Here is a 144,179-nt window from a genome sequence, read left to right as displayed (position 1 = left end):
CCTTTTTCGTCTTTTCCTGGCTCTACCTCGCTGTTGAGGAGTGTGTATGTGGGCTATTTCCTGTGTGGCAGGGTAGTGACAGGAATGGATGAGGACATGCAAGTATGAGTATATACATGTGTATATATGTATATGTCTGTGTATATATCTGTTGATATGTATATGTATCTATATGTGAGTGCAAGGGTGTATATGTATATATATGTTGGAAAGGATCACAATTTTGCATGTGATCAAGTATATTCTTATGAGTCCACGGGGAAAATGAAACGCGATAAGTTCCTGAGTGCACTTTCCTGAAATAATCACATCATCAGGGAAGACACAAGAGAAAAATAAGAGTCAGTTGATATACAACGAAGATACATAGCTAGGATGCCATTTGGTAAACGTGATTGTCCAAGACAGACAGTGAGTGTATCATAAACTTTTATTATGTGGACAAGAAGGTGAATTGTTTAAAAATTTTATCAACAATAACGCTATCCAATTTGTATAGACTTTCACTAATATCAAGGTTATAATTCTTTGTGTATTTAATAATAGAAGCTTCAATGATATTTCTCGTGGTACTGGAGTTAGAGTTGATAACTGAGATGGCATTACTCCTGTCACTACAATGATCATAGTTTTTGATGTGATTAAACAAGGCACTTGATTCTTGTCCTGTTCTTATACTATATTTATGTTGCTTAAGTCTAACAGAAAGATCCTCACCTGTCTGTTCAACTTATCACAATTTCTACATGGCTTTATATGAATGCACCCAGGAGAATTTTCTGGTGAGTTCCTGATTAAGATATTCTTTATAGTATTATTGTTGCTGAAGGCAACATTTATGTTAAAGGATTTAAGCAATATGGGAAGTAAAGTAAAATTATTATTAAAAGGGAGAACTAAAAGATTCTCGGTGTCAATGGGAGGTTTGGGCTGAACTCTAACGCCAGAGGGCATTATTAGATTACATGTTAATTGATAGGCGTGTAAAAGAGAGAGTTTTGGATATTAATGAGCTGAGAGGGGCAGCTGGAGGGATGTCTGGCATGGAGAGATGGGTGGAGGTGAAGGTGAAGATTTGTTGAGGTTTTCAGAAAAGAGGAGAGAATGTAGGGGAGAAGAGTGGTAAGAGTAAGTGAGCTTGGAAAGAAGACTTGTGTGAGGAAATACCAGTTGAGATTGAGTGCAGAATGGCAAAAGATGAGAGCAAATGACATAAGGGGAGTGGGGGAGGAATGGCATGTATTTAGGGAAGCAATGATAGTTTGTGCAAAAGGTGCATGTGGTATGAGAAAGGTGGGAGGTGAGCAGATGAAAAAGGGTAGTGAATGGTGGGATGAATATGTAAGATTATTAGTGAAAGAGAGGAGAGAGGTGTTTGGCCATTTTTGCTGGGAAGTAGTGCAAATGACTGGGAGATGTATAAAAGAAAGCAACATGAGGCTAAGAGAAAGGTGCAAGAGGTGAAAAAGAGGGCAAATGAGTGTTGGGGTGAGAGAGTATCATTAAATTTTAGGGAGAATAAAAAGATGTTTTGGAAGGAGGTAAATAAAGTGCGTAAGACAAGAGAACAAATGGGAACATTGGTGAAGGAGGCAAATGGGGAGGTAATAACAAGTAGAAGTAATAATGAAGTGAGGAGATGGAGTGAATACTTTGAAGGTTTGTTGAATGTGTTTGATGACAGAGTGGTAGATATAGGGTGATTTAATCGGGATGGTGTGCAAAGTGAGAGGGTTAGGGAGAATGGTTTGGTAAATAGAGAAGAGGCAGTGAAAGCTTTGCAGAAGATGAAAGATGGCAAGGCAGCAGGTTTGGATGGTATTGCAGTGGAATTTATATAAAAAAGGGGGTGACTGATTGGTTGGTAAGGATATTCAGTGTATGTATGGATCATGGTAAAGTGCCTGAGGATTGGCAAAGTGCATGCATAGTGCCATTTTACAAAGGCAAAGGGGATGAAGGTGTACGTTCAAATTACAGAGGCATAAGTTTGTTGAGTATTCCTGGGAAATTATATGGGATGGTATAGATTGAGAGGGTGAAGGCATGTACAGAGCATCAGACTGGGAAAGAGCAGTGTGGTTTCAGAAGTGGTAAAGGCTGTGTGGATCAGGTGTTTGAAGAATGTATGTTAGAAAAACAGATGGATTTGTACGTAGTATTTATGGATCTGAAGAAAGCATATGATACAGTAGATAGAGATGCTTTGTGGAAGGTTGTAAGAGTATATGGTGTGGGAGGTAAGTTGCTGAAAGCAGTGAAAAGCTTTTATGAAGGATGTAAGGTATGCATACTAGTGGGAAGAGAGGAAAGTGATTGGTTCCCAGTGAATGTCGGTTTGTGGCTGGGGTGCATAATGTCTCCTTGGTTGTTTAATTTGTTTATGGATTGGGTGGTTAGGGAGGTGAATGCAAGAGTTTTGGAGAGAGGAACAAGTATGAAGTTTGTTGTGGATGAGACGGCTTGGGTAATGAGCCAGTTGTTTGCTGATGATACAGCACTGGTGGCTGTTTCGGGTAAGAAACTGCAGAAGTTGGGAATGAGTTTAGTAAAGTGTGTGGAGTAAGAAAGTTAAGTTTAAATGTTCAGCAGGGTTGAGGGACAAGTTAATTGGGAGGTAAGTTTGAATGGAGAAAGGTTGGAGGAAGTGAAGTGTTTTAGATATTTGGGAGTGGACTTAGCAGCAGATGGAACCAATGAAGTGGAAGTGAGTCACAGGGTGGGGGAGGGAGCGAAGGTTCTGGGAGCATTAAAGAATGTATGGAAGGTGAGAGCATTATCTTGGAGAGCAAATTGGGTATGTGTTAAGGAATAATGGTTCCAACAATGTTAAATGGTTGCGAAGCATAGGCTATAGATAGGGTTGTGCGGAGGAGGGTTAATGTGTTGGAAATTAAATGTTTGAGGACAATATGTGCTGTGAGGTGGTTTGATTGAGTAAGTAATGAAAGGGCAAGAGAGATGGGTGGTAATAAAGAGTGTAGATGAGAGAGAAGAAGAGGGTTGAAATGGTCTGAACACATGGAGAGAATGAGTGAGGAAAGATTGACAAAGAGGATATATATTTCAGAGGTGGAGGGAAGAGTGAGAAGTGGGAGACCAAATTGGAGGTGAAAGGATGGAGTGAAAAAGATTTTGAGCGATTGGGCCTGAATGTACAGGAGGGTCAAAGGCGTGCAAGGAATCGAGTGTATTGGAACAGTGTGAAATATATATGTATGCATATGTGCATGTGTGGGTGTTTATGTATAAATGTATGTATGTGGGTGGGTTAAGCCATTCCTCTTGCTTCCTTGCACTACCTCGCTAATGCTGGAGACGGCAGTTATAAGTACAATATATGAATGAATATGCTATAATAATGATAATGATAATAATAATCTTTCTTTCTTTCATACTATTCACCATTTCCCACGTTAGCGAGGTAGCATTAAGAACAGAGGACTGGGCCTTTGAAGGAATATCCTCACCTGGCCCCCTTCTCTGTTCCTTCTTTTGGAAAATTAAAAAAAAAAAAACGAGAGGGAAGGATTTCCAGCTCCCCGCTCCCTCCCCTTTTAGTCGCCTTCTACGACACGCAGGGAATACATGGGAAGTACTCTTTCTCCCCTGTCCCCAGGGATAATAATAATATGTTATCTATTATTATACTTAGTCACTGTCTCCCTCGTCAGCAAGGTAGAGCGAGAAAACAGACGAAAGAATGGCCCAACCCACCCACATACACATGCATGTACATAAATGCCCACACACGCACACATACATTCCTATACATTTCAACGTATACATATATATACACACACAGACATCTTTTTTCTTTTTTCAAACTATTCGCCATTTCCCGCATGAGCGAGGTAGCGTTAAGAACAGAGGACTGGGCCTTTGAGGGAATATCCTCACCTGGCACCCTTCTCTGTTCCTTCTTTTGGAAAATTAAAAAGAAAACGAGAGGAGGATTTCCAGCCCCCTGTTCCCTCCCCTTTTAGTCGTCTTCTACGACACGCAGGGAATACGTAGGAAGTATTCTTTCTCCCCTATCCCCAGGGATAGGGGAGCCTATAATATATAATCAACATTAGAAATGAAGTCATCCTCTTGTCCTTCATAAAAAAAGTTAAATATTACTGAAGATATTGCAAACATTTTTAAACTAAAAAGAGGTAGTTCACATTACTGAAGATATTGTAAAAGATTTTTAAACCTTGGCACACAAACTATAACCTATATACACAAACAACCCAATTTCAGAAGGCTTTATTTTCCTACCTACTGGGCTTAACAGGATAAGTAACCAAATGTTACTTCAGCATCCAGTTCTTTACTTACATAATCATAAAATGAATAGCATAAAATTCTGAAGCTATTAAAATAAGTTCATACAATAAGATATACAACTGCTTGCTGAGGTGGTGTAACTTTGGCATTTACATAAAGTAATAAGTACATTGCAAATTATTAGTAAAAACAAAACCTGGTGTCAACACTGTTAAAAAATTTCTCAGTCATAGCTAGAATCACTGGATTTTGTATTTGTACAGGTTTCCTGACAATTTTGAAGAGCTAGTAACAAGAAAAACATTCATAAAGATGGTTAAGTATAAGGAATGAAATAGTTCGGCTTGCTCAAGGGGCCATACCATGAACACACCATCAGTAATAGCAGTCAGCAAGACGACATAACTTTTACTGAACCATATAGTTCAGGAGCTACATAGACACATCTCCATCCACCTTCTGCCAACACTGGTGGTGAGTTCATGATTTAAGCCTATAATTCACTGTCCACAACATTAATCTCTAGTTTTAATGAAGTATTGTGAATGGGTCATGTGTATGCTATTAATTTGGATTGTTGTGTTTGCACCCACACTGGTAAATTTACATTTCAATCACTGAGATGCAAGAACTTTTGTGTGAAAGTTACTTAAACCTAATGTTAATTTGGCTTAAAAGTTACCCAGCCTAGGAGGCTGCTCCCTCTGTGACCACCATTAATGACTGATTGGGAATTTGTATAGTATTCAAACAAATGATGGAAATATGAGGATTCCTTTCTTAAGGGTTGTTACTTAATGTAAGAGCTGTATATACACAAAGACATATACATATATATACACATGTATAAAATTTGTAAACAATTCACCATCTTGTCCACACAGTAAGCTTATGATACACTCGTCTGTCTTGGACAATCACGTTTACCAAATGGCATCCTAGCTACGTCTCTTCTTTGTATATTAATTGACTTGTATTTCTCTCGTGTCTCCCCTAATGATGTGATTATTACGTGAGAGTGCACTTGGGAACTTATCGTGTTTCATTTTCCCCGTGGACTCATAGGAATATATATACATGTAAATGATCATACTTGCTGCCTTCATCCATTTCCATTCCAACCCCACCACACATGAAATGGCACCCCCCTTCCCCACACACGCACAAGGTAGCACTAGGAAAAGACCACAAAGGCCACATTCGTTCACACCCACTCCAGCTGTCATGTGTAATGCACCGAAACCACAGCTCCCTTTCTACATCCAGGCCCCACAAAACTTTCCATGGTTTAGCCCAAACACTTCACATGCCTTGGTTCAATCCATTGACAGCATATCCATCCAGGTATACCACAACACTCCAATTCATTCTGTTCCTTGGGTGCCTTTCACCCTCCTGTATGTTCAGGCCCCAATCGCTCAAAATCTTTTTCACTCCATCCTTCCACCTCCAGTTTGGTTTCCCACTTCACTTCATTCCTTCCACCTTTGACACATATATCCTCTTTGTCAATCTTTCCTCACTCATTCTCTTCAAGTGACCAAACCATTTCAATACACCCCCTTCTGCTCTCTCAACGATACTCTTTTTATTACTACACATCTCTCTTACCCTTTCATTACTTACCCGATAAAACCACCTCACACCACATATTGTCCTCAGCATTTCATTTCCAATACATCCAACCTCCTTCGCACAACCCTGTCTATAGCCCATGCCTTGCAACCATATGACATTGTTGGAGTCACTATTCCCTCAAACATACCCATTTTTGCTCTCCGAGATAACATTCTCACCTAACACACATTCTTCAGCGCTCCCAGAACCTTCGCCCCTTCCCCCACCCTGTGACTCATTTCCATGGTTCCATCCACTGCTAAATCCACTCCCAGATATCCAAAACACTTCACTTCCTCCAATTTTTCTCCATTTAAACTTACCTCCCAATTAACTTGTCCCTCAACCCTACTGAACCAAAAAACCTTGCTCTTATTCACATTTACTCTCGGCTTTCTTCTTTCACACCCTTTACCAAACTCAGTCACTAACTTCTGCAGTTCATCATCCGAATCAGCCACCAGTGCTGTATCATCAACGAACAACAACTGACTCACTTCCCAACCCCTCTCATCCAGAACAGACTGCATACTTGCCCCTCTCTCCAAAACTCTTCCATTCACCTTCTAACCACCCCATCCATAAACAAATTAAGCAACCATGGAGACATCAAACACCCCTGCTGTAAACTGACATTCACTGGAAACCAGTTTCCTCTCTTCCTATTCATACACAAGCCTTACATCCTTGATTAAAACCTTTCACTGCTTCTAGCAACATACCCCTCACACCATTTACTCTTAATTCCTTCCACAAAGCATCTCTATTAACTCTATCATATGCCTTCTTCAAAGCAAACACCTAATCCACACATCCTTTACCACTTCTGAAACCACACTGTTCTTCCCCAATCTGATGCTCTGGACATGCCTTGACCCTCTTAATCAATACCCTCCCATATAATTTCCCAGGAATACTCAACAAACTTATACCTCTTTAATTTGAACACTCACCTTTATCCCCTTTGCCTTTGTACAATGGCACTATGCATGCATTCCACCAATCTTCAGGCACTTCACCATGAACCATATATACATTGAAGAGTGGAAAGTGATTGTTTCCCAGTGTATGTTGGTTTGTGGCAGGGGTGTGTAATGTCTCCATGGTTGTTTAATTTGTTTATGGATGGGGTTGTTAGGGAGGTGAATGCAAGAGTAAAATTTTAGAGAGGGGCAAGAATGCAGTCTGTTCTGGATGACAGGGCTTGGGAAGTGAGTCAGTTGTCGTTCGCTGATGATACAGCACTGATGGCTGATTTGGGTGAGAAACTGCGGAAGTTGGTGACTGAGTTTGGTAAAGTGTGTGAAAGAAGAATGCTGAGAGTAGATGTGAATAAGAGCAAGGTAATTAGCTTCCATAGGGTTGAGGGACAAGTTAATTGGAAGGTTAGTTTGAAAGGAGAAAAAATGGAGGAAGTGAAGTGTTTTAGATATCTGGTAGTGGATTTGGTAGCGGATGGAACCATGGAAGCGGAAGTGAGTCACAGGGTGGGGGAGGCGGCAAAGGTTCGGGAGCATTGAAGAATGTGTAGAAGGCGAGAACATTATCTCAGAAAGCAAAAATGGGTATGTTTGAAGGAATAGTGGTTCCAACAATGTCATATGGTTGTGAGGCATGGGCTATGGATAGGGTTGTCCGGAGGTAGGTGAATGTGTTGGAAATGAGATGTTTGAGGACAGTATGTGGTGTGAGGTGGTTTGATCAAGTATGTAATGAAAGGGTAAGAGAGAGGTGTGGTAATAAAAAGAGTGTGTTTGAGAGAGCAGAGGGTGTATTGAAATGGTTTGGTCACTTGGAGAGAATGAGTGAGGAAAGATTGACAAAGAGGATATATGTGTTGTAGGTGGAGGGAACAAGAAGTGGGTTACCAAATTAGATGTGGAAGGATGGAGTGAAAAAGATTTTGAGCAATCGGGGCCTGAACGTACAGGAGGGTGAGAGGGATGCAAGGAATCGAGTGAATTGGAACGATGTGGTATACCGGGGTCGACATGCTGTCAGTGGACTGAACCAGGGCATGTAAAGCATCTGGGGTAAACCATGGAAAGTTTTGTGGGGCCTGGATGTGGAAGGGGAGCTGTGGTTTCGGTGCATTACATATGACAGCTAGAGACTGAGTGTGAATGAATGTGGCTTTTGTTGTCTTTTCTGAGCACTAACTCGCACACACACAGGGGGAGGGGGGTGCCATTTCATGTGTGGCAGGGTCGCGATGAAAATTGGTGAAGGCAGCAAGTATCAATATGTATATATGTATATGTCTGTGTATGTATTACGTTGAAATATATAGATATGTATATGTGCGTGTGTGTGCATTTAAGTACATACATGTGTATGTGGGTGGGTTGGGCCATTCTTTCATCTATTTCCTTGCACTACCTCCCCAACACAGGAGACAGCGACAAAGTATGATAAATGAATATACATGTATATTCCCCTCCCATACATATTCATCGTTTTCCACATTAGCAAGGTAGCATCAACTCTTAGCCCTCTTCTTATTTCCTGTTTTTCACAACCATAACAGGAGTGGAGGAATTCCAGCCTCCCGCTCCCACCCCTTTTTAGTCACCCACTACGACACACAGGGAGTACATGGATAGCATTCTTTCATCCCTATCCCCAGGGGTAATTTGTGAATGTCAGGGGAGTTATCAGTTAGTGTAATACCCGGATAATAATGAGGCACCTTTGAATAACTATATTCATTCCATCACCTTTCTTTGACAATTAGATAATAGCACCTCCATTAACAGCACCTTATACAATGAGTATCACTTTCTTGCACCAGAAAATCACCTGGAGTCAGATAGCAGTGGAAGCAGCCCTTATAAAACTTGGTGTGCCTCTTGTCCCCCTCCTCACTTTGTTCTGCAAAGGTTGCGTAGAGCATCTCTCCTCACCTCACTCATCCTGCTTTGTGTACCAAAGTCTGCCAGGCGACCATGCATCTCAGACAAACATGAGAGCATTGAGATCTGCCCCTCCACTATTGTTCTCCCTCAGGGTTATTTACACATTATTTATTTTACAGTTGCATTTCCTTACATTGGTATGATGTATTCATGAAGCAGATACATGACAATCACATATGAACTTGTAGATCACATGGGAAAATCAAAGCAGGAAAATTTGCCTAAGTTCTTTTGTGTATTTCAGCACATCTTCAGAAGCAAACAGTAACAAATCACAGGTGGAGGAAAATATAGATGCCATTAGATGTTATCAGGATCACATCTTAAACAGTAATGAAACAGGCAGTGAGGGTAGATGGTAACCCATGTGATGGATGATTTAAATGGAAATGGTGAGAGCTTGTAGAGTTCTGTGCTGAAATAATGCTAGTGATCAAGAATACCTGGCTCAAAAAGAGAAGATGTACACAAATATACATATGTGAGAAGATGAGATGGTCAACAGGCATTATTAGATTATGTATTAATTGACTGGCATGTAAAAGAGAGACTTTTGGATGTAAGTGTGCTGATGTCTGATCACTCTCATTTGGAGGTGAGGGTGAAAATTTGTAGAGGTTTTTAAAATAGCAGAAACATTTGGGGAGAGGAGAAGGGTGTGAGTAAGTGAGCTTGAAAAAGAGACATGTGTGAAGAAATACCAGCAGAGGTTGAGTGTATAATGGCCAAAGGTGAAAGCAAATGAAGTGAGGGGAGTGAATGAGGAAAGGGAGGTATTTAGGGAAGCAGTGATGGCATGTGCAAGAGATGCATGTAGGTTGCAAAAGGTTGGAGATGGGCAGATCAGAAAGGGTAGTGAGTGGTATGATTAAGTAACAATGCCAGTGAAAGAAAAAAAGAGGCATTTGGGCAATACTTACAGGAAGGGAGTGTAAATGATTGGGAGGTCAAGAGGAAGGTACAAGGGTTGAAAAAGAGAGCAGATGAGAGTTGGGGTGAGAGAGTATCATTAATCTTCAGGGAGAATGAAAAGATTTGTTAGGAGGTAAATAATGGGGGAAAGACAAGAGAACAAATGGGAACATTGATGAAGGGAGCAAAAGGGGAAGTGATAACAGGTAGTGATGGAGGGGGTATTTTGAAGGATTATGTAGGATGTTTTGGTCTGGTGGTATGTGGTCATAGAGAGAAGTGGTGAGAGCTTTGCAGAAGATGAAATGAGGCAAGGCAGCAGGAGTAGATGGTATTGCTGTTGAATTTATTAAAAAAGGGGGTGACTGTGTTGTTATTAGATGGTAAGGATATTCATTTTATTTATGGATCATGGGGAAGTGCTTGAGGATTGGCAGAATGCATGCATAGTGCCATTGTACAAAGGGAAAGGGGATAAAGGTAAATGTTCAGACTACAGAGTTATTAGTTTGTTGAGTATATCTGGTAAGTTGTATGGAAGGGTATTGATTGAGAAGGTAAAGGCATGTACTGAGCATCAGATTGGGAAGAAGCACTGTGGTTTCAGAAGTGGTAGAGGATGTGTGTATCAGATGTTTGCTCTGAAGAATATTTATGAGAAGTACATATAAAAACAGATGGGTTTTTATGTCGCATTTATGGATTTACGGGTGATACAGATGCTTTGTGGAAGGTCTTAAGAATATATGGTGTATGGGGTAAGCTGCTAGAAGCAGTCGAGAAGTTTATATCAAGAATGGTTCCCCGTGTATGATGTCACCATGTTTGTTTCATTTGTTTATGGATGGGGTAGTGAGGGAGGTGAATGCAAAAGTCTGTCATGGATGAGAGGGCCTGGGAAGTGAGTCAGTTGTTGTTTGCCAATGGTACAGCACTGGCGGCTGATTTGAGTGAGAAACTGTAGAAGTTAGTAACTTAGGTTTAGAATAGTTTGTAAAAGGAGAAAATGGAGAGTAAATGTGAATAAGAGCAAGGTTATTAGGTTCAGCAGGGTTGAGGGACAAGTTAGTTGAAATGTAAGTTTGAATGGAGAAAAACTGGAGGAAGTGAAATGTGGGGTGGAACTAAACGGGGAGGAGTTGTCCAACTCCATCAGGGCAATACTTTTAAATTTAGACAGACAACTGAGCTGTGCTGTCACTTTTTTTCTTTCTTTCTTTTTTAATAGCCTTGCTGCCTCTGGAAACACTGCATTGTAGTTGCCCTCTGCCAGTGACCTGTCAAGGGTGAGGCTCAAAAGGCTAAGAAGCAGAACTGGAGTTTACCAGTTATGCCGAGGATTAAAAAGAGATGAGCAATTGAGGGTGATGGCACTGAATGTGAATGGAATGACTGGTGTAAGTAAAAGGAGGGAGCTTGTGGAGATGTTTAAAAGTTTTGGTGCTAGGGAATGGGGAAACCCATTTCCTTGGGCAGGGTGTAGAGTGAAAATGGAAATGGTGAATGCAAGTTACGGGAGGGCATGGAAGGTGAGGTATGGATGGGAATTAGTGAAAATTATCGGGGAAGGGGGAAAGAAGGATGTGCAATTCTGCTATCACCAACAGTGTGGGAGGGTTTTATGGAGCATGGATAGAATGGATCAAGAATAGTATGGGTGAAAGGAAAGATTGGGATTGTGAAGTATGTAGGGATATGTGTATATGCACCTATGAATATGATGACTGTACAAGGTAAGGATGAAATGAAGCTTTTCTAAAGGAATTTGGATGGCTGTATGAAGTTTTGAGAATGAGAGAAACGTGGTCATATTGCGTGATGAAAATGCGAAAGTGGGATGTGATGAAATTGGTGGGATAATTGCTAAATGGGGAGTGCCTGGAGTAAATGAGAATGGAAGTTATTTAATGGATATTTGTGGTGAGAGGGGTTTATTCCTTCTAAAAACTTTTTTTCAGCACAAGATGATCCACAGATTTACTACGTGGATGAGGAATGATGAAAGAGAAGACCAAAAGGCTTTGATTGACTATGTGGCAGTGGATGAAAGATTGAGAAAGGGCATACTAGATGCTAGAGTCTTGAGAGGATTGGATTCTTTGGAGACTTTGACCATTTCGTGGTTCTTGTGATAAGGATCTGGGAAAAGCGAAGGTATGATGGAAGGAAGAATGGAGAGGTAAAAGCATTGACAAGCAAGAAGGTGAATCAGAAAAATGCACGGAGTATGAGGTATGAAGTGGAATGTGGTATGGGATGTCTTAAAGATATATGGTTTAATGGCACAACTGTAAGAGGGGTGATGGAAGGAAGAATGGAGAGGTAAAAGCATTGACAAGCAAGAAGGTGAATCAGAAAAATGCACGGAGTATGAGGTATGAAGTGGAATGTGTTATGGGATGTCTTAAAGATATATGGTTTAATGGCACAACTGTAAGAGTGGATGGAGAGTTGTGCAAAAGTTTTGGGATAAATGTAGGTGAGAGGCAGGGCTGTGTGATGTCACCATGGCTTTTTAATACATATATGGATGGAATGGGAAGAGATGATGGTAAAACTAGGGAAACGAGGTGCAGAGATGGAGTGTGGCAATGAGATATGGTGGCTAGTGGAAAGCCTGTTTGTAGATGATACTGTGTTGTTTTCTAAGTGTAAAGAGGTGTTGCAGAAGGTTGTGAGTGTGTTTTATGATGTGTGTAAGCATAGGCAATTGTGAAGATAAATTTAAGTAAAAGTAAAGTAATGGTGTTTGAAATAAAACAAAAAAAGTGTAGATTTTGTAAAGCCATATAGAGTGAAAGAAGAAAGTTTGCTAAATTGTGCTTTGGATATGGGGAAAGAAAGATTGGAAGAAGTGAGAGCTGTCTTGAGTGTAATGATGTGGGAGGAGAGATAAGGGAAAGAGCATCACAGGGTAGAAGAGTCATTGGGTCTCTTAATAGAATAATGAAGGGTAAAGGTGTAAGTATGGAAGTGTAGAGAGGATTAAGGGACAGCATAGTCCTCACCACCCTGAAACATGGATGTGGAATGAGTGACAGAGGTCAAGAATCTAGGCTGTGGAAATGAGTTGTTTGAGAAGAGCATGTGGTGTGACTAGATGAAGAAAGAAATAAAGGGGGTGTAAGAGATGTGGTATGGCAGGGAATGCAAAGGGAATGAATTGTGTTGTGGAGTGTGAAGTGTAGTACTTTGAGGTGGTTTGGGTATATGAAAAGAATGCAAGACTGGGTGTTTACAAGGAAAGTGCATGATAGTACTTTTAAAGGGGTTGGTGTGAGAGGAAGACATGGCAAATAGGGTAGAGGAATGCTGGAGGGAGAGAAATGGTGGAAGAATGCATGGAATGGTGTATGCGAGGGAGACATGTAGTAAGGACAGGGATTGTTGGAGACTCTTGCTGCAGGCCCTCCCTTGATGGGAGTTCCCAGAGGTCTTATGAAGTTAAAGTAATGATTTGTGAATAAATTTTTCATTGTAGTGATAATTTAGGGTGTGTAGAATTTTTTAATTTAATCTCTATTTGAAATTTTTTAAATTTAATCTCTATTTGAAATTTTTTAAATTTGGATTTTGGTTATTAGAAGAATGAAATTCTTTCTGATCATGAAAATAAGTTACTTGGTGTTTCATGACTTTTTAGATAGAATTATTAAATTTCTGTATTGTTCTACTAAGAAAACCTGATAATTCAGATTTTAATGTAATTATTAGAGGTTGAAAGAATATGTATAAAGATATAGATTGATAGCCATGGCTATCAAGTTGCTAATTAAACAAAAACTTGACGATTCACATTAGGAGGGTGATGTATTGTTGAATATACTTTCTTCCTGTTGATGCCCAGAATTTAAGATGGTTATGCATAAGAAGGCTTTATGGTTTCAATTTGCACAGGATATTGATATTTCTAATTCTTCCAGATCTACTCTGTGGACCCTGGAAAGTACACCCTCAGCCATACTGGAACAGACTCCTGTTTTTAATAGAAAAACCTGCATACAAGCTGTAAGGACAGATATCCTACCTGGGGTATTTGCTGTTGCAAACTCATCCCTTGACACCAGTCTAAGACTGCATCCTCTTCATTGCATACCAGTGTATCTGAACTTAAGATGTGGTTGATCACTATTGCGAACATAATTTTTGTATTAGGAGTTCTCTTAGATAGTACGTCAGGTGCAGTGAGTTTGATGATACCTTGAGAAGTAACATTTCTGCCAGTTTTCAATTGGAAAATGAATCATAGCTCCTCAGGTTGATGGTGTAACATGTATACCCAGAAGATGGGCAGGCTGATGAAGTGGGATTACTCACAAATGTCTATCCCGGCAAAGAGAATAGCAAAGGGTGCAAAATATGGGGCCTTGAAAAAAAGGTTCTTCCTTTTTGTAATGGCCCTATGCTTCCAGTTGTCAAATTAGCTTAGGATTAGATCAGATAGCTTTTTATTTCATTGTGTCAGTATACTTGTTGAGCTAGGAGTACCCATTAAACCTGTTTTGTTTTAAAGATTATAATAAGTGGGATATTTTCAATGTAAATTGAAAAGTCTTAAAAAAGAAGACTGTGGCTTCAAAGAAGGTCTAGGCCTCATAGAACTACCATAGAGCAGAGCAGTGTTGAGACCACCTAGTACAAATATAACTATGCAAAGGAGAATGATAAATGAATTGATCACTGAATTACAAATATATTGGACTTTATATGATTAATGGAGCGTATATGTGTGTATTCATTCATGTAAAAACACACATTCCCTAGAACAGTCTCATTTACCTTAGGTGGTTTTGATTAGCTCACTGCTTGGTGACCAAGAAGGTGATGGCCTTTGTATAGTGATTGTTCAACTGGAATTTACGAGATGGTTTCTTATGCTGCTACTATGTTTAAAAAATTCCAAAAATGTGTTGTTCAGTGTTATGAAGATTTTACCAGCTCTTTATATCAGGTCATACACAATTAAGAGATCTTATATAGTAATATTATATGTTTATATATCTGTATCTTTGATGCCTGTTCCCTCGTGGAACTCTCTCAAGAGGGTGGTCATGGCAAAAGAGTTTCCGTTGCTAATGAACTCCAGTGTTGCTTCTTAGCCTTTAGTGCCTCACCCTTAACAGAGCACTTGCCGAGGGCAACTCTAGTACAATGTATTCAGTAGCTTCTACCGAATATTCTTACCTACCACTTTTACCTAATGCTCCACTGAAAGTTCCTACCTACTACTACTATCAGTGCTCCTGTCTTAAGGTTCCTACCTTCTACTTCTATCTATGCTCTTACCATTTTGCCAAAAGGAAGGGCTATTGAATACTGTTCACCACAGGAAAGTGTAGAGTTATGAAGAATGAGGTGTATGTGTGTTAATTGTTGTCAAGTGTTATGTGTAACAAGAAGAGATAGTATGTGGATAAAATGCCATCAGTCCATTTGTGGGTGGAGAAAGAAAAGATGTATTTCTTTATGATTGCTACATACATACTTTTGCCTTTAATTAAAAGAGCAACAATAACTTTCACCCAGTCGAGGCACCTTCTACTTTCATGCTAAATTACAAATCAAATGCATCCACTTTGTCAATCTTTCTCTTCCATGCTTTAACATTTCAGCTGTAACCCCATTCGCTCCAGGTGCCTTTCCTACCTTCAACCTCATTATCTCTCATTTTACCTCCCTTACTGTTGACCCCCTGCACTTGTATACTTTTCCTTCTATCCTCCATACTCATGCATGTAACAACTGCTTCCTCACCTTCTCCCACATTCATAGTTTTTCAAATACTCTTTCCATCTTCTTTTCACTTCTTACTTTTGATACAGCAGCTCCCCTTCTTACTTCTCACATTTGCATTTCCTTTTTCACCTTTTCTGTCAGCCTCTTAACATTCCACTTGCACATCTTATCTTCTTTCCTCCTCCTTTACTGAACTTCCACTGATACAGTCCTTTCGAGCAGTCTACCAGATGCCTTTTTATTCTTTCACAGTATTTCTAATCAGATCCACTCTCCATGCATTTCCCTTTCCTGTGTCTCATAACCTTGTATCCGACTACTAATTCTACATCCTCTAAGTCTTTTTATAAAAATTTTCAACTCATTCACACATGCCTGCTTCCTTGTATTTACTGCACTTTCATCTAAACTTTCTGTCACCCTTCTTTCATACTTCTTGTGTTCTTTCTGACTCCTCTTCTCCATTGCCAGCATTTTTTAATTCTCCATTTTTCCATATCCTCACAAGGTGCTGCAAAATGGTGAGAATCTTTGAAGAATCCTCACACCTCAAGCATCTAGCACAACCTTTCATCCACTGCCACATGATCTGTCAAATCCTTTTGTTCTTCTCTTGCTTCATTTTTCATCTGTGTACATCTGTGAATCATCTTGCGCTGAAAAATGGTTTACGTAATTTTCTTTCTCATTTACTACCTACTTCTGTCGACCTGAGTCTCTTTCTGTCAGTGGACACCTTGTCTCTATCTATCTTACTCCTTGTCTCTTTCTGTCTCCAGACATCTTGCCTTTTTCTGTTTGTAGCCATTTCTCTCTCTCACTCTGTAGAAACCTCGCCTCTCTCTGTTTGTGTAGACACCTTGTCTCTCTGTCAGCAGACACCTTTTTCTGTTGTCTTGAGACTACTTGCCTCTTTCTGTCTATAAACAAATTCTCTCTCTTTAGACACCTTGCCTCTTGCTGTCTGTAGATGCCTTGCTTCTTTCTGTCTGTTTATACACACCTTGCCTCTTTCTGTTGGTAGACACTGCCTCTTCACTCCTGTTAACATCTTGTCTTTTTCTGTATGGAGACACCTTGCCTCTTTATTTCTGTTAACACCTTGTTGCTTCTCTCTCTCTCTCTCTCTCTCTCTCTCTCCCTTACCACTTTCTGTAGATACCATCTCTCTTTCTGTCTGTAGACATCTTGTCACTTTCTGTTACTCTGTCTTTAGACACCTAATCACATTGTCTGTGGACACCTTGCCTCTTTCTGTCTGTAGACACCTCGTTACTCTCTGTCTTTAGACACCTAGTCACTTTCTGTCTGTAGATACCTTTTCACTTTCTGTCTAGACACCTTGCCTCTTTCTGTCTGTTTACACCTTTTCACTTTCTGTCTGGAGGTACTTTGGGCCTGGTCCCAATGCATGGGGTTGGATTATTGTGTCTTCATAGTTAAAAGAGGCCCAACTGTGAAATAAAGTAAGTAGAACAAGAACAAAGAGAAACATAAGTCACTCAAATACTTGTGTAGGCATGCCATGTAATACAGACTCTTGAATACTCCATCAATGTTCTAGATGGTGTAAGTGGTTAAAGGTGCTCAACACTGCATGTCTAGAAAGAGATTACTCGGGTAGCTCAATTCATTACACATTGTATACAGTGAACACTTTTCTGAAGATTCCTACTGAGATAGACAGTTTCTGCCTACAGAATGTAATTTAGGATCATCCACAGAATCAACAGATAGTAGTTAGTATTGTATTAGTGACAGCTGTGTAGTGAGCCAGCACTTCTATGGTTATCAAGTTGCCCTTCTGTGACTCGGGTAGCTGTCTTCTCTTTCTGCCTCACTTCACATGTGGACTCTGTCCACAAACGAACAATCTCTCCTGTTCAACTGACACATCTTATTCATCATAACTAGATTTTCCTGCAGTGAGCACTGTGCACTATCCCTGCCTTTTGGCAAAACAGTAGGAGCAGTAGAAACATTAGTTAGAAATAGTAGGTAGGAACATTAGGCAGGAGTTGTAGGTAGAAGTAGGCATTGCAAAAGACCATCACTTTTCTTATAAAGCATCAGCTGAGTTATCTGAGTGATCGCAGTGCCAAAGTCTTAGCTTCATTGAGTAGTGATCCTGCATAAGCCACTCAACAGCTGTGAGTTGGAAGTTGTCCAGCTTTGCTTGCTAGTGTAGTAGGGCAACTACCATAGGGAGGTCTTAGGACTGAAGCACAGAAGCAGCCTCCATCACCTGACTGCAGTCCTCTGCTTCCTATGGGTGGCAGTACTGCGTGGACCCTTTTAAAACGTCCACCCTTGTTATGGGTTTCGTTCCGTGGCACCTGTTACACACAGACAAATCCCTTAGGAATAGCGTACCAGCCACTGTTGGTTTGTCGGGTGCTAGCAAAAGCGGCTGATGATTGTTCTCCCACCTGCCCACATTGTGGGTCCACCTTTGCCAGCTTTCAGGGCTGTAGGGTCCACGAAAGGCAAGCATATGCAAACTCATTCCATCATGAGATAGCAACTTGACATGTCTCATCCAAAGCAAGATGGTCCAATGAGGCAACGATGGCAGCTGGTCCCTTACTGGTCGCCGGCCAGGGCCTGAACCAGCGGTTACAGGCTATTGTTCCTTGCTGGACAGTCAAAGCGATAAAGGGCCTTTGAAGGAAGGCTTTGTGTAAGTCCCACATTCAGGAGTTGAGCTTGGATGTCAACCTTCACCACGAGACTGATGAAGGTGATGTGGCAAGTAGTGTGTCAGATGAGAAACGCGTCCCGGCGACTACAAGAAGCAACACCGCGTGAAGTAAGGCACTTGCGTGCTAACTCCATTGGGGGAGGGAGCTACCCTCCATGAAGGAGAGCTCACCACTCACTCCTGGTGGAGATTACCCCATGGTATTATGTTCCCAACGCTCCATGGGTCCCCAATCCATAGCTTCTTTCGTCGTGGAGACTGTGTCTTATCTTGACACACATGGGCCTATCTCCATAAATCCATCATGGGGTGAGGATGCCTTAAATGTTGCCCTTCAACATTTGCTCCGAGGGGACAGCCTCTCCACCATCAGGGTAGCCACAGACCGCCAGAAATGTGGTGGGTGCGAACCAAGACAATGAACAAATGCAGACAACGAATGTCAGACTAATGTGGCTCCATTACGTGGAAACTATCTCTGCAGGGAGCAATGTCGTACAGTACAGCGGCTTTACAAGAAGAATAAGTCACTGGACAGGTCCTGAAAGGTGAGTGGGAGGTGCCACCAACTGCATTTGGGCCGGAAACCCTCTACCCCTTTTGGGAAGCTCTCTTCTCAGAACCATCTCATCACCAAATATGACCAAACATGCGAACAACTAGCAGAGATTCTAACCGTGGATGAGGTAGCACACCACTTCAAAGCCACAAAAACATTTTCTCCCGGTCCCGACGGAATGCAAATGTGACTCCTGAAGTCCATTCCTCCGCGAGTGCTATGCAAAATGTTTAATCTGTGGATCGCCACCTCTCCAGTGCCAGAACCACTCAAGGCAAACAGAACGGTACTGATACCTAAAGTACCAAATCCAGCTGAACCCAAGGACTTCAGGCCAGTTACCATCTCGTGCACTTTAGCCCAACTGCTTCATAAGATTCTTAGAAGCTGCATCTCGAGCCTTGTCCAGATTGATGAAGCTCAAAAGGCATTTGTCTCTGTGGACAGATGCCTTGTGAACCTCGCAATCTTGGATGCGGTCATCGGTCGTACACAGGTACCTGGCATTCCTTGACGTGGCTACAGCATTTGAGTGTTAATCATAGTGGGCCATGTCATAGAAGGGCATTCCTGCCCCCATTAGGGCTTTTTTGTTGACCTACGACCAAGCCTTAACACACATCGAAGGCGGCGGCAGGATGTCGGATGAAATTAAAATGACTCAGGGGTCAAGCAGGGTGACCCCTTATCACCCATTTTTTGTAACCTTGTAATTGGTGAAGGAGTTACAAGAGTTAAGGAATTGGGGCATGGGAGTTGGATTTGGTGACTGGAGTGTGTCAGTACTTGCGTTCGCCGATGACCTGCATTTGGTCTGCAGACCATAAACATCATGGGAGAGACTCTCACGGGGGGATGGCCTTCGGGTGAACCTGGGAAAGTGTCAGTCCCTCAGCATGGAGGTCGATGGTAAACGCAAGACTTGGTACGGCAATAAAAATAGGATGTTCGAAGTCTTGGGCAGCGCTGTTAGCTCCATGAACGCTGAGGATGACTACAAGTACCTTGGCGTTCTCGTTGAGGCAGGAGGCAGGCGAAAGTCCAACAGTGCCTTGCTAGAAGAGGGGGCTCTCTAGCATCACCAGGGCCCCTCTAAAACCTCATGGATCACCTGTTGCTGGGGAAAGTCTGTAAGACGCAGTTAGTGCATATGGACAGGCAGGTGAGAGTGACAGTTCGCTGTTGGCTCTGCCTGCCCCATAACATGCCCTACACATACTTCCACTTGGCAGCAGGGGATGGCAGGCTTGGGATACCCGATTTTGTCTCAACCATCCGGTTGAATAAACAAGCCAGGTTTGAGAAATTACTTATTCTGATCCAAGTGGCTGTCCGGGGAAACTGCAGGGTTGGTCGGGCCCCCACATGCATTGCTGATCAGCAGGCAAGTAATAAAGTCAAATTCCATCTCGCACAGAGAGCCAACCTAATCAGTAACATTGATGGACAAGGTCTTGCTCCATATGCTACCAGTTCCTCACTGGTAATGATTACGTGAAGGCCCACCAAGTAAGGGCAGGAGTTTTACCTACCCCCACGAGGGCTGCCAGAGGCTGGCCTGAGAACAACGGCCTCTTTGACACGTATCAAAAGCCTGGTACGTGGGCATATCTGAGAGATATGCCCACAAACCCTCATGGGTAGAGTAAAAAGGCATGACAACAACACTTGAGGCAGAGGGGTTATAAAGTGGTGTGCAAGCTTTGTATCCCTATTGCAGTGTCCTTCAGGAAGCTGGACATCATGGCTTCCAGAGAATCAGAGGCGTATATCATTGATACTCAAGTCTCTGGAGTTCACCTCGTGCTCTCAGCTGCACTTATTGAAATAAGTGCAGCTATTATGGCACCCCAGAAGTCCTTCAGGGCTTACAGTATCTCTTAGAAAGACACCAAGCACGTAACATCTGCCACCGTGAAAAGAGTGTGAGTACTCTCAGAGGGTTAGGGCTTTCTTACAGGATGTTGTTGCCTGCCTGTACTATCTGGTGTAGGCCTTGGGGCTGGCTAGGGTATTCCCCCTTGTGTGTTTGTGTGGTGTGAGACTTGCTCATCCCCCAAGGATACCATGGCGGGTACCAGTTTCTGATGGTGGTTTGACATAGCAGGAGAGTAGACGTCTCAGCAAGGCAAGTCTGCTACTCCTGTTCATCAGGCCACACATTTCCTAACTGCCAATGTCTCTTCATTCCTCTACCTTTGTTATCAGCAGTCTGATGCACAGTCTTCCTCTTGGTGTATCCATACACATGTTCCTTCTAATTAACTTCTTTCCCTAACCTATCTTTGAGATTCCCCTCTGTTCTTACCTTGCACTGTAATCTTATCATTTCCAGCACCACCCATTGAAATGAGGAAACAGTGAAGAAATCTTGGAGCCTCTTCGAAACACAGCACTAGAGTGGCCTGTTAAAGGTGAGGAAGGAAAGGCTTATAAGCAGCAATAGAGTTCACTAGTTATGGAGACTACTACAGCAACTCCTGTCAGGGAGTTCCAGCTGGAATAGGCATCAAAGATATATTATTGTTATCATTCTCCTCATTTATGGGTTGCATTTTGAGTAAAAATGATCAGTGGTGATATGTAATGTATGCCTTTGGCTTACATTGTGACACTATGTTGTTCATGCAAGTTAATTTGCAAATTATGGCAAAAAAAATCTAAGCTTTCTTGAAAAAATATAAATTTCTCCCTGGTAATCACATTTTTTTAGGCATTGTCAAATATGGATTTCTTAAATTTCTTTTTTCTTGATAGCTTTTTCAGTACAATGGTAATATTGCTGAAAATGTATGGTACTGTTAAAGAGTTAAGACCATTCCTGTCTTCTGTGTACAAAATTCATCGACAAACTAAGCATTTTTCCTGTCGTTTGAGGGAAAGCCACAAGTTTGAAGGAAGGGGTAAGGAGTTTTGCAACTCATTGGATTTTTGAAAGTATTAATCAATCCAGGAAATTGAGTGATATTGCTTGTAAATAGAATGTTACTGTGCAAAGAAATCATAACTGGTTATTTTTTTTTTCTGTTGTACTCCATGAAATCTTGAGGATTATGGATTTTGATAACTTTTTTCGGTTCTAGAAGAGCAGCAGCATTGACACCTATCTGTTGTATCAATGTGCTTGCAAATTTCACTTCTTTGTGAAATATTCTGCAACAAACAATATTTTAAGAGGTTCATTCATATTTTAATTTTAACCCCTTTTCTCCCCCAACTGTCAAGTACATCTCTGGGGGACAACAGCACAAATTTTGCTCACCATGCCCCAAGAGTATCAAACAAATATCTCTTCTCAATTACCTAATTTTCGGGTATATATATATATATATATTAGTATATATATATATATATATATATATATATATATATATATATATATATAAATTATTTTTTTTTTTATTTTGCTTTGTCGCCGTCTCCCGCATTTGCGAGGTAGCGCAAGGAAACAGACGAAAGAAATGGCCCAACCCACCCCCATACACAATGTACACACACACACACACGCAAATATACGTACCTATACATCTCAATGTACACATATATATACACACACAGACACATACATATATATACCCATGCACACAATTCACACTGCCTGCCCCTATTCATTCCCATCGCCACCTCGCCACACATGGAATACCATCCCCCTCATGTGTGCGAGGTAGCACTAGGAAAAGACAACAAAGGCCCCATTCGTTCACACTCAGTCTCCAGCTGTCACGCAATAATGCCCGAAACCACAGCTCCCTTTCCACATCCAGGCCCCACACAACTTTCCATGGTTTACCCCAGACGCTTCACATGCCCTGATTCAATCCATTGACAGCACGTCAACCCTGGTATACCACATCGATCCAATTCACTCTATTCCTTGCCCGCCTTTCACCCTCCTGCATGTTCAGGCCCCGATCACTCAAAATTTTTTTCACTCCATCTTTCCACCTCCAATTTGGTCTCCCACTTCTCCTCGTTCCCTCCACCTCCGACACATATATCCCTCACTCATTCTCTCCATGTGCCCAAACCATTTCAAAACACTCTCTTCTGCTCTCTCAACCACGCTCTTTTTATTTCCACACATCTCTCTTACCCTTACATTACTTACTCAATCAAACCACCTCACACCACACATTGTCCTCATACATCTCATTTCCATCACATCCACCCTCCTGCGAACAACTCTATCCATAGCCCACGCCTTGCAACCATACAACATTGTTGGAACCACTATTCCTTCAAACATACCCGTTTTTGCTTTCCGAGATAATGTTCTCAACTTCCACACATTCTTCAAGGCTCCCAGGATTTTTGCCCCCTCCCCCACCCTATGATTCACTTCCGCTTCCATGGTTCCATCCGCTGCCAGATCCACTCCCAGATATCTAAAACACTTCACTTCCTCCAGTTTTTCTCCATTCAAACTCACCTCCCAATTGACTTGACCCTCAACCCTACTGTACCTAATAACCTTGCTCTTATTCACATTTACTCTTAACTTTCTTCTTTCACACACTTTACCAAACTCAGTCACCAGCTTCTGAAGTTTCTCACATGAATCAGCCACCAGCGCTGTATCATCAGCGAACAACAACTGACTCACTTCCCAAGCTCTCTCATCCCCAACAGACTTCATACTTGCCCCTCTTTCCAAAACTCTTGCATTCACCTCCCTAACAACCCCATCCATAAACAAATTAAACAACCATGGAGACATCACACACCCCTGCCGCAAACCTACATTCACTGAGAACCAATCACTTTCCTCTCTTCCTACACGTACACATGCCTTACATCCTCGATAAAAACTTTTCACTGCTTCTAACAACTTGCCTCCCACACCATATATTCTTAATACCTTCCACAGAGCATCTCTATCAACTCTATCATATGCCTTCTCCAGATCCATAAATGCTACATACAAATCCATTTGCTTTTCTAAGTATTTCTCACATACATTCTTCAAAGCAAACACCTGATCCACACATCCTCTACCACTTCTGAAACCACACTGCTCTTCCCCAATCTGATGCTCTGTACATGCCTTCACCCTCTCAATCAATACCCTCCCATATAATTTGCCAGGAATACTCAACAAACTTATACCTCTGTAATTTGAGCACTCACTCTTATCCCCTTTGCCTTTGTACAATGGCACTATGCACGCATTCCGCCAATCCTCAGGCACCTCACCATGAGTCATACATACATTAAATAACCTTACCAACCAGTCAACAATACAGTCACCCCCTTTTTTAATAAATTCCACTGCAATACCATCCAAACCTGCTGCCTTGCCGGCTTTCATCTTCCGCAAAGCTTTTACTACATCTTCTCTGTTTACCAACTCATTTTCCCTAACCCTTGCACTTTGCACACCACCTCGACCAAAACACCCTATATCTGCCACTCTATCATCAAACACATTCAACAAACCTTCAAAATACTCACTCCATCTCCTTCTCACATCACCACTACTTGTTATCACCTCCCCATTTGCGCCCTTCACTGAAGTTCCCATTTGCTCCCTTGTCTTACGCACTTTATTTACCTCCTTCCAGAACATCTTTTTATTCTCCCTAAAATTTAATGATACTCTCTCACCCCAACTCTCATTTGCCCTTTTTTTCACCTCTTGCACCTTTCTCTTGACCTCCTGTCTCTTTCTTTTATACGTCTCCCACTCAATTTCATTTTTTCCCTGCAAAAATCGTCCAAATGCCTCTCTCTTCTCTTTCACTAATACTCTTACTTCTTCATCCCACCACTCACTACCCTTTCTAATCAACCCACCTCCCACTCTTCTCATGCCACAAGCATCTTTTGCGCAATCCATCACTGATTCCCTAAGTACATCCCATTCCTCCCCCACTCCCCTTACTTCCATTGTTCTCACCTTTTTCCATTCTGTACTCAGTCTCCTCTGGTACTTCCTCACACAAGTCTCCTTCCCAAGCTCACTTACTCTCACCACCCTCTTCACCCCAACATTCACTCTTCTTTTCTGAAAACCCATACAAATCTTCACCTTAGCCTCCACAAGATAATGATCAGACATCCCTCCAGTTGCACCTCTCAGCACATTAACATCCAAAAGTCTCTCTTTCGCACGCCTGTCAATTAACACGTAATCCAATAACGCTCTCTGGCCATCTCTCCTACTTACATAAGTATACTTATGTATATCTCGCTTTTTAAACCAGGTATTCCCAATCATCAGTCCTTTTTCAGCACATAAATCTACAAGCTCTTCACCATTTCCATTTACAACACTGAACACCCCATGTATACCAATTATTCCCTCAACTGCCACATTACTCACCTTTGCATTCAAATCACCCAACACTATAACCCGGTCTCGTGCATCAAAACCACTAACACACTCATTCAGCTGCTCCCAAAACACTTGCCTCTCATGATCTTTCTTCTCATGCCCAGGTGCATATGCACCAATAATCACCCATCTCTCTCCATCAACTTTCAGTTTTACCCATATTAATCGAGAATTTACTTTCTTACATTCTATCACATACTTCCACAACTCCTGTTTCAGGAGTACTGCTACTCCTTCCCTTGCTCTTGTCCTCTCACTAACCCCTGACTTTACTCCCAAGACATTCCCAAACCACTCTTCCCCTTTACCCTTGAGCTTCGTTTCACTCAGAGCCAAAACATCCAGGTTCCTTTCCTCAAACATACTACCTATCTCTCCTTTTTTCACATCTTGGTTACATCCACACACATTTAGGCACCCCAATCTGAGCCTTCGAGGAGGATGAGCACTCCCCGCGTGACTCCTTCTGTTTCCCATTTTAGAAAGTTAAAAAATACAAGGAGGGGAGGATTTCTGGCCCCCCGCTCCCGTCCCCTCTAGTCGCTTTCTACGACACGCGAGGAATGCGTGGGAAGTATTCTTTCACCCCTATCCCCAGGGATAATATACATATATATATATACACATACACACACACACACACACGCACATATACACACACACACATACATATATATACATGTGAAAAATGTAAGAAACAATTTAGAAAACTGAAACTTCTAGCTTGAAATGAAATGAAAAAATGAATGTCACATAATGGTTCAACCTCTGGCTATGGAAAGGAAATGTTTAATTTATTTACACAAACGTCAATAGTAGTTCTCATCAATTTAACCACTGTATCAATAAGCTTCAATGTCTAAGCTACATTTTTTCCAATTTCACTATTTTCTTGTCAAAGCACCATGTATAAAAACTATCACTCCAGTAACACAACTATAAACATTTACTTCCCCTTTAAAAAAAGTTCTGGGGAAGTCTGTCTCGATACACTGCGGGACACTCTACCACCTGGCGAGGTTTGTGTGCAATGGTTCTTGATTCACAAACGTAGTAGCATCACTGGTGGGCCAAAGGGTTTAGTTCCGTTAGCGAAGAGGAGCTCATGAAACATATCAGAAAGCATGCTACTGCAGGCAGGAGTGAAGGCTGATGCAAACTGGTATCGCTCTGAATGATGTGATGGGGACGAGATGATCCTCTGACTCACGTCAGTTCACTTTCTGTAGATGATGTGTATGTCTTGGTAGGAATGTAGATGCAGCTGTAGAGGATGTACGCGCCACATCCAAGCTTTTCAAACTACAGTATCTAATCTTATGTACTAAATATGCAGTCTACCAGTCCTCAGACACCTCAACTTGGCCCATGGACATGGTGGGTAACCTGACAAGCCAATCTATAATACACCAGCAGAAGGCAGAAGACATGGAAGGTTAATTACCTCGCAACAGAGTCTGGTAGAACCATACCTGAACGAGAGCGATTTAACTCCTATGTTGTACAAGCGTCTTGTTCACTTAGCTGTAACAATCGGCGCTACATAAGTCAGTATATTTTCTTTCTTTTTCTTTCAAACTATTCGCCATTTCCCGCATTAGCAAGGTAGCGTTAAGAACAGGAGACTGGGCCTCTGAGGGAATATCATCACCTGGCCCTATTTATATTTCATTTATTTTTCTTTGTCGCTGTCTCCCGCGTTAGCGGGGGTAGCGCAAGGAAACAGACGAAAGAATGGCCCAACCCACCCACATACAAATGTATATACATACACATCCCACACGCAAATATACATACCTATACATCTCAATGTATACATATATATTACACACACAGACATATACATATATACACAATTACATAATTCATACTATCTGCCTTTATTCATTCCATCGCCACCTAGCCACATGGAATAACAACCCCCTCCCCCTCGTGTGTGAGGTAGTGCTAGGAAAAGACAACAAAGGCCACATTCGTTCACACTCAGTCTATAGCTGTCATGTAATAATGCACTGAAACCACAGCTCCCTTTCCACATCCAGGCCCCACAGAACTTTCCATGGTTTTCCCAGACACTTCGCATGCCTGGTTCAATCCATTGACAGCACGTCAACCCCGGTATACCACATTGTTCCAATTCACTCTATTCCTTGCACATTTTGTAGGGTGAATTTAGAGCTTTGCAGGCATGAAATAACTAAAAATTTAAAATTGCTGAGAACATTTGCAGTTTTAAATGAATGGCAGATAAGTACATGACTTTTATGTTAATCTAAGGACTGGTTGGAAAAAATCATTAGGGAACTGTCTAATGAAAAAGATGAGAAAATTATGTGATGTTGAATTAGATCTAATGAGAGAGAAAAGTTGCATTGTAAAATAGCTACTACAGATGATAGAAGGCTAATAGGGTTTGAAATAGCTTTAGCCACCATGGAAGCACTGTTGCAAGACAAACATAATATCAGGCCAGAGTTAAGTTTTACTATGCCACATTGAACAGACATGGAAGTATCATTGTTCCAAAACTGATTTTATTTTGCTTTGTCGCTCTCTCCCGCGTTAGCGAGGTAGCGCAAGGAAACAGACGAAAGAATGGCCCAACCCGCCCCATACACATTACACATACACATCCACACACGCAAATATACATACCTATATCTCAGTGTACACATATATACACACACAGACATATACATATATATACACATGTACATAATTCATCACTGCCCTGCCTTTCATTTGTTCCATCGCCACACATGGAATAACAACCCCTCCCCTCATGTGTGCGAGGTAAGCGCTACGAAAAGACAACCAAAGGCCCCATTCGTTCACACTCAGTCTCTAGCTGTCATGTCAATAATGCACCGAAACCACAGCTCCCTTTCCACATCCAGGCCCCACAAAACTTTCCATGGTTTACCCCAGACGCTTCACATGCCCTGATTCAATCCATGACAGCACGTCAACCCCTGGTATACCACATCGTTCCAATTCACTCTATTCCTTGCACCCTTTCACCCTCCTGCATGTTCAGGCCCCGATCACACAAAATCTTTTTCACTCCATCTTTCCACCTCCAATTTGGTCTCCCTCTTCTCCTCGTTCCCTCCACCTCCGACACATATATCCTCTTGGTCAATCTTTCCTCACTCATTCTCTCCATGTGACCAAACCATTTCAAAACACCCTCGTCTGCTCTCTCAACCACGCTCTTTTTATTTCCACACATCTCTCTTACCCTTACGTTACTTACTCGATCAAACCACCTCACACCACACATTGTCCTCAAACATCTCATTTCCAGCACATCCATCCTCCTGCGCACAACTCTATCCATAGTCCACGCCTCGCAACCATACAACATTGTTGGAACCACTATTCCTTCAAACATACCCATTTTTGCTTTCCGAGATAATGTTCTCGACTTCCACACATTCTTCAAGGCTCCCAGAATTTTCGCCCCCTCCCCCACCCTATGATCCACTTCCGCTTCCATGGTTCCATCCGCTGCCAGATCCACTCCCAGATATCTAAAACACTTCACTTCCTCCAGTTTTTCTCCATTCAAACTCACCTCCCAATTGAATTGACCCTCAACCCTACTGTACCTAATAACCTTGCTCTTATTCACATTTACTCTTAACTTTCTTCTTTCACACACTTTACCAAACTCAGTACCAGCTTCTGCAGTTTCTCACATGAATCAGCCACCAGCGCTGTATCATCAGCGAACAACAACTGACTCACTTCCCAAGCTCTCTCATCCCCGAACAGACTTCATACTTGCCCCTCTTTCCAAAACTCTTGCATTCACCTCCCTAACAACCACATCCATAAACAAATTAAACAACCATGGAGACATCACACACCCCTGCCGCAAACCTACATTCACTGAGAACCAATCACTTTCCTCTCTTCCTACACGTACTATACATGCCTTACATCCTCGATAAAAACTTTTCACTGCTTCTAACAACTAGCCTCCCACACCATATATTCTTAATACCTTCCACAGAGCATCTCTATCAACTCTATCATATGCCTTCTCCAGATCCATAAATGCTACATACAAATCCATTTGCTTTTCTAAGTATTTCTCACATACATTCTTCAAAGCAAACACCTGATCCACACATCCTCTACCACTTCTGAAACCACACTGCTCTTCCCCAATCTGATGCTCTGTACATGCCTTCACCCTCTCAATCAATACCCTCCCATATAATTTACCAGGAATACTCAACAAACTTATACCTCTGTAATTTGAGCACTCACTCTTATCCCCTTTGCCTTTGTACAATGGCACTATGCACGCATTCCGCCAATCCTCAGGCACCTCACCATGAGTCATACATACATTAAATAACCTTACCAACCAGTCAACAATACAGTCACCCCCTATTTTAATAAATTCCACTGCAATACTATCCAAACCTGCTGCCTTGCCGGCTTTCATCTTCCGCAAAGCTTTTACTACATCTTCTCTGTTTACCAACTCATTTTTCCTAACCCTTGCACTTTGCACACCACCTCGACCAAAACACCCTATATCTGCCACTCTATCATCAAACACATTCAACAAACCCACTCCATCTCTTCTCACATCACCACTACTTGTTATCACCTCCCCATTTGCGCCCTTCACTGAAGTTCCCATTTGCTCCCTTGTCTTACGCACTTTATTTACCTCCTTCCAGAACATCTTTTTATTCTCCCTAAAATTTAATGATACTCTCTCACCCCAACTCTCATTTGCCCTTTTTTTCACCTCTTGCACCTTTCTCTTGACCTCCTCTCTCTTTCTTTTATACGTCTCCCACTCAATTTCATTTTTTCCCTGCAGAAATCGTCCAAATGCCTCTCTCTTCTCTTTCACTAATACTCTTACTTCTTCATCCCACCACTCACTACCCTTTCTAATCAACCCATCTCCCACTCTTCTCATGCCACAAGCATCTTTTGCGCAATCCATCACTGATTCCCTAAGTACATCCCATTCCTCCCCCACTCCCCTTACTTCCATTGTTCTCACCTTTTTCCATTCTGTACTCAGTCTCCTCTGGTACTTCCTCACACAAGTCTCCTTCCCAAGCTCACTTACTCTCACCACCCTCTTCACCCCAACATTCACTCTTCTTTTCTGAAAACCCATACAAATCTTCACCTTAGCCTCCACAAGATAATGATCAGACATCCCTCCAGTTGCACCTCTCAGCACATTAACATCCAAAAGTCTCTCTTTCGCGCGCCTATCAATTAACACGTAATCCAATAACGCTCTCTGGCCATCTCTTCTACTTACATAAGTATACTTATGTATATCTCGCTTTTTAAACCAGGTATTCCCAATCATCAGTCCTTTTTCAGCACATAAATCTACAAGCTCTTCACCATTTCCATTTACAACACTGAACACCCCATGTATACCAATTATTCCCTCAACTGCCACATTACTCACCTTTGCATTCAAATCACCCAACACTATAACCTGGTCTCGTGCATCAAAACCACTAACACACTCATTCAGCTGCTCCCAAAACACTTGCCTCTCATGATCTTTCTTCTCATGCCCAGGTGCATATGCACCAATAATCACCCATCTCTCTCCATCAACTTTCAGTTTTACCCATATTAATCGAGAATTTACTTTCTTACATTCTATCACATACTTCCACAACTCCTGTTTCAGGAGTAGTGCTACTCCTTCCCTTGCTCTTGTCCTCTCACTAACCCCTGACTTTACTCCCAAGACATTCCCAAACCACTCTTCCCCTTTACCCTTGAGCTTCGTTTCACTCAGAGCCAAAACATCCAGGTTCCTTTCCTCAAACATACTACCTATCTCTCCTTTTTTCACATCTTGGTTACATCCACACACATTTAGGCACCCCAATCTGAGCCTTCGAGGAGGATGAGCACTCCCCGCGTGACTCCTTCTGTTTCCCATTTTAGAAAGTTAAAAAAATACAAGGAGGGGAGGATTTCTGGCCCCCCGCTCCCGTCCCCTCTAGTCGCTTTCTATGACACGCGAGGAATGCGTGGGAAGTATTCTTTCACCCCTATCCCCAGGGATAATATACATATATATATACACATACACACACACACGCACATATACACACACACACATACATATATATACATGTGAAAAATGTAAGAAACAATTTAGAAAACTGAAACTTCTAGCTTGAAATGAAATGAAAAAATGAATGTCACATAATGGTTCAACCTCTGGCTATGGAAAGGAAATGTTTAATTTATTTACACAAACGTCAATAGTAATTCTCATCAATTTAACCACTGTATCAATAAGCTTCAATGTCTAAGCTACATTTTTTCCAATTTCACTATTTTCTTGTCAAAGCACCATGTATAAAAACTATCACTCTAGTAACACAACTATAAACATTTACTTCCCCTTTAAAAAAAGTTCTGGGGAAGTCTGTCTCGATACACTGCGGGACACTCTACCACCTGGCGAGGTTTGTGTTGCAATGGTTCTTGATTCACAAACGTAGTAGCATCACTGGTGGGCCAAGGTAGTTCCGTTAGCGAAGAGGAGCTCATGAAACATATCAGAAAGCATGCTACTGCAGGCAGGAGTGAAGGCTGATGCAAACTGGTATCGCTCTGAATGATGTGATGGGGACGAGATGATCCTCTGACTCACGTCAGTTCACTTTCTGTAGATGATGTGTATGTCTTGGTAGGAATGTAGATGCAGCTGTAGAGGATGTACGCGCCACATCCAAGCTTTTCAAACTTACAGTATCTAATCTTATGTACTAAATATGCAGTCTACCAGTCCTCAGACACCTTAACTTGGCCCATGGACATGGTGGGTAACCTGACAAGCCAATCTATAATACACCAGCAGAAGGCAGAAGACACAGAAGGTTAATTACCTCGCAACAGAGTCTGGTAGAACCATACCTGAACGAGAGCGATTTAACTCCTATGTTGTACAAGCGTCTTGTTCACTTAGCTGTAACAATCGGCGCTACATAAGTCAGTATATTTTCTTTCTTTTTCTTTCAAACTATTCGCCATTTCCCGCATTAGCAAGGTAGCGTTAAGAACAGGAGACTGGGCCTCTGAGGGAATATCATCACCTGGCCCCCTATTTATATTTCATTTATTTTGCTTTGTCGCTGTCTCCCGCGTTAGCGGGGTAGCGCAAGGAAACAGACGAAAGAATGGCCCAACCCACCCACATACAAATGTATATACATACACATCCACACACGCAAATATACATACCTATACATCTCAATGTATACATATATATACACACACAGACATATACATATATACACAATTACATAATTCATACTATCTGCCTTTATTCATTCCCATCGCCACCTAGCCACACATGGAATAACAACCCCCTCCCCCCTCGTGTGTGAGGTAGTGCTAGGAAAAGACAACAAAGGCCACATTCGTTCACACTCAGTCTATAGCTGTCATGTAATAATGCACTGAAACCACAGCTCCCTTTCCACATCCAGGCCCCACAGAACTTTCCATGGTTTTCCCCAGACACTTCGCATGCCCTGGTTCAATCCATTGACAGCACGTCAACCCCGGTATACCACATTGTTCCAATTCACTCTATTCCTTGCACATTTTGTAGGGTGAATTTAGAGCTTTGCAGGCATGAAATAACTAAAAATTTAAAATTGCTGAGAACATTTGCAGTTTTAAATGAATGGCAGATAAGTACATGACTTTTATGTTAATCTAAGGACTGGTTGGAAAAAATCATTAGGGAACTGTCTAATGAAAAAGATGAGAAAATTATGTGATGTTGAATTAGATCTAATGAGAGAGAAAAGTTGCATTGTAAAATAGCTACTACAGATGATAGAAGGCTAATAGGGTTTGAAATAGCTTTAGCCACCATGGAAGCACTGTTGCAAGACAAACATAATATCAGGCCAGAGTTAAGTTTTACTATGCCACCATTGAACAGACATGGAAGGTATCATTGTTCCAAAACTGATTTTTATTTTGCTTTGTCGCTCTCTCCCGCGTTAGCGAGGTAGCGCAAGGAAACAGACGAAAGAATGGCCCAACCCGCCCACATACACATACACATACACGTCCACACACGCAAATATACATACCTATATCTCAGTGTACACATATATACACACACAGACATATACATATATACACATGTACATAATTCATACTGTCTGCCTTTATTTGTTCCCATCGCCACACATGGAATAACAACCCCCTCCCCCTCATGTGTGCGAGGTAGCGCTACGAAAAGACACCAAAGGCCCCATTCGTTCACACTCAGTCTCTAGCTGTCATGTAATAATGCACCGAAACCACAGCTCCCTTTCCACATCCAGGCCCCACAAAACTTTCCATGGTTTACCCCAGACGCTTCACATGCCCTGATTCAATCCATTGACAGCACGTCGACCCCGGTATACCACATCGTTCCAATTCACTCTATTCCTTGCACACCTTTCACCCTCCTGCATGTTCAGGCCCCAATCACTCAAAATCTTTTTCACTCCATCTTTCCACCTCCAATTTGGTCTCCCACTTCTCCTCGTTCCCTCCACCTCTGACACATATATCCTCTTGGTCAACCTTTCCTCACTCATTCTCTCCATGTGACCAAACCATTTCAAAACACCCTCTTCTGCTCTCTCAACCACACTCTTTTTACTTCCACACATCTCTCTTACCCTTACGTTACTTACTCGATCAAACCACCTCACACCACATATTGTCCTCAAACATCTCATTTCCAGCACATCCACCCTCCTGCACACATCTCTATCCATAGCCCACGCCTCGCAACCATACAACATTGTTGGAACCACTATTCCTTCAAACATACCCATTTTTGCTTTCCGAGATAATGTTCTCGACTTCCAAACATTCTTCAAGGCTCCCAGAATTTTCGCCCCCTCCCCCACCCTATGATTCACTTCCGCTTCCATGGTTCCATCCGCTGCCAGATCCACTCCCAGATATCTAAAACACTCCACTTCCTCCAGCTTTTCTCCATTCAAATTAACCTCCCAATTGACTTGACCCTCAACCCTACTGTACCTAATAACCTTGCTCTTATTCACATTTACTCTTAACTTTCTTCTTTCACACACTTTACCAAACTCAGTCACCAGCTTCTGCAGTTTCTTACAAGAATCAGCCACCAGCGCTGTATCATCAGCGAACAACAACTGACTCACTTCCCAAGCTCTCTCATACACAACAGCCTGCATACTTGCCCCTCTTTCCAAAACTCTTGCATTCACCTCCCTAACAACCCCATCCATAAACAAATTTAACAACCATGGAGACATCACACACCCCTGCCGCAAACCTACATTCACTGAGAACCAATCACTTTCCTCTCTTCCTACACGTACACATGCCTTACATCCTCGATAAAAACTTTTCACTGCTTCTAAGAACTTGCCTCCCACACCATATATTCTTAAAACCTTCCACAGAGTATCTCTATCAACTCTATGATATGCCTTCTCCAGATCCATAAATGCCACGTACAAATCCATTTGTTTTTCTAAGTATTTCTCATACATTCTTCAAAGCAAACACCTGATCCACACATCCTCTACCACTTCTGAAACCACACTGCTCTTCCCCAATCTGATGCTCTGTACATCCCTTCACCCTCTCAATCAATGCCCTCCCATATAACTTACCAGGAATACTCAACAAACTTATACCTCTGTAATTTGAGCACTCACTCTTATCCCCTTATCTTATCCCCAAAACTGATATTTCTTATTAATCTTATTCTTAAACTCTACTCATCTGAAATTACTAAAGTTGTTGAGGAACTTGAAATATGAAATAAGGTTAATGCATACAGAAGGCCACTGATTCTCTTCAAAATGTCCAGACTTCCAGGCATATTTCTAATACAAACTTTTGATATTATATTAACAAGTCATCTCAAGAATGACTAAAACTTAACTAGGAGGTGAGAATATGTTTATCCAGGATCATTCTGCTTTGAATGAGGGAAATGGTATATACATTAGAAATGTACAGGAAATGTCCATGAAATGGGCAAAAATATGTAAATAGGAATTTTTTCCTGTTTACTGTAAATATACACATGGAAACACCTTGGGAGACAAACACCCCTATAAAAAAAAAACAATTGTTCATATTATTCTTGTTTTTCTGTATACCAGCCTGTCTTTCCTATCTTAGTGAGGTTGTGGCAGGAACAGATGACCTAAGTCTTCTAAGAAAAATTCAAGCTTCCTTCTTTAACAACTTTTAGAAAGTGGTAATATACTAGATGGGAAGGATTTCCATTCCCTTAATCCTGTTCCTTTTAGTCATTTGCTATGATATGCATGGAAAATGTAGGCATTGTAGTTATTCTTTCTTCCTTGTCCCCAGAAACAGAACATATTAGAACATATATGATGTTCAAGATAGATTATAACAGGTAATTTCAGCAAAAATAAATTAAACTTCTAAAACAGTGACTCACTGATGTGACAAGATTCAAGATTTTTAAAAGATAATGATAAGCCGGTGCATTATACATGACGGCTAGAGACTTAGTGTGAACAAATGTGGCCTTTGTTGTCTTTTCCGAGAGCTACCTCAGGCGCATGCAGGGGAAGGGGGGTGTCATTTCATGTGGCAGGGTGGCCGATGGGAATGAACAAAGGCAGCAAGTATGAATTATGTACATGTGTATATATGTATATGTCTGTGTATGTATATATATGTATACATAGAAATGTATATATAATTGGGTATTGCGAGGTAGCGCAAGGAAACAGACGAAAGAATGGCCCAACCCACCCACATACACATGTATATACATACACGTCCACACATGCAAATATATATACCTATACATCCTAACATATACATACAAACACAGACATATACATGTATACACATGTACATAATTCATACTGTCTACCTTTATTCATTCCCATTGCCACACATGAAATAACAACGCCCTCCCCCAAATGTGCGCGAGGTAGCGCTAGGAAAAGACAACAAAGGCCACTTTTGTTCACACTCAGTCTCTAGCTGTCGTGTAATAATGCACCGAAACCACAGCTCCCTTCTCACATCCAGGCCCCACAGAACTTTCCATGGTTTACCCCAGACGCTTCACATGCCCTGGTTCAATCCATTGACAGCACGTCGGCCCCGGTATACCACATCATTCCAATTCACTCTATTCCTTGCACACCCTTCACCCTCCTGTATGTTCAGGCCCCGATCACTCAAAATCTTTTTCACTCCATCTTTCCACCTCCAATTTGGTCTCCCACTTCTCCTCGTTCCCTCCACCTCTGACACATATATCCTCTTGGTCAATCTTTCATCACTCATTCTCTCCATGTGACCAAACCATTTCAAAACACCCTCTGCTCTCTCATCCACACTCTTTTTATTACCACACATCTCTCTTACCCAATTATTACTTACTCGATCAAACCACCTCACACCACATATGTCCTCAAACATCTCATTTCCAGCACATCCACCCTCCTCCACACAACTCTATCCATAGCCCATGCCTCGCAACCATATAACATTGTTGGAACCACTATTCCTTCAAACATACCCATTTTTGCTTTCCAAGATAATGTTCTCGACTTCCACACATTCTTCAATGCTCCCAGAACTTTCGCCCCCTCCCCCACCCTATGATTCACTTCTGCTTCCATGGTTCCATCCACTGCCAAATCCACTCCCAGATATCTAAAACACTTCACTTCCAACAGTTTTTCTCCATTCAAACTTACCTCCCATTGCCTTGTCCCTCAAACCTACTGTACCTAATAACCTTGCTCTTATTCACATTTATTCAGCTTTCTTCTTTCACACACTTTACCAAACTCAGTCACCAGCTTCTGCAGTTTCTCACAAGAATCAGCCACCAGCGCTGTATCATCAGCAAACAACAACTGACTCACTTCCCAAGCTCTCTCATCCACAACAGACTGCACACTTGCCCCCTTTCCAAAACTCTTGCATTCAGCTGCCTAACAACCCCATCCATAAACAAATTAAACAACCATGGAGACATCACACACCCCTGCCGCAAACCTACATTCACTGAGAACCAATCACTTTCCTCTCTTCCTACATGTACACATGCCTTACATCATAAATAAAAACTTTTCACTGCTTCTAACAACCTGCCTCCCACACCATATATTCTTAATACCTTCCACAGAGCACCTCTATCAACTTTTATCATATGCCTTCTCCAGATCCATAAATGCTACATACAAATCCATTTGCTTTTCTAAGTATTTCTCACACATCATCTACCACTTCTGAAACCACACTGCTCTTCCCCAATCTGATGCTCTGTACATGCCTTCGCCCTCTCAATCAATACCCTCCCATTTAATTTCCCAGGCACACTCAACAAACTTACACCTCTGTAATTTGAGCTCTCACTTTTATCCCCTTTGCCTTTGTACAATGGCACTATGCAAGCATCGCCAATCCTCAGGCACCTCACCATGAGTCATGCATACATTAAATAACCTTACCAACCAGTCAACAATACAGTTACCCCCTTTTTTAATAAATTCCACTGCAATACCATCCAAACCCGCTGCCTTGCCGGCTTTCATATTCCACAAAGCTTTCACTACCTCTTCCCTGTTTACCAAATCATTTTCCCTAACCCTCTCACTTTGCACGCCACCTTGACCAAAACACGCTATAGCTGCCACTCTATCATCAAACACATTCAACAAACCGTCAAAATACTCACTCCATCTCCTTCTCACATCACCACTACTTATTATCACCGTCCCATTAGCCCCCATTCACTGAAGTTCCCATTGATTCCCTTGTGTTACGCACTTTATTTAACTCCTTCCAAAACATCTTTTTGTTCTCCCTAAAATTCAATGATACTCTCTCACCCCAACTCTCATGTGCCCTCTTTTTCACCTCTTGCACCTTTCTCTTGACCTCCTGCCTCTTTCTTTTATACATCTCCCACTCATTTGCATTATTTCCCTGCAAAAATCGTCCAAATGCCTCTCTCTTCTCTTTCACTAATAATCTTACTTCATCCCACCTCTCACTTTGCTTTCTAATCTGCCCATCTCCCATGCTTCTCATGCCACAAGCATCTTTTGCGCAAGCCATCACTGCTTCCCTAAATACATCCCATTCTTCCCCCACTCCCCTTACGCCCTTTGTTCTCACCTTTTTCCATTCTATACTCAGTCTCTCCTGGTACTTCCTCACACAAGTCTCCTTCCCAAGCTCACTTACTCTCACCACTCTTTTCACCCCAACATTCTTCTTTTCTGAAAACCTCTACAAATCTTCACCTTAGCCTCCACAAGATAATGATCAGACATCCCTCCAGTTGCACCTCTCAGCACATTAACATCCAAAAGTCTTTCTTTCACACGCCTATCAATTAACACATAATCCAATAACACTCTCTGGCCATCTCTCCTACTTGCATACATATACTTATGTATATCTCTCTTTTTAAACCAGTAATTCTTAGAGCAATTTTTGGTAACTTCAAGCTTGAAGTGAGCATCAGTAACAAGAACAAGTCCAAATATAAGGAATTTCTCCAAGCTGATGGGGTATTCGCCAGAATAACTGGTTTTATGGAACATCCCTGTTGTCAAGTCACTTATTTAATGGCATCATTTGCCTGCATTTGGAAATGTACAGAGGAAAAGGCACATACATGTGGAAAGGAGTTAAAGCAAAAAAGAAATGATCAGATGCTCTTATGACAGATATGGGGTGCACAGAAAAGCAGAATAACCAGTTATATATAGGTAAGCAATTTAGTGTTTTTATCATCATTTGGTGGATTTATGGAGCAGCCAGTGAGGAACTGCAAAATATTGCATGTTAAAAAATCAAGGTAGGGATGTAAAATGAATCTGGATGTCATTAAATAATCTGTTTGAGAAATGACAGTGATAGTGTATTTAGAGTAGGTTGACAAACAGTGCAGATCAGAAAAAAATCTAGGTAAATAAAGAAACTTCTGGTGAGGGATATAGATATAGACATTTTGAGATCTGAACAATTAAGCTTGCATTATATAATTGAGGCTGTTTTAACCCTTTTGCTGTTTAATTAGATTTCTGGGGAGGGGAGGGGGGGTGTGTTGCATGTAAGAGATCACTTCTCTGCTAAAAAATGAAAAGTCATTTATGGTGTTTCTATTTTCAACTTGATGTTGAAATCTAAAACCTGTGACTGCAGCAGACTGGGACCTGGACCTGCCTCATCCGGTCACCTTCCATGCTCTCACCATATCTTAGTCTGGCATGGCTCTGCCTATGGTGAAATCCTCATCAGGATGAGGAACTGAGCCTTACATTTCTTCCCTAAATGGGGGAGCCCTTGCTTCTTATTCTTCCATGTGATTCAAAGGATGGCTTACAGTTACCCATTAATGAATTAAGGAATGGAATACTGTCAATTATTAGTTATCAGTAATAACAGTTCCCACTCTCAGACCAGGAGTCTTCCCTATCTATTATTTAGTCTGGGGCCATTCAGGAGTCCATTGGAAACTGGATCCTACATGAGCCTATGGTGGGTTACAGGGGTAACCAGGTACCTTAATACCTTCATGGTCCTGCTGGTACCTTCAAGAGTTCCTTCTTATTGCTTTGTGACTGGGGTGATCTGGGTGACATCTTGTTCAATAGGTAGCCTACGACTCCTACAAATTGGAGTATTTTTAAAAGGAAAAATCTGCATGGCACAATTCCTCAACTGTCAGTACAGATTTTGGTCTCCATCTGAAATGAGGAGCTAAATTCTACCCCATATATACTCTGAAGAGAGATCCAATTGCATTATCTGCTGTAGGCCCATGCCCCACACCAGAGTTTGTGTATGACCTACACATCTAGCAGGTCTTCGTTACCTGGGTGGAAGTACCCAAAGTCCATTCCACTGCAACTATAGAGGGAAATGCCTCTTGGAATACATCCTACCCAGGAGTAGGGTTGACAGTGTTGGGCACACACATGAAATGGGGTGATGACAGCCTTATTATAACTTGATAATCATGAGGTTTATGGAGTTCTGTTCCACACCCATGCCACCAAAAACAAGAATTCACTACCTGGAACCTTGAAAGCTCTCTCTCTGCATGAACATGATGCATAACTCTCTCTAGTTTTCCAGAACTGTAACCCCCAGTCGGTCTGTGGCAGAAGCATATGTGATGTCCCCATGGTTGTTTAATTTAGGAAGGTGAATGCAAGAGTTTCGGAAAGAGAGGCAAGTTTGCAGTCTGTTGTGGATGGGAGGGCCTGGGAAGTGAGCAAGTTGTTCGCCGATAATACAGCACTGGTGGCTGATTCAAGTGAAAAACGGCAGAAGTTGGGGACTGAGTTTGGAAAAGTGTGTGAAAGGAGAAAGTTAAGAGTAATTGTGAATAAGAGCAAGGTTATTAAGTTCAGCCGGGTGGAGGGACGAGTTAATTAGGATGTAAGTTTGAATGGAGAAAATTGGAGGAAGTGAAGTGTTTAGATATCTGGGAGTGGACTTTGCAGCAAATGGAACGAAGGAAGCGGAAGTGAAATACAAGCTGAGGGAGGGGGCAAAGGATCTGGGAACAATGAAGAATGCGTGGAAAGAGAGAACACTATCTCAGGGTATGTTTGAAGGAACAGTAGTTCCAACTATATTATATGGTTGCAAGGCATGGACTATAGATATGGTTGTACGGAGGATGGTGGATGTGATGGAAATGAAATATTTGAGGACAATATGTGGTATGAGGCGGTTTGATCGAGTAAGCAATGAAAGGGTAAGAGAGATGTGTGGTAATAAAAAGAGTGTGGTCAAGAGAGTAGAAGAGGGTGTGATGATATAGTTTGGAAAGAATGAGTGAGGAAAGGTGGAAGGAACAAGGAGAAGTGGGAGAGCAAATTGGAGGTGAAAGGATGGAGTGAAAAAGATTTTGAGTGATCAGTGCCTGAACATAAGGAGGGTGAGAGGTATGGAAGGGATAGAGTGAATTGGAAGGATGTGGTATACCAGGGTAGACATGCTGTCAATAGACTGAACCAGGGCATGCAAAACAACTGGGGAAAACCATGGTATGGGGCCTGAATGTGGATAGGAAGCTGTGGTTTCGATGTATTACACATGAGAGCTAAAGACTGTGTGAACGAATGTGGCCTTTTTTGTCTTTTCCTGGCGCTACCTTGCTGAAGTGGGGGGCAGCGATGCTGTTTTCTGTGGGGCAGGGTGGTGCCAGGAATGGATGAAGGCAAGCAAGTATGAATACGAACATATGTATATGTCTATGTATGTGTATGTATATGTATGTGTATGAAAACATGGGTCCTGAACATGCAGGAGGGCGAAAACTGCAGGGAATAGACTGAATTGGAACAATGTGGCATACTGGGGTCAACGTTCTGTCAATGGAGTGAACCAAGGCACATGAAAAATGTCTGGAGTAAACCGTGGGGCCTGGTTATGGATAGGAAGCACATTGATCCCAATATAAAACATCTTTCCAATTCTTTCTATTCCATGCAGACCTTTCACCCTCTTGCCCTAATTGCTCAAAAAAATTTTCACTCCATCCTTCTATCTCCAATTTGGCTTCTTGTTCCCTCCTCCTCTGACACGTATATTCTATGTCAACATCTCGATCATTCTCTCCACATGTCCAAACCATGTAAAAAAGTCACCTTTGATGAGAATGTAACACTATATTGTCAAAGAAGTTCCCTGTTACTGGAAGCAGTGCAGCCTTGGATAAAACCATAACTCTTCTCAGAAACTGGTATGTAGTAAACCCTCGAGTTAATGGACACCAATTTAATGGATTTCGGATGTAATGGATCTGACAAATCATGATACATTAATCAATAATGAGTAAAAAGAAAAAATAGAAAATTCTAAATACAGAATCTCGAACACCACACCATGAGCATTTCATATCGCACTTGACTTTGGTAGTGTGGGGTATATTTGCTTTGTTTCAGTCTCAGTCTGTCTCAAGCTACTGTGCGATCAGGCTGTACACAGAGAATTAAGACTTTATTCATTAAAAATTTTTTTTTCATACTATTCGCCATTTCCCACGATAGCGAGGTAGCGTTAAGAACAGAGGACTGGGCCTTTGAGGGAATATCCTCACCTGGCCCCCTTCTCTGTTCCTTCTTTTGGAAAATTAAAAAAGAAAGAAAAAAAAAAACAAGAGGAGGATTTCCAGCCCCCCCCCCCCCCCCTTTTAGTCTGACGCCTTCTACAACACGCAGGGAATACGTGGGAAGTATTCTTCTCCCCTATCCCCAGGGATATAAAAACAATTTTAAACAATTTTACAATCCTTACAATTCAAAATGGCATTAAGTGATAAAGGAGTTAAAAGAAAGCATGTCAACTGTATACTGTATTACTGTATATTGTATATTTTGGAATTAATGGACACCCCTCCCCGAATAGTCTGTCAAACCAAGGGTTTACTGTATATCTGTCTCATTCTCTCTCGATAATGCTGCAATCAATTTTGCATAATACCCCTTGACTAGCTGTAGTCATTTATCTATCTATTTATCTACATAGTGGTATGTCTGATACCTGTTTCCTTCTGCAATCCCCTCAAGGGGGTAGCCATAACAATTGAGTCTCCATAACTAGTGAACTCCAGTGCCGCTTCTTAGCCTTTACTGCCTCACCCTTAAGAGGCCACGGGCAGTGGCAAGTCTAGTGCAGTGTTTGTATAGGCTCCTACCTAATATTCCTACTGAATAATTCTACCTAACGATCCCACCCAATGTTTTTACCAACTACTTATACTGGATGTTTCTCCCTAAAGCTCCTCCCTAAATGTTCACACCCACCACTTCCATCTTGCTCCCATCATTTTGCCAAAAGGCAGGGCTAGCACACAGTGCTCACCACAAGAAAATCTAAACAAAGAACAAGCTGTTTGAGTTAAGTGTTGTCAAGTGTTAAGTATAACAAGGAGAAACTGTACAATTCTGCACAGAATGCCAGTAGTCCAAGTGTGAGGGAGGTAGAAAGAAAAGACAGTTACTTGGGTCAGAGAAGTGCAACTAGACAACCACTGAAGTGCTGGCTCACTATGCAGCTGTTACTAACACTAATGAAGGGTTGAGGTGTAAGTTGGAAAAGGAGAGACCTATGCAGCTGAAGTAAGGCAGTGGAATGAGACACGGAGATCAGGAATCCAGGCCGGAAATGAGTTATTTGAGAAGAGCATGTGGTGTGACTAAACAGAATGAAGAAAGAAATGAAAGGGTATATTAGAGGTATAGTATGACAAAGAATGCAAAGGGAATGAATTATGGAGAGGTAGAATGGGTGAAACATAATACTTTTAGATGGTTTGGGCATGAGGAAAGAATGCAAGACTGGCAGTTTACCAGAAGAGTGTATGATAGTTCAATTGAAGATGATGGCATGAGTGGAAAATTACCTGTAACATGGGCAAAAAGGGTGGAGGAATTTTGAGGGAGAGAAACAGAGGAAGAATGCATGGAATGGTGTACACAAGGGAGGCATTTAAGAAGTGGGATAAGGGGAGACTTTTGTCATGGTCACCCCTTGATGGGAGTTCCCAGAGGGACCAAGCATGATATATATATATATATAAGTAAGGGGAGAGGGGGAGGAATGGGATGTATTTAGGGAATCAGTGATGGATTGCGCAAAAGATGCTTGTGGCATGAGAAGAGTGGGAGGTGGGTTGATTAGAAAGGGTAGTGAGTGGTGGGATGAAGAAGTAAGATTATTAGTGAAAGAGAAGAGAGAGGCATTTGGACGATTTTTGCAGGGAAAAAATGCAATTGAGTGGGAGATGTATAAAAGAAAGAGACAGGAGGTCAAGAGAAAGGTGCAAGAGGTGAAAAAGAGGGCAAATGAGAGTTGGGGTGAGAGAGTATCATTAAATTTCAGGGAGAATAAAAAGATGTTCTGGAAGGAGGTAAATAAAGTGCGTAAGACAAGGGAGCAAATGGGAACTTCAGTGAAGGGCGCAAATGGGGAGGTGTTAACAAGTAGTGGTGATGTGAGAAGGAGATGGAGAGAGTATTTTGAAGGTTTGTTGAATGTGTTTGATGATAGAGTGGCAGATATAGGGTGTTTTGGTCGAGGTGGTGTGCAAAGTGAGAGGGTTAGGGAAAATGATTTGGTAAACAGAGAAGAGGTAGTAAAAGCTTTGCGGAAGATGAAAGCTGGCAAGGCAGCAGGTTTGGATGGTATTGCAGTGAAATTTATTAAAAAAGGGGGTGACTGTATTATTGACTGGTTGGTAAGGTTATTTAATGTATGTATGACTCATGGTGAGGTGCCTGAGGATTGGCGGAATGCGTGCATAGTGTCATTGTACAAAGGCAAAGGGGATAAGAGTGAGTGCTCAAATTACAGAGGTATAAGTTTGTTGAGTATTCCTGGTATATTATATGGGAGGATATTGAGTGAGAGGGTGAAGGCATGTACAGAGCATCAGATTGGGGAAGAGCAGTGTGGTTTCAGAAGTGGTAGAGGATGTGTGGATCAGGTGTTTGCTTTGAAGAATGTATGTGAGAAATACTTAGAAAAGCAAATGGATTTGTATGTAGCATTTATGGATCTGGAAAAGGCATATGATAGAGTTGATAGAGATGCTCTGAGGAAGGTATTAAGAATATATGGTGTGGGAGGCAAGTTGTCAGAAACAGTGAAAAGTTTTTATCGAGGATGTAAGGCATGTGTACGTGCAGGAAGAGAGGAAAGTGATTGGTTCTCAGTGAATGTAGGTTTGCGGCAGGGGTGTGTGATGTCTCCATGGTTGTTTAATTTATTTATGGATGGGGTTGTTAGGGAGGTGAATGCAAGAGTTTTGGAAAGAGGGGCAAGTATGAAGTCTGTTGGGGATGAGAGAGCTTGGGAAGTGAGTCAGTTGTTGTTCGCTGATGATACAGCGCTGGTGGCTGATTCATGTGAGAAACTGCAGAAGCTGGTGACTGAGTTTGGTAAAGTGTGTGAAAGAAGAAAGTTAAGAGTAAATGTGAATAAGAGCAAGGTAATTAGGTATAGTAGGGTTGAGGCTCAAGTCAATTGGGAGGTAAGTTTGAATGGAGAAAAACTGGAGGAAGTAAAGTGTTTTAGATATCTGGGAGTGGATCTGGCAGTGGATGGAACCATGGAAACGGAAGTGGATCATAGGGTGGGGGAGGGGGCGAAAATCCTGGGAGCCTTGAAGAATGTGTGGAAGTTGAGAACATTATCTCAGAAAGCAAAAATGGGTATGTTTGAAGGAATAGTGGTTCCAACAATGTTGTATGGTTGCGAGGCGTGGGCTATGGATAGAGTTGTGTGCAGGAGGATGGATGTGCTGGAAATGAGATGTTTGAGGACAATGTGTGGTGTGAGGTGGTTTGATCGAGTAAGTAACATAAGGGAAAGAGAGATGTGTGGAAATAAAAAGAGCATGGTTGAGAGAGCAGAAGAGGGTGTTTTGAAATGGTTTGGGCACATGGAGAGAATGAGTAAGGAAAGATTGACCAAGAGGATATATGTGTCGGAGGTGGAAGGAATGAGGAGAAGTGGGAGACCAAATTGGAGGTGGAAAGATGGAGTGAAAAAGATTTTGTGTGATCGGGGCCTGAACATGCAGGAGGGTGAAAGGAGGGCAAGGAATAGAGTGAATTGGATCGATGTGGTATACCAGGGTTGACGTGCTGTCAGTGGATTGAATCAGGGCATGTGAAGCGTCTGGGGTAAACCATGGAAAGCTGTGTAGGTATGTATATTTGCGTGTTTGGAAGTATGTATATACATGTGTATGGGGGTGGGTTGGGCCATTTCTTTCGCTCTTTTTATTTCCACACATCTCTCTTACCCTTACGTTACTCACTCGATCAAACCACCTCACACCACACATTGTCCTCAAACATCTCATTTCCAGCACATCCATCCTCCTGCGCACAACTCTATTCATAGCCCACGCCTCGCAACCATACAACATTGTTGGAACCACTATTCCTTCAAACATACCCATTTTTGCTTTCCGAGATAATGTTCTCGACTTCCACACATTCTTCAAGGCCCCCAGAATTTTCGCCCCCTCCCCCACCCTATGATCCACTTCCACTTCCATGGTTCCATCCACTGCCAGATCCACTCCCAGATATCTAAAACACTTCACTTCCTCCAGTTTTTCTCCATTCAAACTCACCTCCCAATAGACTTGACCCTCAACCTTACTGTACCTAATAACCTTGCTCTTATTCACATATATATATATATATATATATATATATATATATATATATATATATATCCCTGGGGATAGGGGATTAAGAATATACTTCCCACGTATTCCCTGCGTGTCGTAGAAGGCGACTAAAAGGGGAGGGAGCAGGGGGCTGGAAATCCTCCCCTCTCATTTTTTTTTAATTTTCCAAAAGAAGGAACAGAGGGAACCAGGTGAGGATATTCCGAAAAAGGCCCAGTCCTCTGTTCTTAACGCTACCTTGCTGACGCGGGAAATAGCGAATAGTTTAAAAGAAAAGTAAAAAAAAGATATTTTTTTTTTCTTTTTGCTTTGTCGCTGTCTCCTGCGTTTGTGAGGTAGCGCAAGGAAACAGACGAAAGAAATGGCCCAACCCACCCCCATACACATGTATATACATACGTCCACACACGCAAATATACATACCTACACAGCTTTCCATGGTTTACCCCAGACGCTTCACATGCCCTGATTCAATCCACTGACAGCACGTCAACCCCGGTATACCACATCGATCCAGTTCACTCTATTCCTTGCCCTCCTTTCACCCTCCTGCATGTTCAGGCCCCAATCACACAAAATCTTTTTCACTCCATCTTTCCACCTCCAATTTGGTCTCCCACTTCTCCTCGTTCCCTCCACCTCCGACACATATATCCTCTTGGTCAATCTTTCCTTACTCATTCTCTCCATGTCCCCAAACCATTTCAAAACACCCTCTTCTGCTCTCTCAACCACGCTCTTTTTATTTCCACACATCTCTCTTACCTTTACGTTACTTACTCGATCAAACCACCTCACACCACACATTGTCCTCAAACATCTCATTTCCAGCACATCCATCCTCCTGCACACAACTCTATCCATAGCCCATGCCTCGCAACCATACAACATTGTTGAAACCACTATTCCTTCAAACATACCCATTTTTGCTTTCCGAGATAATGTTCTCGACTTCCACACATTCTTCAAGGCTCCCAGGATTTTCGCCCCCTCCCCCACCCTATGATCCACTTCCACTTCCATGGTTCCATTCACTGCCAGATCCACTCCCAGATATCTAAAACACTTTACTTCCTCCAGTTTTGCTCCATTCAAACTTACCTCCCAATTGACTTGACCCTCAACCCTACTGTACCTAATAACCTTGCTCTTATTCACATTTACTCTTAACTTTCTTCTTTCACAAACTTTACCAAACTCAGTCACCAGCTTCTGCAGTTTCTCACATGAATCAGCCACCAGCGCTGTATCATTATTTATCCCTGGGGATAGGGGAGAAAGAATACTTCCCACGTATTCCCTGCGTGTCGTAGAAGGCGACTAAAAGGGGAGGGAGCGGGGGGCTGGAAATCCTCCCCTCTCATTTTTTTTTAATTTTCCAAAAGAAGGAACAGAGAAGAGGGCCAGGTGAGGATTATTCCCTCAAAGGCCCAGTCCTCTGTTCTAAACGCTACCCCGCTAATGCGGGAAATGGCGAATAGTTTGAAAGAAAAAGAAAAGATATTTTATTTATTTTATTTATTTTGCTTTGTCGCTGTCTTCCGCGTTAGCGAGGTAGCGCAAGGAAACAGACGAAAGAATGGCCCAACCCACCCACATACACATGTATATACATACACGTCCACACATGCAAAAATATATACCTATACATCTCAACGTATACATATATATATACAGACACAGACATATACATATATACACATGTACATAATGCATACTGTCTACCTTTATTCATTCCCATCGCCACCCCGCCACACATGGAATAACAACCCCCTCCCCCCCTTATGTGTGCGAGGTAGCGCTAGGAAAAGACAACAAAGGCCCCATTCGTTCACACTCAGTCTCTAGCTGTCATGTAATAATGCACCGAAACCACAGCTCTCTTTTCACATCCAGGCCCAACAGAACTTTCCATGGTTTACCCCAGACGCTTCAAATGCCCTGGTTCAATCCATTGACAGCACGTCAGCCCCGGTATACCACATCGTTCCAATTCACTCTATTCCTTGCACACCCTTCACCCTCCTGTATGTTCAGGCCCCGATCACTCAAAATCTTTTTCACTCCATCTTTCCACCTCAAATTTGGTCTCCCACTTCTCCTCATTCCCTCCACCTCTGACACCTCTTGGTCAATCTTTCCTCACTCATTCTCTCCATGTGATCAAACCATTTCAAAACACCCTCCTCTGCTCTCTCAAGCACACTCTTTTTTATTACCACACATCTCTCTTACCCTTACATTACTTACTTGATCAAACCACCTCACACCACATATTGTCCCCAAACATCTCATTTCCAGCACATCCACCCTCCTCCGCATAACTCAATCCATAGCCCACGCCTCGCAACCATACAACATTGCTGGAACCACTATTCCTTCAAACATACCCATTTTTGCTTTCTGAGATAATGTTCTCAACTTCCACACATTTTTCAACGCTCCCAGAATTTTCGCCCTCTCCCCCACCCTATGATTCACTTCCGCTTCCATGGTTCCATCCGCTGCCAAATCCACTACCAGATATCTAAAACACTTCACTTCCAACAGTTTTTCTCCATTCAAACTTACCTCCCAAATTACTTGACCCTTAACCCTACTGTACCTAATAACCTTGCTCTTATTCACATTTACACTCTCTTCTTTCACACACCTTACCAAAGTCAGTCACCAGCTTCTACAATTTCTCACATGAATCAGCCACCAGCGCTGTATCATCAGCAAACAACAACTGACTCAATTCCCAAGCTCTCTCATCCACAACAGACTGCATACTTGCCCCTCTTTCCAAAACTCTTGCATTCACCTCCCTAACAACCCCATCCATAAACAAATTAAACAACCATGGAGACATCACACACCCCTGCCGCAAACCTACATTCATTGAGAACCAACCACTTTCCTCTCTTACTACACGTACACATGCCTTACATCCTCGATAGAAACTTCACTGCTCCTAACAACTTGCCTCCCACACCATATATTCTTAATACCTTCCACAGAGCATCTCTATCAACTCTATCATATGCTTTCTCCAGATCCATAAATGCTACATACAAATCCATTTGCTTTTCCAAGTATTTCTCACATACATTCTTCAAAGCAAACACCTGATCCACACATCCTCTACCACTTCTAAAACCACACTGCTCTTCCCCAATCTGATGCTCTGTACATGCCTTCACCCTCTCAATCAATACCCTCCCATATGATTTCCCAGGAATACTCAACAAACTTATACCTCTGTAATTTGAGCACTCACTCTTATCCCCTTTGCCTTTGTACAATGGCACTATGTAAGCATTCCGCCAATCCTCAGGCACCTCACCATGAATCATACATACATTAAATAACCTTACCAACCAGTCAACAATACATTCACCCTCTTTTTCAATAAATTCCACTGCAATACCATCCAAACCTGCTGCCTTGCCGGCTTTCATCTTCCGCAAAGCTTTTACTACCTCTTCTCTGTTTACCAAATCATTTTCCCTAACCCTTTCACTTTGCATACCACCTCTACCAAAACACCCTATATCTGCCACTCTACCATCAAACACATTCAACAAACCTTCAAAATACTCACTCCATCTCCTTCTCACATCACCACTACTTGTTATCACCTCCCCATTAGCCCCCTTCACTGAAGTTCCCATTTGCTCCCTTGTCTTATGCACTTTATTTACCTACTTCCAAAACATCTTTTTATTCTTCCTAAAATTTAATGATACTATCTCACCCCAACTGTCATTTGCCCTCTTTTTCACCTCTTGCACCTTTCTCTTGACCTCCTGCCTCTTTCTTTTATACATCTCCCACTCATTTGCATTTTTTTCCTGCAAAAATCATCCAAATGCCTCTCTCGTCTCTTTCACTAATAATCTTACTTCTACATCCCACCACTCACTACCCTTTCTAATCTGCCCCCCTCCCACGCTTCTCATGCCACAAGCATCTTTTGCGCAAGCCATCACTGCTTCCCCAAATACATCCCATTCCTCCCCCACTCCCCTTACCTCCCTTGTTCTCACCTTTTTCCATTCTGTACTCAGTCCCTCCTGGTACTTCCTCACACAAGTCTTCCCAAGCTCACTTACTCTCACCACTCTCTTCACCCCAATATTCTCTCTTCTTTTCTGAAAACCTCTACAAATCTTCACCTTCGCCTCCACAAGATAATGATCAGACATCCCTCCAGTTGCACCTCTCAGCACATTAACATCCAAAAGTCTCTCTTTCGTGCGCCTATCAATTAACACGTAATTCAATAATGCTCTCTGGCCATTTCTCCTACTTACATACTTTTCTTTTCTTTCTTTCAAACTATTCGCCATTTCCCGCATTAGCGAGGTAGCGTTAAGAACAGAGGACTGGGCCTTTGAGGGAACACCCTCACCTGGCCCAATTCTCTGTTCCTTCTTTTGAAAAAAAAAAAAAAAAAAAAAAAAAAAAAAACGAGAGGGGAGGATTTCCAGCCCCCCGCTCCCATACGTATACTTATGTATATCTCTCTTTTTAAATCAGGTATTCCCAATCACCAGTCCTTTTTCAGCACATAAATCTACAAGCTCTTCACCATTTCCATTTACAACACTGAACACCCCATGTATACCAATTATTCCCTCAACTGCCACATTACTCACCTTTGCATTCAAATTACCCATCACTATAACCCGGTGACTATTCTCATGTAAAACAACTACTCTGTCAACATTTTGAACCTTACTTAGAATCTTTTCAAAGGAAAAATCAAAGGGTCTTAATTCTTATTACACCATTCAACAAATGAGCTACTGGGATCATTATTATCAATTTCATCCCAAGGAGGAAACAGCTGTTGTGAGGGAACGCGTTCTTTCAGATGCTTTTCCAGTACAGGAACTAACAGTGCAGCCAACAACTCCGATCCTCTACGGGATAAGTGAAGTCCATCACACAAGAGGCCTTGCCAATTGTCCTGTAAAAAGAAATAAATTTTAAAAAACTAGCTCCTATAACATAATGTTCATTTTTTTATACAAATATATAGATTAGATGAAAGAAAATGTCGAAACACCATCATTGAAAACATTGAAAACATTGCCGTTAGGTGTTATATAATTGATAGGTTGCTTTCTGGTGGATATATTGTATAAATACATGGTGTTTTGACAAGAAAATAGTGAAATTGGAAAAAATGTAGCTTGGACATTGAAGCTTATTGATACAGTGGTTAAATTGATGAGAACTACTACTGACTTTTGTGTAAATAAATTAAACATTTCCTTTTTCCATAGCCAGAGGTTGAACCATTATGTAACATTCATTTTTTTCTTTTCATTGCAAGCTAGAAGTTTCAGTTTTCTAAATTGTTTCTTACATTTTTCATATGTATATGTATATATAGTCTGTTGGGGATGAGAGAGCTTGGGAAGTGAGTCAGTTGTTGTTCGCTGATGACACAGCGCTGGTGGCTGATTCATGTGAGAAACTGCAGAAGCTGGTGACTGAGTTTGGTAAAGTGTGTGGAAGAAGAAAGTTAAGAGTAAATGTGAATAAGAGCAAGGTTATTAGGTACAGTAGGGTTGAGGGTCAAGTCAATTGGGAGGTGAGTTTGAATGGAGAAAAACTGGAGGAAGTGAAGTGTTTTAGATATCTGGGAGTGGATCTGGCAGCGGATGGAACCATGGAAGCGGAAGTGGATCATAGGGTGGGGGAGGGGGCGAAAATTCTGGGGGCCTTGAAGAATGTGTGGAAGTCGAGAACATTATCTCGGAAAGCAAAAATGGGTATGTTTGAAGGAATAGTGGTTCCAACAATGTTGTATGGTTGCGAGGCGTGGGCTATGGATAGAGTTGTGCGCAGGAGGATGGATGTGCTGGAAATGAGATGTTTGAGGACAATGTGTGGTGTGAGGTGGTTTGAAAAAAAAAAAAAAAATATATGTATGTGTGTGTGTGTGTATATATGCGTGTGTGTGTGTATGTGTGTGTATGTGTATATATTTATTTTTTTTTTTATTATACTTTGTCGCTGTCTCCCGCGTTTGCGAGGTAGCGCAAGGAAACAGACGAAAGAAATGGCCCCCCCCCCATACACATGTATATACATACGTCCACACACGCAAATATACATACCTACACAGCTTTCCATGGTTTACCCCAGACGCTTCACATGCCCCGATTCAATCCACTGACAGCACGTCAACCCCGGTATACCACATCGCTCCAATTCACTCTATTCCTTGCCCTCCTTTCACCCTCCTGCATGTTCAGGCCCCGATCACACAAAATCTTTTTCACTCCATCTTTCCACCTCCAATTTGGTCTCCCTCTTCTCCTCGTTCCCTCCACCTCCGACACATATATCCTCTTGGTCAATCTTTCCTCACTCATTCTCTCCATGTGCCCAAACCACTTCAAAACACCCTCTTCTGCTCTCTCAACCACGCTCTTTTTATTTCCACACATCTCTCTTACCCTTACGTTACTCACTCGATCAAACCACCTCACACCACACATTGTCCTCAAACATCTCATTTCCAGCACATCCATCCTCCTGCGCACAACTCTATCCATAGCCCACGCCTCACAACCATACAACATTCTTGGAACCACTATTCCTTCAAACATACCCATTTTTGCTTTCCGAGATAATGTTCTCGACTTCCACACATTCTTCAAGGCCCCCAGAATTTTCGCCCCCTCCCCCACCCTATGATCCACTTCCGCTTCCATGGTTCCATCCGCTGCCAGATCCACTCCCAGATATCTAAAACACTTCACTTCCTCCAGTTTTTCTCCATTCAAACTCACCTCCCAATTGACTTGACCCTCAACCCTACTGTACCTAATAACCTTGCTCTTATTCACATTTACACATTTATATGTGTATATATATATATGTATATTATCCCTGGGGATAGGGGTGAAAGAATACTTCCCACGCATTCCTCGCGTGTCGTAGAAAGCGACTAGAGGGGATGGGAGCGGGGGGCCAGAAATCCTCCCCTCCTTGTATTTTTTTAACTTTCTAAAATGGGAAACAGAAGAAGGAGTCATGCGGGGAGTGCTCATACTCCTCGAAGGCTCAGATTGGGGTGCCTAAATGTGTGTGGATGTAACCAAGATGTGAAAAAAGGAGAGATAGGTGGTATGTTTGAGGAAAGGAACCTGGATGTTTTGGCTCTGAGTGAAACGAAGCTCAAGGGTGAAGGGGAAGAGTGGTTTGGGAATGTCTTGGGAGTAAAGTCAAGGGTTAGTGAGAGGACAAGAGCAAGGGAAGGAGTAGCAGTACTCCTGAAACAGGAGTTGTGGGAGTACGTGATAGAATGTAAAAAAAGTAAATTCTCGATTAATATGGGTAAAACTGAAAGTTGATGGAGAGAGATGGGTGATTATTGGTGCATATGCACCTGGGCATGAGAAGAAAGATCATGAGAGGCAAGTGTTTTGGGAGCAGCTGAATGAGTGTGTTAGTGGTTTTGATGCACGAGACCGGGTTATAGTGATGGGTGATTTGAATGCAAAGGTGAGTAATGTGGCAGTTGAGGGAATAATTGGTATACATGGGGTGTTCAGTGTTGTAAATGGAAATGGTGAAGAGCTTGTAGATTTATGTGCTGAAAAAGGACTGATGATTGGGAATACCTGGTTTAAAAAGCGAGATATACATAAGTATACTTATGTAAGTGAGAACAATGGAAGTAAGGGGAGTGGGGGAGGAATGGGATGTATTTAGGGAATCAGTGATGGATTGCGCAAAAGATGCTTGTGGCATGAGAAGCGTGGGAGGTGGGTTGATTAGAAAGGGTAGTGAGTGGTGGGATGAAGAAGTAAGAGTATTAGTGAAAGAGAAGAGAGAGGCATTTGGACGATTTTTGCAGGGAAAAAATGCAGTTGAGTGGGAGACGTATAAAAGAAAGAGACAGGAGGTCAAGAGAAAGGTGCAAGAGGTGAAAAAAATGGGCAAATGAGAGTTGGGGTGAGAGAGTATCATTAAATTTTAGGGAGAATAAAAAGATGTTCTGGAAGGAGGTAAATAAAGTGCATAAGACAAGGGAGCAAATGGGAACTTCAGTGAAGGGCGCAAATGGGGAGGTGATAACAAGTAGTGGTGATGTGAGAAGGAGATGGAGTGAGTATTTTGAAGGTTTGTTGAATGTGTTTGATGATAGAGTGGCAGATATAGGGTGTTTTGGTCGAGGTGGTGTGCAAAGTGAGAGGGTTAGGGAAAATGATTTGGTAAACAGAGAAGAGGTAGTAAAAGCTTTGCGGAAGATGAAAGCCGGCAAGGCAGCAGGTTTGGATGGTATTGCAGTGGAATTTATTAAAAAAGGGGGTGACTGTATTGTTGACTGGTTGGTAAGGTTATTTAATGTATGTATGACTCACGGTGAGGTGCCTGAGGATTGGCGGAATGCGTGCATAGTGCCATTGTACAAAGGCAAAGGGGATAAGAGTGAGTCCTCAAATTACAGAGGTATAAGTTTGTTGAGTATTCCTGGTAAATTATATGGGAGGGTATTGATTGAGAGGGTGAAGGCATGTACAGAGCATCAGATTGGGGAAGAGCAGTGTGGTTTCAGAAGTGGTAGAGGATGTGTGGATCTGGTGTTTGCTTTGAAGATTGTATGTGAGTAATACTTAGAAAAGCAAATGGATTTGTATGTAGCATTTATGGATCTGGAGAAGGCATATGATAGAGTTGATAGAGATGCTCTGTGGAAGGTATTAAGAATATATGGTGGGAGGCAAGTTGTTAGAAGCAGTGAAAAGTTTTTATCGAGGATGTAAGGCATGTGTACGTGTAGGAAGAGAGGAAAGTGACTGGTTCTCAGTGAATGTAGGTTTGCGGCAGGGGTGTGTGATGTCTCCATGGTTGTTTAATTTGTTTATGGATGGGGTTGTTAGGGAGGTGAATGCAAGAGTTTTGGAAAGAGGGGCAAGTATGAAGTCTGTTGGGGATGAGAGAGCTTGGGAAGTGAGTCAGTTGTTGTTTGCTGATGATACAGCGCTGGTGGCTGATTCATGTGAGAAACTGCAGAAGCTGGTGACTGAGTTTGGTAAAGTGTGTGAAAGAAGAAAGTTAAGAGTAAATGTGAATAAGAGCAAGGTTATTAGGTACAGTAGGGTTGAGGGTCAAGTCAATTGGGAGGTGAGTTTGAATGGAGAAAAACTGGAGGAAGTGAAGTGTTTTAGATATCTGGGAGTGGATCTGGCAGCGGATGGAACCATGGAAGCGGAAGTGGATCATAGGGTGGGGGAGGGGGCGAAAATTCTGGGAGCCTTGAAGAATGTGTGGAAGTCGAGAACATTATCTCGGAAAGCAAAAATGGGTATGTTTGAAGGAATAGTGGTTCCAACAATGTTGTATGGTTGCGAGGCGTGGGCTATGGATAGAGTTGTGCGCAGGAGGATGGATGTGCTGGAAATGAGATGTTTGAGGACAATGTGTGGTGTGAGGTGGTTTGATCGAGTAAGTAACGTAAGGGTAAGAGAGATGTGTGGAAATAAAAAGAGCGTGGTTGAGAGAGCAGAAGAGGGTGTTTTGAAATGGTTTGGGCACATGGAGAGAATGAGTGAGGAAAGATTGACCAAGAGGATATATGTGTCGGAGGTGGAGGGAACGAGGAGAAGAGGGAGACCAAATTGGAGGTGGAAAGATGGAGTGAAAAAGATTTTGTGTGATCGGGGCCTGAACATGCAGGAGGGTGAAAGGAGGGCAAGGAATAGAGTGAATTGGAGCGATGTGGTATACCGGGGTTGACGTGCTGTCAGTGGATTGAATAGGGGCATGTGAAGCGTCTGGGGTAAACCATGGAAAGCTGTGTAGGTATGTATATTTTGCGTGTGTGGACGTATGTATATACATGTGTATGGGGGTGGGTTGGGCCATTTCTTTCGTCTGTTTCCTTGCGCTACCTCGCAAACGCGGGAGACAGCGACAAAGCAAAAAAAAAAAAAAAAAAAAAAAAAATATAGCTTAAGTCAAAAGCACAGATTTCATGTCACTAAATTTCATAGAGAATTTTACTGACACATATCTTCTTAAAAATAAGCAAATTAGAACATCTACATATCCTCTATGTACAGTTTTTCTCTTACAAAATAAGGTCAGTTATCAAAGACAGTTACTGTTTGCAGATGTCACAGCACAGATTTGAGCAAGAAACTGCACAAGTTGGTTTCTGAGTCTGGGAGAGTGTTTTAAAAGAAATTTAAGAGTAAAGGTAAATAAAAGCAAGGTTGTTAGGATTGGCAGACGAAAGAGGCAGTTCAACTGAAGCATAAGTTTGAATAGAGGGAACTTGGAGGAAAGGGGGAGTGCTAAAGACCTGGGAGTGGATATGGCAGCTAATGGAACCAAAGAAGTTGAAGTGAGCCACAGAGCGGATAGGGGGGCAGATTACCGGCACACTGAGGGCAAAGACAGGTATGTTTGATGGTGTAGCAGTCTAAGCAGTAGTACTGAGAGGCATAGTCCCAAGATGATAAAGTACAGAAGAGGATGAATATGTAGGAAATTATATGTATGAGGATAATACAGCATATCCTTTCGTAATGTCACCCTGTTCAACATTGTTTCAATTTTACATCAACCTAAATTTACTTAGCAAAAGATCGGAGTATTTAACATTCCCACTGCTATGTTCACTGAGCACTGTGATTACTGACACTTGATCCATGTCCAGCACTGGGTCAAGCATCAGTCTTGAAAGAGTTTTGGTTAAAAACTTTTTAGAAAATCACTGCAGAATACAATAAACATTTTTCATGTATTTTTGTTCTACATAATTCTCTTTATCATGTTCTTAACTAATGTATGAATTAATTTCTGAAAAACAGGTGAAAATGATAGAATTCTCCCATTATTTTTCATTCAAAATATTCAAATTATAATTGGTGAATCATACTGTAAATTGCATTTTTCATATATCTTTTCTGAACAGCTCTCTTCAGTTTGTTCCTAACTAACTCGATTACTGATAATTCACATATTTCATAAAAACAGTCAAAATGGGAGTACAAGTGGAGCTGCTATATGGATCATGAATACCTGGGATCCCAAAGGGTAACAATGCCTTCTGCCAATCCTCAGGTACCTCTCTATGAACCACTCATTTGCTGAAAACCTTTTAACAAACCAATCATCCCCTTTCTCAAGAAATTCAACTGCTATACCATCCACTTAAGCCATTTTGCCATAGTTCATCTAACACAATGCTTCCACCACCTTTTCTCTTTTCATGAAACCACTTTCTATGATCCTCATTTTGCATACATCCCTGACCCAACACCCTATTATCTGCCACCCTAAAATCAAACACAGTCAATAACAAAAATACATACACCATCTCTTCCTCACCTCATCTCTGTTTATTCCCAGTTCTCCATTTGCCCCCTTCACTGATGTTCCCATTTTTTTCTCTTTTTTTTCCCACATGAGTAACTCTTTCCAAATAATTTTATGAATCTCCCTGAAAACTGGTGATAATCGCTCATCCCAAAAGTTCTTTGCCCTCTTTTTCTTCTGCACCTTCTTCATGACCTGCTGCTTTTTCTTATGCATCTCCCCTCCCTCACATTCCTTCCTGCAAGTAATGCCCATACAGCTCTCATCTCTATTTCCCTTGCAATCTAATTTTATTATCCAACTACACACTACCCTTTTTCATCAGCCCACATACACACCCTTCTCTCACACATGCCAGCAATGCTTCCTTAAATATCTACCATTCCTCAATCATTTCCCCAGTCTTATTTACAATAACCTTTTGCCATGCTATGCTCAATCTCTCCTGGCATGTCTTCACCCAAACCTTTTTTCCATGCCCATTTGCTTTCATCACCCTCTTTTCACCTTCATCATTTCCTCTTTTCCAAAACCCTCTACAAATCTGATCCCTCACCTCTACTAAGTAATGATCAAGCAATCCCACCAGCTCCCCCTCTAAGCACATTCACATCCAAGAGAGTCTCTCTTAATAAGTAATGAGTGCCACCTATTAATCAGTACACTCTGCCTTCCATCTTTCCAACTCAACATATATTTACGTAAGTCCCTCTTTGCAAACCAGTTATTCCAAACTACCAGTCCTTTTTCGGCACATAACTCCACAAGCTGTTCAATATTTCCATTCAAATCACTGAGTAGCCCATGCCCCCAAATTACACCCTCAACTGCCAAATTACTTGCTTCTGCATTCAAATCACCCACCACTAATATCTGATCTCTCACATCAAAACTACAGACACACTAATTCAGCTCCTCCCAAAACCAATGGTCTCTCCTTCTTACCTTTCTTGTGGTAAAGTGCATAAGCACCAGTAATCACCCACCCCTTGTAATATACTTTCACCTTTACTCCTGTCAGTCTGGAGCTCACTTCTTACACTCATTCACACATTCCCAAAACTCCTGCTTCAGCAATGGTCTACCCCTTCCTTTGCTCTCAATCTTGCCCTCACACTAACACCTTACTTCACTTCTAAGACATTCCCACACCATTCTTCTCCCAGACCCTTTGAGCTTTGTTTTACTCAAAGCATCCAGGTTCCTTTACTCAAACATTATACCTATCACTCTTCTCCCCTCATCCTGGTTACATCTAAACACTTGCTTGAGCCTGCAAGGTGGTGAGCACTCCTTGCTTAGGGGGTGGGTTTTCAGCCCCCCTCACTCCTGCCCCACCTTCTGCAGCATGAAGAAAACATGTGGGAAGTACTTTTTCTCCCTAACCCTTGGATATATATATATCTCCATATCCATGCCCCACAGACCTTTCCACGGTTTACACCAGAAGCTTCACATGCCCTGGTTCAGTCCACTGACAGCACATCAACCCCGGCATACCACATCATTCCAATTCACTCCATTTCTTGCATGCCTTTCATCCTCCTGTATGTTCAGGCCCCAGTTGCTCAAAATCCTTCCCCCTCTAATTTGGTCTCCCACTTCTCCTCATTCCCTCCACCTTTGACACATATATCCTCTTTGTCAATCTTTCCTCACTCATTCTCTCCATATGTCCAAACCATTTCAACACACCCTCTTCTGCTCTCTCAACCACACTGTTTTTATTAACACACATTTCTCTTACCCTATCATTATTGCTCGATCAATTCACCTCACACCACTTACTGTCCTCAAACATTTCGTTTCTGACACATCCACCCTCCTCGCAACTATATAACATTGTCGGAACTACTACATCAAACATACCCATTTTTGCTCTCTCAGATAACGTTCTCTCCTTCCACACAGTTTTCATTGCTCCCAGAACCTTTACCCCCTCCCCCACCCTCTGACTCACTTCTGCTTCCATGGTTCCATCCATTGCTAAGTCCACTTCCAGATATCTAAAACACTTCACCTCTCCAAATTTTCTCCATTCAAACTTCCCTCCCAATTAACTTGTCCCACAGCCCTACTGAACCTAATAACCTTGCTCTTATTCACATTGACTCTCCACCCCACAGAAAATATCATCACTACCCCCCCGCTTCTGGGAGGTAGCGCCAGGGAAAAAAAAAAAAGAAGAAAAAAAGGGGGCCATGTTCATTCACACTCAGTCTCCAGCTGTCATGTGTAATGCTTCAAAACCACAACTCCCTATCCAAATCTACGCCCTACACACTTTCCCATGGTTTACTGCAGACGTTACACATGCCCTGCTTCAGTCCATTGACAGCACATCAACCCCAGTATCCCACATCATTCAAATTCACTCTATTCCTTGCATAACTCTCACCCTCCTGTATGTTCAGGCCCGGATCACTCAAAATATTTTTCACTCCATCCTTCCACCTCCAATTTGGTCTCCCATTTCTTGTTTCCGACACCTCTGACACATATATCCTCTTTGTCAACCTTTCCCCATTCATTCTCTCCTTATGTCCAAACCATTTTAATACACCCTCGTCTGCTCTTTCAACCACCCTCTTTTTATTTCCACACATCTCTCTTACCCTTTCATCACTTACTCGATCAAACCCGATCAAACCACTTCACACCACATATTGTCCTCAAACATTTCATTTCCAACACATGCACCCTCCTCCATACAACCCCATCTATAGCCCATGCCTCACAACTATTTCCTCTTTCTAAACATTTTTCATCGCTCCCAGAACCTTCACCCCGTCCCCCACACTGTGACTCACTTCCACTTCCATGGTCCCACTCGCAGCTAAGTCCACTCCCAGATATCTAAAACACTTCATTTCCTCCAATTTTTCTCCATTCAAACTTACATCCCAACGAACTTGTCCCTCAACCCTACTAAACCTATAAACTTTCTCTTATTCACATTTACTTTCAACTCTCTCCTTTCACAAACTACCAAACTTAATCATCAACTTCTGCAGTTTCCCACTCGAATCACCCACCAGTGCTGTATCATCAGCAAACAACTGACTCACTTCCCAGACCCTCTCATCCCAAACAGACTGCATACTCACCTCTCTCTCCAAAACTCCTGCATTTACCTCCCTAACCACCCTATCCATCAACAAATTAAACAATCATGAGAACATCAAACACCCCTGCTGCAGACTGACCTTCACTGGGAACCAATCACTCTCCTCTCTTCCTACTCGAACTCATGTCTTACATCCTTGATAAAAATTTTTCACTGCTTCTAGACCTTCCACAAAGCATCTCTATCAACCCTATCATATGCCTTCTCCAGATCCATGAATGTTACATATAAATCCATCTGTTTTGCTAAGTATTTCTCCCACACATTCTTCAAAGCATACACCTGATCCACACATCCTCTACCACTTCTGAAACCACACTGCTCCTCCCCAATCTGATGCTCTGTACATGCCTTCACCCTCTCAATCAATACCCTACCATGCAATTTCCCAGGTATACTCAACAAACTTATACGTCTGTAGTTTGAACACTCTCCTTTATCCCCTTTGCCTTTGTACAATGGAACTATGCATGCATTCTGCCAATCGTCAGGCATCTTCACCATGATACATGCATACAATGAATATCCTTACCAAACATTCAACAACACAGTCACCCCTTTCCTTATAAATTCAACTGCAACACCATCCAAACCCACCGCCATGCCGGATTTCATTTTCCTCAAAGCTTTCCCCACCTCTTCTCTCTTAACCAAACCATTCTCTCTCACCCTCTCACTTTGCACACCAACCCAACCAAAACACCCTAAATCTGCCACTCTATCATCAAACACATTCAACAAACCTTCAAAATAGTCAGTCCATCTCATTTCACCACCACCTGTTATCACTTCCCCCCTTGCCCCCTTCACTGATGTTAATATTTGTTCTCTTGTCTTACGTACATTATTCACCTCCTTCCAAAACATCTTTTTATTCTCCCTAAAGTTTAATGATACTCTCTCACCCCAACTCTAATTTGCCCGCTCTTTCAACCCTTGCAACTTGTCTTACGTACGTTATTCACCTCCTTCCAAAACATCTTTTTATTCTCCCTAAAGTCTAATGATACTCTCTCACCCCAACTCTAATTTGCCTGCTTTTTCAACCCTTGCAACCTCCTTTTGACCTCCTGCCACTTTCTTTTACACTTCTCCCATATATGTATATGTGCATGTACGGATATTTATTTATATATGTGTGTATAGGGGGATAGGGGAGAAAAAATACCTCCCACGCATTCCTCACATGTTGTAGAAGGCGACTAAAGGGGACGGGAGCAGGGGGCTAGAAACCCTCCCCTCCTTGTATTTTTAACTTTCTAAACGGGAAACAGAAGGAGTCATGCAGGGAGTGCTCATCCTCCTCAAAGGCTCAGATTGGGGTGTCTAAATGTGTGTGGATGTATCCAAGGTGAGAAAAAAGGAGAGATAGGTAGTATGTTTGAGGAAAGGAACCCGGATATTTTGGCTCCGAGTGAAACTACTCCTGAAACAGGAGTTGTGGGAGTATGTGATAGAGTGTAAGAAAGAAAACTCTACATTGCTATGGGTAAAACTGAAAGTGGATGGAGAGAGATGCACCTGGGCATGAGAAGAAAGATCATGAGAGGCAAGTGTTTTGGGAGCAACTGAGTGAGTGTTTTAGTAGTTTTGATTCACAAGACCGGGTTATAGTGATAGGTGATTTGAATGTAAAGGTGAATAATGTGGCAATTGAGGGAATAATTGGTGTACATAGGGTGTTCAGTGTTGTAAATGGAAATGGTGAAGAGCTTGTAGATTTATGTGCTGAAAAAGGACTGGTGATTGGGAATACCTGGTTTAAAAAGAGAGAGATACATAAGTATACGTATGTAACTAGGAGAGATAGCCAGGGAGCGTTATTGGATTATGTGTTAATTGATGGGCGCACGAAAGAGAGACTTTTGGATGTTAATGTGCTGAGAGATGCAACTAGAGGGATGTCTGATCACTATTTTGTGGAGGCAAAAGCGAAGATTTGTAGAGATTTTCAGAAAAGAAGAGAGAATGTTGGGGTGGAGAGTGGTGAGAGTAAGTAAGCTTGGGAAGGAGACTTGTGTGAGGAAGTACCAGGAGAGACTGAGTACAGAATGCAAAAAGGTGAGAACAAAGGATGTAAGGGGAGTGGGGGAGGAATGGGATGTATTTAGGGAAGCAGTGATAGCTTGCACAAAAGATGCTTGAGGCATGAGAAGCGTGGGAGGTGGGCAGATTAGAAGGGGTAGTGAGTGATGGGATGAAGAAGTAAGATTATTAGTGAAAGAGAAGAGAGAGGCATTTGGACGATTTTTGCAGGGAAATAATGCAAATGACTGGGAGATGTATAAAAGAAAGAGGCAGGAGGTCAAGAGAAAGGTGCAAGAGGTGAAAAAGAGGGCAAATGAGAGTTGGGGTGAGAGAGTATCATTTAATTTTAGGGAGAATAAAAAGATGTTTTGGAAGGAGGTAAATAAAGTGCGTAAGACAAAGGAACAAATGGGAACGTCAGTGAAGGGGGCTAATGGGGAGGTGATAATAAGTAGTGGTGATGTGAGAAGGAGGAGTGAGTACTTTGATGGTTTATTGAATGTGTCAGATGATAAGAGTGGCAGATGTAGGGTGTTTTGGTTGAGGTGGTGTGCAAAGTGAGAGGGTTAGGGAGAATGATTTGGTAAACAGATAAGAGGTAGTAAAAGCTTTGCAGAAGATGAAAGCCGGCAAGGCAGTGGGTTTGGATGGTATTGAAGTGGAATTTATCAAAAAAGGGAGTGACTGTATTGTTGACTGGTTGGTAAGATTAGTTAATGTATGTATGACTCATGGTGAGGTGCCTGAGGATTGGTGGAATGCTTGCATAGTGCCCTTGTACAAAGAGAAAGGGGATTTGTACAAAGAGAAAGGGGATAAACGTGAGCGCCCAAATTACAGAGGTATAAGTTTGTTGAGTATTCCTGGGAAATTATATGGGAGGGTATTGATAAAGAGGGTGAAGGCATGTACAGAGCATCAGATTGGGGAAGAGCAGTGTGGTTTCAGAAGTGGTATAGGGTGTGTGGATCAGGTGTTTGCTTTAAAGAAAGTATGTGAGAAATATTTAGAAAAGCAAATGGATTTGTATGTAGCATTTATGGATCTGGAGAAGGCATATGATAGAGTTGATAGAGATGCTCTGTGGAAGGTATCAAGAATATATGGTGTGGGAGGCAAGTTGTTAGAAGCAGTGAAAGGTTTTTATTTAGGATGTAAGGCATGTGTACATGAAGGAAGAGAGGAAAGTGATTGGTTCTCAGTGAATGTTGATTTGGGGCAGGGGTGTGTGATGTCTCCAACGTTGTTTAATTTGTTTATGGATGGGGTTGTTAGGCAGCTGAATGCAAGAGTGTTGGAAAGAGGGGCAAGTATGCAGTCTGTTGTGGATGAGAGAGCTTGGGAAGTGAGTCAGTTGTTGTTCGCTGATGTTGATCAGTACTGGTGGCTGATTCGGGTGAGAAACTGCAGAAGCTGGTGACTGAGTTTGGTAAATTCTGTGAAAGAAGAAGGCTGAGAGTAAATGTGAATAAGAGCAAGGTTATCAGTTACAGTAGGGATGAGGGACAAGCCAATGGGGAGGTAAGTTTGAATGGAGAAAAACTGGAGGAAGTGAAGTGTTTTAGATATCTGGGAGTGGATTTGGCAGTGGAGCCATGGATGCGGAAATAAATCATAGGGTGGGGGAGGGGGTGAAAGTTCTGGGAGCCTTGAAGGATGTATGGAAGTCGAGAACATTATCTTGGTAAGCAAAAATGGGTATGTTTGAAGGAATAGTGGTTCCAACAATGTTACATGGTTGCAAGGTATGGGCTATAGAGAGAGTTGTGCAGGGAAGGGTGGATGTGCTGGAAATGTTTGAGGACAATATGTGGTGTGAGGTGGTTTGATCGAATAAGTAATGAAAGGGTAAGAAGGATCTGTGGTAATAAAAAGAGTGTGGTTGAGAGAGCAGAAGAGGGTGTTTTGAAATAGTTTGGCCACATGGAGAGAATGAGTGAGGAAAGATTGACCAAGAGGATATATGTCAGAGGTGGAGGGAATGAGGAGAAGTGGGAGACCAAGTTGGAGGTGGAAAGATGGAGTGAAAAAGATTTTGAGTGATCGGGGCCTGAACATGCAGGAGGGTGAAAGGCGTGCAAGGAATAGAGTGAATTGGAACGATGCGGTATACGGAGTCGACGTGCTGTCAATGGATTGAACCAGGGCATGTGAAGCGTCTGGGGTAAACCATGGAAAGTTTTGTGGGGCCTGGATGTGGAAAGGGAGCTGTGGTTTCGGTGCATTGTACATGACAGCTAGAGACTGAGTGTGAACGAATGTGGCCTTTCGTTGTCTTTTCCTAGCACTACCTCGCGCACATGCGGGTGGAGGGGGTTGTCATTTCATGTGTGGCGGGGTGGCAACGGGAATGAATAAAGACAGACAGTATGGATTATGTACATGTGTGTGTGTGTATATATATGTATACGTTGAAATGTATAGGTATGTATATGTGCGTGTGTAGATGTGCATGTATATACATGTGTATGTGGGTGGGTTGGGCCATTCTTTCGTCTGTTTCCTTGCGCTTCCTCGCTAACGCAGGAGACAGCGACAAAGTATAATAAAAATAAATAAAATGAGTATATGGGACATATATATTTTTTTCTACACATATTTTCCATTTCTTGCATTAGCAAGATAGCAACAAGAGAAGAGGACTAAGCCTTGGAGGGAAAATCCTCACTTGGCCCCCTTCTCTGTTCCTTCTTTTCGTAAAGTTAAAACTGGAGGTGACTAAAAGAGGAGGGAGCAGGGGGGCTGGAAATCCTCCCCTCCAGTTTCTACTTTACTAAAAGAAGGAACAGAGAATGCCGCCAAGTCAGGATTTTCCCTCTTAGGCTCAGTCCTCTGCTCTTAACGTTACCTCGCTAATGCAGGTTATAGTTATAGTGATGGGTGATTTGAATGCAAAGGTGAGTAATGGGGCAGTTGAGGGTATAATTGGTGTACATAGGGTGTTCAATGTGGCAAATGGAAATGGTGAAGAGCTTGTAGATTTTTCATCGATCCCTGAACCTTTGCCCCCTCCCCCACCCTGTGACTCACCTCTGCTTCCATGGTTCTATTCACTGCTAAGTCCACTCCCAGATATCTAAAACACTTCACTTATTCCAACCTTTCTCCATTTAAACTTAAATTCCAAATTAACTTGTCCTTCAACCCTACCGAACCTAAGTACCGTGCTCTTGTCCACATTTACTCTCAATTTTCTCCTTTCACACACTTTTCCAAACTCAATCACAAATTTCTGGAGGTTCTCACTTGAATCAGCCACCAGTGCAGTATCATAAGTGAACAACAACTGACTCACTTCCCAAGCTCCTCTCATCACGAACAGACTGCATACTTGCCACCCTCTCTAAAACTCTTGCATTTACCTCCCTAACCACTCCATCCATAAACAAATTAAACAACCATGGAGACATCACACACTGCTGCTGCAGACCAACCTTCACTGGGAACTAGTCACTTTCCTCTCTTCCACTCGTAGACATGCCTTACATCCTTAAAATACTTTTCACTGCTTCTAACAACTTACCTCCCACACCATACACTCTTAAGCCCTTTCACAAAGCATCTCTATCAACCCTATCATATGCCTTCTCCAGATCCACAAATGCCACATACAAATCCATTTGCTTTTCTAAATACTTCTCACACATTCTTCAAAGCAAACACCTGCGTGTGTGTGTGTATTGTAAAAGGTGACTAACAGGGGTAGGAGCAGAAGGCTAGAAATCTCCCTTCCTGTATTACTTTCCAAAAGAAAGAACAGGGCAAGGAGCTAACTGAAGATTTTTCCCTGTAAGGCTCTGTCATCTGTTCTTAACACTAACTCGCTGACAAGGGAAATGGCAAGCATGCATGAAAAAATATTTATTTTCTTTTTTTTTTTTTTTATACTTTGTCACTGTCTCCCGCGTTTGCGAGGTAGCGCAAGGAAACAGACGAAAGAAATGGCCCAACCCCCCCCCCATACACATGTATATACATACGTCCACACACGCAAATATACATACCTACACAGTTTTCCATGGCTTACCCCAGACGCTTCACATGCCTTGATTCAATCCACTGACAGCACGTCAACCCCGGTATACCACATCGCTCCAATTCACTCTATTCCTTGCCCTCATTTCACCCTCCTGCATGTTCAGGCCCCGATCACACAAAATTTTTTTCACTCCATCTTTCCACCTCCAATTTGGTCTCCCTCTTCTCCTTGCTCCCTCCACCTCCGACACATATATCCTCTTGGTCAATCTTTCCTCACTCATCCTCTCCATGTGCCCAAACCACTTCAAAACACCCTCTTCTGCTCTCTCAACCACGCTCTTTTTATTTCCACACATCTCTCTTACCCTTACGTTACTCACTCGATCAAACCACCTCACACCACACATTGTCCTCAAACATCTCATTTCCAGCACATCCATCCTCCTGCGCACAACTCTATCCATAGCCCACGCCTCGCAACCATACAACATTGTTGGAACCACTATTCCTTCAAACATACCCATTTTTGCTTTCCGATATAATGTTCTCGACTTCCACACATTCTTCAAGGCCCCCAGAATTTTCGCCCCCTCCCCCACCCTATGATCCACTTCCGCTTCCATGGTTCCATCCGCTGCCAGATCCACTCCCAGATATCTAAAACACTTCACTTCCTCCAGTTTTTCTCCATTCAAACTCACCTCCCAATTGACTTGACCCTCAACCCTACTCTACCTAATAACCTTGCTCTTATTCACATTTACTCTTAACTTTCTTCTTCCACACACTTTACCAAACTCAGTCACCAGCTTCTGCAGTTTCTCACATGAATCAGCCACCAGCGCTGTATCATCAGCGAACAACAACTGACTCACTTCCCAAGCTCTCTCATCCCCAACAGACTTCATACTTGCCCCTCTTTCCAAAACTCTTGCATTTACCTCCCTAACAACCCCATCCATAAACAAATTAAACAACCATGGAGACATCACACACCCCTGCCGCAAACCTACATTCACTGAGAACCAATCACTTTCCTCTCTTCCTACACGTACACATGCCTTACATCCTCGATAAAAACTTTTCACTGCTTCTAACAACTTGCCTCCCACACCATATATTCTTAATACCTTCCACAGAGCATCTCTATCAACTCTATCATATGCCTTCTCCAGATCCATAAATGCTACATACAAATCCATTTGCTTTTCTAAGTATTTCTCACATACATTCTTCAAAGCAAACACCTGATCCACACATCCTCTACCACTTCTGAAACCACACTGCTCTTCCCCAATCTGATGCTCTGTACATGCCTTCACCCTCTCAATCAATACCCTCCCATATAATTTACCAGGAATACTCAACAAACTTATACCTCTGTAATTTGAGCACTCACTCTTATCGCCTTTGCCTTTGTACAATGGCACTATGCACGCATTCCGCCAATCCTCAGGCACCTCACCATGAGTCATACATACATTAAATAACCTTGCCAACCAGTCAACAATACAGTCACCCCCTTTTTTAATAAATTCCACTGCAATACCATCCAAACCTGCTGCCTTGCCGGCTTTCATCTTCCGCAAAGCTTTCACTACCTCTTCTCTGTTTACCAAATCATTTTCCCTAACCCTCTCACTTTGCACACCACCTCGACCAAAACATCCTATATCTGCCACTCTATCATCAAACACATTCAACAAACCTTCAAAATACTCACTCCCTCTCCTTCTCACGTCACCACTACTTGTTATCACCTCCCCATTTGCGCCCTTCACTGAAGTTCCCACTTGCTCCCTTGTCTTACGCACTTTATTTACCTCCTTCCAGAACATCTTTTTATTCTCCCTAAAATTTAATGATACTCTCTCACCCCAACTCTCATTTGCCCTTTTTTTCACCTCTTGCACCTTTCTCTTGACCTCCTGTCTCTTTCTTTTATACATCTCCCACTCAATTGCATTTTTTCCCTGCAAAAATCGTCCAAATGCCTCTCTCTTCTCTTTCACTAATACTCTTACTTCTTCATCCCACCACTCACTACCCTTTCTAATCAACCCACCTCCCACTCTTCTCATGCCACAAGCATCTTTTGCGCAATCCATCACTGATTCCCTAAATACATCCCATTCCTCCCCCACTCCCCTTGCTTCCATTGTTCTCACCTTTTTCCATTCTGTACTCAGTCTCTCCTGGTACTTCCTCACACAGGTCTCCTTCTCAAGCTCACTTACTCTCACCACCCTCTTCACCCCAACATTCACTCTTCTTTTCTGAAAACCCATACAAATCTTCACCTTAGCCTCCACAAGATAATGATCAGACATCCCTCCAGTTGCACCTCTCAGCACATTAACATCCAAAAGTCTCTCTTTCGCACGCCTGTCAATTAACACGTAATCCAATAACGCTCTCTGGCCATCTCTCCTACTTACATAAGTATACTTATGTATATCTCGCTTTTTAAACCAGGTATTCCCAATCATCAGTCCTTTTTCAGCACATAAATCTACAAGCTCTTCACCATTTCCATTTACAACACTGAACACCCCATGTATACCAATTATTCCCTCAACTGCCACATTACTCACCTTTGCATTCAAATCACCCATCACTATAACCCGGTCTCGTGCATCAAAACCACTAACACACTCATTTAGCTGCTCCCAAAACACTTGCCTCTCATGATCTTTCTTCTCATGCCCAGGTGCATATGCACCAATAATCACCCACCTCTCTCCATCAACTTTCAGTTTTACCCATATTAATCGAGAATTTACTTTCTTACACTCTATCACAGACTCCCACAACTCCTGTTTCAGGAGTATTGCTACTCCTTCCCTTGCTCTTGTCCTCTCACTTACCCCTGACTTTACTCCCCAGACATTCCCAAACCACTCTTCCCCTTTACCCTTGAGCTTCGTTTCACTCAAAGAGCCAAAACATCCAGGTTCCTTTCCTCAAACATACTACCTATCTCTCCTTTTTTCACATCTTGGTTACATCCACACACATTTAGGCTGATTCATGTGAGAAACTGCAGAAGCTGGTGACTGAGTTTGGTAAAGTGTGTGAAAGAAGAAAGTTAAGATTAAATTGAATAAGAGCAAGGTTATTAGGTACAGTAGGGTTGAGGGTCAAGTCAATTGGGAGGTAAGTTTGAATAGAGAAAAACTGGAGGAAGTAAAGTGTTTTAGATATCTGGGAGTGGATCTGGCAGCGGATGGAACCATGAAAGCGGAAGTGGATCATAGGGTGGGGGAGGGGGCGAAAATCCTGGGAGCCTTGAAGAATGTGTGGAAGTCGAGAACATTATCTCGGAAAGCAAAAATGGGTATGTTTGAAGGAATAGTGGTTCCAACAATTTTGTATGGTTGCGAGGCGTGGGCTATGGATAGAGTTGTGTGCAGGAGGGTGGATGCGCTGGAAATGAGATGTTTGAGGACAATGTGTGGTGTAAGGTGGTTTGATCGAGTAAGTAACGTAAGGGTAAGAGAGATGTGTGGAAATAAAAAGAGCGTGGTTGAGAGAGCTGAAGAGGGTGTTTTGAAATGGTTTGGGCACATGGAGAGAATGAGTGAGGAAAGATTGACCAAGAGGATATATGTGTCGGAGGTGGAGGGAACGAGAAGTGGGAGACCAAATTGGAGGTGGAAAGATGGAGTGAAAAAGAGTTTGTGTGATCAGGGCCTGAACATGCAGGAGGGTGAAAGGAGGGCAAGGAATAGAGTGAATTGGATCGATGTGGTATAGCGGGGTTGACGTGCTGTCAGTGGATTGAATCAGGGCATGTGAAGCGTCTGGGGTAAACCATGGAAAGCTGTGTAGGTATGTACATTTGCGTGTGTGGACGTGTATGTATATACATGTGTATGGGGGTGGGCTGGGCCATTTCTTTCGTCTGTTTCCTTGCGCTACCTCGCAAACGCGGGAGACAGCGACAAAGAAAAAAAAAAAACATATAAGTTTGTGTTGTATGTGTTAGGTGATAGGGTGGCTGATGTGGTGTGTTTTGATTATGGCGGTATGCAAAGCAATGAGTTATGACAAGTAGTCTGGTGAGAATATAAGTGGTGAATGTCATGCCTAATATGAAGTGTGGTAAAGCAACTGGAGTGGATGGGATTACTGAGGAATTTCTCAAGAAAGGTGATGGAAGTGTTGTTGACTACTTAGTTTCAATTTTCAGTGTATGTATGGCTTATGATGTACCGTAGGATTGGCAGGATGCCTGTAGAGTGCAACTTAATAAAAGCAAAAGGAAAAAAATAATTCTGAATTACAGAGGTATGTGTTGTGAGTCTGTGGTTTCAGTGCATCAAAAATAAAAGATATAGAATAGATGTGAGCAAATTAGGCCACTTCATCTTTTTGTGGCATTACCTCACTAACATAGGAAACAGCAAAATATGTAAAAAAAAGTTTTTTGAGTGTACCTAGTAATTTGTAATGGAGAGCTGTGATTGAGAAGGTGGTGCATGAACAGAGAATCAAACTGTAGAGGAACAACATGGCTTCATGAGTAGTAGCAGATGTATAGATCATGTGTTTGCTTTGAAGAATTTGTATGAGAAAAACTTTGAAAACCAAATGGACATGTATGTGGTAAATATGGATATGGAGAAAGAGTATGATGTGGTTAACAGCAATGCTTTGTACAATCAAGGCATAGGAAGAAAGCTACTAGAATCAATAAGCTTTTGTCAGGAGAGTATGGCATCTGTGTGAGTAGAAAAGAGGAGGGCTAAGTGGTTCCAGGTTAGGGTGGGTCTGCTGAGCAAGTATGTGATATCACCATAACTGATTAATCTGTTTATAGATGTGGTGGTGAATGCAAGGGACTTAGAGACAAGGGTAGGTCCACAGGCTGTCTGGGGGAGGCGAGTCAGTTTCTGTTTGCTGATAACTTGATCTGGTGGCAGATTCGAGTGAGAAACTGCAGGAACTGGTTTCTGAGCTTGAAAAGTGTGGGTAAGGAGTAAGTTGCAAGTATATGAGAGTAAAAATATGGTTATTACGTTTTGCAATGGAGAGAGACAGGTTGGATGGCGTGTGTTTAGATGTAAAGAACCCATGGGAAATGGCTTGTTTTAGACAACTGGGAGTGGATATGGAGCAGTTGCAATCATGGAAGATGAGGAAAGCCATAGGTCGAGTGTGGAAGCATAGATTTTGGGTACACTGAGGTGTATGCACAAAGAGGAGGCACTATGTGCGAGAGCAAAGATTGGTATGTTTGAAAATATAGCAGTCCTAACAGTGATGTATGGATGTAAAGCATGGCCCATAGATAAAACAGAAATGGAAGGGAGTGCTATGTTGGAAATAAAATGTTATCGGACAATATGTGGTGTGAGGATGTTTGATAAGTGGCATGAAGAGCTAAAAAGGTTGTGCTAAAATAGACATAAGGAGAGGATGAGTGATGAGATACATACTAAGATAATGTGCATGTTAAACAGTGAGGGGAAAAGAAGGGGTAGACTAAGTTGGAGATGGAAGAATGGAATGAAAGATATTTATGGCTCCCATGGTTCCATTTACTACCATATCCTCTCCCAGGTATTCAAACACTCTACCTCCTCTAAGATCCCTCAATTCAAACTCACACTCTAATAACCTCTATTTTCACAGCTAAACCTAATAACCTTGCTTCTCTTCACATTTACTTTCAACCTTCTCCTTTCACACACTCTACCAAACTCATACATTAATTTCTGCAGTTTCACATTTCAATCTGCCATTTGTGCCTTATCATCAATACAATAACTGTCTCACCTCAGAGGTCCCCCAAACCCTAACAGACAGCATACCTGCTCCTCTCTCTAACACCTTTTATTAACCTCCCTCATCATGCTTTCCATAAACAGATTAAACACCCATGGTGACAACAAACATTTCTGCTACAGACCCAACTTCATCCACTCACCTCTCTATCCACTCGCACAAACGCCTTACTCTTTTGAGGGAAAATCCTCACTTCTTTTAATACCATTACTCCCACACCATATATCAGTAGCAACTTCCACAAAGCATCTCCATCAACCCTGTAATTTGCTTTCTCCAGATCAATAAATGCCACATGCAAATCCTTGTTTCTCTAGGTATTTCTCACACACATTTTTCAAAGCAAATACCTGATCCAAACATCCTCTATCACTCATGAAACCACAATACTCCTGACCAATCTGGTGTGCTGTACGTTCAACCACCCAGCTTACCTGAAACATTCAACAAACTAACACCTTTGTAATTTGAACACTCACCTTTGTTCCCTTTGCTTTATACAAAGGCACTATACATGCTTTCTTCTAATCTCCCAGCACTTTACAATGATCCATACATACACTGAAAGATCTGTACTATAATCAGTGATCTCCTGATACTCTATTAGATCCAATGAACCAAAGCTATAATCAGTACTTAAAATCTGTCCATAAAATCCTTGCTTTTTAAGATTACAATGTTACTGTAAGTGTAATGGTGACAATTAATGAAATGACAATCTATGTGGAGAATCTGGCAAGGGTAAAGAAGCTCAAACTCTTTCAATAAATTAATTGCTGTGTATGGAGGGGAAGATATTCAACAACATGAGCAGTTGAGGTTTATGATTTCTGGGAGAAAACTGACACCCCACAATGACTGAGGGCCCAATACTAAAGATGTTAACTTCAGCCATCAGAGACAGGAGGCTGAGGTACAATGATAAGAAGTTCATGTGCAACAACACTTATGTTTCAATAGACTGTGGCTACAGATAATGTCCCTAATGGGGAGATTTACTATTAAATCCATGGATGGCTTCATATTACTTTCATATCTGACAGGGACATCTCTGTGCTTTGTCCTGTATGTAACAAGGTCAATAATGTTTCCTATAAAACGTTTTTCATCAATGCAGACTTCCTTATTTAAGCTATTATTAGACACTAAAAACTGATTACCAATTTCCAAGAGCTGCTGGCAGACCCCAGTCAAACTCTCAACACTTACGTCACAATGTTACTGTAAGTGTAATGGTGACAATTAATGAAATGACAATCTATGTGGAGAATCTGGCAAGGGTAAAGAAGCTCAAACTCTTTCAATAAATCAATTGCTGTGTATGGAGGGGAAGATATTCAACAACATGAGCAGTTGAGGTTTATGATTTCTGGGAGAAAACTGACACCCCACAATGACTGAGGGCCCAATACTAAAGATGTTAATTTCAGCCATCAGAGACAGGAGGCTGAGGTACAATGATAAGAAGTTCATGTGCAACAACACTTATGTTTCAATAGACTGTGGCTACAGATAATGTCCCTAATGGGGAGATTTACTATTAAATCCATGGATGGCTTCATATTACTTTCATATCTGACAGGGACATCTCTGTGCTTTGTCCTGTATGTAACAAGGTCAATAATGTTTCCTATAAAACGTTTTTCATCAATGCAGACTTCCTTATTTAAGCTATTATTAGACACCAAAAACTGATTACCAATTTCCAAGAGCTGCTGGCAGACCCCAGTCAAACTCTCAACACTTATGTGAGAGTAACAGTCACTTTCATAAGGGACTGACTGAGGCACAAAATGTAAATAAAGGAAACATATATGGAATCCTCTGACAAACCTCAGCAACTTAAATTAAGGCACTTTTTAACACCCTGTCTCTGATCCATGTTCCTCTGTAAACCATCCTCACCCAGAAGCTGACTCTTTTTCTCTAGGCTGTGAAACACTTAACAAAGACCACTCCACTAACAAAGCTTAAACAACACAGCAAGCTCTTATCTTTATCGATAATACTATGCCGTAACAAATGCAAAGAATTAAGTGTTGCCTGACATACATAAATTGGGAGAAGGCAAGGTAGGATAGAAGGAAAATAAGTGTAAATAACAAGAGTCATAAAATGAGTGAGGAGAGGTTTACAAATAGGATATATGTGTCAGAAGAGGAGGGGACATGAAAAGGAGACCAAATTGGAGATGAAAGGATGGAATGAAAAAGATTTTGAGTGATTAGGAACTGAATAATGGATTGAACAATGGCATGTGATGTGGCTGGTGAAAACCATGAAAAGGTCTGTGAGGGCCTAGTTATGGAAAGAGTGTTGTGGTTTTGGTGCCTTGATGAAGGTAACTTATAGCTTGTGGTGTTACCACTTGCAGATGGAGTCTAAAAACATCAGTATTCAAAAACGCTCAAGAATCAACAATGGGGAAAACAAAACTCCTCTTCTTCTCCTATAATAATGTTTTAATCTTAAAAATCTTACTATTCTGGAGAAACATCAATCTGGCCTTTCTTCATCTGTTCCTGGCAATACCTCATAATGTGGGAAAATGCAAAATAGCACAGAAACAAAATAAAGACATATTGTACAAAGAAATCTCTACAGGATAGTGTGAAATATGAAAATGAGGCATGCAAACAAATGGAGCTATACTACTCCAGTTAGAAAATTATGTAGCCCTTAAACACCTTTTAAGGGATTACTGCAGTTTGAGGCTAAGCTCCACATGGAAGGGCCCTCTGGAACAAAAATAAATCCTCACTGACAATGATTACTGACAATGACACAGCCTTGTTGAAACTAACTTATAGCTTGAGGTGTTACCACTTGCAGGCGGAGTCCAAGAACATCAGTACTCAAAATAAGGTCACTTTTAATTTTCCAAAAGAAGAAAAAAGAGGGAGGCCAAGTGAGGATATTCCCTCTAAGGCTTAGTCCTCTGTTCTAAACGCTGTCTTGCTATCGCGGGAAATGTCGAATATATATGAAAAAAAAGAATAAATGACCTTTTACAAAATCCTTACAAGGGTTTTCTAATAAACTTCCAACAAAACTGTACTTACTTGGTTGATCATAGCAGTATGAAAATCAATACATGGAACCTTTATTTCTTCAGCTGCTTCAGAACAAGCACGTGCATAAGTAGCAGTAATTTTCTCATCCTTTAAATAAACACGACCACTTTCCATACAAGAATTGTGCCAAGACTGACCATCTAGGGCTGGTGGACTTATGAGAATGGGATCAATTCCAGCTTTCTGTCAAGAAAAATGAAAGAAAAAAAGGAAATGTCATCAAAATACATGAGTGAACACATTCACTGTGGGCACAAAAAGGTTAATAATCTGAACAAGTGAAGAAAATAGGTTTTGAACCACCAAGGGCCCTCAAATACAATGGCTTATACAGCAACTTTCCACATAACAATGCTCGAGAATCAAGGTACAGAGTCACAAATGTGGCTTTTTTTCAATTCAAATCTCTAATTCACCATTTTGAATATTCTTTTCCATAAGTAATGAACTACTCAGGTATTGTAAGGATTTAAATCATAATGCCTTTCACAATGATATTATGCTTTAGGAATGGTATATTCATATCCCAAAAGCATTAGAATCTTTCTAGAATCATTCCAACTCCTTATCATTGCCATGTAAGATACTTTATATTCAGTATTTCTATTATACCTTATTAATGAGAACTAGGTGTTTCCCTTCACCTTGATGCTTTGCAACTCTCTAACCTCTCATGTCTTCCCAATAACTAAAACCTTACATATTTTGAAATAAAGGTTCTTCATTTCCCATTAAATTCATAAATATTTTCCCTTTTCTCTTCTATTTCCCTTCCATTAACCTATCTATACTTCAAGTAATTTGGACTTTGTCTGTGACTGGATTCTCCAATGAATAAATTGAAACATAATAAACGATAAAAAATATATCTAAGGTGAAGGCTAAGGTGAAGATTTGTATGGGTTTTCAGAAAAGAAGAGTGAATGTTGGGGTGAAGAAGGTGGTGAGAGTAAGTGAGCTTGAGAAGGAGACCTGTGTGAGGAAGTACCAGGAGAGACTGAATACAGAATGGAAAAAGGTGAGAACAATGGAAGTAAGGGGAGTGGGGGAGGAATGGGATGTATTTAGGGAATCAGTGATGGATTGCGCAAAAGATGCTTGTGGCATGAGAAGAGTGGGAGGTGGGTTGATTAGAAAGGGTAGTGAGTGGTGGGATGAAGAAGTAAGAGTATTAGTGAAAGAGAAGAGAGAGGCATTTGGACGATTTTTGCAGGGAAAAAATGAAATTGAGTGGGAGATGTATAAAAGAAAGAGACAGGAGGTCAAGAGAAAGGTGAAAGAGGTGAAAAAAAGGGCAAATGAGAGTTGGGGTGAGAGAGTATCATTAAATTTTAGGGAGAATAAAAAGATGTTCTGGAAGGAGGTAAATAAAGTGCATAAGACAAGGGAGCAAATGGGAACTTCAGTGAAGGGCGCAAATGGGGAGGTGATAACAAGTAGTGGTGATGTGAGAAGGAGATGGAGTGAGTATTTCGAAGGTTTGTTGAATGTGTTTGATGATAGAGTGGCAGATAGAGGGTGTTTTGGTCGAGGTGGTGTGCAAAGTGAGAGGGTTAGGGAAAATGATTTGGTAAACAGAGAAGAGGTAGTGAAAGCTTTGCGGAAGATGAAAGCCGGCAAGGCAGCAGGTTTGGATGGTATTGCAGTGGAATTTATTAAAAAAGGGGGTGACTGTATTGTTGACTGGTTGGCAAGGTTATTTAATGTATGTATGACTCATGGTGAGGTGCCTGAGGATTGGCGGAATGCGTGCATAGTGCCATTGTACAAAGGCAAAGGGGATAAGAGTGAGTGCTCAAATTACAGAGGTATAAGTTTGTTGAGTATTCCTGGTAAATTATATGGGAGGGTATTGATTGAGAGGGTGAAGGCATGTACAGAGCATCAGATTGGGGAAGAGCAGTGTGGTTTCAGAAGTGGTAGAGGATGTGTGGATCAGGTGTTTGCTTTGAAGAATGTATGTGAGAAATACTTAGAAAAGCAAATGGATTTGTATGTAGCATTTATGGATCTGGAGAAGGCATATGATAGAGTTGATAGAGATGCACTGTGGAAGGTATTAAGAATATATGGTGTGGGAGGAAAGTTGTTAGAAGCAGTGAAAAGTTTTTATCGAGGATGTAAGGCATGTGTACGTGTAGGAAGAGAGGAAAGTGATTGGTTCTCAGTGAATGTAGGTTTGCCGCAGGGGTGTGTGATGTCTCCATGGTTGTTTAATTTGTTTATGGATGGGGTTGTTAGGGAGGTAAATGCAAGAGTTTTGGAAAGAGGGGCAAGTATGAAGTCTGTTGGGGATGAGAGAGCTTGGGAAGTGAGTCAGTTGTTGTTCGCTGATGACACAGCGCTGGTGGCTGATTCATGTGTGAAACTGCAGAAGCTGGTGACTGAGTTTGGTAAAGTGTGTGGAAGAAGAAAGTTAAGAGTAAATGTGAATAAGAGCAAGGTTATTAGGTACAGTAGGGTTGAGGGTCAAGTCAATTGGGAGGTGAGTTTGAATGGAGAAAAACTGGAGGAAGTGAAGTGTTTTAGATATCTGGGAGTGGATCTGGCAGCGGATGGAACCATGGAAGCGGAAGTGGATCATAGGGTGGGGGAGGGGGCGAAAATTCTGGGGGCCTTGAAGAATGTGTGGAAGTCGAGAACATTATCTCGGAAAGCAAAAATGGGTATGTTTGAAGGAATAGTGGTTCCAACAATGTTGTATGGTTGCGAGGCGTGGGCTATGGATAGAGTTGTGCGCAGGAGGATGGATGTGCTGGAAATGAGATGTTTGAGGACAATGTGTGGTGTGAGGTGGTTTGATCGAGTGAGTAACGTAAGAGTAAGAGAGATGTGTGGAGATAAAAAGAGCGTGGTTGAGAGAGCAGAAGAGGGTGTTTTGAAGTGGTTTGGGCACATGGAGAGGATGAGTGAGGAAAGATTGACCAAGAGGATATATGTGTCGGAGGTGGAGGGAACAAGGAGAAGAGGGAGACCAAATTGGAGGTGGAAAGATGGAGTGAAAAAGATTTTGTATGATCGGGGCCTGAACATGCAGGAGGGTGAACGGAGGGCAAGGAATAGAGTGAATTGGAGCGATGTGTTATACCGGGGTTGATGTGCTGTCAGTGGATTGAATCAAGGCATGTGAAGCGTCTGGGGTAAACCATGGAAAGCTGTGTAGGTATGTATATTTGCGTGTGTGGACGTATGTATATACATATGTATGGGGGGGGTTGGGCCATTTCTTTCGTCTGTTTCCTTGCGCTACCTCGCAAACGCGGGAGACAGCGACAAAGTATAAAAAAAAAAAAAAAAAAACGAATATCATACTGAATCAGATAAAGTAACTCTGGCTTGCAAACCCCAATCTGTAAATGGTAGGGCATGCAGAGTAAACACTAGATCTGCATCTACTGGAATACAGACCGAAACATTTTCGCAATGGTTGTGGGAGCAGAGTCACACTATTTTACTTTGCCATGATTATGAACTACAACTAAATCCTTAAAATACCATCTTCATTTACCAGCCTTTTATCATCAAAGGACACCATGGCTGTTGAAAATTTGAATAAATAAATCAGGTTAATATTTTCAATTTGCCATATAAAACACCTGGTACTGTATAAATTTCCTTTAATAACAAAATGAACTACAAGGGCTGTCAGTTTTGAGCACTCTCTCACAGGCCACATTTAATGCAATATGTTTGATTGATTCATCATAATTTTTCCCTACTTTTCCATGTGCAAAAGGCCTATAATGTCTGGTAAAACATGGACGGGTGATGATGTTGATAATGTGGGTAGGTATTTGAGGAAATGTATCATCTGTACTTTTGTCTTAACCCTGTAATTACTGATATTTTTTGAAAACTCATATAAAACATTCACCATGTGTGCACAATCATCATTTGTGCTATTACTAGTATCCTAAAGAAGCCTTCATATGTAACTTATAAGAGAGCAATGATGATGTGGGTATGCATCTCCATTAGCATGACGTTATAATTGCCTTGTTTAATGCTTGGTGACCAGGAATGCAACCTGGGCACTAATCAAGGTATGGGTGTAATTCTAAATTGGTGCTAAAGTGACTGAAACATGATTCACTGATGGCAAATCATATATGTAACGTAACATACATGCTTCTTAGACAATGTGATCTCATGGAGAATGTTCAGAAACTTTTATACTTCTCGAGGTGCAAATTAAAAGTATCAGAGAGGACAATTAGTTTTTGTTTGTATTAAAGCAGGGTTGTAGCCACACACAACCTTAATCCACCAACCATGGCAAAAATCTAATACGACGGGGTTAAAAAATGCAAATGTGATAACCCTTAATGGCACAACTTACTCGTGACATTCCACCATTATTCCCAAACAAAGACCAACCTAGTCATTTGCTTAGCAAGATCAAAACAAATATTGGTTACATGGTACACAGTTCAATTAACCCTTAATCATTCAAATAATTTAAGCAAAAATTTCCCCAATCAATACACTACATAGCTACAAATATCAGGATGCTAAGCAATACTCAAGAGTGTTCTTTACTTGTCTGCTAATGGGAGAATAACAACATTGCTCTATGCAACACACCAATATCTCAAACAAAATTTGTTAGTTTTCTATCTATCTATCTATCTATCTATATCTCTGACCCCTGTTCCACCTGGAACTTCCTCAAGGGCATGGCTATGGCAACAGTCTCTATAAATAAAGGACTCCAGTCACTTCTTAGCCTTAATTGCATCACCCTTAATAGGCCACTGGCAGAGAGCAAGTCTAGTGCAGTGTTTACAGAGGCTCCAACCCCATGTTCTTAATGAATACTTCCATCCAATGCTCCTAACTACTATTGCTACCTAATGCTCCTGCCTAAAAGTTTCTACCAACTATTACTATCTACTGCTCCTACCGTTTTGCCAAAAGACAGGGTTAACACATAGTGCTATTCACACGAAAATATAGTTATGAAGAATAAGCTGCATGAGTTAAGTATTGTAAAGTGATACAAATGACAAGGAGAGATTGTATGTTTGTGGACAGAATGCCAGTATTCCACATGTTAGTGAGGCAGAAAGAAAAGTCTACCTGGGTTGCAGGAATGCAACTTCACAAGCACTGAAGTGCTGGCTCACCAAGCTAGTTTTAAAAAATCTAACTCAAGCAATCTAAATAGGATTTGGATGATTTCTTCTAAGTGTAGTCTAAATAAACCCTCTTTAAGCAACATGTAAGCTATAGTAATTCTATATACATATGAGTTGTTATTGTCTTACAAATCAAAGTATACTCCATTATGACACGATTTTCTAACAGAATACGAATCTATAGTGGGCTCAGCCAGAAGAATGATTACAGGTCCAATTTAAGTAATACAGGCATATTTCATTTTCAGATGTGAGCGAAGATGTATCAAAAAACACAGAAATTGTTATTTGAAGCAAAAGTACAAATATTGTACGGTAAAATATTATGAGGATATGTGGTATTCCCTGGTTAAATAAGATACATCATGGCAGAAGTGGGGGGCTGGAAAACCTCCCCTCCTTGTACTCAAATTTCTAAAAGAGGAAACAGGAGTCATGTGGGGAGTGTTCATCCCCCTCAAAGGCTCAGGCTGGGGTGTCTGAATGTAAGTGGATGTAATCAAGAGGAGAAAAAAGGAGAGATAGGTAGTATGTTTGAGGAAAGGGACCTGGATGTTTTGGCTCTGAGTGAAACGAATCTCAAGGGTAAAGGTGAAGAGTGGTTTGGGAATGTTTTGGAAGTAAAGTCAGGGGTTGGTGACAGGACAAGAGCAAAGGAAGGAGTAGCACTACTCCTGAAACAGGAGTTGTGGGAGTATGTGATAGAGTGTAAGAAAGTAAACTCTAAACTGATATGGGTAAAACTGAAAGTGGATGGAGAGAGATGGGTGATTATTGGTCATATGCACCTGGGCATGAGAAGAAAGATCATGAGAGGCAAGTGTTTTGGGAGCAGCTGAGTGAGTGTGTTAGTGGTTTTGATGCACGAGACTGGGTTATAGTGATGGGTGATTTGAATGCAAAGGTGAGTAATGTGGCAGTTGAGGGAATAATTAGTGAACATGGGGTGTTCAGCGTTGTAAATGGAAATGGTGAAGAGCTTGTGGATTTGTGTGCTGAAAAAGGACTGATGACTGGGAATACCTGGTTTAAAAACAGAAATATACATAAGTATACGTATGTAAGTAGGAGAGATGGCCAGAAAGCGTTGTTGGATTATGAGTTAATTGATAGGTGCACGAAAGAGAAACTTGGATGTTAATGTGCTGAGAGATGCAACTGGAGGGATGTCTGATCATTAACTTGTGGAGGCGAAGGTGAAGATTTGTAGAGGTTTTCAGAAAAGAATAGAGAATGTTGGGGTGAAGAGAGTGGTGAGAGTAAGTGAGCTTGGGAAGGAGACTTGTGTGAGGAAGTACCAGGAGAAAATGAGTGCAGAATGGAAAAAGGTGAGAGTAAAGGATGTAAGAGGAGTGGAGGAGGAATGGGATGTATTTAGGGAAGCAGTGATGGCTTGCGCAAAAGATGCTTGTGGCATGAGAAGCATGGGAGGTAGGCAGATTAGAAAGGGTAGTGAGTGGTGGGATGAAGAAGTAAGAATATTAGTGAAAGAGAAGAGAGAGGCATTTGGACGACATTTGCAGGGAAATAGTGCAAATGACTAGGAGATGTATAAAAGAAAGATGCAGGAGGTCAAGAGATAGGTAAGAGAGATGTATGGTAATAAAAAGAGTGTGGTTGAGAGAGGAGAAGAGGGTGTTTTAAAATGGTTTGGTCACATGGAGAGAATGAATGAGGAAAGACTGACAAAGAGGATATATGTGTTAGAGGTAGAGGGAACGAGGAGAAGTTGGAGACCAAATTGGAGGTGGAAGGATGGAGTGAAAAAGATTTTGAGCGACAGGGGCCTGAACATGCAGGAGGGTGAAAAGCATGCAAGGAATAGAGTGAATTGGAACAATGTGGTATATCAGGGTCTACATGCTGTCAATCAGGGTTCCCACTCTTTTACTGACATAAAATTCAAGGCTTTTTCCAGGATATTTCCAGGATCTGTAAATGTTTTCCAGGATATTTTCTACAGGGTTTTCAGCCCACTTAATCTTAAATGGACTTCAATGGCCAAACAATCAGGATAACACTAATCATTGGTTTGTGTTTGTTCTATTGAACACATTTATAACTTAGTCACCATGTCAGTTCTAATGATTTAGGACTTCACTTTTACTGACAGGATTATCAAGAGCTTTCTGTATGAGGCTGGCTTTCAATGCTTCATAAGCCACAAGATGACCAACTTGTTTTGGACTCAAATAAAAAGCCCTTTCAATTTTTAAAGATTCAATAATTTTAGCGTTAGCTATTTCCTTGCAACATTCATCCGTAACTTCCTCTGAAAACTGTGTCTCTCTTGTTAAAGTTCTTGGTTCCAATTCAATGCTAACTAAACGCTTTGAAAGTAAACATGCGATATTTATAAAAAATTTCGCAATCTTTGAACGTATTTGTATTTAACGATATTGCATTGGGAAAAAAGACTTTAACCCAATCTGAGTCAATAAGAGTTGACTTGGCAAATGCGAAGCACATTTTTTCAAAAAATTGGCCATCACGATCATTATTAACCATTGCTTTCATTACTCCATAACAGATGTGAGCAAGCGCTATCGAGACCACGATTTCAGTTCGATTCATACCATAAAACTCGCCCCACAAAAAAGCCGCAATATAGCATTAAAGTATATTCAGGGTACGAAAGCGAGGGACGAATGAGGCCCAAGGGAAGTAACCTTTTCCAAACTTCCGTTTCAAGGGTTTTTCCCGGACATTTTCAATTTTACGTGTTTCCCAGGCCTTTTCCTGGCCGGGAGCACCTCAAATAAAATTCCCAGGTTTTTCCCATTTTCCCGGTGGCGTGGAAACCCTGTGTCAATGGACTGAACCAGGGCATGTGAAGCGTCTGGAGTGAACCACGGAAAGATTTGTGGGGCCAGGATGTGGAAAGGGAGCTGTGGTTTCGGTGCATTATACTTGACAGCTAGAGACTGAGTGTGAATGAATGTGGCCTTTGTTGTCTTTTCCTAGCACTACCTCGTGTGCTTGCTGGAGGAGGGGGTTGTCATTTTATGTGTGGCAGGGTGGCGAAGGGAATGAATAAAGGCAGCAAGTATGAATTATGTACATGTGTATATATGTATATGTCTATGTATGTGTGTGTATATATATATATATATATATATATATATTTTTTTTTTTTTTGCTTTGTCGCTGTCTCCCGCGTTTGCGAGGTAGCGCAAGGAAACAGACGAAAGAAATGGCCCAACCCACCCCCATACACATGTATATACATACGTCCACACACGCAAATATACATACCTACACAGCTTTCCATGGTTTACCCCAGACGCTTCACATGCCCTGATTCAATCCACTGACAGCACGTCAACCCCGGTATACCACGTCGATCCAATTCACTCTATTCCTTGCCCGCCTTTCACCCTCCTGCATGTTCAGGCCCCGATCACACAAAATCTTTTTCACTCCATCTTTCCACCTCCAATTTGGTCTCCCACTTCTCCTCGTTCCCTCCACCTCCGACACATATATCCTCTTGGTCAATCTTTCCTCACTCATTCTCTCCATGTGCCCAAACCATTTCAAAACACCCTCTTCTGCTCTCTCAACCATGCTCTTTTTATTTCCACACATCTCTCTTACCCTTACGTTACTTACTCGATCAAACCACCTCACACCACACATTGTCCTCAAACATCTCATTTCCAGCACATCCATCCTTCTGCGCACAACTCTATCCATAGCCCACGCCTCGCAACCATACAACATTGTTCGAACCACTATTCCTTCAAACATACCCATTTTTGCTTTCCGATATAATGTTCTCGACTTCCACACATTCTTCAAGGCTCCCAGGATTTTCGCCCCCTCCCCCACCCTATGATCCACTTCCGCTTCCATGGTTCCATCCGCTGCCAGATCCACTCCCAGATATCTAAAACACTTTACTTCCTCCAGTTTTTCTCCATTCAAACTTACCTCCCAATTGACTTGACCCTCAACCCTACTGTACCTAATAACCTTGCTCTTATTCACATTTACTCTTAACTTTCTTCTTTGACACACTTTACCAAACTCAGTCACCAGCTTCTGCAGTTTCTCACATGAATCAGCCACCAGCGCTGTATCATCAGCGAACAACAACTGACTCACTTCCCAAGCTCTCTCACCCCCAACAGAGTTCATACTTGCCCCTCTTTCCAAAACTCTTGCATTCACCTCCCTAACAACCCCATCCATAAACAAATTAAACAACCATGGAGACATCACACACACACACATATATATATATATATATATATATATATATATATATATATATATATATATATATATATATATATTTTCTCTGTCGCTGTCTCCCGTGTTTGCGAGGTAGCGCAAGGAAACAGACGAAAGAAATGGCCCAACCCACCCCCATACACATGTATATACATACGTCCACACACGCAAATATACATACCTACACAGCTTTCCATGGTTTACCCCAGACGCTTCACATGCCTTGATTCAATCCACTGACAGCACATCAACCCCGGCATACCACATCGCTCCAATTCACTCTATTCCTTGCCCTCCTTTCACCCTCCTGCATGTTCAGGCCCCGATCACACAAAATCTTTTTTCACTCCGTCCTTCCACCTCCAATTTGGTCTCCCTCTTCTCCTCGTTCCCTCCACCTCCGACACATATATCCTCTTGGTCAATCTTTCCTCACTCATTCTCTCCATGTGCCCAAACCATTTCAAAACACCCTCTTCTGCTCTCTCAACCACGCTCTTTTTATTTCCACACATCCTCTTACCCTTAAGTTACTTACTCGATCAAACCACCTCACACCACACATTGTCCACAAACATCTCATTTCCAGCACATCCATCCTCCTGCGCACAACTCTATCCATAGCCCACGCCTTGCAACCATACAACATTGTTGGAACCACTATTCCTTCAAACATACCCATTTTTGCTTTCCGAGATAATGTTCTCGACTTCCACACATTCTTCAAGGCTCCCAGAATTTTCGCCCCCTCCCCCACCCTATGATCCACTTCCGCTTCCATGGTTCCATCCTCTGCCAGATCCACTCCCAGATATCTAAAACACTTTACTTCCTCCAGTTTTTCTCCATTCAGACTCACCTCCCAATTGACTTGACCCTCAACCTTACTGTACCTAATAACCTTGCTCTTATTCACATTTACTCTTAACTTTCTTCTTCCACACACTTTACCAAACTCAGTCACCAGCTTCTGCAGTTTCTCACATGAATCATCCACCAGCGCTGTATCATCAGCGAACAACAACTGACTCACTTCCCAAGCTCTCTCATCCCCAACAGACTTCATACTTGCTCCTCTTTCCAAAACTCTTGCATTCACCTCCCTAACAACCCCATCCATAAACAAATTAAACAACCATGGAGACATCACACACCCCTGCCGCAAACCTACATTCACTGAGAACCAATCACTTTCCTCTCTTCCTACACGTACACATGCCTTACATCCTCGATAAAAACTTTTCACTGCTTCTAACAACTTGCCTCCCACACCAAATATTCTTAATACCTTCCACAGAGCATCTCTATCAACTCTATCATATGCCTTCTCCAGATCCATAAATGCTACATACAAATCCATTTGCTTTTCTAAGTATTTCTCACATACATTCTTCAAAGCAAACTCCTGATCCACACATCCTCTACCACTTCTGAAACCACACTGCTCTTCCCCAATCTGATGCTCTGTACATGCCTTCACCCTCTCAATCAATACCCTCCCATATAATTTACCAGGAATACTCAACAAACTTATACCTCTGTAATTTGAGCACTCACTCTTATCCCCTTTGCCTTTGTACAATGGCACTATGCACACATTCCGCCAATCCTCAGGCACCTCACCATGAGTCATACATACATTAAATAACCTTACCAACCAGTCAACAATACAGTCACCCCCTTTTTTAATAAATTCCACTGCAATACCATCCAAACCTACTGCCTTGCCGGCTTTCATCTTCCGCAAAGCTGTTACTACCTCTTCTCTGTTTACCAAATCATTTTCCCTAACCCTCTCACTTTGCACACCACCTCGACCAAAACACCCTATATCTGCCACTCTATCATCAAACACATTCAACAAACCTTCAAAATACTCACTCCATCTCCTTCTCACATCACCACTACTTGTTATCACCTCCCCATTTGCGCCCTTCACTGAAGTTCCCATTTGCTCCCTCGTCTTACGCACTTTATTTACCTCCTTCCAGAACATCTTTTTATTCTCCCTAAAATTTAATGATACTCTCTCACCCCAACTCTCATTTGCCCATTTTTTCACCTCTTGCACCTTTCTCTTGACCTCCTGTCTCTTTCTTTTATACATCTCCCACTCAATTGCATTTTTTCCCTGCAAAAATCGTCCAAATGCCTCTCTCTTCTCTTTCACTAATACTCTTACTTCTTCATCCCACCACTCACTACCCTTTCTAATCAACCCACCTCCCACTCTTCTCATGCCACAAGCATCTTTTGCGCAATCCATATATATATATATATATATATATATATATATATATATATATTATTTTTTTTTTATTATACTTTGTCGCTGTCTCCCGCGTTTGCGAGGTAGCGCAAGGAAACAGATGAAAGAAATGGCCCAACCTCCCCCCATACACATGTATATACATACGTCCACACACGTAAATATACATACCTACACAGCTTTCCATGGTTTACCCCAGACGCTTCACATGCCCTGATTCAATCCACCGACAGCACGTCAACCCCGGCATACCACATCGCTCCAATTCACTCTATTCCCTGCCCTCCTTTCACCCTCCTGCATGTTCAGGCCCCGATCACACAAAATCTTTTTCACTCCATCTTTCCACCTCCAATTTGGTCTCCCTCTTCTCCTCGTTCCCTCCACCTCCGACACATATATCCTCTTGGTCAGTCTCCCCTCACTCATTCTCTCCATGTGCCCAAACCACTTCAAAACACCCTCTTCTGCTCTCTCAACCACGCTCTTTTTATTTCCACACATCTCTCTTACCCTTACGTTACTCACTCGATCAAACCACCTCACACCACACATTGTCCTCAAACATCTCATTTCCAGCACATCCATCCTCCTGCGCACAACTCTATCCATAGCCCACGCCTCGCAACCATACAACATTGTTGGAACCACTATTCCTTCAAACATACCCATTTTTGCTTTCCGAGATAATGTTCTCGACTTCCACACATTTTTCAAGGCCCCCAGAATTTTCGCCCCCTCCCCCACCCTATGATCCACTTCCGCTTCCATGGTTCCATCCGCTGCCAGATCCACTCCCAGATATCTAAAACACTTCACTTCCTCCAGTTATATATATATATATATATATATATATATATATATATATATATATATATATATATATTTTTTTGCTTTGTCGCTGTCTCCCGCGTTTGCAAGGTAGCGCAAGGAAACAGACGAAAGAAATGGCCCAACCCACTCCCATACACATGTATATACATACGTCCACACACGCAAATATACATACCTACACAGCTTTCCATGGTTTACCCCAGACGCTTCACATGCCCTGATTCAATCCACTGACAGCACGTCAACCCTGGTATACCACATCGATCCAATTTACTCTATTCCTTGCCCTCCTTTCACCCTCCTGCATGTTCAGGCCCCGATCACACAAAATCTTTTTCACTCCATCTTTCCACCTCCAATTTGGTCTCCCACTTCTCCTCGTTCCCTCTACCTCCGACACATATATCCTCTTGGTCAATCTTTCCTCACTCATTCTCTCCATGTGCCCAAACCATTTCAAAACACCCTCTTCTGCTCTCTCAACCATGCTCTTTTTATTTCCACACATCTCTCTTACCCTTATATTACTTACTCCATCAAACCACCTCACACCACACACTGTCCTCAAACATCTCATTTCCAGCACATCCATCCTTCTGCGCACAACTCTATCCATAGCCCACGCCTCGCAACCATACGACATTGTTGGAACCACTATTCCTTCAAACATATATATATATATATATATATATATATATATATATATATATATATATATATATATATATATATATATATTTTTTTTTTTTTTTTTTTTTATACTTTGTCGCTGTCTCCCGCGTTTGCGAGGTAGCGCAAGGAAACAGACGAAAGAAATGGCCCAACCCCCCCCCCATACACATGTACATACACACGTCCACACACGCAAATATACATACCTACACAGCTTTCCATGGTTTACCCCAGACGCTTCACATGCCTTGATTCAATCCACTGACAGCACGTCAACCCCTGTATACCACATGGCTCCAATTCACTCTATTCCTTGCCCTCCTTTCACCCTCCTGCATGTTCAGGCCCCGATCACACAAAATCTTTTTCACTCCATCTTTCCACCTCCAATTTGGTCTCCCTCTTCTCCTCGTTCCCTCCACCTCCGACACATATATCCTCTTGGTCAATCTTTCCTCACTCATTCTCTCCATGTGCCCAAACCATTTCAAAACACCCTCTTCTGCTCTCTCAACCACGCTCTTTTTATTTCCACACATCTCTCTTACCCTTACGTTACTTACTCGATCAAACCACCTCACACCACACATTGTCCTCAAACATCTCATTTCCAGCACATCCATCCTCCTGCACACAACTCTATCCATAGCCCACGCCTCGCAACCATACAACATTGTTGGAACCACTATTCCTTCAAACATACCCATTTTTGCTTTCCGAGATAATGTTCTCGACTTCCACACATTTTTCAAGGCTCCCAAAATTTTCGCCCCCTCCCCCACCCTATGATCCACTTCCGCTTCCATGGTTCCATCCGCTGACAGATCCACTCCCAGATATCTAAAACACTTCACTTCCTCCAGTTTTTCTCCATTCAAACTCACCTCCCAATTGACTTGACCCTCAACCCTACTGTACCTAATAACCTTGCTCTTATTCACATTTACTCTTAACTTTCTTCTTCCACACACTTTACCAAACTCAGTCACCAGCTTCTGCAGTTTCTCACATGAATCAGCCACCAGCGCTGTATCATCAGCGAACAACAACTGACTCACTTCCCAAGCTCTCTCATCCCCAACAGACTTCATACTTGCCCCTCTTTCCAGGACTCTTGCATTTACCTCCCTAACAACCCCATCCATAAACAAATTAAACAACCATGGAGACATCACACACCCCTGCCGCAAACCTACATTCACTGAGAACCAATCACTTTCCTCTCTTCCTACACGTACACATGCCTTACATCCTCGATAAAAACTTTCACTGCTTCTAACAACTTGCCTCCCACACCATATATTCTTAATACCTTCCACAGAGCATCTCTATCAACTCTATCATATGCCTTCTCCAGGTCCATAAATGCTACATACAAATCCATATATACATACAAATCCATATATATTATATATATATATATATATACACATATATATATGTATAGGTATGTATGTGTGTGTGTGTGGACGTGTATGTGGGTGGGTTGGGCCATTCTTTTGTCTGTTTCCTTGTGCTACCTCGCTAAGCACGAGACAGTGACAAAGTGTAAATATAAATAATAAATATATATATATCCTAGGATGAGCTTGGTACCCATTATCCATTATATCAACCAATTCCTTGGGGTGGATGAACAACTAGGTTGACTGTGGACTGTGGATCAATTGTTACAAGCAGAATTTAAACATGCACTTAACACTTGGGAGCCCATGAATGTGTCATATTCAGGAACACTAACCGCTACAACACAGAGGTTCATCAGAGATGACTTTACGTAAATCAATGGCTAACAATACTGTACTAAAATTAGATTTTATATGATAGACAAGAGGTTGTTACAATGGAAATTGGTTTTAAATAAAAAAGTAGCAAGAACTACTCTGTCATCCAAGTGTAGAATCAGCCAGCTTGTGAGTGATGCTTTCACTGCACCAGTCAAAATAATCCTATTACTGCAACCACATCTTACATCTTGCTCAGCTGTCAAAAATGATATCATTGCATACAATTGGCTCAACAAATATTGTTTCTACTTCCAAGTTACACTCAAGTCCTAATTCATATAATGGTGTTTTACATATACTGGAATAAGATACTAATATTTTTGTAAAGTTGTGTCAATATCCAGTGTGCAAAGAAAACACATACTCCCTTTTAAGAGATTGCTGCAGACCATTTTACGATATGAATGTCATGCACTTGGCCCCTTCACAAACAACCTACAGATACAGTAATAATCTATCACAAAAAAGCATATATAAGTTCATGTATATAAGATACTTTCTCAGTTACATACCTGAAAATATACAACAATATCCTTAAGATTCTGAACATACTCTTGCAGAGGTACAGTCTGCTGAGTATTTGCAATGTCACTTGCATCATTAGCTCCAAGGAATATTGTAGCTCCTACAGCATCTTTAAGATCTGTAGCCAGATGTGGCAAGAGTGCTAAGGACTGGCGGGTGTTGTAGCCGGAAAACCCCCGACTGACTATATCTGCTCGTCTAGCAAAGAAGACTAAGTTGTAAAATTCCGAAAGAAAACATTAACTTAATGTAATTCTATATAACATATTTTCTTTCCTCAGTCATAGATGGGCAGTCTGGAATAAGCAAGTCTAAACAGGTAATATAAAACAAATCATGAAAAAGGAAATAACATCTAAAATTCAATAAGAATGTAAAAAGAGCCATTGGACATCACATGACTGAAAAAAATGATACATAACTCGCAGGATTCATACTCATACTGGTCAATTCACAACAAACAGTGCACATGAATAATTTTCTATCTACACCCTAAAGTATCAGTTTATAAACCAAATATACAGTACTTCAACTAGCTCATAACCTCCATTAAGACTTTTCTCAACAGCCAATCTATTAAACAGAAACCATGATAATTACCACAACCATCATATCAAAATGAGGCATAGTTTTGAGTGGAACAGAACAATTGTCTTTATAAGATCCTGAGGGATTCTTTTTCTTGTCTAAATCTGAGAGCAGTTAGTCTGTGTGGTGTTCCTGTGTTGCTGTTACTGGTGTGGGGATTGAATGTCGTGTGTGTCGTATGTGATGCCTAAAATGGTTATCACTTTGTTCAATGGAAGCACCTGTTTAATTAAGGTTCTTGGAGGGTGTGAGCTGGATTCATGTCTGTTTGAGTTAAAAGAGCAATTAAAGACTTCTCTGGAGATACGTACATTCTGATCTGGTTGAGCCATTGTTCCAACTGTGTAATTCCTCATTTTTTTAACTAATGTGGTGTTTGCTTGAGGCAATGGAAGGCTGTGTCGGAAGAGAATGAAGATAGTTAGAGAAAGAAGAGCGTTTTGGGGAACTTCAATGAAGAGTCCAGGTGTTTCCCTCATTAGCAAGGTACCACCAGAAACACACAAAGAAAAGGCCTCAATTACTCATGTCTATTCTCTAGTTGTCATATATAATGCATCAAAACCACAGCCCCCTATCAATAATTAAATCCTACAGACCTTCCAGTGATTTCCCCAATCTGATTCTTGTGCTGTAGTTCAATTCACTGATATGTTGTTCCCTGCAAAACACATCACTCCAATGTGCTCTCACATCTAGGGTGGTTCTAGCTCAGTATCTTTACTTGACAGAGTTCGAGTTAAAAGCGGTCTGACATAAACTGTCCCAGGATAACTTCTAAACTTGACCCCCTTGCCCTATGCTGAAATGTTGGTTCACTTTCCCTCTTCTAAAGGTATTACTTTGGTTTTGCTCCCAAGAGCTGGCTGCTTGTGTGCCCCCACCACTAGCTAGACTATGAAATACTCGGCAAGTTGCTACCTAACACGAAGCTCTGGAACTCTCTACATTCTCATGTTTTTCCTAATAACTATGACCAAGCACATTTCAAAAGACAGGTCTTTCACTTTCTCAAAAATTCATAAATACTTTCTCTTGTCTTTTCGTTTCGTTTCATAATTCTCTCTATATTTCAATTAAGCTCCAGCCTTGACATGAACTCTTGTCCACAACTGGAGCCTTCAACATAAAAGAAAAAAATATCCTCCTACATGTTTGGCCCTTAAGCCTTCTAAGTATCTTTAACTCCATCCTTCCACCTCTTCCTTGGTTTTCCTCTTTTCCTAGATCTCTCAACTTCTGACATGTATATCCCATCATCACCATTTCCTAACTCATCCTCTACATATGTCTAAACCATTCCAGCACCCCCCCCCCCCCCCTTTCAGCACTCACATACATACTCACCTTGCTACTACATCTCTATTAACCTATCATTTCTTTGTCAATCAATCCTCCTTACACAGACATTCTAATATTTTTGATAATAAACAACTGACTTCTACATTACTCTCCAGTGTTTATACTCTATAATGTATGACATTATACATGACTTTATAAATCATCATTCTACATCTGAAGCGTCTGGGGTAAACCATGGAAAGCTGTGTAGGTATGTATATTTGCGTGTGTGGACGTGTGTATGTACATGTGTATGGGGGGGGGGGTTGGGCCATTTCTTTCGTCTGTTTCCTTGCGCTACCTCGCAAACGCGGGAGACAGCGACAAAGTATAAAAAAAAAAAAAAAAAAAAAAAAAAAAAAAACATCTTTTAACAATCCACTCATGCCAAGGACAAAGGCAGGCAGATAATAAAAAATGTAAAGTACTAAAATATTAATTCTCCATAAGCATTTCTCTCACAATTACAAGAATCAGTACCATTTGTATTGCTTCTAGGGGGTGAGACATCCCATTTACACACCTTTACAGTGGTCCAGCAATATTTTGCATGCCATTCTGAAATACAAACTAAATGTGAAGAGGCAACTTAAGTGAAATTTGTGGATTTAAGACAATCAGACAGAATATGGTAGTGATTAAGTCCTGTAGTTAATAAAATACTGATAAAGTCCTATGGCTGTACAGACACAGATCATGTGGAATGATAAAAAATAAATATACACAAACCTGAATATAAACAAGTGTACATGAGTTAGGTGTAGTAGTAAGTACCTGAGGGAAGATCAGAGCCAATGTGGGTCTGACAGAGGGAGTATGTCAATGAGATTAAGTGGCAGAGTTGAAAAGACGTGAAAAATCTATGATATTAGGAACAGGTTCTGCATAAACAAGTCTGCCAAATAAAAAAAAAGTCCTATGGAAATCTTACATAGATAACTTGTATGAAAACAGCATTCTAAAATATAAAGCATAAAATGCATTATATTTTCTATCACTATACACAGTGTGACACTTAGAGTCATGAAGTTAATATGATTAACCGAGTATCTTCTTACCTCTGAAAATGATCTGCAAGAAGAGTTCCCCAGCAGCCTTCAGCACTGAAACAAAACTTTAAATATTATTAGACCTGTAACTTTAATGTTGCTTTGGTTAAATTTCATTACTACTCATAAAAACAAAAAATTTACTTCAGAATATAATTCCATTCTAAACAAATCCTACAAATGTGCACGTTATACTCTTGCCTACAGAATGTACAGAAAAAGTGAAAAAAACAGAAAAACTATGGTGCAATGCAAGGGTGGCAAACCTAATCCTATAATCTACATACAGATATCTTTGCACAGCCTAAAGCCATAAGACGATTTTACAATACAATGGTAGATCTTCAGATTTGGAGGAGCCAACAACCATCAGTCCTCAACCCTCCAGAGGAACATGCAATAATTTCTAATGCACACAAGAAGTGAAAAAAATCTTATCCCTATTCTTATGATTAATGACTGCATGATTTTTTGTAAGAATGACATAAAACTCAATCTGCATTGCCACTAGGAATATGAGGTACTCCACAAGTATTTTCAGGTATACAAAATGAGTTGCGTGGTATTTTCTAGCTGATACTGATCTTGAATTAGAAACATTCAAAATCTCGTAAGAGTGACTACCTATCTATCCCTATCTCTGATGCCTGTTCCCTTAGGGAACTACTATGAGGGGCTGGCACAGCCACAGCAAAAGTCTATTACTGTGAACTCCAGTGCTGCTTCTTACCCTTTAGCATCTCACCGTCAGTGGGCCTCTGGTAGAGGGCAACTCTAGTGCAGTGTTTTCAGAGGCTTCTACCTAATGTTCCCACCAATAACTGTTACCAAATGTGTCTACCTAAAGTTTCAACCTACTTCTCTTTAAGTCTTCCAGCTAATGTTCTTACCAACTACTTCTACCAAATGTTGCTACCTAAAGCTCCAGTCTAATGTTCCAACTACTTCTACCTATTGCTCCTAACATTTTGCCAAAAGCCTGGGGTAGCACTTAGCACTCTGAGAGATTGTATGTTTGCGGACAGAATGCCAACAGTCCACAAGTGAGTGAGGCAGAAAGAAAAGACAGCTATCCAAGTCAAAGGAGTGCAACTTGACACCCTTGAAATGCTGCCTCATTACACAGTCATCACTGACACACCCAATACCTAAGCGGGCAGTAACTGTAATATACCTCCCTGATCGGTGGCTGCCTCACAACTACTACACAGCAATACATATCATTACATAAAATGAGGGCGCAGAACTTATATGGGCTTCCTTGACAAATCAACATGTACTTTCCAGTTTATAGAAAAAGTTAAGGCTACAGTGTGGAATGCCACTATGAATATTAATGGCCTTATATTCACAAAAGTGGCAGAGGTGGCCAAATCTAGTACTGGTCCTCATATATGGTTTGCTGCTCACCACTAAAAGATCCTATGAGGTCAAGTGCTTACTAAGGGTTCATTCTAATAAGGTAATAACCCAGATCCCTCCATCTCAACTGCTCTCCTTGATCCAATGCATTTATAATAAAATCCACTAAATAATATTAAACACAAAAAAATCACAAGTGCTGCTGGATATTTTGTGGGTCACCATCCTTGATGCAAGTACTGTACACCTTGTAATCAGACTGAAATGTATGCTAGGTGTTGGTCCATAAAAAAATCAAATACTGTAATTCTTAGTCTACCTTCAGCACAAAGCATAGTAACTTATAGAAATACACTGTTTAAAACAATGTTATTCATTCATTTATTCTATTATACTTAACTGCTGGCTCCAGCATTAGCGAGGCAGCGCAAGGAAAAGGACGAGGAATGGCCCAACCCACCCACATACACATGCATATACATAAACGCCCACACACGCACATATACATATATATACATTTCAACATATACATATATACACTTGTGCAAATCCATACTTGCTGCCTTCATCCATTCCTGTCGCCATCCTGCCACACACGGAGTAGCATTCCCCCAGCAAGGCAGTGCCAGTTAAAGACCAAAAAGGCCTCATTTGTTCACATTCAGTCTCTAGCTGTCATGTGTAATGCACCGAAACTATAGCTCCCTTTCCACATCCAGGCCCCACAGACCTTTCCATGGTTTACCCCAGACAATTCATATGCCCTGGCTCAATCCAGTAACAGCATGGTGACCCCGGTATACCACATCGCTCCAGTTCACTCTATTCCTTGCACGCCTTTCACCCTCCTGTATGCTTTGGCCCTGATCGCTCAAAATCATTTTCACTCCATCATTCCACCTCCAATTTGGTCTCCCGCTTCTCCTTCTTACCTCCATCTCGGACACACATATCTTCTTTGTCAATCTTTCCTCACTCATTCTCTCTATATGTCCAAACCATTTCAAAACACCCTCTTCTGCTCTCATAACCACAATCTTTTCATTACCACACATCTCTCTTATCCTTTCATTACTTACTCAATCAAACCATCTCACACCACATAGTGTCCTCAAACATTTCATTTCCAACACATTCACCCTTCTCCGCACAACCCTATCTACAGCCCATGCCTCACAAATACATGACATTGATGGAACCACTATCCCTTCAAACATACCCATTTTGCTCCCCAAGACAATATTCTCGCCTTCCACACATTCTTCAATGCTCCCAGAACCTTCGCTCCCTCCCCCACCCTTTGACTCACTTCCGCTTCCATGGTTCCATCCACTGTTCAGCCCACTCCCAGATATCTAAAACACTTCACTTCCTCAAATTTTTCTCCATTCAAAGTTACCTCCCAATTAACTTGTCCCTCAACCCTAAGGAACCTAATAACCTTGCTCTTATTCACATTTACTCTCAGCTTTCTTCTTTCATACACTTTATCAAACTCAGTCACCTCATTTTGCAGTTTCTCACCCGAAGCAGCCACCAGTGCTGTATCATCAGTGAACAACAACTGACTCACTTCCCAAGCACTCTCATCCAGAACAGACTGCATACTTGCCCCTCTCTCCAAAACTATTGCTTTCACCTCCCTAACAACCCATCCATAAACAAATCAAACAACCATGGAGACATCATGCACCCCTGCCGCAAAACGACATTCACTGGGAACCAATCACTTACCTCTCTTCCTATTCATACACATGCCTTACATCCTTGGTAAAAACTTTTCACTGCTTCTCTTAAAACCTTCCACAAAGCATCTCCATCCATCCTATCATATGCCTTCTCTAAATCCATAAATGCTACATACAAATCCCTCTGTTCTCTAAGTATTTCACACATACATTCTTCAAAGCAAACAACTGATCCATACATCCTCTACCACTTCTGAAACCACACTGCTCTTCCCCAATCTGATGCTCTGTACATGCCTTCACCCTCTCAATCAATATCCTCCCATATAATTTCCCTGGAATACTCAACAAACTTATACCTCTGTAATTTAAACACTCAACTTCATCCGCTTTACCTTTGCACAATGGCACTATGCATGCATTGCGCCAGTTCTCAGGCACTTCACCATGATCCATACAAACATTGAAAATCTTTACCAACCAATCAACAATACCGTCACCCCCTTTTTATATAAATTCCACTGCAATACCATCCAAACCCGCTGCCTTGCCAGCTTTCATCTTCCGCAAAGCTTTCACTACCTCTACTCTGTTCTGCAAACAATTCTCCCTTACCCCTTTCACTACACACACCACCCCAACCAAAACACCCTAGATCTACCAATCTATCATCAAACACATTCAACAAACCTTCAAAATATTCACTCCACCTCCTTCTAACTTCATCACTACTTGTTATTACCTCCCCATTTGCCCCTTCACCAATGTTCCCATTTGTTCTCTTGTCTAATGCACTTTACTTACCTCCTTCCAAAACATCTTTTTATTCTCCCTAAAATTTGATGATACTCTCTCACTCCAACTCTTGCACCTTTCTCTTGACCTCCTGCTGCTTTCTTTTATACATCTCCCAGTCATTTGCAATGCTTTCCATCAAAAATCACCTAAATGCCTCTTCTCTTTCTCTAACAATCTTACATCTTCATCCCACCATTCACTACCCTTTCTAATCTGCCCACCTCCCACCTTTCTCATGCCATATGCATCTTTAGCTATCACTGCTTCCCTAAATACATCCCATTGCTCCCCCACTCCCCTTATATCGTTTGCTCTCACCTTCTGCCATTCTACACTCAATCTCTCCAGGAACTTCCTCACACAAGTCTCCTTTCCAAGCTCACTTACCCTCACCACTCTCTTCTCCCCAACATTCTCTTTTCTTTTCTGAATACCTCTACAAATCTTCACCTTCGCCTCCACAAGACAGTGATCAGACATCCCTTCAGCTGCCCCTCTCAGCACATTAACATCCAAAAGTCTCTCTTTTACACGCCTATCAATTAACACATAACCCAATAACACCCTCCGGACATCTCTCATACTCACAAACATATTCTTATGTATATCTCTCTTTTTAAACCAAGTACTCCCAATCACCAGTCATTTTTCAGCATACAAATCCACAAGCTCTTCACCATTTCCATTCACAACACTGAACACCCCATGTACACCAACTATACCCTCAACTGCCACATTCCTCACCTTCGCATTCAAATCATCCATCACTATAACCCAGTTTCATGCATTAAAGCTGCTAACACACTCACTCAGCTGCTCCCAGAACACTTCCCACTCATGATCTTTCTTCTCATGACCAGGTGCATAGGCACCAATAATCACCCATCTCTCTCCATCCACTTTCAGTTTTAACCATATCAATCTAGAGTTTATTTTCTTACACTCAATCACATATTCCCACAACTCCTGCTCCAGAAGTAGTGCTACTCCTTCCTTTGCTCTTGTCCTCTCACCAACCCCTGACTTTACTCACAAGACATTCCCAAACCACTCTTCTCCTTTACCTTGAGCTTTGTTTCACTTAGAGCCAGAACATCCACGTTCCTTTCCTCAAACACACTACCTATCTCTCCTTTTTTCTCATCTTGGTTACATCCACACACATTTAGACACCTCAGTCTGAGCCTTCCAGGAGGATGAGCACTCCCCACATGACTTCTTCTGTTTCCCCTTTTAGAAATTTTTTCCTTTAAGTTAGGGTGCTTTCACTGAGGAGGCAACTTCCAGAACTTTCGAATCAAATCAGAATAATGCCACATCTTTAAACCCTCACCTTCTTGATGCACTAAAAGTTCCAATTACACTGCAGACAATTCTGCAGTAACAGGCTTGAAGACTGGACAGATATTGTCAACACTGAAAGAAATGAGTTTCAGCTTCTGTCAGTCTCTAAAAATCCTTTAAATCTGTTCCAATTCTTGAGCAGTTGTTTTTCAATTACTTTAAAAAATCAAACTTATTTCAGGTTATGAGAAAGGTCAAAGTCTCTCAATATTAGGTTTGTTGGCAGAAGCCTTATTAGTCAAGCTCATTCTGCGACTTAAGTCACAAATCTAAAGAAAAGAAATGTATAACAAATAGGTTTTGAAAGATGAAAATCTCATTTTTTCCTAGGTAGCATGAGATTCCCTAAGATTATATAGGTCACAATTTAGCTCGTCCCTAATATTTTGGTAAGGAGACACTAGTCTATGCTCACCCTCTGTGATTAACCTTCAAAGTATCAGCAACCATTCCTGGTTGGGGCCTACCATCAGGCAATCAGCAACCCCCACCAAGCTCATGTCATAGCCCCACTCCCACTGACAGCTCATGAGTTCACATCTTTTACTGAGTACCAAACTAAAAGCAGTTAAAGGGAAGGGGTTTTCTGAAAAAGATGGGAGGGCCAAGCAGGGAAAGAGAACTAGGAAAAATTTTTGCAGACACCACCCTAAAGAGAAAGGTTTTTCAACTGTTAAAACCTACCTTTCTCTCCTCAGTGGTCTGTCCCATGAGCATGAAAGCATTCCCACATGCAGGAGGAGGGCTGAGAAAACTTTTCAGTAAGACTAACCATAAAGCACAAAGGAGAATAAAAGTACTCAATAGAGACCAAGTTCTCCAGGAGATATCCCAGTACCAAAGGGTAAATCAAGCATGTTTAAACTAAGGCACCAATTGAGGATGGTGGAGGAAAGGTGCCTTGCTAGAATCTTTAACCAAGTTTGCTCCAGCAAATGGTAGACTGAGATGTAGAATTTGCAAGCATCAGAACAAAAGGCTACTAAACATATGTTAACATGAAAAGGACAACTAAAATCAACAAGGGAGAGCTCAGACAGTGGTAGTAGTGACCACTCCCATAACCTTCCCTCTCTTATAGACCTGCATCTTTTTCTAATCAGTATACCAACATTCATGATCTTTCTAGTAACCTATCATCTGTTGAACACTATCTGTCTTGTACCTCTCAAAATATCTTACCTCTCTCTGAGACCCAATTGTCTGATGATGTTCTCACAAGCCCCTTTCTCATGCTCAGCTATAATTTCCACTCATGATTCAGTTCACAGGGGCTGTCTGTGCTCATTTGAACAACACCTGTGGCATGCCTCATGGACCTTAAGTCCCCAAACTTTGATGTTATGTAGCTCTAGGTCTGTCTCCCATCTAACACTGTTTTCCTTTGTTTCACCTACTGTTCTCATTCTACAAACTTTATAACCTTCTTCAACTATAAACACTCCTGACATACTGTCACCCACAAGATGAGATTATCAACCAAGGGGATTTCCATATTCACCATCACAAATGTTTGAATTCCTCTATGCAGATGGTGGGGGATTGAAGCCCTCAGGTTTTCCATTCTCAGTGATCCAAAGCAAAGTATCACCCACCACATCCATATTCCTAACTGCTGTGATATTCTGAATCTGTCTTTCACCTCTAATCCTTTGCACTGTAGCGACACAATCTTGCCCCAAATTGGTTTATCAGACCAAACTCTTATAAATGTATCTATCTTAATGGCAACTCCCCCTCCAGAAGCCCCTTATAAATGTAAATACTGGCACTTCAACAAAGCTGAATGGAATTACTTATGAAAATTCTTTTCCGACTCCTTGGGTATATAATTGTCTCATGTGGTGATGCTTCTGTCTCCGCCAAATGCATAGGAGAGGTTACTGTTGCAGGAATGTATCTATGCCCTTTTCCCTTAAGATGAACTCTTCCAATCCTTGGCTCAACCATTTATTTCTGAAGACGTTCAAGGAAATGGATCAGGCATATCTAGCTTGGTAAAACTCAAGTTCTTCCAACTTCTGTTCAATATTCATCACTGCCCATAATCATTGCAAGTACATTGTCCGTGAGGTAAAAGCATTTCTTCATTCAAAGGAAGTGTAATAACCTCTCCTCTTCATCCACTGATAGGTCTGTCTGGTCTTTAGCTAGGGGCACTGTTAACAACTTCTTTTGCTCTGTATTCCATTAGCATGGTACAATACAGGTACACCACCGATTTTCCGGCACTCTTGGTTCCAAAGCCTTGCCGGATTAACCATTCTGCCGGACCAACCATGGACATGTAATATTAATTCATCAACACACCTCTAAACCACTAATCATACATCGCCTATGGGTCTAAAGTATACCAGGGACTGCTAGAAATTTAAATTAAACAAATAATAAATGTTTGAGCACCCTAAGATGGCAAGTCTGTCCTTAGATTGTTTGAATCCTGTGGGGTCTTCTTCATCTTCTGTTGTTAGTGTTTTCCCAGGTGTGCATTGCCAGAATAATGGTTTTATCTGCATTATACACCTGCTCAGAACTGAGGTGCTCGTCAGCTATGAGTTTCACAAATTCGTCACATACTCGGCAGCTCCTTCATGGTTTGCAGACCGCTTTTCTCCGCACACTTTACTCATGGAAATTCCATGACACTTCTTGAATCTTTGAAGCCATCCTTCACTATAGTAATGCTCATGTTGTAATCTAAGATCTTTATAGAACAACTTAGCCTGGTCTATTATCATGCTACCTGATAAGTCCATTCCATCACTCCGACACTGTCGAAACCATTCCATCATCACTTGATCATGCTCAGTACTCTTACCATCTTTCATAGTTTTTCTAATCGTCATTTGCTTCTTGGAATCACTGTCTGCATAAAATTTCAATATTTTCTCCCTTTGCTTCTTTATATCATAAACAGTTGATGAACCGATACTGTAGATGTCACACAGCTTATGCACCAAAACACCACGGCCCATTTTTTTCAACAGTTCTACTTTATGTTGGATCGATATGGACTGTTGTTTACGTTTGACACCCGGACTGACACTCTCATAGAAGCCACAGCTAGAGTTAACTTTAAGGAAAATAAGCTAAAAATCTCACAGAATTGCAGTATCACCACTAACAAGTGCAGTTTCAAGAATGTAAGTAAGCGCGCCCTACACACAACACCATCTGTGGCCGCCCAGTAAACTAGTCTGGTGGCTGTGGTAACTTCAAGTTCCCTCATGTAATTCTGTCCAGACTAAAGGAAGTGCCAAACCATCAGTTGCCGGAAATTCGATGGTGCACCTGTAGCTGTCTCTTTCAGAGACGAACCAACTCCCTTTGGTTCTCACTTCTTCTCTACCTTAGATGACTCTACTATTCATTCTCCCTCTAATGTTCTTCTTACTAATCCTATGCCCCTACTCATAATCTCTTCTCTAACCGTCCAAAAAGTGCCTCTCTCTCTATGGAGACAAGCAAGGCTTACAGACCTGATGGCATCCATTCCCAGGTAATAAAACAGTATGCCTCCAAATATGAGCCTTGTTCATCTATTAAGTTTCTGTTTCAAAAATCAGACCTTTTACTTTGTCTTGGAAGCATTCATTAGCAAATCCCATCCTTAAGAAGGGTGACCATTCTAACCCCTCTACATATCATCCTATTACTTTGAGATGTATTATTTCTAAAGGCTCTGAATCCATCCTCAACACCCAGTCCCATATCCTCAGATATCTTGAATCTCACAGTCTTCTGTATGATCACCAATATGCCTTCCATATGTCAATATCTTCAGTTGATATTCTTTTCAATCCTACTAACCTCTAGTCATCATCCCTGAAAGATTTTAGGGACTCCTCTGCAGTTTTCCTTGATACATCCAAAGTTTTTGACAAGGTATGGCACCAAGGTCTCATTTCTAAGCATTCTTCTTTTGGCTTCCACCTCTAACTTTGCTCCATCATGCTTAGCTTCCTCTCTGATCAATCTATCTCAGTGGTTGTTGATGGATTAGCCTCTTACCTTTCTCCAACAACAATGGTGTCCCTCGAAGTTTTGTCCTGTCTCCTACTTTTTTCCCATTTTTTTCAATGATTTCCTTTCTTCTACAAATGACCAAATACACTCACAAGATGATGACTCAATGCTGCATTCCTCACCCTTCAAATCTGCACCTACATCTATTACTCAATCTGCATCTCCTCAATAAACTCAGCTTCAGACAAGATACCTCAGTGGGGAAGACAAAATCTGGCTACATTCAATGCCTCCAAGACCCAGTTTCTGCACATGTCTCTATTGAAAATTCCTCACAACCTTCCTCTCTCTTTCAGCAGTTCTGTAACTTTACCTCTTGACGCAATGAACACACTTGGTATTACTATAAAATCCACAGTCTTAAAAACCACAAATTAGGGAAATAGTTGTGTCCCTCTAAGAACCTGGCAGTCTTGATCAGATGTCACATTTTCTTTCCTTCCAAACAGTTGGTCCGTTTACAGAAAGGACTGATCCATCATTGTATGGAGTACTGCTCTCATATCAAGGATGGTTCTAGTTCTGCATCCTTACTTGACAGACTTGAGTCAAAAGTGGTCCAACTGATCAACTCTCCCAGGGTAACTTCAAAACTTGACCCACTTACTCTACACTGCAATGTTGGTTCACTTCCCCCTTCTAAGGGTTTTACTTTTGATTGTGTGCCCCTACCACTAACTAGACCATGCAAAACTCAGCAAGCTGGTGCATCACATGATTACTGTGTGGCTGTTGGCAACTCATGGATGGGCCATTTTCATAACTGTTTCTTTCCCTCCACCTTAAAGATATGAAACTCTCTACCCTCTAATGTCTTCTCCAATAACTACGACCCGGCTTTTTATAAACAGCAGGTTTCTCACTTCCACCAAAATTCATAAATACTCTTCCCTGCCTCTTCATTCATTCTTTCACTAATCTCTTTATATTTCACTTAAGGCCCAGCCTTGATGTGAAAGGCTGTTTGTGACTGGAGATCTTTTTTTACATTTATTCAGACAGCAACAAAGCAAAAAAATGTCTCCCGCGTTATCGAGGTAGCGCAAGGAAACAGACGAAAGAATGGCCCAACCCACCCACATACACATGTATGTACATATACGTCATCCACACACGCAAATATACAGACCTATACATCTCAACGTATACATATATATACACACAGACATATACATATATACACATGTACATAATTCATACTGTCTGCCCTTATTCATTCCCATCGCCACCTCTCCACACATGAAATAACAACCCCTCCCTCCCAAAAGACAACAAAGGCCACTTTCGTTCACACTCAGTCTCTAGTTGCCATGTAATAATGCACCGAAACCACAGCTCCCTTTCCACGTCCAGGCCCCACAGACCTTTCCATGGTTTACCCCAGATGCTTCACATGCCCTGATTCAATCCATTGACAGCACATCAGCCCCGGTATACCACATCATTCCAATTCACTCTATTCCTTGCACACCTTTCACCCTCCTGTATGCTCAGGCCCTGATCACTCAAAATCTTTTTCACTCCATCTTTCCACCTCCAATTTGGTCTCCCACTTCTCCTCGTTCCCTCCACCTCCGACACATATATCCTCTTGGTCAATCTTTCCTCACTCATTCTCTCCATGTGACCAAACCATTTCAAAACACCCTCTTCTGCTCTATCAACCACACACTTTTTATTACCACACATCTCTCTTACCCTTACATTACTTACTCAATCAAACCACCTCACACCACATACTGTCCTCAAATATCTCATTTCCAACACATCCTCCCTCCTCCGCACAACTCTATCCATAGTCCATGCCTCGCAACCATATAACATTGTTGGAACCACTATTCCTTCAAACATACCCATTTTTGCTTTCCGAGATAATGTTCTCGACTTCAACACATTCTTCAACGCTCCCAGAAATTTCGCCCCCTCCCCCACCCTATGATTCACTTCCGCTTCCATGGTTCCATCCGCTGCCCAATCCACTCCCAGATATCTAAGACACTTCACTTCCTCCAGTTTTTCTCCATTCAAACTTACCTCCCAATTGACTTGTCCCTCAACCCTACTGTACCTAATAATCTTGCTCTTATTCACATTTACTCTCAGCTTTCTTCTTTCACACACTTTACCAAACTCAATCACCAGCTTCTGCAGTTTCTCACATGAATCAGCCACCAGCACTGTATCATCAGCAAACAACAACTGACGACCTAATGTATCTATAATGTATCTATATCAAACACTACTGATGAAAATACATAAAAACACATGACACTTTCTAATATATTAGAATGGAAGGGTGTTAAGTGTGGAATATGGAGGCCCTGAATGGCAGCAGAGATCCTCCTAAGAACACGATGACTATATATGCCTCTTTCTAGGTGTGATATCATTTTACATACACCTAAACCCATAACACACTTGTGATATCATTTTACATACACTAAACCCCTAGCACACTTTTAAGTTTTTTACCAGGGATGATTTCACACATCCCGTAGGTATCAATTGCATATCTCTTTAATATACCTTATGTACTTCTAATTTTCATATGCATAATTTACGTATCTACATATCATTTACACACATAACATTGTTTACCCAACTAAATGAAAAAATATCTATATCCATTAAAAAAATAAACAATAATATATAATTTTCTATGGTATCATTGTCTACAGCTGTTGCTGCATAAATCTGCCATTCCACAGTAATGACAGCCATAATTTCTTTGATGATTTATGAGTGTATTGCATGAGATTTTCCAATGTGTGGTGTTATGGTGCTAGTGACACCTATGCATATGATGTGGAATCATATGTTAGCTGGAAAGTCAAAATGAACTGCAAAATACCACTGAATCAGAAAAAATGCAAGGAGGGGTATAAAGGAGGGTGACCAAAAGTTTAGATGGAAGTGCAGCAAATGTAGGGATGCAGTCATGTGAATGAGAAGTCTGAAATGTTTAGAGAAAGCCTGTTAAAGGTTGTAGAATTAGTGGTTGGATACAAGGTCATGAGATGTAGGAATAAAAAGGAAAATGCATGGTGGATGGATGAGACTAGAAATGACATGGAAGAGAAAAAAAGGAATATGGTAGATTGCTAAAGAGGAATGTACAAGTAGAAGTTTAGCAAAGGTGGAGGGAAGAACATAAGATGTGTAACTGGAATGCTAAGAAGCTGATAAAGGAAAGCAAAGAAAAAGTAGATGAAGATTTTGGAAGAAAACTGAGGAAAAATTTTGGAAAAATAAGACACTGTACTAGAAGATGAAAATGAAAAGTGGTGGATGTAAGAGTGAAACTGTTAATGTGGGAAGTGAAGAGGAGTTGCGGAATCAAAAGGAGGAAGTCAAAGGAAGATGGAAGGAGTAGATGAATGTGCATGAAGGGAACACAGCAGCTGTTACATGCATGGGTATGGAGGAGGGGAGGAGGAAGATACAAGTGCAAGAGCCTATAGCAAGATGGGAGGCAAAAAGGGTGATAATGAAATTGAATGTAGGAAAAGGCATCTGGAGTGGCTGGTATTACAGCTGAAATGTTGAATTATGGAGGAGAATGTGTGGTAGACTGGATGCATTTGATATGTTATTTAGCATGGAAAAAGGAGGTTGTACCTAAGGTCTGGGTGAAAGCAATTACTGCTCCTTTATTCATAGGAAAAGGTGCTCAGGATGTTTGTAGCAATTACAGGGGAATAAGTCTGTTAAGTACACCAGGAAAAGGGTATGCACGAGTGCTGACTGATACAGTGATGGAAGTTACTGAATGAAGAATAAGTGAAGAGCAAGGGGATTTTATGATAGGTAGGGGATGCATGAATCAGATGTTTGTGGTGAAAATGACTGTGAAAAAGTATCTAGCATAAGGTAGGATATATGCAGCTTTTATGAATCTGGAGAAACTGTATAACAGAGTCAAGGGCAATGCTTTATGAAAGGTGTTAAGAGTATATGGAGTAGGAAAATAAATGCTGGATGGTGTGAAAGCCTTCTACAGAGTAGCAAATGCATGTTTTAGAGTGGACGGAGAGTTGAGCAAATGTTTCAGTATACACATGGGTGAGATAGGGCTGTGTGATGTCACCGTAGCTTTTCAACATATGTATGGATGGAGTGATAAGAGAGGATAAAGCAAAATTTGGGAAACGGTGTGCAGAGATACAGTGTGACAGTGAGGTATGGTGGCTAATTGCTGAGAGTGAAGAGGAGTTGCAGAAGTGTGTTTTATGATGTAAGTAAGATAAACAAATATAGGTAAATGTGAGTAAAAGTAATGTAATGGCGTTTGAAAGGAAACTGTGAAAATATAGATTTTGCAAAATCCTACAGAGTGAAAGAAGAAAGTGTACTAAACAGTGTTACAGATTTTATATTTTTGTCATACTTAACCGCCCTTTCCTGTGTCAGCAAAGTAGCACAAGGAAACAGACAAGGAATGGCCCACCCCACCCACATACACATGTTATTTATTTAATATTTATTTATTTTGCTTTGTCACTGTCTCCCGCGTTAGCGAGGTAGCGCAAGGAAACAGAAGAAAGGCCCAACCCACCCACATACACATGTATATACATACCTGCCCACACACGCAAATATACATACCTATACATCTCAATGTACACATATATATACACACACAGACATACACATATATACACATGTACATAATTCATACTGTCTGCCTTTATTTGTTCCCATCGCCACCTCACCACACATGGAATAACAACCCCCTCCCCCTCATGTGTGCGAGGTGGCGCTAAGAAAAGACACCAAAGGCCCCATTCGTTCACACTCAGTCTCTAGCTGTCATGTAATAATGCACCGAAACCACAGCTCCCTTTCCACATCCAGGCCCCACAAAACTTTCCATGGTTTACCCCAGACGCTTCACATGCCCTGGTTCAATCCATTGACAGCACGTCGACCCCGGTATACCACATCGTTCCAATTCACTCTATTCCTTGCACGCCTTTCACCCTCCTGCATGTTCAGGCCCCGATCACTCAAAATCTTTTTCACTCCATCTTTCCACCTCCAATTTGGTCTCCCACTTCTCCTCGTTCCCTCCACCTCTGACACATATATCCTCTTGGTCAATCTTTCCTCACTCATTCTCTCCATGTGACCAAACCATTTCAAAACACCCTCTTCTGCTCTCTCAACCACACTCTTTTCATTTCCACACATCTCTCTTACCCTTACATTACTTACTCGATCAAACCACCTCACACCACATATTGTCCTCAAACATCTCATTTCCAGCACATCCACCCTCCTGCGCACAACTCTATCCATAGCCCACGCCTCGCAACCATACAACATTGTTGGAACCACTATTCCTTCAAACATACCCATTTTTGCTTTCCGAGATAATGTTCTCGACTTCCAAACATTCTTCAAGGCTCCCAGAATTTTCGCCCCCTCCCCCACCCTATGATTCACTTCCGCTTCCATGGTTCCATCTGCTGCCAGATCCACTCCCAGATATCTAAAACACTTTACTTCCTCCAGTTTTTCTCCATTCAAACTTACCTCCCAATTGACTTGACCCTCAACCCTACTGTACCTAATAACCTTGCTCTTATTCACATTTACTCAGTCACCAGCTTCTGCAGTTTCTTACATGAATCAGCCACCAGCGCTGTATCATCAGCGAACAACTGACTCACTTCTCAAGCTCTCTCATCCACAACAGACTGCATACTTGCCCCTCTTTCCAAAACTCTTGCATTCACCTCCCTAACAACCCCATCCATAAACAAATTAAACAACCATGGAGACATCACACATCCCTGCCGCAAACCCACATTCACTGAGAACCAATCACTTTCCTCTCTTCCTACACGTACACATGCCTTACATCCTCGATAAAAACTTTTCACTGCTTCTAACAACTTGCCTCCCACACCATATATTCTTAAAACCTTCCACAGAGCATCTCTATCAACTCTATCATATGCCTTCTCCAGATCCATAAATGCTACATATAAATCCATTTGTTTTTCTAAGTATTTCTCACATACATTCTTCAAAGCAAAGTACATACACATGTATATACATAAATGCCCACACATGCACATATACATATATAAATATATACATTTCAATGTATACATACATATACATACACAGACATATCCATATACACATGTACGTATCCATACTTGCTGCCTTCATCCATTCCCATCACCATCCCGCCACACGAAATAGCACCCCCACCCTCCAGCAAGGCAGTGCCAGGTACAGATAAAATAGGCCACATTCGTTCACACTAAGTCTCTAGCTGTCATGTGTAATGCACCAAAACCACAGCTCCATTTTCACATCCAGGCCCCACAGACCTTTCCATGGTTTACCCCAGACGATTCACATGCCCTCATTCAATCCACTGACAGCAAGGTGACCCAGTATGCCAAATCGTTCCAATTCACTCTATTCACTCTATTACTTTCACCCTCCTGCATGTTCTGGCCCCAATCACTCAAAATCTTTTTTTACTCCATCCTTCCACCTCCAATTTGGTCTCCTGCTTCTCCTTCTTCCCTCCACCTCTGACACATATATCCTCTTTGTCAATCTTTCCTCACTAATTCTCTCCATGTGACCAAACCATTTCAATACACCCTCTTCTTTTCATTACTACATATCTCTCTTACCCTTTCATTACCTACTCGATCAAACCACCTCACACCACATATTGTCCTCAAACATTTCATTTCCAACACATCCACCCTCCTCTGCACAACCCTATCTATAGCCCATGCCTTGCAACCATATAACATTGTGGGAACCACTATTCCTTCAAACATACCCATTTTTGCTCTCCAAGACAACGTTATCACCTTCCACACATTCTTCAACGCTCCCAGAACTTTCACTCCCGTCCCCACCCTTTGACTCACTTCCACTTCCATGGTTCCATCCGCTGCTAAGTCCACTCCCAAATATCTAAAACACTTCACTTCCTCCAGTTTTTCTCCATTCAAATTTACTCCCAATCAAACTTATCCTTCAACCCTACTGAACCTAATAACCTTGCTCTTATTCACATTTACTCTCAACTTTCTTCTTTCACTCACTACTAAACTCAGTCATCAACTTCTGCAGTTTCTCACCTAAATCAGCCACCAGTGCTGTATCATCAGCAAACAACTGACTCACTTTCCAAGCCCTCTCATCCATAACAGACTGCATACTTGCCCCTCTTTCCAAAACTCTTGCATTCACCTCCCTAAACACCCCATCCATAAACAAATTAAACAACCATAAAGACATCACACACCCCTGTCGCAAACCAACATTCACTGGGAACCAATCACTTTCCTCACTTCCTACTCGTACACATGCCTTACATCCTTGGTAAAAACTTTTCACTGCTTCTAGCAACTTACCTCCCACACCATATACTCTCAAAACCTTCCACAAAGCATCTCTATCCATCCTATCATATGCCTTCTCCAGATCCATAAATGCTACATACAAATCCATTTGTCTTCGTAAGTATTTCTCACATACATTCTTCAAAGCAAACACCTGATCCACACATCCTTTACCACTTCTGAAACCACACTGCTCTTCCGCAATCTGATGCTCTGTACATGCCTTCACCCTCTCAGTCAATACCCTTCCATATAATTTCCCAGGAATACTCAACAGACTTATACCTCTGTAATTTAAGCACTCACTTTTATCCCCTTTGCCTTTGTACAATGGCACTATGCAAACATTCTGCCAATCCTCAGGCACCTCACCATTAGTCATACATACATGAAATAACCTTACCAACCAGTCAACAATACAGTCACCCCCTTTTTTTATAAATTCCACTGCTATACCATCCAAACCCACTGCCCTGCAGGCTTTCATCTTCCGCAAAGCTTTTAATACCTTCTCACTTTGCACACAACTTCGACAAAAACACCCTATATCTACCAATCTATCATCAAACACATTTAACAAATCTTCCAAATATTCACTCCATCTCCTTCTCACTTCATCACTACTTGTTATTACCCCTCCCCCTCCCATTTGCCCTCTTCACTGATGTTCCCATTTGTTCCCTTATCTTACACACTTTATTTACCTCCTTCCAAAACATCTTTTTATTCCCCCTAAAATTTAATGATTCTTCAAAGCAAACACCTGATCCACACATCCTTTACCACTTCTGAAACCACACTGCTCTTCCCCAATCTGATGCTCTGTACATGCCTTCACCCTCTCAGTCAATACCCTTCCATATAATTTCCCAGGAATACTCAACAGACTTATACCTCTGTAATTTAAGCACTCACTTTTATCCCCTTTGCCTTTGTACAATGGCACTACGCAAACATTCCGCCAATCCTCAGGCACCTCACCATTAGTCATACATACATGAAATAACCTTACCAACCAGTCAACAATACAGTCACCCCCTTTTTTTTATAAATTCCACTGCTATACCATCCAAACCCACTGCCCTGCAGGCTTTCATCTTCCGCAAAGCTTTTAATACCTTCTCACTTTGCACACAACTTCGACCAAAACACCCTATATCTACCAATCTATCATCAAACACATTTAACAAATCTTCCAAATATTCACTCCATCTCCTTCTCACTTCATCACTACTTGTTATTACCCCTCCCCCTCCCATTTGCCCTCTTCACTGATGTTCCCATTTGTTCCCTTATCTTACACACTTTATTTACCTCCTTCCAAAACATCTTTTTATTCCCCCTAAAATTTAATGATTCTCACCCCAACTCTCATTTGTCCTCTTTCTCACCTCTTGCACCTTTCTCTTAACCTCTTGCTGCTTTCTCTCATACATCTTCCAGTCATTTGCACTACTTCCCTGCAAAAATTCTCCAAATACCTTTCTCTTCTCTTTCACTAACAATCTTACTTCATCCCACCATCACTACCCTTTCTAATATGTCCAACTCCCACCTTTCTCATATCATATGTATCTTTTGCACAAACCATTACTGCTTCCTTAAATACATCCCATTCCTTCCTCCACTCCCCTTACATCATTTACTCTCAACTTTTGCAATTCTGCACTCAATCTCTCCTGGTATTTCCTCACACAAGTCTCCTTTCCAAGCTCACTTACTCTCACCACTCTCTTCTCCCCAACATTCTCTCTTGTTCTCTGAATACCTCTACAAATCTTCACTTTCACACAAGACAGTGATCAGATATTCCACTAGCTGCCCCTCTCAGCACATTAAACCCAAAAGTCTCACTTTTACATGCCTATCAATTAACACGTAATCCAATGATGCCCTCTGGCCATTTCTCATACTCATATACGTATACTTATGTATATCTCTCTTTTTAAACCAGGTATTCCCAGGCTTATTCCCATTTAGGCTTATAACAGGACCCCCAGATCACAGTCTCTTTGTAATATCTACAAGGAGTGACAGACATAAAATATAGTTTTTAACTTTGAAGGTTTTAAGTCTGGCTCTAAAAATATCATGAATAATCTCAAAGGGTAAAAGGAACTGCGGCATTGTTGTATGCTATGAACTTTGTAGAGACTGCCAAAGTCACATGTATGGAACTGAATATAGTTATAAGATATAACCCTGATTCTTCAGATAGCTTAAGTATATCATATGCTCTTGTCAGTATATGAAAGGATATACACAGGGTACAATGTGAAAAGGATATGCACAGGGTACAATGTGAAAAGGATATACACAGGGTACAATGTGAAAAAAAATTCCACTTTCCTTTGGGAGATGTTACTCAATCTAAAAAATGGGCAACTTCATCTAACTTATTCATAGGAATATACATCTTTGAACATGTTAAGGAAACACATGATTTTGACTGATGAGAGAAAAATGTCTCCTGGAGTCCAGAACATGGGTCAGTCAGAAAAAAAAAAAGAAATCCAAGGAAATAGGAAGTCCAGAGGGACAATGATAAAGTGCCTTCTGTCTCCCTAAGACATAAAGTACCCCCCTAAAAATTTTTTAGAACAGTGATAATGACTTTTTGATCTCTTGGGCAATCTGATGCAAAATGGATCTCCTCCTGGAAGAATACTGTATTCAGTCATTACTAAACTCCAGCTTTCTGTGAATGATGTTCCACTACAACCACACAGTGGCAAATAGTTAAAAAAAGAAAAGAACTTACCTTTTTTTTTTTACACAAAAATGAGATTTTCATTCTTCTACAAGACAACAACAGAAGCTATTCTGTTATATGAAGCACCTGACACAACAAGCTGGCATTGCTAGTGGGTGAAGGAGGGGAACAGGAGGGTGTGGGCATGGATCCTAATCACTATCAATTTTTGCAAAGTACCATTTTCTAAATAGAAAAATAAAAGGGATGCTCTCTCCAAGTAATTCTAAAGGTAACTAGGCACCAAAAAACCATTCATTAGGGCCTTTCCATCTCAACAAAAGAGCACAAACAGGAGGAGGACTGAATGTTTGTAAGAACAAGGTCAGTACCAGAAGAGAATGAGTGTACAATGGTAAAAGGTGAGGGTAAATAATGCTAGGGGAATGGGAGGTATTTAGGGAAGTAGTTCAGGAACGTGCAAAAGAAATGTGAGGCACTGGAAGGTGGGCAGGTGGGAAAGGTGAGTGAGTGGTGGGATGATGAAGATGAGTTGCTAGTGAAAAAAAAAAATGTGGGTGGGTATTATTTACTAGAAAGGAATGCAGGTGACTGGGAAATGTACAAGAAAAAGCATCAGGTCAAGATGAAGGTGAAAGGGCTGCAAAAGAGGGCAAATGAGAGTTGGGGTGAGCAAGTATCAGTAAACTTCATGGGAGATAAGTTGTTTTGAAAGGTTAACTGCATGTGAAAAACAAAAGAACAAATGGTAATATCAGTGAAGGGGCCGAATGAGGAGGAGGTAACACAAAGAGATGAAGTGAAAAGACCGAGTGAGTATTTTGAAAGATTGCTGAATGCGTTTCATGAGATGGTAAAGTTTGGGTAAGAGAGGTATGGAATGTGATTTGGCAAATCAGCTGGAGTGGATGGTACTGCACTGCAGCTGAATTTCTTGAGGAGACGATTGTGATGTTGATTTGTTGGTTAAGATTATCAATGCATACATAGATCACAGTGAGGTTTCTGATGATGGATCAAATATCTGTATAGTGCCACTGTATAGGGCAAGGGACAAAGGTGAGAGTTCGAATTACAGAGGTATAATTCTATTGAGTGCACTTGGTAAGTTGCATGGAAGAGTGGTGATTGAGAGGGTGGCATGATGTGCAAAGCATCAGACTGGGGAGGAACAGTGTGATGTCATGAGTGGTAGAACATGAATGGATCAGGCGTTTGCTTTAAACACAAAAATTTGTATGTGGCATTTATGGATCTGAAAAAAACATAGGATTGATGGAGATACTTTGTGGAAATTGTTCCAAATATATGGTGAGGGTAGAAAGCTATTAAAAGCAGTGAGAGGTTCTTGAACCACCATAAAGCCTTTGACACAGTCACTCATCGAAGGCTGATTAAAAAGCCAGATGTCCAGGCAGGAATAAGAAATGGGCTCCCTCACTGGATAAAAGACTACCTTACTGGAAGGGAGTAAAGAGCACAGGTAAGAGGTATATCCATAAAGTGGGCTGGGGTTGCAAGGCCCAAAGCTATTCATGGCAAACACAAATGACTCACCAGTTGGACTGGAATAGTATCAAAAAATATTTGCATACGATGCCAAGATCAAGTGGGGTAAAAGGGAAAGTTGATGACTGCATCTGCCAATGGGGAGACATGGACAAACTTCAAATTTGGTCAGATGAAGATGATGAGATTCCATGTATGTACAAGTGATGAGGATGGGACTGAGTGAAAGGAGGCCTCAGTGTGATTATTACCAAGTAGGAAATAAATTTCAGAGGAACCTACATGTGAATGAGATCTAGAGGGTTGATAGAGTGCCTAATTCATCTTACATGCTACACATTAGTACAGGTATGAAATACTGTGAAATAGGTAATTCCAAGCTGGACTTCTTTGATGCAATAAGTTGTTTGGCAAGACTGTACTCCATTTCATTAAATGACAAAGGTAAAGCCTCACCAATGATGATCTATCTTTTGTAGCATAACCTTAAGCTGGAAGAGTCTAGCAACATTACAGTATTTTGATCTCATAGGATTAGGAAAAAGGACAAACTACCAGTTGTGGGTCTTATAGTTATGGAGTAGTATGATTGTACAGACCTAGCATAAGAATTACCTGTCTTCCAAGAGCATACTAAGTCTGAATTATCTACTCTAACCCTGTAGTGCAAGTGCAGTAATCTTACACGCATACAAGAAACAAAGTTTCCAAATATCAAAAAGAGGTATCTCCTCTGTTCTTAGGAACAGTTGAAATATATGATTCAAATATGACTCACCTGTCGAGTCATTGTTTACGTGCTGCACACTTTTCAGCTTACACTACACTGCTGCCTGTTACATAAAATAGTTCATGATTATTTCCAGGCATATCAAGAGAGCTTTATGGTACTTTTGTAATTGTTTTTGTCATTAACAAAGATTAATTATGGTTTAAATCAGATATATTTATCAATCTGTAAAAGTGACACAGCAACAATTACTACTATGAAACATGAGGGTGTAGATTTTGTATATGTGTTCTTGACATCTTCATAAATACTCTCCAGTATAAGGAAAAAGTTACATAAATACTCTCCAGTATAAGGAAAAAGTTAAAGCTGTAACTTATGGAAACAATATGTCATCTACCACTGTAAGAATTAATGGCTATATAATTTGCCTCAAAGAAGCAGCCACTTCAAGAATTGATTCTCATATATGTTCAAATGCTCCTGCTCAATAGGGCCTCATATGAGGTCAACTTCCCTTTAAAGGCTGAACACAGTACACTAACCTTGCAAAACATTATTAGGTAAATTATCATTTTAGGGTCTTCAAAGAAACAAACTTAGGATAAGAATAAAGAGCATAATAGTGGACTAATCGTAATTCATTTTCAAAAGTAATTCAGACTGGGGCAGCAAAATCTAGAGTATTATCTTTTCCCTAAAAAAATTGATATCAGGGTTGTATTTGTCAGGTAAAATACAAGATAGAAGTCAGTGAAACATGAGTACTATACATCAGCAGAACCTATGAAACCTCATTCACAATGATACTTTTAGTAAAATGCACACTTCTTGGTCATTTTAGTAGGGTTATATTTCATTTTTACTAAAAAAATACTTCAATCACTTAGCTCTAAATGTAACTGGTGAAGGAAAGCAGGTGAGGACAGGTGTGCCATTCTGGTTGTTGACATGAATTAAGTGTGGATGCATAATCAGATGAATGCTAAAATGCTTGCACCTGTTCAAAAGATGAAGCTTCCTGACATGGAAACAAAATAAATCTAATGTGAGCCTAACTGAAACTTTAACAATTCTTACATTACCAGTATGATTTCTATTGAAGGCAAAGAGTGCCAAGCAATGAGCCAATGACTGACTTTCAATGTAGCTCTAGCAGAATGTTCAGAATGACATTAAAGGTGCCACTCTAGCAAAATGTCAGAATGACATTAAAGGTGCCACTTTAGCAAAATGTTCAGAATGAAATTCCAAGGGCCAAAGGTCAGTTTTTAAGCACACTGATCTATTCACATGCCAGAAAATACTAACATCACATACAGAAATTAATATAACCTACTTCTTCACCACAGATGAAGCAAGGCAACCTTTACCATTTCGAAAGAACTGGAAAACATGCTTGGGTTTGTGAAATGTTAACAGTAAAGCATTTTTCTCTTCCATCATTTTGAAATACAGGATGAATAAGAACTTTAAATAGCATCTTAAGTTATTTCACCAAGGAAAAAGAAAACAGTACTGGTACTAAGTAATATGCGTGGCAAGTAAAAAATATGAACCTGATTTTTCATTTGCTTTCTTCAAGTTATTTTGTATCACTAATCTCTTCCTTCCATAATAAAGTATCAGGAAATAACAAATATTTTCACTGAGTTCTTCATCGTACATTTTCTAGTGACAAAAAACAAAACAGATTTATATCCTGATATCACAGCCAAAATGAAAATAATTCCATATCCTAACAGCTGTACATCTGTCATTTACAAAGCACCTACCACAACTTGCAGATTAGGACTGCAGGCAAAAGTAAGTTTACCCGTATCAGTATTTATTTATTATACTTTGTTGCTGTCTCTCACGTTTGCAAGGTAGCGCAAGGAAACAGACGAAAGAATGGCCCAACCCACCCACATACACACATATATGCATACACATTCACACGTACATATACATATCTATACATCTAAACGTATACATATCTATATACACACACAGACATATACATATATACATATGTACATAATTCGTACTGTCTGCCCTTATCCATTCCCATCGCCATCCCGCCACACATGAAATAACAACGCCCTCCCCCCGCATGTGCGCGAGGTAGCCCTAGGAAAAAGACAACAAAGGCCACATTCATTCACACTCAGTCTCTAGCTGTCATGTATAATGCACCGAAACCACAGCTCCCTTTCCACATCCAGGCCCCACAGACCTTTCCATGGTTTACCCCAGACGCTTCACATGCCCTGGTTCAATCCACTGACAGCATGTCGACCCCAGTATACCACATCATTCCAATTCACTCTATTTCTTGGACGCTTTTCACCCTCATGCATGTTCAGGCCCCAATCACTCAAAATCTTTTTCACTCCATCTTTCCACCTCCAATTTGGTCTCCCACTTCTCCTCGTTCCCTCCACCTCGGACACATATATCCTCTTGGTTAATCTTTCCTCACTCATTCTCTCCATGTGACCAAACCATTTCAAAACACCCTCTTCTGATCTCTCAACCTCACACTTTTTATTACCACATGTCTCTCTTACCCTTTCATTACTTACTCAATCAAACCACCTCATACCACATATTGTCCTCAAACATCTCATTTCCAGCACATCCACCCTCCTCCGCACTACTCTATCCATAGCCCATGCCTCGCAACCATATAATATTGTTGGAACCACTATTCCTTCAAACATACCCATTTTTGCTTTCCAAGATAACGTTCTCAACTTCCACACATTCTTCAACGCTCCCAGAACTTTCGCCCCCTCCCCCACCCTATGATTCACTTCCGCTTCCATGGTTCCATCCGCTGCCAAATCCACTCCCAGATATCTAAAACACTTCACTTCCTCCAGTTTTTCTCCATTCAAACTTACCTCCCAATTGACTTGTCCCTCAACCCTATTGTACCTAATAACCTTGCTCTTATTCACATTTACTCTTAACTTTCTTCTTTCACACACTTTACCAAACTCAGTCACCAGCTTCTGCAGTTTCACACCCGAATCAGCCACCAGTGCTGCATCATCAGCAAACAACAACTGACTCACTATCCAAGCTCTCTAATCAACAACAGACGGCACACTTGCCCCTCTTTCCAAAACTCTTGCATTCACCTCCCTAACAACCCCATCCATAAACAAATTAAACAACCATGGAGACATCACACACTCCTGCCGCAAACCAACATTCACTGACAACCAATCACTTTCCTCTCTTCCTACACGTACACATGCCTTACATCCTCGATAAAAACTTTTCACTGCTTCCAACAACTTCCCTCCCATACCATACATTCTTAATATCTTCCACAGAGCATCTCTATCAACTCTATCATATGCCTTCTCCAGATCCATAAGTGCTACATACAAATCCATTTGTCTTTGTAAGCATTTCTCACATACATTCTTCAAGGCAAACACCTGATCCACACATCCTCTACCACTTCTGAAACCACACTGCTCTTCCTCAATCTGATGCTCTGTACATGCCTTCACCCTCTCAATCAATACCCTTCCATATAATTTCCCAGGAATACTCAACAAACTTATACCTCTGTAATTTGAGCACTCACTTTTATCCCCTTTGCCTTTGTACAATGGCACTATGCATGCATTCTGCCAATCTTCAGTTACCTCACCATGAGTCATACATACATTAAATAGCCTTACCAACCAGTCATCAATACAGTCACCGCCTTTTTTTTAATAAATTCCACTACAATACCATCCAAACCCGCTGCCTTGCCAACTTTCATCTTCTGCAAAGCTTTTACTACCTCTTCTCTGTTTACCAAATCATTCTCCCTAACCCTCTCACTTTGCACACCACCTCGACCAAAACACCATACATCTGCCACTATCATCAAACACACTCAACAAACCTTCAAAATACTCACTCCATCTCCTTCTCGCATCACCACTACTTGTTATCACATCCCCATTAGCCTCCTTCACTGAAGTTCCCATCTGTTCCCTTGTCTTACAGACTTTATCTATCTCCTTCCAAAACATCTTTTTATTCTCCCTAAAATTTAATGATACTCTCTCACCCCAACTCTCATTTGCCCTCTTTTTCACCTCTTGCACCTTTCTCTTGACCTCCTGCCTCTTTCTTTTATATATCTCCCACTCATTTGCATTATTTCCCTGCAAAAAATCATCCAAATGCCTCTCTCCTCTCTTTCACTAACAATCTTACTTCTTCATCCCACTACTCACTACCTTTTCTAATTTGCCCACCTCCCATGCTTCTCATGCCACAAGTATCTTTTGCGCACATCATCACTGCTTCCCTAAATACATCCCATTCCTCCCCCCACTCCCCTTACCTCCTTTGTTCTCACCTTTTCCCATTCTGTACTCAGTCTCTCCTGGTACAAGAGACTGGTACTTCCTCACACAAGTCTCCTTTCCAAGCTCACTTACTCTCACCACTCTCTTCACCCCAACATTCTCTCTTCTTTTCTGAAAACCTCTACAAATCTTCATCTTCGCCTCCACAAGATAATGATCAGACATCCCTCCAGCTGCAACTCTCAGCACATTAACATCCAAAAGTCTCTCTTTCGCGCGCCTATCAATTAACACGTAATCCAATAATGCTCTCTGGCCATCCCTCCTACTTACATACGTATACTTATATATATCTCTCTTTTTAAACCAGGTATTCCCAATCACCAGTCCTTTTTCAGCACATAAATCTACAAGCTCTTCACCATTTCCATTTACAACACTGAACACCCCATGTACACCAATTATTCCCTCAACTGCCACATTACTCACCTTTGCATTCAAATCACACATCACTATAACCTGGTCTCGTTCATCAAAACTACTAACACATTCACTCAACTACTCCCAAAACACTTGCCTCTCATGATCTTTCTTCTTATGCCCAGGTGCATATGCACCAATAATCACCCATCTCTCTCCATCCACTTTCAGTTTTACCCATCTCAATCTAGAGTTTACTGTCTCAAACTATCACATACTCCCACCACTCCTGTTTCAGGAGTAGTGGTACTCCTTCCTTTGCTCTTGTCCTCTCACTAACCCCTGACTTTACTCCCAAGACATTCCCAAACCACTTTTCCCCTTTAGCTTCGTTTTACTCAGAGCCAAAACATCCAGGTTCCTTTCCTCAAACATACTACCTATCTCTCCTTTTTTCTCATCTTGAATACATCCACACACATTTAGACACCCCAATCTGAGCCTTCTAGGAAGATGAGCACTCCCCGCATGTCTCCCCTTTCTGTCTCCCCTTTTAGAAAGTCAAAATACAAGGAGGGGAGGGTTTCTAGCCCCCCGCTCCTATCCCCTTTAGTCGCCTTCTATGACACATGAGGAATGTGTGGGAAGTATTCTTTCTCCCCTATCCCCAGGGATATCAGTACGATAACTATTTCTGTAGATATATTTCACCATGGCATATTCTGCATTTTGATGGCTAGAGTTTGGCAGTTCTCATTTTTAAGGCATATTTAGAATGCCAAATGTAAAGCTGTTTTTACTATTTGGCAACAATGAATGTGTGGAATGATTCTAAACAGTCTTTCCAGCGCTTTTGGGATATAAATCTAGTAATTGACCTTAATAGAATTATAAATGGCATCTGACTGAATTCAATTAAATATTCTAATACAAACAGAAACAAATATTCAAAATGGTAAATCAAAATTATGAATTTTTTCAAAAACATTGCTATATCAAGACCTTGGTAGCATTCTCTGAACGTGTACCCTAATTGTCAAATATCATTAGGACAAAATGTTACTTTACAAGCCGAAGTTATATGAAAACCCCTGGTATTTGGTATCATAATCTAAATATATCAAAGACACTGCTGACATCATTCATCTGCCATATTAGATGCATACTGTCAGAGAAATCAAACACATCTCCCAGCAAATGAATACAAACATCATAATTTTCACATTTTAAGAAAGTGTCTAAAAATAAGCTTCCCATTTCTATTAGTTTTGTACAGTGACTGACCACTTTTTCTGCAACATTGGTGCTGTACTTATAGAATACAATAATAATTGCAGTGCATGATCCGGCAAATTATATCTTATTAAACATCAAGTGATAGAGATTAAGAATATCATGAAAATTCTACAATCAATCAAAGGGAAAGTAGATAAAACACTTGTATATTAAGATTTTAATTACCAGGCAAAATGACAGTGCAAACTATGAAGTCATCTGTATAATGGCACCATGCTGGTGGTGTATTTTCACAGGTGTTACTGGTACATTTTGACTGACAAGAATACTAAACATTAAAATATATCATGACTAGTTGGGGATTAAGTGAGATTTCCATGGGTTGATCTTTTACATGCGTATTACATACACTGGCAATTCATCAGCTTAGATGTCCTTTGAAATTAGCCTGGGGCTGAAATTTAGGCATCTGGTAGCACCTGACTGAACTGATTTCAGCTACTATCTTTGAAATCTGGCATTCTCAAGTTTATATTCTTATGTGATCATCACTGCAAAATACCAGCCTGTGAATTGCAACACAGGTTTTACTGTGGTAAACCCAAGTTCAAGTAAATACACGAGTTTTTATAATTCTAACATACCCCACCACAGAAAATTACATTGGACCTAATAATAGTTATGTTGTCTATGTTATTGATAGGATAAGATATTTCTTTTACATAATATTCTGTAAAACATCAAATAATGCAATTCATGTATTCTTCACTACTTACAGCTTTGATAAAGCAATATATCATTGTTGCAATGCAACTTTTTCTGAGCTATAAACTTGATATGAAACATAGTAAAGGAAAATAATAGTCACCAGGTGTATCTATGCATGTAGGATTGGAGCAACAATGCATGATTTGGATACAAGTTCTAAAGAGATCATATATATATACAAAAGGCCAAAGCGTGATTTCAAACAATCAGAGCAAATTATCAAATACTGCTATCACAGAGTGCATGGATGAACAAGGTCATCATCATTACTTCAATCACCTACATGTTTTCCGATTGAAAATCTCATGAACATATGTATTGAGAATCAAGATTAATAACAATGATCATAATTGATAATATTAAACAAAACATACGGCTTCATCAATTCAGACTGGTATATATATCGGAATATAAGAAATTATTGCAGTTTAGAAGTATGCTAAACCATTAAATATCATTAGCAAATATGAATATCATTTGGCAAAAAAACACACAGCACATACACATATGTTCCAATGAGTCCACGGGGAAAATGAAACACGATAAGTTCCCAAGTGCACTTTCATGTAATAATCACATCATCAGGGGAGACACAAGAGAGAAATATAACAGTCAGTTGATATACATCGAAGAGACAAAGCTAAACGCCATGTATATCAACTGACTGTTATATTTCTCTCTTGTGTCTCCCCTGATGATGTGATTATTACCAGAAAGTGCACTTGGGAACTTATTGTGTTTCATTTTCCCCATGGACTCATAGGAATATCTTGATCACGTGCAAAATTGTGATCCTTTCCAACACATATATGTATATCAATTTGGCTTGCAATGTTTTTGAATAATGTGCAATCTTAGTTAAGAATGTATGTGATTTTATAATCTGACAATGTTATCAAAGATTTTTCAGCTAGCAGATGCAGCTTGATGATGACAGCCTTAATGACCTTGGCAATTTATGTTTAAGCATAAATCTAGCCCAAACAACTAACCAACAACTTTGCTTTCAAAGAGTAAACTCTAATAAAAAACCTAATGTCACCCATTAAAAATCACAGAATTCACTTAAATACTCAGTTGTAAAATCAGGAATGCACGACAAAATACTATCTTTGAATTAATCTTTTTACAAATTCAAATTTTTCATGCTTAGTTCCTATCAGTATCACTTAGTAGGAATTCCTCTTGTATGATGTAAAAGTTATCATCATCATCCAATCTAGCACTAGAGCTGTCTCTTCCCCTGATGCTTCTTTCTTTCTCTAATCATTTTGGGTGACTTCTGATGGATGCACTTCCAGATTTCTGAATGGCAGTTAGCACACAAGCATATTTGTACATATAGTCTGCACAAGGAGGTATCTGGGGGGAACCAATTTCTCCTTTCTTCACAAAAGAGTACAATTTGGTCTCCCACTTCCTGTTCCCTTCACCTCTGACACATATGTCCTCTTTGTCAATTTTTCCTCACTCATTCTCTCCATATGTACAAAACATTTCAACATATCCTCCTCTGCTCTCTCAACCACACTCTTTTTAATACCACACATCTCTCTTACCCTTTCATTACTTATTCAATCAAACCACCTCCCATCACATACTGTCCTCAAACATTTCATTCCCAACACATCCACCCTCCCTAAAACCATCTATAGCCCATGCTTTACAACCAAATAATATTGTTGGAACCACTATTCTTTCAAACATACCCATTTTTGCACTCCGAGATAACATTCTCTCCGCACATTCTTCACTGCTTCCAGAACCTTCGCCCCCTCCCCCACCCAGTGACTCACTTCTACTTCTATAGTTCCATTTGCTGCTAAGTCCACCACCTCCAGATATCTAAAACACTCCACTTCCTCCAATTTTTTTTCCATTCAAACTTACATCCCCACTAACCTGTCCCTCAACCCTGCTGCTTAAGTTCTCCCTTCACACACTTTTCCAAAATCAGTCACCAACTTCTGCAGTTTCTCACTCGAATAAGCCACCAGTGCTGTATCCTCGGCAAACAACAACTGACTCACTTATCAGACCCTCTCATCCCCAACAGACCGCATACTTGTCACTCTCTCTAAAACTCTTCTCCCAAACCACCCCATCCATAAACAAATTAAATAACCATGGGGACATTACACACACCTGCCGCACACCGACCTTCACTGGGAACCAGTCATTCTCCTTTCTTCCTACTCGTACACATGTCTCACACCCTTACTACAAACTTCTCTGCTTCCAGCAGCTTACCTTCCACACTATAAACTCTGAAGACCTTCCATATAGCATCTTCATCCACTCTGTCCACACAAATCCATCTTTTTCTCTAAGTATTTTTCACACACATACTTCAAAGCATACATCTGATCCACACATCCTCTACCACTTCTGAAACCACACTGCTCCTCCCTAATCTGATGCTCTGTACATGCCTTCATCCTCTCAATCGATACCCTCCAATACAATTTTCCAGGAATACTCAACAAACTTATGCCTCTGTAGTTTGAACACTCACCTTTATCTCCTTTGCCTTTGTACAATCACACTATACAGGTATTCAGCCAATCATCAGGCACTTCATCATGATCCATACATATACAGTGAATATCCTTACCAACCAATAAATTCAACTGCAATACCATCCAAACCTGCCACCTTGCTGGAATTCATCTTCCACAAGGGTTTTACCACTTATCTTCACCAAACCACTCTCCCTGACTCTCTTGCAACACACACCATCCCCAACCACAACACCCTACATCTGCCACTCTATCATCAAACACATTCAACAAGCCTTCAAAATACTCACTCCATCTCCTCATTCATCACCACCTGTTATCACTTCCCCACCCAGCCCCCTTCATTCCAAAACACCTTTTTATTCCCCAAAAATTTAATGATGCTCTCATCTCAACTATCATTTGCCCTCTCTTCAACACTTGCACCTTTCTCTTAAACATTTCCCTTTCATTTGCACTCCTGCTCTGCAATTATCATCCAAATGCCTCTCTTTCCTCTTTCACCAACTTTACTTTCATCCCATCACTCACTACATTTTCTAATCTCCCCACCTCCCACCTTTCTCGTGCCACATGCATCTCTTACACATACAGTATATACACATGTGGCCTTTATTGTCTTTTCGTAGCGCTACCTCATGTGCGTAGGGGAGTGCTGTTTTTCATGTGTGGCATGGTGGCTACAGGAATGGATGAAGGCAGCAAGAATATGTACACGTGTATATATGTATATGTCTGTTAGTAAAAGAGAAGAGAGAGGCATTTGGATGATTTTTGCAAGGAAATAGTGCAAGTGACAGGCAGATGTATAAAAGAAAGATGCAAGAGGTCAAGAGAAAGGTACAAGAGGTGAAAAAGAGGGCAAATGAGAGTTAGGGTGAGAGAGTATCATTAAATTCTATGGAGAATAAAAAAAATGCTATGGAAGGAGGTAAATAAAGTGCGTAAGACTAGAGAACCAATGGGAACATTGGTGAAGGGGGCAAATGAGGAGGTAATAACAAGTAGTGGTGAAGTGAGAGGGAGATATATTAAGTATTTTGAAGGTTTGTTGAATGTGTTTGATGATAGAGTGGCAGTTGTGGTGTGTTTTGGTTGGGGGTGGGGTGCAAAGTAAGAGAGTCAGGGAGAGTGGTTTGGTGAAGAGAAGAAGTGGTGAAAGCCTTGTGGAAGACGAATTCCGGCAAGGTGGTGGGTGTGGATGGTACATATACATTTCAACATGTACAGACATATACATATGTACGCATCCATACTTACTGCCTTCATCCATTCCTGTCACCACCCAGCTACACACAAAATAGCATCCCCACCCCCCAGCAAGGCAGCGCCAGGAACAGAAAAAAAAGGCCAAATCTGTTTACACTCAGTCTCTAGCTGTGATGTGTAATGCACCGAATCACAGCTCCATTTCCACATCCAGGCCCCACAGGCCTTTCCATGGTTTACCCCAGATGATTCACATGCCCTGGTTCAATCCACTGACAGCACATCCACCCTGGTATACCACATCGTTCCAATTCACTCTATTCCTTGCACGTCTTTCCCCCTCCTGTATGTTCAGGCCCTGATCACTCAAAATCTTTTTCACTCCTTCCTTCCACCTCCAATTTGGTCTCATGCTTCTTCTTCTTCCCTCCAACTCAGACACAAATATCCTCTCTGTCAATCTTTCCTCACTCATTCTCTCCATGTGTCCAAACCATTTCAACACATCCTCTGCTGCTCTCTCATACACAGACATATACATATGTACGTATCCATACTTACTGCCTTCATCCATTCCTGTACCCACCCTGCCACACACTAAATAGCATCTCCCCCCAGCAAGGCAGCACCAGGAACAGACAAAAAAGGCCACATTCATTCACACTCAGTCTCTAGCTGTCATGTGTAATGCACCGAATTACAGCTCCATTTCCATATCCAGGCCCCACAGACCTTTCCATGGTTTACCCCAGATGATTCACATGCCCTGGCTCAATCCACTGACAGAACATCCACCCTGGTATACCACATCGTTCCAATTCAATCTATTCCTTGCACGTCTTTACCATCCTGTATGTTCAGGCCCCGATCACTCAAAATCTTTTTCACTCCATCCTTCCACCTCCAATTTGGTCTCCTGCTTCTCCTTCTTCCCTCCACCTCTGATACATATATCCTCTCTGTCAATCTTTCCAAACTCATTCTTTCCATGTGTCCAAACCATTTCAACACACCCTCTTCTACTCTCTCAACCACACTCTTTTTATCATTACACATCTTTCTTACCCTTTCATTACTTACTCAATCAAACCACACCACATACTGTCCTCAAACATTTCATTTCCAACACATCTACCCTCCTCCGCACCACACTATTTATAGCCTATGCCTCACAACCATATAACATTGTTGAAACCACTTTTCCTTCAAACATACCCATTTTTGCTCTCCAAGATAATGTTCTCGCCTTCCACACATTCTTCAATGCTCCAGAACCTTCGCTCTCATCCCCAACCCTGTGACTCACTTCCACTACCATGGTTCCATCCGCTGCTAAGTCCACTCCCATATATCTAAAACACTTTACTTGTTCCAGTTTTTCTCAATTCAAACTTACCTCCCAATTAACTTGTCCCTCAACCCTACTGAACCTAATAACCTTGCTCTTACTCACATCTACTCTCAACTTTCTTCATTCACACACTTTACCAAGCTCAGTCACTAACATTTGCAGTTCCTCACCCAAATCAGCCACCAGCGCTGTATCATCAGCGAACAACTGACTCACTTCCCAAGCCCTCTCATCCAGAACAGACTTATACTTGCCCATCTCTCCAAAACTCTTGCATTCACCTCCCTAACCACTCCATTCATAAACAAATTAAACAACCATGGAGACTTCCCACACTTGATTGCCATTTCCCGTGTCAGAGAGGTAGCACCAGGAAACAGACAAAGAATGGCCCATCCACTCATATACACATATATATAATGCAGGATCTGTAACTGTACCATCACCTCTCACTTTCTGAATCACTTCCATGTCATCTATGGTACAAGCGCCTAATTCTGGGAAGGACTCAGCATGGTAAACATTCTTTAGTGCGTTTTCCTTGAAAACCCATCTGGAGTAGCCAGGTATGTCATAATGAACCAAGATGCGACAGGAACATCTCTCAACAGGAGATTTCTACTCTGGGTAACTGGAATCAGGTGTGCAAATAAGTTTCAATCAGGTCTCAGGATCATCTGCTTAATTCAAGGAAAGTGTCAACTTTGATTTCTTCTAGATTATGAAACTTCTTGAACGGTGGGGCACTCTCAATTCTCTGCTCTTTGAAAGTTACATAAGCCTTCCCTCCATGGTGTTGATCAACAGGCATATCACTGCAGACATCAGAAGGTGCAGCCTTGCCTGCAGACAGACTTACCAAATCTTGGTTATTTTCATCAAGTGATCAATCCAACTGTTTTCTAACATACCTACCAGTGTTTGAACATCAACTTCACCTTTCAAGATCCCTGATTTTTAAAGATCTTTGTGGGGGAAGTCTTAATATCCATAGTTTAGCACATTCCTAAGTTGTCTATGAAAGGTACTGCAATATTCAGCAGTACTATATTACCTGCTTACACCTACTGGGTGTCATACCTCCAAGAGTTTAGGTATACTTGTTCAGTTTCTTTCATTTCTTGGTCAGCTGGAATCCTTCCAAATGGATTGTTCTGAACTATTTATACTGAGAAACATTCAGATTCCAGGTAATCATGAACATGAGTAATCATCAGGCAACATACAGACTTGTCATGTGTACCTGTTTCACACAAAAAAGTCAAGTAACACTGCCCTGACTGATTCTAGGTGCAGTGCCCATCTCCTCTTTTTGCATAAATTAAGGTAAAAATGACCTTGGCCATACTAATGCAAAACAAACGAGAGATGAGCAATGCAGCGCTTTGCACAATTACACCAGAATAAGCCTGACAAAAAGGCTCCTTATGGATGGTTTTGTTATTTGAAACTGCATTTTTAACTCCTGGCGAAGCATTAACAAAAAAAAATTCCAAGGAAAGTACGTACATTATTTTTCTTACAAAGATTCTATAAAAAAAAAATATGTGAATACCTAGTAAAAAGACTGTAAGAAACAAATTTACTCTTTGCTGTACTGTGACTAAAAGGGCAAGAATAAAACTAGCCATGTACTGATCACGGCTTTCAGAAATAAAATATAAAACTGCAATATACCCAACATGGTTTCAAAATTTCTGATGATAAGCTGCTTGATTTGCAGATTTAAGACATCTAATACAATTACATGAGATAATACTGATAAAGTGGCATAGGCGAGTAGTTCGATCAAGTGATATGGACCACCATGAACTTAGGATTTTGTGTTGTTCAATGGCCATTGGTTAAATCAATGGTAAACTTAGCTGAACCTACCGAAACCTAACTTACCCCAACCATGGAAAAGAACCAAACTGAACATAACCAAACCAAAGTAATCCTATCAAACCTAACCTCACCTAACTGAACCAAACCCAATCTAAAGCTGGAGATGAGCTATCGGTAGGGGCCGAAGTGTCAGCCAACCACTTCCCCTAACCAGTGAGCTACAAATAATTTATAATTTGCATCTTCAGGAGTGAATTAAATAGGCATAAAAGGAGATTCTTTTGTACCCACTTTACTAATAATTTGTTTGGTTCTTTCAAAGATATTTATACATACGATAACAAATATTTGTTTGAAAGTTGTTTAAAAAATTATGTTATTAATGCACACTGAAGAAACTGTGGCTTACATTAAACTCATCATGGAAAGCCCTATACAAATCTTTTTTCATATAACTTATTTAGGAAAGTCTCACAAACAAAAATGATAAAAATCTGGAGATATCATTTCTAGTCTTTAAAAACCAATCAATAAAAAATTGGGAGAAAACTGTGGAAAACAGGATTCTATTACCAATGCTTTGCTATGCTTTTACAAAGATATTACCAAAGCTAATTCTAATGTTGAGCTAAACTAATAAATTTTCCCTATTACTATCACCCTATCTAATTCCAGTCATTTTAGAAAAATTTCATAGATCCATCCTCCAATGATATTCCTATAATCCTAATCAAACTATACAAACCACTTACAACATTAGTACCCATTTTCCAAAGTTAGTTTCAGTGCCAAGCTTAAGTGAACTTTAAGTTTTCTCAACATCAGAGATATGGTAAATTTACGTTACCTTGGGGAAGTTTGGTAAGGATTCCACAAGCACGACTGATTCGTGAAAGTGTTTCCTATCCCTATACCCCTTGTTTTCACAGATGAACATGGCATACCCCATTAGTCTAGAACACTTCTACCAGGTGTAGTGAGCTCAATGGTGTCCATCTCTTCTAAATCCACCTACTATTTCTGTGGTGCCCTTAAACTTGAACTCTGCTAATCAGAAGTAACATCCCACATTCTAAACACCTTTGCCCCTAAACCCACGAAATTATTGGTGATAGAAACAAGTTCTACAGCAAAGTGAAACCTTACAAGAAATTGAAAACAGTAAGGGAGAGAAATCTTCTCCTGAAAATAAATCCATATAATTCGTCAATATCGCAAAATATGACCCTATACCACACTGAGTTGCGCTCCATGGGCCTCTGTGGTGTAGTGATTAGCGTTACTGACCACGAGTCAGCGCGGGGCCAACATGGGGTCGGATGCACATGGGTTCGAATCGTGGAAATGGCCCTCGGCCCACAGCCAACACAGGCTGCGGATGGGTACCTGGCTTAGGATGATGTGTAAATAAATCAAAAAAAGTAAAGACATAATAAATATATATAATTATGAGACGGAGCAACGCAGGTGTAAGACTCTCCGTAATTAACAACTAGTAATCCCGGGCAGGTCGAGACGAGGGATGAACAAGCCAGTGTCACCCTCGTCAAAAACATCTTTCATTATCCACTACAACTACGTTGTCACTTCAAGTTTGATACTCACCTGCGTGATGGAATCTCCAAAGAGCAGTATCTTAGGCCATTTTACAAGTTTTAGTGCTGCCATTATCTTGTAATTTAAGGTAACCAGCGAAAATCTTGAGGATAACCCTATGATGTCAACAAGATGCGCGCGCACCCCGCACGAGGCAACGTGCCAACCCCACCCACACTAGGATGGCGTTGACTCATTCCTGTAATAAACTTTCCATGAAATCAAGATAGTTCAAGATCTGCAGTAGATTAAGTCATGGAAACATCAGAATATATTATTGACCTTGAAGACGAACAGAGATAGCACTATCTATTAAAGTTAACTCTAAAAAAGAAGAATAGTGAGAGATTGCGTCTCGTAATATCAAGATGTGGAGGTAACATGAGCAGATATAACTAGGTATGTCAGTATGACGCCAACTGTATTCACCAAGTAATCTAAGCAAGCAAACATGTTGCTCCAGACTTATCTCTACTTCGTTTGGGGTCGTGTTATGGACTACTTTAGCTACGATTTTGCCTTATCAAATGCAGAATTGTCCTATTTTTTGTGACTACGATATTCAGGTGGGTGGTTCTCCCTCTCTGTCCTCCTCTTGTATCATGTTACGGTCTTCAGATGGGTGGCTCTCCTTGTCCTCACTTGTCCTGCTCAGTTATCCTGTTAGGGTCTTCATGTGGGTGGCTCTCCTCACCTGACCTCCTCTTGTATCATGGCATGGTCTTCAGATGGGTGGCTCTCCTCACCTGTCCTCTTGTATCATGGTAGGATCTTCAAATGGGTGGCTCTCCTTGTCCTCACTTGTCTGCTCAGTTATCCTGTTAGGGTCTTCATGTGGGTGGCTCTCCTTGTCCTCACCTGTCCTGCTCAGTTATCTTGTTAGGGTCTTCAGATGGGTGGCTCTCCTCACCTGTCCTCCTCTTGTATCATGGTAGGATCTTCAGATGGGTGGCTCTCTTTGTCCTCACTTGTCCTGCTTAGTTATCCTGTTAGGGTCTTCATGTGGGTGGCTCTCCTCACCTGTCCTCCTCTTGTATCATGGCATGGTCTTCAGATGGGTGGCTCTCCTCACCTGTCCTCTTGTATCATGTTAGGATCTACCGATGGGTGGTTCTCCTTGTCCTCACTTGTCCTGCTCAGTTATCCTGTTAGAGACTTCATGTGGGTGGCTCTCCTTGTCCTCACTTGTCCTGCTCAGTTATCTTGTTAGGGTCTTCAGATGGGTGGCTCTCCTCACCTGTCCTCCTCTTGTATCATGGTAGGATCTTCAGATGGGTGGCTCTCTTTGTCCTCACTTGTCCTGCTCAGTTATCCTGTTAGGGTCTTCATGTGGGTGGCTCTCCTTGTCCTCACTTGTCCTGCTCAGTTATCTTGTTAGGGTCTTCAGATGGGTGGCTCTCCTCACCTGTCCTCCTCTTGTATCATGGTAGGATCTTCAGATGGGTGGCTCTCCTTGTCCTCACTTGTCCTGCTCAGTTATCTTGTTAGAGTCTTCATGTGGGTGGCTCTCCTTGTCCTCACTTGTCCTGCTCAGTTATCTTGTTAGAGTCTTCATGTGGGTGGCTCTCCTTGTCCTCACTTGTCCTGCTCAGTTATCCTGTTAGGGTCTTCATGTGGGTGGCTCTCCTTGTCCTCACTTGTCCTGCTCAGTTGTCCTGTTAGGGTCTTCATGTGGGTGGCTCTCCTCACCTGTCCTCCTCTTGTATCATGGCATGGTCTTCAGATGGGTGGCTCTCCTCACCTGTCCTCTTGTATCATGGTAGGATCTTCAAATGGGTGGCTCTCCTTGTCCTCACTTGTCCTGCTCAGTTATCCTGTTAGGGTCTCCAGATGGGTGGCTCTCCTCACCTGTCCTCCTCTTGTATCATGGTAGGATCTTCAGATGGGTGGCTCTCCTTGTCCTCACTTGTCCTGCTCAGTTATCTTGTTAGAGTCTTCATGTGGGTGGCTCTCCTTGTCCTCACTTGTCCTGCTCAGTTATCTTGTTGGAGTCTTCATGTGGGTGGCTCTCCTTGTCCTCACTTGTCCTGCTCAGTTATCCTGTTAGGGTCTCCAGATGGGTGGCCCTCCTTGCCTGTCCTCCTTTTGTGTCATGGTAGGGTTTTCAGGTGGGTGGATATCCTCACCTGTCCTGCTCAGTTATCATGTTAGGGTTTCCAGGTGGGTGGCTTATCGCCTGCCCTCCTTTTGTATCATGTTCGGGTCTTCAGGTGGGTGGCTCTCTTCACCTGTCCTTTTGTATCATGTTAGGGTCTTCAGATGGGTGGCTCTCCTCACCTGTCCTCCTCTTGTATCATGTTAGGGTCTTCAGGTGGGTGGCTCTCGTCACGTGTCCTGCTCAGTTATCCTGTTAGGGTCTTCAGGTGGGTGGCTCTCCTCGCGAGTCCTGCTCTTGTATCATGGTAGGGTCTTCAGGTGGGTGGCTCTCCTCACCTGTCCTGTTGTTGTATCATGGTAAGATCATCAGGTGGGTGGCTGTCCTCACCTGTCTGTTGTTGTATCATGGTAAGATCTTCAGGTGGGTGGCTCTCCTCACCTGTCCTGCTCTTGTATCATGTTCGGGTCTTCAGGTGGGTGGCTCTCCTCACCTGTCCTGCTCTTGTATCATGGTAGGGTCCTCAGGCGGGTGGCTCTCCTCACCTGTCCTGCTCTTGTATCATGGTACGATCTTCAGGTGGGTGGCTCTCCTCACCTGTCCTGTTGTTGTATCATGGTAAGATCTTCAGGCGGGTGGCTCTCCTCACCTGTCCTGCTCTTGTATCATGGTAGGGTCTTCAGATGGGTGGCTCTCCTCACCTGTCCTGCTCTTGTATCATGGTAAGATCTTCAGGCGGGTGGCTCTCCTCACCTGTCCTGCTCTTGTATCATGGTAAGATCTTCAGGCGGGTGGCTCTCCTCACCTGTCCTGCTCTTGTATCATGGTAAGATCTTCAGGCGGGTGGCTCTCCTCACCTGTCCTGCTCTTGTATCATGGTAAGGTCATCAGTGGGTGGCTCTCCTCACCTGTCCTGCTCTTGTATCATGGTAAGATCTTCAGGTGGGTGGCTCTCCTCACCTTTCCTGCTCTTGTATCATGGTAGGGTCATCAGGTGGGTGGCTCTCCTCACCTGTCCTGCTCTTGTATCATGGTAGGGTCTTCAGGTGGGTGGCTCTCCTCACCTTTCCTGCTCTTGTATCATGGTAGGGTCTTCAGGTGGGTGGCTCTCCTCACCTGTCCTGCTCTTGTATCATGGTAGGGTCTTCAGGTGGGTGGCTCTCCTCGCCTGTCCTGCTCTCGTATCATGGTAGGGTCTTCAGATGGGTGGCTCTCCTCACCTGTCCTGCTCTTGTATCATGGTAAGATCTTCAGGTTGGTGGCTCTCCTCACCTGTCCTGTTGTTGTATCATAGTAAGATCTTCAGATGGGTGGCTCTCCTCACCTGTCCTGCTCTTGTATCATGGTAAGATCTTCAGGTGGGTGGCTCTCCTCACCTGTTCTGCTCTTGTATCATGGTAAGATCTTCAGGCGGGTGGCTCTCCTCACCTGTCCTGCTCTTGTATCATGGTAGGGTCTTCAGATGGGTGGCTCTCCTCACCTGTCCTGCTCTTGTATCATGGTAAGATCTTCAGGTGGGTGGCTCTCCTCACCTGTCCTGTTGTTGTATCATGGTAAGATCTTCAGGCGGGTGGCTCTCCTCACCTGTCCTGCTCTTGTATCATGGTAAGATCTTCAGGCGGATGGCTCTCCTCACCTGTCCTGCTCTTGTATCATGGTAAGATCATCAGGTGGGCGGCTCTCCTCACCTGTCTGTTGTTGTATCATGGTAAGATCTTCAGGCGGGTGGCTCTCCTCACCTGTCCTGCTCTTGTATCATGGTAAGATCATCAGGTGGGCGGCTCTCCTCACCTGTCTGTTGTTGTATCATGGTAAGATCTTCAGGTGGGTGGCTCTCCTCACCTGTCCTGCTCTTGTATCATGGTAAGATCTTCAGGTGGGTGGCTCTCCTCACCTGTCCTGCTCTTGTATCATGGTAAGATCTTCAGGTGGGTGGCTCTCCTCACCTGTCTGTTGTTGTATCATGGTAAGATCTTCAGGTGGGTGGCTCTCCTCACCTGTCCTGCTCTTGTATCATGGTAAGATCTTCAGGTGGGTGGCTCTCTTCACCTGTCCTGCTCTCGTATCATGGTAGGGTCTTCAGGTGGGTGGCTCTCCTCACCTTTCCTGCTCTTGTATCATGGTAGGGTCTTCAGGTGAGTGGCTCTCCTCACCTGTCCTGCTCTTGTATCATGGTAGGGTCTTCAGGTGGGTGGCTCTCCTCACCTGTCCTGCTCTTGTATCATGGTAGGGTCTTCAGGTGGGTGGCCCTCCTCACGTCATGACATATATAAACAAACATTCCACACCCGTCATGCAACTTCCTGGGACACTTTACCACAACACAATGGTTAGGTTTTTTTAAAGGTCTTGGTCACAGGATTTTACGGGATGACATCTCTTCTCAGATTTACGTCTAACACAAGGATTAATCATACGTACAAAATCGAGAATCGATGTACTTAGCCATTGGTCGAAGCTGTACCGAATATTTGTTCAAAGCTGTAGCGATTGTTTGATCGAAGCTGTACCGAGTTCTTGAGTGAATCTTTATGAAGCCTATGGTCGATGTTTCATCTAATACTTGATTTCAACTATCTCAAGCTTTGGTCGCAGATGTAGCGAGTCTCCCATATAGCGCGTACCTATCGAGACAAGAGGGTGTCGGTAAAGCTTCAGTCACATGTGTCTCATAACTTCATACTCTGTGTTCACTCAGGGTGTGTGTAATTACTGATTCGCACTGTACTGGGGAGAAGCTCTACGTTCGTGGAGCCCCACCATACCTTTTCTATCAAACAATTATTAGTGTTTTGTGAAGCTACTTGCTTACTTTTATGTTATGTTATCTCTGTATTGTTGACATTCATCAAACTAAGTTTTAAAAAAAAATGGTTGGGATCTAGTCACGCCTTTACCCCTCTCTCTTCCAAGGTCGGCTTCTGAAGCCTCCACTCTGATCCACCTCTCCTAACTCTGGTGTGTGTGTGTGTGTGTGTGTGTGTGTGTGTGTGTGTGTAGATCTTTCTGTTCTTTACAACGCTTCATAGCAAACCTGACTTGCATGGCTTACCGCCAAAATAAAACACTCTGTAATTTACTGCCAGCAGACCTCTGCTACTGAGCATCTCTGCTCCACTGCCAGCTGACCTCTGGTACTGAGCATCTCTGCTCCACTGCCAGCTGACCTCTGGTACTGAGCACCTCTGCTCTACTGCCAGCTGACCTCTGGTATTGAGCACCTCTGCTCTACTGCCAGCTGACCTCTGGTATTGAGCACCTCTGCTCTACTGCCAGCTGACCTCTGATGCTGAGCACCTCTGCTCTACTGCCATCTGTCCTCTGATATTGAGCACCTCGGCTCTACCGCCAGCTGTCCTCTGGTACTGAGCACCTCTGCTCTATTGCAAGCTGATGTCTGGTACTGAGCACCTCTGCTCCACTGCCAGCCGAAATCTGGAATTGAGCACCTCTGCTCTGTTGCCAGCTGATCTCTGGTACTGTGCACTTATGCCAGCTGTCCTCTAGTATTGAGCACCTCTGCTCTACTGCAAACTCACCTCTGGTACTGAACACCTCTGCTCTACTGCCAGCTGACCTCTGGTACTGAACACCTCTGCTCTACTGCCAGCTGACCTCTAGTACTGAGCACCTCTGTTCTATTACCAGCTGACCTCTGGCACTGAACACCTCTGCTCTAGTTACTGCCAGCTGACTTCTGGTAGAGTACCTCTGCTCTACTGTCAGCTGACCATTGGTATTGAGCACCTCTGCTCTACTGCCAGCTGTCCTATGGAACTGAGCACCTCTTTCCACTGCCAGCTGACCTCTGGTACTGAGCATCTCTGCTCTACTACCAGCTGACCTCTGATACTGAGGGCCACTGCTCTACTGCCAGCTGACCTCTGGTGCTGAGCACCTCTGCTCTACTACCAGTTGTCCTCTGGGACTGAGCACCTCTGCTCTGCTGCCAGCTGACCTCTGGTATTGAGAACCTCTACTCAACTGCCAGGTGTCCTCTGGAACTGAGTAGCTCTGCTCTACTGCTAGCTATCCTCTGGCACTGAGCACCTCTGCTCTACTGCCAGCTGTCTTCTGGTACTGAGCGCTTCAACTCCACTGCCAGCTGACCTCAGGTGCTGAGCGCCTCTGCTCTGCTGCCAGCTGACCTTTGGAAATGAGCACCTCTGCTCTACTGCCAGCTGTCCTCTGGTAATGAGCACCTCTGCTCTACTGCCAGCTGTCCTCTGTTACTGAGCACCTCTGCTCTACTGCCAGCTGTCCTTTGGTACTGAGCACCTCTGCTCTACTGTCAGATGACCTTCTGTATTGATCACCTCTGCTCTACTGCCAGCTGTCCTCTGGTATTGAGCACCCCTGCTCTACTACCAGCTGTCCTTTGGTGCTGAGCATCTCTGCTCTACTGCCAGCTGTCCTCTAGTATTGAGCACCTCTGCTCTACTGCCAGCTGCCTTCTGGTATTGAGCATCTATGCTCTACAACCAGTTGTCCTCTGGTACTGAGCACCTCTGCTCTACCATCAGCTGATCTCTGGTACTGAGCACCTCTGCTCAATTGCCTTCTGACCTCTGGGACTGAGCACCTCTGCTCAATTGCCATCTGACCTCTGGGACTGAGCATCTCTGCTCAATTGCCATCTGACCTCAGGGACTGAACACCTCTGCTCTACCGCCAGCTGACCTCTGGTACTGAGCACCTCTGCTCTACTGCCACCTGACCTCTGGTTCTGAGCACCTCTGCTCTACTGCCAGCTGATCTCTGGTACTGAGCACCTCTGCTCTATTGCCAGCTGACCTCTGGTACTGAGCACCTCTGCTCAATTGGCATCTGACCTCAGGGACTGAACGCCTCTGCTCTACCGCCAGCTGATCTCTGGTACTGAGCATCTCTGCTCTACTTCCAGCTATCCTCTGTTACTGAGAACCTCAGCTCTACTGCCAACTGACCTCTGGTACTGAGCACCTCTGCTCTACTGCCAGCTGACTTCTGACATTGAGCACCTCTGCTCTACTGCCAGCTGTCCTCTGATACTGAGCACCTCTACTCTATTGCCAGCTGTCCTCCGCTACTGAGCACCTCTGCTCTACTGCCAGCAGTCCTCCGCTACTGAGCACCTCTGCTCTACTGCCAGCAGTCCTCTGATATTGAGCACCTCTACTCTATTGCCAGCTGTCCTCCGCTACTAAGCACCTCTGCTCTACTGCCAGCAGTCCTCTGGTACTGAGCACCTCTGCTCTACAGCCATCTGCCCTCTGGTACTGAGCAACTCTGCTCTACTGCCAGCTGACCTCTGGTACTGAGTACCTCTGCTCCATTGTCAGATGATCTCTGGCACTGAGCACCTGTGCTCTATTTACAGCTGACCTATGTTACTGAGCACCTCAGCTCTACTGCCAGCTGACCTCTGGTACTGAGCATCTCAGCTCTACTGCCAGCTGACCTGTGGTATCAAGCACCTCTGCTCTACTGCCAGCTGACCTCTGTTACTGAGCACCTCTGCTCTACTGCCAGTTGTCCTCTGGTACTGAGCACCTCTGCTCTATGCCAGCTGTCCTTTGGTATCAAGCACCTCTGCTCTACAGCCATCTGCCCTCTGATACTGAGCAACTCTGCTCTATTGCCAGTTGTCCTCTGGTACTGAGCACCTCTGCTCTACTGCCAGCTGTCCTCTGGTACTGAGCACATCTGCTCTACTGCCAGTTGTCCTCTGGTACTGAGCACCTCTGCTCTATTGACAGCTGACCTCTGGTACTGAGCACCTCTTCTCTACTCTCAGCTGTCCTCTAGTACTGAGCACATCTGCTTTACTGCCAGCTGACCTCTGTTACTGAGCACCTCTGCTCTACTGCCAGTTGTCCTCTGGTACTGAGCACCTCTGCTCTATGCCAGCTGTCCTCTGGTATTAAGCACCTCTGCTCTACTGCCAGCTGTCCTCTAGTACTGAGCACATCTGCTCTACTGCCAGTTGTCCTCTGGTACTGAGCACCTCTGCTCTATGCCAGCTGTCCTCTGGTATTAAGCACCTCTGCTCTACTGCCAGCTGTCCTCTGGTACTGAGCACATCTGCTCTACTGCCAGCTGTCCTCTGGTACTGAGCAACTCTGCTCTACTGCCAGCTGACCTCTGGTACTGAGTACCTCTGCTCCATTGTCAGATGATCTCTGGCACTGAGCACCTGTGCTCTATTTACAGCTGACCTATGTTACTGAGCACCTCAGCTCTACTGCCAGCTGACCTCTGGTACTGAGCATCTCAGCTCTACTGCCAGCTGACCTGTGGTATCAAGCACCTCTGCTCTACTGCCAGCTGACCTCTGGTACTGAGCACCTCTGCTCTACTGCCAGTTGTCCTCTGGTACTGAGCACCTCTGCTCTATGCCAGCTGTCCTTTGGTATCAAGCACCTCTGCTCTACAGCCATCTGCCCTCTGATACTGAGCAACTCTGCTCTATTGCCAGTTGTCCTCTGGTACTGAGCACCTCTGCTCTACTGCCAGCTGTCCTCTGGTACTGAGCACATCTGCTCTACTGCCAGTTGTCCTCTGGTACTGAGCACCTCTGCTCTATTGACAGCTGACCTCTGGTACTGAGCACCTCTTCTCTACTCTCAGCTGTCCTCTAGTACTGAGCACATCTGCTTTACTGCCAGCTGACCTCTGTTACTGAGCACCTCTGCTCTACTGCCAGTTGTCCTCTGGTACTGAGCACCTCTGCTCTATGCCAGCTGTCCTCTGGTATTAAGCACCTCTGCTCTACTGCCAGCTGTCCTCTGGTACTGAGCACATCTGCTCTACTGCCAGTTGTCCTCTGGTACTGAGCACCTCTGCTCTACTGCCAGTTGTCCTCTGGTACTGAGCACCTCTGCTCTATGCCAGCTGTCCTCTGGTATTAAGCACCTCTGCTCTACTGCCAGTTGTCCTCTGGTAATGAGCACATCTGCTTCACTGCCAGCTGACTTCAGGTACTGAGTATCTCTGCTCTACTGTCAGCTGACCCCTGGGACTGAGCACCTCTGCTCTACTGCCAGTTGACCTCTACTACTGAGCACATCTGCTTCACTGCCAGCTGACCTCTGGTACTGAGTATCTCTACTCTACTGCCAGCTGACCCCTGGGACTAAGCACCTCTGCTCTACTGCCAGCTGGCCTCTGGTACTGTGCACCTCTGCTCCACCGCCAGGTGCCCCCTCTGGTGCTGAGGGCGTCCTCTTTCTGCTGACCTCTAGTGCTAAGCATCTCCGATCTACTGCAAGCTGACCTTTATTACTGAGCACCTCTACTCTACTGCCAGCTGATCTTAGCTGCTGAGCACCTTTACAGCCAGCTGTACCCTGGTACTGAGCATATCTGTTCTACTGCCAGCTGACCTCTGGAGCAGAGCACCTCTGCTCTACTACCAGCTGACCTCTGGTGCTGAGCACCTCTACTCTACTACCAGTTGACCTCTGGTGCTGAGCATCTCCGTTCTACTGCCAGCTGACCTCTGTTAATGAGCACCCTTGCTCTACTACCAGATGACCTCTGTTGTTTAGCACCTCTACTCTACTGCCAGCTGACCTCTGATGCTGAGCACCCTTGCTATTGTACCAGCTGCCTTTGGTGCTGAGCACCTCTGCTCTACTGTCATCTAACCCCTGGTGCTGAGCACCTCTGCTCTACTGCCACCTGATCTCTAGTAGTGAACACCTCTACCTGAGCATGTTGGTGTCTGACGGGGAAAAAAAAAAATCTCTTGGTTCTGCTGGAGACGTGAATGTTGAACAGATGTGCAAGTCCACTGGTGATAAAGGTCAGAGGTGGGGGTTAGCTGGCGGCTGAGGCACAGTAAAGGTCAGTCGGTGTGCCGAGCCATAAACTTGTAATGCTGAACTGTTGTTGCATTACATACATAACATACGTATTTCTCATGGCCTAATATTTTCATGAAATAGTTTATCTGACGTTATTCATGTGTGGTGGATGGATTGTGTGGCAGCGAGATATACTTCCACACATCCGGAATTCTATCACATGAAGAAGAAATATAGCTTACGCCACCCAGGTACCCATTTCATCGACCTGCCTCAAACGGGAGGATGAACAGCTGGGTTAGCTTTGAGCCTCCTATCTTGCCCAGGATTAGAAAGCCTTGGCCATGAGATTAGTGGGTCATGAAGACAACAACCGCATTATGTGTAAATATCAACATACACTTATACAAAATGAGGAGAAAATTCTGCACTTGCGTGTGAACTGGACGGGAGGGAGGTTTATACTTATGCTCTCGAACCTTCTCTATTATCATACAACTTTTTCATCCTTTGTATGCTGTTTACATGTGCTGTTTTTTAAGTTTATTCCGTTCATCATCTACTCTCATATTATTAAAGTAATCTATATGTTTTCTAACCAGTTTTCTGATTAATTTCATGTTATGGCCTCTGGTTGCTCCTTCCCTACAGCTTTCTGCAAAAATTCTGCAAAATGTTTCGGACAAAAAACGCGTCCCCAGGTCTTCTTTGTCTTTACAGAGCTTCCCTTAATAGAAAGCAACTCAGAAATCCATATTTTAAGATTTATTCGATTTATAGACATGAGTGCATTTGGCTGTCCACCAATAAGTGTTAAATAACTTACTTCCTTTCATGAATCGAAGTGGATTTTTCTAGCAGACGCTACCGCCTGTGATGCCACATCCCACACTTACAGAGTGTCCGCTCATTTTAGATGCTTCCAAAAACCAGCAAAATTTTATGTTAGTATGGAAATGAAAAAAAAGATATAGACAGCTTACAAATTTACCGTGACCGAACTTGAGCTGATTGGATAAGGAGAGAAGGGGTGGGAGGGAGGAAATTGGGAGAAAAGCCTTATGTGCTACGATTATCAGTAGGTCGGCTGTAATTGCTTAATAAAACAATACATTGATTCATAGTATTAGTATTCTAAATTACTAAGCAACGACTTTGCTATCCATATAATATTTTATTGTTTCTGTTATGAAACGTCATAACGTGCGTAAATAATTAAATTTTCAATATGGCGGCACACCTACTTGCTGGAGACACACTTCACCCATCCAACATCCTCCGCTCCATTCCCCCTCCAACCGAGACCATTGTTCAAGCTGATCTGGAAAACATTAATTGTATCATTATTATTATTATCATCATTATTATTATTATTAATATTATTATTATCATTATTATTATCATTTTACGCCAAACATTGCGAACATTAAAAAATAAGAAATACAGCACACAACTAATATTTAGTGTAGCTTTCTTTAATATCTATGACTTTATTAAGTCGGCTTGGAAACGATATCACAAGATTTTCACATATATTTGCTTCTTAAGTTGTCCCACCTGTCCAAGGCGTGACGTATTAAATCTTCCCTGTTTTGCACAACCCCAAAATTCCCCCCCCACCCCCAATGAACGATAATTCTGTATCATAATGCTTCGTTTCCCAATATTTCAACCTCTAGAATGCGAACTATTTTCCTCGGTGATTAAGGCTTTATTCTTCACTCAAACAGTAACTAATACATATTTAGTATTATTTCAATCAATTGTCCTTCACTTGATGAAATACAAGGAGAAATCCGTCTAGTCGAAAAAGATGCCAGATGTCGCCACTGAGCGAAATTCACTGATTTTGTGACGACTACTTTGGACAACTGTACATAGTGAGAGTATGGATCACAGCCGTCAAAATCAAACTGTTATAGACAACTGTGTGCCATACATACATTACAATACGCCAAAGGCGTAAAAAAAAAAGGTTTTAGGAAGGGGAGGGGGAATGCTAAGGAAGTATTTCACCCCCCCCTCCCGGTCTCCCTAGAGCTATACAATATGGATGATTCATATCGTTTTTTAAATAATTTTCTTCCTTTGAAAGAAGGGAAATTAACCTAATTCCTTGAGAGGAATGTAATTTTCCATGAAAGAAAAATAAATTTAATCCCTTAAAAGAGACGGGACACAAATCCAGTCCCTTAATGTAATTCAAATTCCTTGAAAAGGGAATAGATATAATCGCTTAAAAGAAGGAAAATTAATTCATTCCTTTGAAAGACGGGAAATACACTTAATCTACTGAAAGAAGGTAAATGAATTTGATACCTTTAAAGAAAGGATATCAAATCTAATTTCTTGAAAGAAGATAAACAAATTCAGTCCCTTAAAAGAAGGGAAATAAATCTAATCCCTTGAAAGAATTTAGATTCCTTAAAAAGTAAATTTTTAATAACAAAGAAAATATATTCATTCTCTCAAAAAAAGGGAAATATATTTAGTCCCTTGAAAGAAGGGAAATAAATTTAATACCTTAAAAGAAAGGACATAAATTTGATCTCTTGAAAGAAGATAAACAAATTCAGCCACTTAAAAGATAGGAAATAGATTTAAACCCTTGACAGGCACTTCGAGTCTTTCCATGGCTCCCCCAACCGATTCAAATGCCCTGGTTCAGATCACTGACAGCATGTTGTCCACTGTATATCAGTCCAATTCACTATCCATTGCATGACTCATCTTCGGCCTGTTCAGGATCTGAACCTTCAAAACATCTTTCACTCCATCTTTCCACTTCCTTTTCTCTGTTCATGCTATTTCTTATTTCCACTCTTCCTTTTCTTTGTTCATGCCATTTCTTAGTCATCCTTTCCATGTCAAAACTATTTCTGCACACCCTCCTTAGCTTTCCTGTATACACTCCTTATACCACAATTCTCTTATTCAATCAACTCTCCTTACACCACAAGTTGTCCTCAATCATTTCATATACCATTCTCTTTTTCCCATTTTTGCCTAGGGCCCACATCTCATATCTGTACAGAACTGACCATCACACATATCCACCTCTCTTTTTACACATTTCTCAGTGCTCTAAGGGACTTTTTCCCCCCTCACCCATCCTATGGCCCACTTCATTCAATTCACTGCTATATCCACCCCCATTTATCAAAAACACTCCACTCCTCCAAGTTCTCTCTACTCAAACTCTCACTCTAAATAACCTGTTTTCTTCACTGGAAAACCTAATAACATTGCTTTTATTCACATTTACTCTGAACGCTCTCCTTTCCCAGACTCAGACACCAGCCTCTACTGTTTCTCACTCAAATCTGCCACCAGTGCCATCTCATCAGCAAATAACTGACTCACTTCCTGGGCCCCCTACACTCTCAACAGACTACACACCAAATTCTTTCTCCATCACCTGT

General features: G+C 41.8%; 1 protein-coding gene and 1 long non-coding RNA gene across 3 annotated transcripts in view; one reads left to right on the top strand and one right to left on the bottom strand.

Moving 5' to 3' along the window:
- Nucleotides 1-13,632, top strand: part of LOC139751793 (uncharacterized) — a 50,885-nt gene extending 37,253 nt beyond the window's left edge. For both annotated transcript variants that reach the window (XR_011713424.1, XR_011713425.1), the window contains exon 3: nt 9,052-13,632. This is a non-coding gene — a long non-coding RNA (uncharacterized lncRNA). The remainder of the gene's footprint in view (nt 1-9,051) is intronic.
- A 36,387-nt stretch (nt 13,633-50,019) lies between these two features.
- LOC139751792 (isoamyl acetate-hydrolyzing esterase 1 homolog) lies at nt 50,020-131,051 on the bottom strand. The gene is made up of 5 exons (XM_071667329.1): nt 130,885-131,051; nt 94,100-94,155; nt 91,100-91,310; nt 75,640-75,834; nt 50,020-51,274 (listed from the first exon to the last, which is right to left on the bottom strand). The coding sequence occupies exons 1-5, from the start codon at nt 130,945-130,947 to the stop codon at nt 51,077-51,079; spliced, it is 723 nt and encodes a 240-aa protein (XP_071523430.1). The 5' UTR covers nt 130,948-131,051; the 3' UTR covers nt 50,020-51,076.
- Nucleotides 131,052-144,179: the final 13,128 nt, after the last annotated feature.

This window comes from Panulirus ornatus, chromosome 12 (assembly GCF_036320965.1).
Source record: "Panulirus ornatus isolate Po-2019 chromosome 12, ASM3632096v1, whole genome shotgun sequence".
Lineage (NCBI taxonomy): Eukaryota > Metazoa > Arthropoda > Malacostraca > Decapoda > Palinuridae > Panulirus > Panulirus ornatus.
Note: the sequence above shows the minus strand (reverse complement) of the source record. Positions and strands in the feature narration are given on the sequence as shown.

Excerpts from the sequence above, each read along its gene's own strand:
- LOC139751792 (XM_071667329.1), bottom strand. The coding sequence starts at position 130,947 with ATGGCAGCACTAAAACTTGTAAAATGGCCTAAGATACTGCTCTTTGGA. Across the intron at positions 91,311-94,099 it reads CTTGCAGATCATTTTCAGAG|ACGAGCAGATATAGTCAGTC; the intron begins GTAAGAAGATAC and ends CTTCTTTGCTAG. Across the intron at positions 51,275-75,639 it reads ATACTGCTATGATCAACCAA|GACAATTGGCAAGGCCTCTT; the intron begins GTAAGTACAGTT and ends TTCTTTTTACAG.